The sequence below is a fragment of the Lagopus leucura genome, unplaced genomic scaffold, assembly GCF_019238085.1.
Source record: "Lagopus leucura isolate 7727_CA_CO unplaced genomic scaffold, USGS_WTPT01 Super-Scaffold_100008, whole genome shotgun sequence".
In the NCBI taxonomy this organism is placed as follows: Eukaryota; Metazoa; Chordata; class Aves; order Galliformes; family Phasianidae; genus Lagopus; species Lagopus leucura.
Window position 1 is genome coordinate 34064162 of NW_024962265.1, and position 143073 is coordinate 34207234.

Here is a 143073-nt window from a genome sequence, read left to right on the forward strand (position 1 = left end):
GCATGGAGGGTATGGGAGGGGTTTGTGAACAGTGCTGCTGCTTTCTGAGAGCTCTACATTGTAAAACTCTCTCTTTGGTCAGGCTGGTGTATTAAAGCAAGAAGCTCAAAGAAACAGTTTTGAGAATAGTCCTCGCTAATTGCTGCAAATCATCTGATATAGATTTATTTTAAATCTGTGGCTGGCATTTAGATCCCTTCTTCGCTCACCAATGTTGTATGTTTGTTCTTTTTTCTTCATTGGAACATCACCCGTAGAGCAGGTGATGACTCCTTATCTTGGCCAGGTTTTGTCATTCATTCTTTGTTACACACTTTCAGATTCCAAAGGCTCAGAAAGTCCCATAAGGAAGCAGGCTGAGTGCTAAGCCCCCTCCCAGGGGGCTGGTGGGCTGCTCTTTGCTGTCCATCACATCACTCTCTTTTTAATACCGTTGCTTTCCTGCCAGCCTGAGGTAAGCTCTGGTGCCAGGTGGAGTGGGAGCAGCCAGGAACAGAATCAGTCCAAGTGAGCTGCTCTGAACCTGCACAACAGAGCTCTGGATCGAAGTAGCCTTAGCTGAGAAAACTACTGGCTGTTTATTGCTTTGCTGTCTGTTTTACTTTTAAGACCCATTTATACATATTCTCTTGGGTGGCAATCATAATTATTTCTCGGCCAGAGCTCTGTGTAAATAGGGGATTGATTTTCAGTTGTTAGAGAAGGGCTTCTCACCAACCAACGAAGCGCCCATATGCTCAGTACTGCCCAACGTAGAAGTGAGTCAGTTGTGTGTTCTGTCTTCTCTCTCTGCCTTTGACACTCCTGGCCTTCTTGTCATTAAAGCAAGCTTGAAAAATAGTTTATGCAGAGGGAAGCAGGCAGCTCCTTGGGCTGTCTTCTCTCTCCCATGCTAACAGGAGCCAAGATTCCCCCATTTATTGTAATTACATGAAAGATACTAATGATTGTCAGTAAACATATTTTTGGTCTAGACTGTGCCCTGGCTATCTGTGCTCAGCTTCTCTGGGCACCAATATTTGCTCAATCCAGTGCTTGCTCTGAGAACAAATCCCTCCGCTTGCTGCCAGAGCTCTGACCTCCTCTGATTGATTGACCTGGCGAGCAGCTCCCTCCTCACAGTGGGGTATAAAAAAGGGACTTCAGAGGAAATGAGTGTTGTTGGACCCAGGGGCAGCTGAAGCCATGAGGGCCATATTGCTGACTGTGGTTTACATCCCCTTCACCGTGGCCTTGCAACGGTAAGAGTGTGCCAGACCTCCCTGGATCCTCCTGTTCCAGCTGGCTCCTGGCATGACAGTGATTATTGCTCCTGGGGTCTCCAAAAAGATACAAAGAAAAGCATACAAGGACTCTAGGAAGGAGATTCAGTTAGCTTTCATGTAGTTTTTTTATTTGCCTAGGGTCCCACTCGTTCGATTCAAATCTATCAAGACACAACTTAAAGAAAAGGGAGAATTGGAGGAATTCTGGAGGAATCATCACCCTGACATTTTTGCTCGGAGACACCTCTATTGCTTCCCTCCAGATCTCACTTTGTCAGTAGGAACTGCTTCAGAAAGGCTGTATGACTACATGAACGTAAGTACGGTTATGGTAATGCAACTGTATGGGCTCTCTTCCACTGAAGGCAGATTTTTTCCACTTGAAACGGACAACACTTGAAATAGAGTCTCTCCATTGTAGGACTTGAGATGGGAGACTCATTGTAAATACTAGATCATCACAATTAGTTTAACGGTCTGCAAAACACAGTGTGTATAGATAGAGGCTAATATGGGACCTTGACAGAAAACTGATATAATTTATCAGGGGTAGTTCTGTGATGAGTTTGATTTCTGTACAGATCTGTTTTGGCCTTCATCAGGTCTTCAAAGAAAGGTGGAATGCTTGTGTCTATCAATCTGGGGTGAAGGCTGGGCAGAGTCAGATTAGTTCAGATTTATCAGAATCTTGTATGTTTACGTGTTGTAACAGATCCCCAGATCTCATTTATTTCATCACTTGGAGTCATAAATCAGTGATAATGAGGACCCAAGTAGAGTTTTTATTCTTTTGCTTTGTCTGCTGAGTCTAATGTGTGTTGCATATTTGTGACTGACCTGGGTCTCTATGCTGAGAAAGGAAAAATCTGAGTTTCCTTGGATCTGAGACAGGCAAGTGAGCAGGTCAACCATTCTGTAAGTGTCTCTTCTGGTTTTAGCATTTTGTCCATTTTGTTGGTCTGTTTCCTGCTTCGGTTCATCTGTTATGTTTGTCTAAAGCAAAGAGAAGCTGCAGAAATGTTGTAGAGGCTGCTGTGGGCAGTGGGGGGAAGGTGAATTATTCAGAAAGAGCTTTCTGACATTTGAGGCTTATGAAGAAGTCTCCAGATAAGCTGGAGATGTGAGTGAAGAAGAACAAAGGCAGAAAGTTTTCAACCTGCTCTTAGACTTATCGAAATAACTAAACCAAAGCTACTTCCCCAGCATATCCAGCTTGCATCTGTAACAGTTTTGTGAGGGGTTTTTGCAAGTTTCTGGGATTTTTTTTTTTTATTTTTTTACTAAAGTAACAGGGGGCTGCCTCAGTTTTTAGGTTGTTTGATACAGAAAGAAAGGACTCCCTGCTGTACAGCTGGATATTCTAATATTCTGTTACATTGCACGCGTGCTTGCATTATGGTTATCTTGTTCAGACTGTAAACTCCAGGGTCACAAGCTGTATTCAGTGTATTAATTAACAAGCATACACTTGAAGATACATACTCAAATACTTTTTACTGCTACAAAAGACTTGTGCCTTTGAATTCCAGAAATGCTTCATCCTATAAATAAGTCTCTTAATGCTAAAGTGCTCTTTCATGGCCAGATACGGGCACTCAGACAATTGCATGCTGCATGTTGATAAGCTCTTCACTTCAGCAATCACGTGTCCACAGATATCTCTATCTTCAGCTGATGCCCAAGGACGGTCAGTGGTTCCTTTAACCGCGGGATGAACTTTACTCAGTACATCAGATACAGTCTGTGGAACAGAATTTGTTTCTGACTTGCTCATAGCTGCTCATTGCAATAGGCCCAGAGGAAATCATGGGTTCACCACCTCAGTGGTGGAGCTGACTGGGTTATCCTTCCCAGGCACAGTACTACGGAGTCATCAGCGTTGGCACACCGCCTCAGAGCTTCACCGTGGTGTTTGACACTGGCTCCTCCAACTTTTGGGTCCCTTCTGTTTATTGCATCAGCGAAGCATGCAGTAAGAAATCTTCCTGTTCCCTGTGCTCCCAACATCCTGGGTAAATTGGCCACATTCAAGCAAAGATCTAACTGGCATTTGATTTTCCAATAACGCCATGTGCATGTGTGGGCAAAATTTGGGAAGGGCCAAGGTGTTGCTCTCTGAATTGTCAGGGGTTTGTGGGAGGGCAAAAGCCTGGAGTAGCCCTGAAGCCTTGCTGGCCCGCTTCTCTCTGTGCCGGTGGCAGACAGGGTGGGCAGTGTCAAGCAGAAAGCATGAAAATGTACCCGGGGAGTTACAAACCAAAAATAACCCCCAAGGTATTTGAGAGCAGAAAAATGGGGTGTCTGCAGGGCAGCTGTGCCTCTGTTGATGCCTTCTTCACACCGAAACTCAAAGCTTCCTCACCAGCATCACAGCCAGTTCTATATGGGGAGAAGGTGAGCGGCCTGGCCCTTCCCTCGGGGTGCAGGTGTGGTCTGTTTTGTGCAGGGGTGCACCAGAGGTTCAAGTCCTTTCTGTCAGATTCATACGAGCACGGTGGGGAACCCTTCTCCCTGCAGTATGGCACCGGGCAGCTTCTGGGCATTGCGGCCAAGGACACGCTGCAGGTGAGCCTCCAGCTGGGAGCGGCCTTGGGTATGGAGTCTGACATGTGCCTAATTCATTGGCACTGATGGCGTCTTCTCTTTCACCTCTTCTTTTTCTCCTACTGAGCAGATCAGTAACATCTCCATCAAGGGACAGGACTTCGGCGAGTCTGTGTTTGAGCCAGGAATGACCTTTGCCCTTGCCCACTTTGACGGTGTCCTGGGCCTGGGCTACCCCTCCCTAGCAGTGGGCAATGCTCTGCCTGTGTTTGACAGCATCATGAACCAGAAGCTGGTGGAGGAGCCAGTCTTTTCCTTCTACCTGAAGCGGTCAGTCGTAGCAGTGGCAGGGCCAAGCAAGACATAAATGCATTTTAGTTCTTGGTAGAGGCAATGGAGCATCTTCGTAAATCTTCTGTGCCAGAAAGTAATTGCTCTCATTATTTTTTTCTTTCCTTCAATTTTCCAATGGGAAAAATGGAGTGAAAAGGAAAATATGTTGGAGTGGGGGGGGGAACCACCAGTTTTTGGACAGACGTTTGTTGTTGTAACTGATCACGGACAAAAGAAAAGCTCCTAACTCAGACTTGAAGTGTGCTGGGCTGCTGGAGGTTTCCCTCTTACCAATGGAGATGAACAGAATTGCAATGCTACACCCAAGTGGTTGCATTTAAGAAGAAAAATGTTGCTCTCCAATATGAACCTGTCTGTAGCTCTACTAATTTGTCTAGGTTTAATTCTGAGGGGAGAGAGCAACTGGCTCAATGTATTCCTCATGCTTGCTGTCAGCCCTTGGCAATTCACAGCACATTTTCTCAGAGAGTGCTTGGAGGTTCTGAATTGAGATATATTAAGTTACAATTCAGAAATAATCAGGTTCAGCCATCCACGCTTGAATTTAGAAAGCTCTGTGGTTTGTCTTTTCCTTTTAAGACCGATCTAGTTTTTGTACTCCAACATACTCCCATGCCTGTGCTGATGTGTGCTCTTCTTCCAGGGGAGACGACACTGAGAATGGTGGTGAGCTGATCCTGGGGGGCATAGACCACTCCCTCTATAAAGGCTCAATTCACTGGGTCCCAGTCACTGAGAAGAGCTACTGGCAGATACATCTGAACAAGTATGTATGCACTACGTGGTGGAATTCACCTCCCCAGGTAAAGTCCACAGAGGCAGAAAGGCTCAGCAGTGCAGATGAAGGAGGCTGTAGTGTTTTTCCTTAGTGGGTCTCAAAGAGGAGGTTTGCCAGGATGAGTCTGAGGACTATCAGCTCTCTGAATCTGCTGTGGAAGGGATGGCTGGTTTCTTTGAGGGCATTTTAAAATGCTTTAATATGATTCAGTAACAGTCAGACTGCGTATTGGTGGACTGTTTATGGAAGTGGCTAAGGCACCAATGAACTGAGTCCAGCCCCAGGTCTTGCTCTAATCTTTCTTTTGAACCTTGGTCAAAGTTGTTCACATCCCTTTGTTTGTACTGCATAAAAGCTAAGAAGACCCATGAGGACGTTCATCAGCAAATGACTGGGGCTGCAGGAGTCCTGGGAGAAAAGTGGTTCCACATGTGGGTCTTTCTAGAGCTGCTTCTTTTTGTTTCTTATTTTTAAAAGACATTCTTGTATTTTCAGACTTAGAAAGCTTGGCAGCCAGTTCTCCAGATTGTTCCCTGACTCTGAAGTCAGATAGCAGTGGTGTGTTGCTTCAGAGGCAGTGTATTTACCATTTGTTTAAAGATGCCTTCTTCTCCACTTGCAGTATAAAGATCCAGGGCCGGGTGGCATTTTGCTCCCATGGCTGTGAAGCCATCGTTGATTCTGGCACTTCTCTCATCACCGGTCCCTCGTCACAGATCAGACGATTACAGGAGTATATTGGGGCAAGTCCGTCGCGTTCTGGAGAGGTAATAACTGTGCAACCAGAAAGCAGCCAGAGAAAGGGAAACTGGTGTTTGGTGCAAAGAGCTTATAGGGAGGGAAAAAGAAAAAAATACCCAAAATAATGGCTGAGAAAGGTCTCAGAGAAAGCCTTGTCTCTAGGACAATGCTGAACTCAGTGCTGTGCTGGTTTTGATGCATCTGCCTTGTTGCCCCAGCCCTCCTCCCAGTGTCTACCTCCTCTCCAGTTCTCTTCAGTGATGATGTGTAATGAAACTGGGGGAATCTGTTTAAGGAATTGTTCCGTACTCCACATTTTTTCTGAAAGGTAATTTTCTTTTGGAAAATCAGAATAGTACTACCTTGCCGAGTCCCCAGCTATAGCTGTGGGCTCCCCAGAGCTATAGGGAGTTGATGGCCATCCCAATCAACATTAAAAAGAAATGGCACTGGAATGGTGTGTTAATTATGGCCCCAAGTGGCTCTGCTGATGGACCTCCCACTGCCCGCTCTGTCTGCAGATCAGCAGGGTTCATGCCAGGGCTCCTGGGAGGGACATATCCAGGTTTCTCACAGCATTGGCTCTGGAGTACAGGACAGACCTGCTCAATGCTTTTCTTGCATTTCCTCATTGTTTGAATATCTCTTTCCTCTTGCATCCCCCTTCCTGACACCAGCCAGCACTCCCCCTCCTCACTGCTGTTCTTTCAAGGGGCACCTCCACCTCTTCTAGTCAGCTGAGGTGGCTGGGATTTGTTGCTTCATGGCTTCTCCAGCTGCACAGCTGTACTCCCAGCTCCCCACACTTCTCTCTGGGGGTTACACAAGCTGAGGCTGCTGGAGGTTGGACTGGTCGCTGCCCTCTCAGCAAGGATGTTCCTCTACCACCCTTTATACCTTCTCCTTGTTACTTTTCCAAGCCCTGGCAATATGTAAATCACAGACAGTGAGCCTTTGATGGCTAATCCTACCCAGCTCCAGGAAGGAGGCTGCTTATTTTTCCATGCATTATTGCCGACCTTTGGCTGACTCCCACAGTCAGTTTCTATCCTGCCACACTCCAGTACTGCAAGTAAAACCACCGCCTACAGTTCTGGGTGACTCCACAGTTATCATGACAACACTGCACTTTGGAGAGAATTAAGTGTTACTTTTGCCCTGTGTGTGAGGCAAAGTTCAGAGAGAAAGCGAGCTTTAATCCGCCTCCCTTTGGGAGGGGGAGACCTGGAGATGCTTCTGTGTAACTGATGGGGCTTTGGATTTCTTTTTCAGTTAAACCTTACATTTCAATTAAAGTTTTCAGACGCATGTTAGAAAGTTTGTTTTGATAACAGGTTGTTTTTATAACGGGACATATTCATGGATGTAGATAAAATGGGTAATTTCAAAGTAATCACATTGATACTATATAGACAAGGAATGCGTCGTTTCAGCATGAAGCCACTTATTCCAATTCTGTAAAAACAAACCTAAAAGACATTCTTTATGTCATTGGTTTTTTTTAAACACAGGCAGGCTGAATGTGTTGGCTTAAATCTGTCCTGGTGTAAGTAGGTGCATTCATCAGTGATTTTACCAGAACTTTTATCTCTTTCCAGAAAGGATTAATTTGCTCTGGATGTACTGACGATGTAAATGAATTATGTCATGCTTCTTATATCCTGCAAATCACTATGCTGGCTCTCTTTCCCTTATCTTCTCTATCCTGTTGTTTATCTTGCTGTAATGGCATGACACCTGCTTGGTATACAAAAGATTTATGGCTGTATTTTGATTAAGTTGATTTAACAACAGCAAAATTAGTGCCTTCCTTGTAGGAAGGCCCTAACAATGACTTTAAATGCTACAGTTTGCCTCAAAGATCCCTCTGGGCTCGGAGCATCGTGCAGTGCCATTTCACACGCTGGTTGGTTGGTGAAATAGCTGGAAGGCCAGGAAATGATCTGCTGGGTTACTGTAAGCAAATGCATTATTTATAGAAATTAATGGATATGCCAATTAATGGATATGCCAACATTCAGTCCTTTTTCTGTTCTTTAAATCCCACTCCAGTGCAGGGTAACGTATGAATATATGAACGTATAAACATATGAAGTATTGTGTTCCTCATGAGCTTTCTGAATGGTTCCCTTTTTTTTCTCCTGAAGCAGTGATGTTACCTTCGATAAGGCACTGCGTGGGCTGGAGGCAGCTCCAGGACCCCACCACAGTCTGGCACCTGGAGGGATTCCTCTCAGCACACCTTGCTTCTCTCTTCTTATTTGTGGGGCACAAACTTGGTTTTGTACAAGGGGAGCATCAGAATGGCCCTGCATTTTGTCCCGTTTGGGCATGCAATGCTTTTCAGAGGCCCTGGGGGCTTTGGTGCAGCTGCTATGACCCAGTGTGGGACGTGTGGCAGCGCTGGGCCATGAGTTGGCCTAATGCTCCTCTGCAGTAAATTCACCATTAGTAGTGGCAAAAAGCTTGAATGCAAAGAACAGTATTTAAAAAAAGGCAAATCAATCACATGCCAACCAGCATGTTGCATACAGTTTCTTGTAGACTGCAGAAGACTGTCCAGCTTGCCCCACATCAGCTTCACCATTGGGCACCACGAATACAAGCTGACAGCAGAGCAATACGTTGTGAAGGTGCGTGTCCTCCTGGTTCTCTGCTCCTGGTCAGGGCCAGAAGAGCCACTGCAAGGAGATGTTCTCTCTCTTCCAGGAGTCCATTGATGACCAAACCTTCTGCATGAGCGGCTTCCAGTCTCTTGACATCCCAACTCGCAGTGGTTCGCTCTGGATTTTAGGAGATGTCTTTATGTCTGCCTTTTACTGCATTTTTGACCGTGGGAATGATAGAGTGGGATTTGCAAAATCTGCTCACAGGGACGATTATTAGTGAGTTGTAATAGCATTCGTTCTGCATCAACATGGATGCTGATATAATGATTTTGAGCAGACTTGTGAAAAAGGACTAAAGGTGAAACTGAACCAGAATGCAGACCTGCTCCTCTAGTTTTAAGTGCTCGAGGCAATCCTTGTCCCAAATTATTCAGTTTGGTTCAATATCTGTATACTTACAAGTGAGATACATGCGCTTCCTGAATAACTCTCTCGATGAAGAGAGCTCATCTCAGCATGCTGTGCAGTTCTGCAAGAGGGCAGGAAGGATGAAAATGCTGAACAGCATAAGACTGAGAGTATAGCAGTTAGAAATGAGTGAAGCTAATCCCAGGCTGGTTTGTTTGTACCCTTTTTTATTCCTGTGTGCCATTTCCATCTCATTTTCCCACTGACTTCGTTTTTCCCATTATGTTCTTGTTTTGGCAACTTTGTCTCCTTCCTGCCATGTACATTCTGTTGGGTTTGCTCCAACCAATTCTTATGAAAAGGAGTGATCCCTGAGTGACCACCACGCTTTCTGACACACTTCCTTGCAGACAGCTTACAGCTCTCTCAAACCTGCTCTTCTCCTAGGTTTGTTCTGTTGACTTTTTACTTCTCCTCCTCTGGGTCTTGGTGTTCAATGTCACTTGATTCTGATCTTCTGGGTTCAGGGTATCTATTTGCATTGCAAAAACCACACTGCAGTCCACACAAGGGGAGTTGCTGAACTTTCTACGGTTGATCGAGCCAAAGAAGACTCACCTAAATGAAACCTACTGGAATATTTGTTTCGATTGTTAAAAACCACTGCTGCCTCTGTACATGCGAATAAAACTTAACCAAATGAATTCTGCTTGGACTCAGTGCTGCCTTGGTTTTTGTTTCCTTGCAGTGGCTCCTGCCATGCCAGGGCCACCTGCTCTGAGGGGGTTGAGAGGGTCAGCAGCAATTAAATATACAGCTTGCTTGGCAGTCTGGGGGGGAGAGATAGGACATGCTTGTGCTGCTCTTCTCTCCCCAAACCTGAAATGCCTGTGTGTGGAAAGCCTCCAGTGAGGCGGGTGAGAAGGGCCATGACTTGGAGGCCTGTATGTGAAGGATCAAATTCTCTCCATCAGGCCCAAATGGTGTGTTATCTCCCACCTTCCCTCACAGCTGGGCCTGATGTGAGGTGGGGCCAGGAGGGAGGTTACAGTGGTGGTATATATGGATAGTATTCAGCTTTGGTGGTGTTGGAGCAGCCTCAGCACCAGGCATTGGGTACAGACTTGGTAACATGGACTGGGGCCAGCTGAATGGAGCCCATGGCCTGGGCACAGCTGTAGGGCGACTAGGAACCCATGCAGCTTTGGTGTTCCTGGAATAGAGACCAACAGCCATGAGGAGCTGTTTGGATGAGCTCTGCACACAGGCAGCACAGCACAGTGTCTGTTGGCATCTTGGCAGGGTTACCATCACAGGTCTGAGATTTAAGGCTTCAGCTGTAAGACTTGATAAGTATTAACAGAGTGGGGTGGTTTGTGTGTAGGTGTCTCAGAGGTGTTGATTTTGCCTTCAGATATGAAATATTTTCTCTCTCTGGCGTGTGTTTTTACAACTCTGTATTTGCAACTACATTATGTTGGACTTTTGATACCACAGCTATCAGCCTATAGCAATAGCAATTCATTTGCCATTTGTTTCTTTTTGTGGGAAAGTTTGAACTGTATGACGTTAGCACTTATGTCATGCCTCCCTTGCATTATCTCCTCATTGTGCCTATCGTGCTTAGAGAAGAATGGCCATAAGAAAACTTCTTGAATTGGAAAACTTTTTTTTTTTTTTTTTTTGGTCATAAACCAGGGCAAAAAGAGCATCCACGAAGGGGTTTCAGTTGTTTAGCAGCAGCCAGTATCTTTGTTTTCCCTGCTGTGCAGTTGACTTACAATTCTGGTACATTTCCATTGTTTCCAAAATACATATTTTTCATTGAATGAGAAATTACAGGAAAAGTTAGAGATCTGCTGTTCATGACTGAGGATTTTGAAGGCAGTGGGATTTGTCTCTACAGCATGCTGACAGCTTGGCTCTGTGAATCCTGGCATGGAGCATAAACGCATCTTAGAAATATGTGGAAAATCATCATGAGCATTCAGGGAGTGTCCCTCACTTTATTCTGATGCATTTCATCCTATCTGACATCACCTGATGGGGTCAGGGTATATAAATATGTCAGAACACCACGTTGCTCCCATCACTTCCTCAGTCTTTTCGAGCTTTGCCCACTTCTGTAGGTTTGCCTCTTTGTTCCAGGTAGAAATTGAGTTGACTTGCACGGTAGTTCACATCTCTGCCAGAGGTGTTTCTTGACAGTTCAATGCAGTCAAGACATCTGTGTTTCTCAAAATGCCTTTATTCATGCAATAATTCTACATTCTTTATGCCAGTGAACATGAATTGTGAATTGTTGAGGTTGCTGAAATTGTCTGTTTACTATGCTAAGGCAAATAGTTTACCAGAAGTAGTGTAAAGGGAGCACATCATCCCCAAAGAAAATTTAATATAAGTCAGAGCCTGAAGATGTTTGCAACAGTGAGATAGTAGACTAAATGCACGGAAATTTTTCTGATAATTCATCCCAGCACTAGTTTCTTTGTGAGCTAATGAATGGAATATTTTAATTATCCTGGAGCTGGCCTACTACGTGTGATGTACTGTTTGTTTACTGCATAATAGACTGTGGGACTTCAGAATTGTCATCACTAACCTCTCAGTATCTAACAGATGCCTCTGTGGGACCTAACTGAAGTTTAACCACCCTGTGGCTACTGTATGGCCCCCCCCATGGCCTCCACTGGAGGAGTACTGTCACTGGGGCAGGGAGTGCAGACAGAGTGAGTGGAAGTGGCAGCAAAGTCATTGCTCATGAGATGCACAAAACTCTGGTGGATAGCATCAGTGTGCGCTCTTAGCAGTGGCCATGTTGAGAAGAAAATGATGGAAGATGAGCAGAGCTGGACAATGAGAATCTGGGAAAGCTTCTGCAGGCTGAGCTATTCTGAGACAGATCAGCTGACATCTGAGCTGGGGGAATGAAGGTAGAATCATAAAACTGCTGGAGTTGGAAAGGACCCTTAAGTGTCACGTAGTCCAACCCCCCACAATGAACAGTGACACCTACAGCTACATCAGGTTTGCTCAGAGCCCCTTCCAGCCTTATCTTGAATGTCTCCAAGGACAGGGCATCCACCAGCATTCTGGGCAACCTGGTCCAGTGCCTCACCGCTCTTCTTGTAAAAAAAAATTCCTTAAAAAATTTCAATTGGGTAATTGAAATCTCCCCTCTGTTAGTTTGAAACCATTTCCCCTTGTCCTATCACAGTAGACTCTGCTAAGGAGTCTGTCCCCTTCCTTCTTATACCTCCCTTTAGATACCATAAGGTTGCTCTCAGGTCTTCCAGAGCATTCTCTTGTCCAGGGTGAACAGCCCCAGCTCTCACAGCCTGTCCTTGTAGAAGTGTTTGTTTCATCCCCTGGATCGTTTTTGTGGCCCTCCTCTGGGCACACTCTAACCTTTCTGCATCTTTCCTGTACTGAGGACTCCACATCTGGACACAGTACTCCAGATGAGGTCTCACCAGCGCAGAGCAGAGATGCAGGATCACCTCCCTTGACCTGCTGGCCAGGCTGCTTCCACTCCCTGGTGAAAGTTGTGTGAAGGAAGATACTGAGGAGGCGTGATGGGACCGGACTAAGTGTGGATCTGTGGGAGTTTTATATTACAGGCAGAGTCATTTCCAATTTCTGGCTTAAATCTCCTTTCAGAGGGAAGAACAGTTCCTGGTCTGTAATAACAGAGCTAGACAGTATACCAGATTTTCTCCATAACTGCTGAAAATCCTTCCTATGCCTGTGCTGCCAGCTGCAGCTCCCTACGAGTGGAGGCCTCCAATCAGTTACCTCTGCTACTCCTTCTTGAGAGAGGTCTATGGCCCCTAGATAAGCTGTGTACGTGCTCTAAGGAGCACAGAACAAGACTCATACCTCCCATGCCTAGTTCATCAGAAATTTTGCCTTTTGTGTTTTTCTTAATGGAGTTTTAATATGAAGTATTTCATTTTTATTTTTCAATCCATTGTGGCATAGCTTCAGCAGGACCATAGCAGGCTCTTGCCTCCACAAGCCACAGTAAGGTGCCTGATTTATTTAAGCATACCTCTAAGTATTGGAATTTAGTGGGCTGAGGGGGGAATTGAGCCCAAATCTCCCCTTCTAGCTCCTTGACTAGAAACCAAAAGTGTTGGTTGTCTTACAAGGATGTTACAGATTTAAATCTGAAGGAGCATCTGTCAGATTACATGGCAATATTCAAGGTGCACATAAAGTGGAAAAAGCCACCCCTGCTCTTCTTAACCTTAGTGTTTCCTCTAGGCAAGCCCACACATTTCACTACCACATGCGCTGGCTGGTTTGAATCCATTTTTGAGGCTCTCAGTCCTCTCCGTGTTTTCCTTTACCACCAGTGACCAAGTGGCTTGAAGTATTGCAGTGCCTCATGTTTAGATGCCTGAATCCTCTGCTGGATCTTGCTCAGGACTTGTCTGAGCATCATGTCTGCCTTTATGAACCTTCCAACAGACATCTGTGAGAACCACTTTCAAGAAAAGACAGGAAGCTCAGCCAGAACCAGAAGCACTGTTAAGGATTTCTTTTACTTTTTTCATTAGAAAATTCTACTATGGCTGTTTCTTTGGTATCCAGGTTATCCAATAGATGGTGCATTTCAAATGTCTCTGGAGCAGTAACAGAAGTAACGCTTTTTCCATCACTTACCACAGTCCTTGGTTGTGAAGATGTTGCAGCATCTGTTACAGGATGTGCAGAGTCAGCACTGGGCATTGTACTGGGACTATGGAAGCTTGGTAAGCTCCATCGCTGGAGGTTTCTCTCATGATCTGTTATGAGACCAGCTATGTTACTACTGTGGGTTTCGTGTTTGGGCTCCCTTATGCTAGGCAGTGACTGATGCATCTCAGTACCTGGGAAGTGTGCAGTCACTTCTGGGGGGAATAAAGAAAGGTCCATAAGAGACACATCTGCCTCGGTTAGGCTCCTTTGGAGCTTCTCTTCTGGTGTGACTTCGGCACTCTCTGCTTGCAGAGTTGGCTTGCCCAGCACATCCGGTTCTTTTCCCTCAGCTTCAGAGATGATGACCTCAGGAACCGGCTTGTTCGTCTCAGATGAGGTGTCACTGTCATTGAGCAGCGCCTCATTCTTGGAGGTTTCGCTTATAGGTCCTAGATCCCTGCTACTGTGAAGTCTGCTACTTCGGTCAGCTCCTTCGTGTTTCCTCTTGAAGCTGGAGGTAGAATGTCTCCCCCTAGTGTGCATTTCCTGCAGCCGCCTGATGTGTCCCTTTTCATCTGCGGGGAAGAACACCGAATTCTCACTCGTCTGCCTGTTGTAGCGCCTGTGAGTTGGGGAGGAAGGGTGCTCGTGGACGCTGAGAAATCTCTTAACTCTCCTCAGCACTGAATGTTGTCTGTGGTGTTTCTCCTCTTCCCAGGGCCACTCTTCCCCATAGAGGAATTCGGTATCAGCCAGCCTGCCAAATAAAGTAGGTAAGTAGGTGTTACACGTAGGAAGTGTGCAGTCTGCATGCACATATATCCTACTATCTTGTCAGGAAGGCAGAAATGTTAGGAATCAAAAGCCCTTACGTGTCCCTCAGAAGGGCATGTCCCAGCTGGCTTGAGCTTAGGGTGAGGGTAGGGGGGGAGAAGGAAAGCCTGCTCAGTGCTGTACATCTAGAGAGACCTTCAGGCAAAAAAGAAAAAAAAAGAAAGGAAAAAAAAAAAAAAAGCTACTCCTGGAAGCAGAGTGAAATGGTTTCTAAATAAATAATGCTAGACTCAGGTGGTCAAACCTCATTTAATTCCAAGGCATGACAGGGTGTCTGAAAGTCCCACCTGTAGCTGGTGCTCTTCCCCTTCCCAGCCTTGTGGTTAATGAGAACAGCTATTGTTTTGCTTGCCATGCCATGCATTACACACTATACTCTGGGTTCATCTCAGAAAACAAGTCAAACAAGGCCATTCAGTTTTCCTAAGGGCAAGGACTACAAAAGGATGTGGGCCAAACCCGAGGCAAGGAGAGCAGGGAGGCAACATTGATACAGAAGGACAGAGGGCATCTCACTATGCATTTATGAGGCTGTTGGCTTCTTATTAAAAATTGTTCTCAGACTTAATAATATTTATTCTTTTTTTTCCCCCCCCTGGTAATTAGAGTAAAATAAATTATAGTCTATGGATTTATCTTCTCTCTTGAATAATGTATAGGGGTTTGTTTTTTGTTTTTTTTTTTTTTTCCAGAATGAAAGAATTTCTGAAAAGGTGGCATATGAGAAAAGGAACCAATACAAAGCACTGTTCCTTGCAGTAGAAGGCAAACAGAGCAAATAGGAGAAATAAAAATGAGAAAACATCAGTTTGGTTTTCCAAGGCCAAATGAATTTAAAAAAAAAAAAAAAGAAAAAAAGAAGAAACCCACATTTTTTGTTTTGGTAAGGCTGGATTTTCGTTAATTTTTTTTTTTTTTTTTTCTGAAAAAAATGAGAACTTGTTGAAATAAATTATGAAGTTACAAAAAAGACTTCTATGCTGCTTTTATAAACATACTCAGATAAAAATGTTGACTTGCTCTGGCCTTTGCTGAGGCAGGATGATATTTACACACACTGACTTGTTTTATGCTAGGGTATGTTTCAAGTGCTTAAACTCAACACCTGCTAAACTGACAGGCCCATCACTGCAGTCTAATATAGACTGGTGTCCTGTCTGGGTGGTCCTGTAACTCTCAGTATTTCTTTACAACAAGGGTTATTTTGTATAACTCCTCTTCTTTACCCTTTCACAAATCCTGACCGTTCCAGCTTCCTTGCCTGGATTATTACTCAATTAAAGGCCATACCACATTTCAGATCACTTCCTGTTTATATTCTTAAAAATCTGGACTAATTTCAGCCATCATCTGCTACTCAAATGAACAAAGGAATAGCTGTTTGGTGGTGTATGGAGAAGCCATAGTAAGTGGAAAATTATTAAGAAGTCTGCCACTGTCTTCAGGTGCTGTCCAATACTCAGAGAACATCTGTGAGCACTCCCCCCCAGGCATTCTCTAGTTATTAATTAGACAACATGTGCTGTGGATGCGCAATCTCTATGAGCACAGGGATTGCTAAAGACATCCTCCCATCAACACCAGCCTGCCTACCCCCTCCCAGCAACACCCTTTCCAATCTTGACATTTCCCACTCACAATATCACCCTATCTGTGAGCCCCATGCCTCTTTACCACGTTCCCCCAATGGAAACTGTCTTAACTATGTGTTACAAAATGCAGTTCTCGAGGCAGCTGTCTGGATGAGTGCTAATGAGCAGGACTGGCCACTGGAGACCAGAGAAGGTCCTGCAGCAGTCTGGTACAGCCCACATCCCTCAGCTGCAGAGGTGGGGGCTGCAGCTGTGGCAATCTTGGTGGTGGCAGTAGGGACTGTTGTGCCACTCACCCCATTTCAATTGTTGATCCAAGGAATGAAGGAATGCAGTAATCAGCAGCTGCTTTTGTGTAGGGCGGCCGGGCGGAAGAATCGTTCCAGTAAATGTCTCTCTCCATTCTGGGTAAGTTCATGTGCATCTCATCCACCGCCAGTAGTGAGACCTTAGATTTTTTGAATAAATCATGTCACATTCAATTTATTACAGCATACAAAATAACCTGCTTTCTACTACTCAGCTCAATGGTTTTTTAGAGGCACTTTAAACTAAACCATGTGCTCTGGTCATTGTGAAGAAACTCAGTATTACTAAAATCCAATCTTGATACCTTCGTACACCTGTGAAAGTCTGAATTTTAATGCAACTTGAGTCTTGTGCTGTGAAGATGTTTCTTTGGGTCTGAAGCCCTTACTTCACCAATGGTGCGGTTAAACGGACTTGTGATCCCAGTGTGCAGTGGGTAGTCTGTGTAACGTGTTATGTTCCTCTGAATGTTCCACTGCCTGAGAAGATTTCTTCCACATTTTAACCCTTTCAGAATCAAATGTGACCGTCCCAGTTTAGGGCCTTGCGAGAGGTCTCATCAAAAGGGCTCTGCAACACCTTTGCAGCAGCCTGAGGTAGCATTAAGCCAGAGACCAAAGGCTCTGCTTTGGGATCTTCTCTGAGATATTATACAAGCAAGATTAATATACAACATTGCAATCGTTAGACATTCAGATTAGCAAAGCTTGTTTTCATCTAAATGGGAGTGGATGGCTTTTGGATTTGGCAGGATTGACCCACATTACTTGCTTTTCCCGGCATAAGGTGAGCTTAGACTTGGAGGTCAGCTGTTTGCATGTTAGTCAGGAAAAAAAGCGATGCCAAATACCCAAACCAGGATGCATTAGCTTATGAAAATACAATCTGGGGATCATAGCTACAGGCACTGCTTCAGGGAAAGAGTTTGTTTTAATGACACTCATTGCCCTTAATTTGTACCTCGACGTAAGAAAGGGGATTAAATATAATGATGATCTATGATACTGCAAAGCTGGAAGTAGAAATAACAACAGCAACCTGTAAATTTCGATCGATGCACCAATTAGTTTCAAAATCATCATCATCTTCTCCAAATGGATTAATAAGTTGTTCCGCGACCTGAGAGGGTGATGAGACAGTGAATAGAGGTTAACATGCAATGTCAGGACTGCTGCCTCAGAGCAAATATGATCTGATTTTTCTCTCTCTCCCTGCCTGTCACTTGCAATCATAACATGAGCTTCAGTGTGATGTTTGTGCCAGTCGAGCAGAGGAATATCTTGCTTTCCCTATGCATGCAGACCATGGTGTCTCATTGGTGCTGTCAGTCATGATTGTTGGTCCTGCTTTACAGGAACTGAGAAATGTCCGGGCCGCTGTGATTGTCACATGAGATAATCATTACCTTCCCTCACTGCTTCTCAAGCTGACTTACATTAGTGATTTAGCAATGGAAGGCTCTTGCATTATGGTCTATGATACTCCACTGGCCCACTCAGTGTTTCTAGGCAACATAGCTGAGGTCTTCTGGAAGGAACACAGCCCATCCCCTGAGTCCTGGACACCAGCCCCTGGCTGCTGCCGATTGACCTGAGGTCATGCTAACTGTATCCCTCTCAAGGTCTGAGAAAAGCAGCCTACCCAAAGGCTTGGCTCCAGTGAAAGTCATTTGGCACGGTAGCCAAAGCCAAGAGACAGCGTCTGAGTTTGTTCTTTAATTCAGCCTGGAGTTTCTGTTTCTGTAAATGAAGTGATTAAAGCTGCAGGGGTAGATACTATTTTGTAGAGGACGCGACTGCTCAGGGAGCTCAGGCAGGTCCATGGTGAGGTGCCTCAGGTGAAGGAAACCTCTTGGGCTGCCCTTGCCTCACCTACTCCCCACCTGCTAAGGCCTTAATAAGTGGAAAAATAATCAGAGGCTGCTCCAGGCCTCATGATCACCAAAAAACGTTATGGGGATGAAATCACTGCTGCTCAGGATGAAGAAAAATCTGAAATAGGAGAACTGGAAAAAAACAGCTGTGGGACATTCAGACTACTTATTTCTCAGTTTCTTGGTGAACTAATGTTAAATATTCTCCCCTCCTCCACATTTTCCCTCTTTTTGTTTTTTTAAGCTAGTGATGCCATTGCTGATCCTGGAGGTGGCCAGGGCCATGCAGGGCAAGTGGAGAGACCCCACGTTCAACATGGTGTTGGGCAAAATGATTGCTATGGGCTGCTATGATCTAAATAACTTTTAATAGTAAGGCTGTCACTCCCTGGCTATTTATCTGCATGTGCCTCATGTTTAAGGACTGCTCAACTGCACTGTTACCTAACCGCTTGCTAACTCTCCTTTGCTGGTGGTGGAAGATGACGAATGAAATGCTGAGAAGACAAACTATAAGAACAAAAAAGGAGGCATGAGGAGTGAGAAGCAGAAGGGGAACACCTCTGCTCACATTTGTGTGTGTGCCCTGGGGCATTACATTTCGGGTACAGCTATGTGGCTGCTGGAATCAGATTATGGCAGAATGCAAATGGCATTGTGGGTCTCCAGGGAAGGCACCAGATTAGCTCAGTGTTAACCTAGGAATTACTGCCCAAAAATCCACTGCAAAACCCCTCCCATGAGCTAAAAAAAACAGTGAGCAGGGTTAGGACAGAGGACATTTCCTGGCCACTAGCTTCTATTGTCTGGAGAGGAATGCAATGCTAGACAGCTAAGCCCTGTATTTGGATGGTCTGTCTATTGCAGCAATGAAATAGGGATTTAGCAGAGTCTCACGTGTTGTGAAACTTTGCCCCTGTATTGCAGGTATAACAAATCAGGCTTGAGGCCAAGGAATGAGCTCAGTTTTGCTATCATCTCTGAGGAATTGCCAAGTTACTGGAAGTCAATAATGCTGGCCCTGTATGCACACTGGCAGCCAAAACCCAACACGCTCAGCAGGAAACAGCTTTAACCTTCAGAACAGAAAGATATGCACTCTGTGGCAGTCTGAGGGAACACTGCTGATTTTGTCTGGTTTTTAGAAGCTGCTTTTCCTCCTCCTCATTTTCTTATGCAGAAGATTTCTCAGTTATAATGATATTCCATATCTATTGCCTGGAGTTGGCTGGAAGCCTGTAACTGGAAAAGATGGATATTGATGGAGAGGAAAGCATCCCCCCATGGCTTCCTGACACATTGGGCAGAGTGGTCAGGAGGATAAGCTTCCAGTTTTGTAACCCACCGGGACAACCCTGAAAGGTACTGCCTAGAGACAAAGCCTCATATCTATAATTTCAAAGAAAATCGGTGCTGAAACCCAATTAAAAAAGATAGGAATTTAAGGCCTGCAGGTACCTCACTTGCTATTAAACATAAAACATCATTAAGCAGGTGGCAAAACCAGATGGAAATCAAAGAAGTATTTCATGAAGGGAAGAACCAATCCTAACTCTTTCTCATGTGCAAAGTTTTCCACATCCGTGGATACTGCACTCCTCTTGCAGCAGAATCCTCTCCCTTCTTCCTTCTCCAGGCTGGCCCCTATACTGCAGCCTCCTTTCCCCCCCCAAAAATTTCCTGCCATACAGGACTAAAGGAGCTTACCCTGCAGGCCTCTGAAGAGTGGGCAGCTTTGCAATCCCTCCCAAAACAGTTCAACAGGTTGATATGCTGCGTTTTTTTACCCTACCATTTTGAGATGGCTGTGGGAAAAAAAACTCTAAAAATGGGGGCATTCAAGGAAAGAGGGCCAATTTTGTACTATTTATATCCTAAGAAAAGTGAACTTAAAATTTCCAGCTATGATTAATAATCCCAAGAGAAAACCTTTAAGTACGTGGGCCCTAATGTACAAATTTGCTTTTTACTTAAAACTTTTCTCAGTTAATCTATCTTGATCCTCACTGCAAAGAAGAGAGCCAGTGTGAGGTGTGTGACTTAATTACTTATCTATCAGATCAACAGCAACATATTAACTAACCAGGCATCAATGTGCTGAGGGGTAGCATCCAAGGCCTTCCATAATTTTTCTTCTTAATGAATGCTTTCATGCAGTGAGACTGTAAGCAATAACAACTATCACTGTTTGAGAGCCTTATGAAACAGGAGACCTTAAATTGTTTGAATCATATTAGTTAGCAGCAGACACTAAAGGTAGGCTGTGATCATAAGATGAAATTGTGATTTAGTTCCTTTCAGCCCATGCCAGGTCTGCAAAAGTATTTGCCCACCATATAGCCCAGTGGGAAAAATATTTAAAACATTTTTCATCTGTTACTTTATAGTCCACATCCAGGGACCAGATTTTGCTAGTTATGCTTTCTTAGGGAGTTGTTGGTGCTGCTCCAAATGAAATTGTATCTTTCAGGTTCCTGAAAACTCCTTATGGTAAAATCTTTTTGAGTGGAATTAACAATGTACTGGATAATTTTTCTTTATAACTACAGGACACTTTGGGCTGAATTTAGCTTTGCTGTAACTCCCCAAAACCTCGGTGATTTTAGTGGGCCACAAATCTGACACTTCAGCAGCTCATGTAGGGAAGGTTCCCCCATTGCCTTCCCAAAATGCCAGCTTACCTTGAGCCATCCTGCATAGAAGAAGAACTGTAACAGCGTGAAGATTGGAACATAAAGATCTAAGTCATGTCCCTGATACCCTTGGTCAGTATCCAAAAATTGGCGGCCTATCAGGCAGGCAAAGAAAAAGGTATACACTGCAAGAGTAACAACCTGTGAAGAGAAAAACTAAATTGGAAATGTAATAATACAGTCTTATGCATAAGGCATCACAAATCCAAAGGCCTCCGACTGCCTTTTGTAATATTATTTACAAAACTGGAACAAAATGTTACAAATAAAGAGGATGCAAGAGTAATCACTGCCAGGAGGTAGACCCAGGAAACAAAAACATCTTGGAGCTTCCTTGCTCTCCCAAATTATGCAAGAATTTCAAAACATCTCCACATTAAACATTAATTTTAACATTAAATATTTAGCCAGATGCTGATACTCAACAAGCCCCAGACTTCTTGGAGATGCCAGTCCAGACTATGGATGTTTGGCACAAATGTCCCCTTTTACGGAAAAAGTATTTCAAAGAAAACGGGTGAAAGAAACAATTCAGTACCTGTGTATAGACCAGAGGAATTCCAACCCAATCATAGCCAAACAAAAGGCTACACCAAGATCTGAACTTATTCATTTCCTGAAAAAAAAAAAAAAGAGAGAGAAAAAGAAGAAACATATCCCAACAAACTAAAATGGCGTTAATCCTGGATGACAAACATTTAGTTATAGTCTATTTTTATACATGCAAAAGGACAGGGAGATAAGATGGTGTCGTATAAATTCACAGAATAATAATACTCAGCTGCTCATTGTAATGTTTGAATATTCACTTAATTTATGGAGTTGGAATGCTTAATATAATATCTATTTCTTCACAAATGATCTTTTGTTTCTATCTTATATACAGCTTAGTGATATATGAGAGAATGCATTTTATTACATAAATAATGTCGGGCCACTTAACAAAATATTTAGGGAGTCTGTTTTCCCTGAAATTGACACTAAAATCTTTGAATTACCAAATTACAATCAGATTTTTTTTTTCTACAGTAATGGGCCAAGTATGAATTTACAGTGAGGCTTTTACTCACCAAACTGTTGTTTCAAGTAATTCTTTCTTAGTCATATAAACACAATCCCAGTGAACTTCTGTGTGTGTCTGAGTGTACACTGGCACACCAGAAAAGTGTTATAGATTTTCTCTAAGATCTTTCAGATGACACTGGAGAGCTGAGTGCTCTAAATCAAGTTATGTAGGTGAAAAGCTACTGCATAGCAATTTAACACTGGTTTGCTGGAGGTTTACTTTTTCAACTTACATTCATTAGCGTCTGTAGATCCACACTGTCTCTAATTCTTCCCTCATTTCGTGCCTTCGATGCTAAATTTCCAAACCAGACAAACGGAACCCAATATTTCAGATGGGGAGACTTAAGGTCATCAAATATTTTTCTTTCATGTCGTGTCATAAAACCTGTTTATAAAACAACAACAAAAAGGAGCTGATTTATTCTGTGTTGACAGTGCAGCTTATGTTATATATAATTATGTTTATTTGCATAGAACCATGCAAAACACCAATTATGATTCTAACTAGTAGCCTCCTTTTTTATTTATTTTCTCAGGTTGCATCTTGTTTGAAGCAATTGTTTTTGCTCTAACAACCTGAAAAGCAATCCCTATCCATCAATATATGTGACAATTTGCTATGCTTCAGCTCTCCTTTGTGACTGCTGAAATACTGTAGATACGTATAGCACTAAGCCTTGCACAAATTCACCAGATTACTCTCTAGTTTCATATTCTACTTTTAGAAAAATAAGAAACTGGATAACATCAGTCAATAAGGTATCACTTTTCGGCAATAATGGCTTTTAGCAGGATGCCATCATCTGTTCCGAGGGCAGCCGGATGACCTGGTTCTAATAATTTTTTGGTAAGCCTGCAAGGTAGTGAGCAAGAAATGGAGCACACAAGCACATGTATGAAACAGCGCTCAGCTGAGAGCGTGCTTTCTGCCAACGAAAAGCTTCTCTGCCAGATTTTGTATTTTCTTTGGGGCTAAGCAGGGACACGAGGGGAAGGAAATGGAGCCACGCAGAGAAGCGCTACTGCTAGCAGTGCGCTGGGCCAGGCCCAGCTGTGGGCCTGCAGATTGAAGCTGTGTTCTGCCTGGCAGCCTGCCTGGCCGGGTGCTGGGAGGGCACCGTGCTTCCCGCTGAGGCAGCATGGCCTTGTGAAGCCCTGCTTCCCTCTGTTGTAAGGCACTTTGAGGGCAGCCAGGGCTGTGTTTGACAAAATTGCCACTGCCTGGGATTGGCACGGGAGCAGCCCGCTTTTTGGAGCAACGCCTCAACCCCCTGGGCTTCGTGGATTGAAAAGCTTTGCTCTGCTCTGCTCTCCTTCCTTCACCCACACCTCTAAGAAAAACAACGGAAATTTCACAAAGGGAATTTTACATTTTCTTTTGCCTAGATCTCAGATATTCTGGGATTCGAGCAATCTTTAAGTCTGGGAAACCTAAGTTTTTGCTCAGATGGATGCAAGACTTCTTTTGTTGTGTTGATATTAGCTCTGAAACAGTACAAAGTTAATAACAAAGTAGCTGCAAAATAAGGGACTTCTCCAACTAATTATAAGTTTGAACAATAGTTTGAGTGCTGAAAATTCGATTTTGAATTAAGAATAGACACTAATTTTTCTAGACTCCAGCTATTAACTAGGAGTTGGCCTGCTCTTAATAATGTTGCTAATTATACACCAAGCTATGAAAAATAAATGTATACAAACTCACACAGTTGTTTTTCTTGCACAAATATGTGAATAAGGCAAGAACAGGTTTGTTAAAGAAGGCAACCCTGATGAGATTGATGCTGCTGTTGTGTATTTGGAACCGCACAACACAGGAGGTATGAAATACTTTAAGTACTGAGATGGAGTACAAGGATAGGACATGCTGCTGTTGAGCTAGAAGACAAGCAGTTCAGCAGTAAGATATGGTACTTTTGCAGAATCCTGGAACATAAAAGCAGGATAAGATATAGCTTTTAAAGGTCCCCTCACAGTTTGCATCCAGTTCTTATAACGAATTGCACAGAAAAAATTGGGCAATCAATTTATTGTGCTAGTTGTGACTGCTCTGACTCCTGAGTGCCACTCTTTTAGGCTATCTTTGATTTTCATCTGACCAGCTTACTTACTGCAAGATAGGAGAAGAATGTTTTTATCATACTGGAATTGACAGACAGAATACAAAAAAATTGACAGTCTGGAGCATGAAAATCCCCGGAGAGGCTCTGGGAAGTCATTATTGAGGACGTAGCCTGAGGGGAACATGAAGAATAGCAAAGCTCCAGGGATCAGTTCAGCTTTCCACTTAAATTGGGTACATTTTTGTTCAGAAAACCAAGACAAAGCACCACTGTTTTCACAATAGCATTCAAATTGCCATTATTATTAAAGTCAAGGCATTCACGTTTATACTAATTAAACATTGTCTTTGATGGACATATATAATAGATAGTAGAAAATATTAAACATTAGGAAATATTAAACATTTCTTGATTGCTGTTATTGCTGGCAAAAGTTACTGCAGTAAAACCAATATGCAGTACAGAAGCACTTGTAACTGCTTGGATAAGGAAACATTTTCTATTCCATAAATTACAGGAGATTGTATTAAAGCTCATTTATTAAAATTAAATGGTTTCTAACTACATTCATTAAACGTTTATTTAAAAGCATTCGAAGAATTAATTGAGAAATTCTGAACAAAACTGTTGGTTTTGACAAGAACTGGAAGATGGGGGCAGTTCCAGAAAACTGGAAATATTTGCAAATATTGTGCCAGGATATTGAGATCTCAAGATGCATCTTGAGAAGGATGATCTAAGGAATGACAGGGACTTAAATGCTTGGGAAAAAGAAAGTATTAAAATCTTGACGGGTGGTACAACCAGCAAAGAATGAAGAGACAGTAATGTGAACAGTGCCAACCAAAGTAATCTTATGGAAAAATTATTAATGAGAACATAACCCTGTCTGGAAAAATACACTTGTGCTCTCCCTGAAGTGCTTTATGGAATGTTCGGGTCTCCCATCAAAATGGCATGGACTGAGGCAAGACTGTTTCAAGATACCCATGTAAATAACTATAACATCTTGTGGTTAGAGGAAGAAAGATCTGATTGGCGATCATCTCCCACATCTCCCCAGAGTGTGCTAACAAAGGTTAAGCAGATACAAGTTCTACTTTCTGTTTCTCTGTCATGTGAGAAGGACTAATTAGATGCTTCATTCCAGCGGTAGGTCTGGGTCTGCGAATTTCAACCAGCAGTAGGCGTTCATGTCCCTGGGCTGATAACTCATGTTTCTCTTTGTGACTCCCTGCTGCTTGTCTTGGGCTGCTCTCTGGCCAGCTGTTGTCTCATTACTCACATTTTCCAAGATTCATACTCCTGATCATCCAACTTTGCTCTCTCACCTTGCATCTAACAGGATTTGTAAACTCATGACTGTTAGGCACTGATGGTTGTGGCACATGTGTCACAGTACTCAACATCTCAATGTCATTCTACATCAATCTACATCAATCTACTGCCTACAGTTCCATAACAAATGTTAAAAAATGAAAAAGAGTTTAGAAAAGAGTTATGAGGAAGATCAAGATATGAAGACCATACCTTATCAGGGAGAGACTAAAGAAGATCAATCTTGTAAGTTTTCTCAAGCCTCTATACACTCTGCTAATAAGTAATTATTGATAGGAAACATTGATTTTATCTAATTAAAAAAAGAACAACCAAACCCATTTAACAATCCAGTGACTTAGAAGATGACTGTATACAAGTTCAGACTTGGAATGAAAGTCCACTTTTCAACAGTGAGTTCACAATTGTGAATGTCAGATCTGTTTATTCTCCATTGTACTCAGCTGAATTTTAAATCAGGGCTGCTTGGATTCCTAGAAGGTATTATAGTTCAGTCAGAAATTGCAATTTGAAAAGGAGATGGTGAATAAGCTTTTATGCCATGTGTTGTGGATGAGTCAGACTAGATTATCATAATACTGCTCCCAGATTTAAAACTACAAATTTAAGCAGTTCATTTGCTGAGAAGGGAAATGTGTAGCAGTACTTATAGCACGGTGGTTCTCAGTTTGAGAACAAAATGCAAAATCGGCACAAGTTGTTTCAGTGATGATTGCTCTGTAAGTATCAGATTCTGCCACTCACATTCATACTAAATGTTGCAGCCTGTTATATAATGCTGTAGGGAATTAGGGAGGGGATAATTACAGAGTACTATCTTAATCACTCAGTGTTAGTAGTAGCAATATCTACTCTCAAGTGCTCAATACCACATCAACAAAAATTCTGCAGCACAGTATGTATAAGAGCCTACACAATCTGTACTGAAATCCACCAAGATGCCTACACTGTCAATATTTAGTGATGCTGTTTATACTAGAATGTTTTCCAACGTACAGGGGGAAAAAAAAAGAAAAAAAAGAAAAAAAAGAAAAAAAGAACTCTTGTTTTCCAGTCTACAATTTTGTCTCTTTTGGAACAGATTGTCTTTAGCAATAGGGAGGCAGAGCTGGATTAGCCTGTTGGAAATGTGGTAATTTTCCAGTGTGTGCTAGAAGCAGATTGCTGGGGAGAGTGACAGAAGCTTCCTTGACCTCTTGCAGGCTCAGGTAAACAATTTTGTTGGAAAGCAAAAGGAATAGAACTTCAACTGAATTTTGAAAATGGGGTGAAAACACAAATGATTTCTTATGGTAAGATGCATGCATTCTGCATTCTGCATTCTGCATTCTGCGTTCTGCGTTCTGCATTTTGCCTGGATTTCTTTTTTTCAACACCCAAAGCTTCTTGCATATATTTGAATTTGTATATGTATATATGCACTGCATAATTTAACTTGCTACAACTTTGCTTACTAATCCATGCCAAAGGAATAATTTTAAGAAATGCAAGATTTTCAGTAAAAATATGACTTGTGCTATTTGGATGAGATCACCAAATCTCTGTAGAGAGAAAATAAAGCCTCGTTCAATACCTGTATGAAGCAAACACCTTCCTACCCTGTGCCCCCACCCATGTGGGGAAGTAAGAAATTCTGAGAGAAGGCCGCAGCAGTACCTGCACCCACCACATGGTCCATGGTGGGAAACCTCTTGTACACAGCTGTGCTCACGGAGCGAAAGATCAGCAGAGAAGTTAAATTCACATAACGCATTAGAGTCCTCCTGATCAAGCGGCCATATTCATCTCTTCCCTGGACACAGCTAGAGATCAAGAACATCAGTCGGTCTGGCCATGGCAAATTCACAAACTGGTTCCACCAGCGATTCACCACCAGCGTGACATAGAAACCTGTGTGTGAGAAGGAAAAATGTTCAGTGCCTTTCAGTGCTTCAGTTTAGCTTACTTTGATTTAGACTGTAGAGTGTCATTCACATCACTAAGCTGCTCCTTGTACCAGAATAAATGTAGTATGTCAAGCCAAAAACAGTATGCAATCAAAACTTATTTAGTAGACACTGCAACTTTATGACCTGTTACAGCTGAGTATCTCATACAGTGTTAACACAAACTTCCAGATTTTCTCTTTTGTAGTAAATGTTGAATGTTTTTAGTGCTTTGAAAGGTCAGGCACCATGTATCAATGTTAGTGGGCACTGTATATCTTTATACATATATATATGTATGAAAATACTTTCCGTTGGGATATTAAGAACTGAGCATAAATGTTGATGTGACAAAAGCAACTTGACTTTAAGGAGACCTTCTTTAAACTCCCTCATCTCTTCAATGCTTCCATGCACCGGCATTAACAAGATGCCTGAACAGAGACAGTGTTGGAGAGTAATTTCACATGTAACTAGTACTTACCAAGCACAAAAGTTACTGGGATTTGTTCAGCGTATTTGTCACAGTAAATTGATAATTTTTCAAAGAACCGCTTTTGGCTTCCTGTAAGAAAAAATCTGCAGCAAAAATAAAATGTATATGTCCTTTTGTAGTATTCTGGCTCTTGCTAGAGTGCAAATACATACAAGAGAGCAAGCTTGGCTAACGTCTCCAGGCAGATTCTTAAAGTGCTGAACACTTGTAGCATGTAATAAAGAAACTGGAGAAGACGATAGTATTCTCTTGCCTTTGTCGTTTCCTAATTCAACTAGCACTACTAATTAAAATCAGTGCACACTGAGAACTAGCAAGCTATCCCATCGAGGCCAATGATGACAGTAAGAAGTGAGTCAGCAAGCAGAGCTTGCTCTCCTGTTTTCCGGAGAGCTGCTTGAAAAAAATGCTCAGGGCTGCTTGAATTGCAAAAGGTTACCAATCTCTACTGGCTGTTATTTGAAAATGCCACATAGTTGCAGCAGTTTTTGCTCTTACTCCCACAAAATTTTGCTTATCCACCAAAGAAAAATGCAACAGTGCCTATCTTACAGTGGGGAAAAGATTCACCACATAGTAGAAAATGAGTGGAGCCCAGCAGCTTTTCCCATGGTGCGAGTTATCTAACGAAATACAAAAATATGAGCCATTATTTTATTTGATTATATGAGTATTACAGCCACTCTTTGATTTCACGTGGCAAATATTTAGTGGATTTTCTTATGGTTTTGTAGTAAAGTCTAAAGGGCATATGAAATGCTTTCCATTCCATATTTACTATGGTTTTTAATTGCTTAACTTTTCGGTGAAACTAGTTAATTTAATAAATTTCCGACTTCAGTGGTGTTCTTTTAATGTATTAATACTGTAGTTTTCTTTCTGAATGCACAGGGTTAGACCACTGAGTGTGTTGCCAAATTGTTGATTAAATATAGACAAACAGATGCTAATTTTCTTTGCTATCCATAAAAAGAAAACGTTGCGATCTAATTACACATCAAGGTAAGAGCTGAATCATGATTTTGATACTAATGTTAGTGCACTTCATCAATTAAAGGCTCACTGCACTAAATGATGCATTGCTGCTGCTTAACTCACACCTCAATAGAATAAGGAGATGTTCCTCTGGTGCTGTTCTGCATACAGGCAATAACCACAGCCATGTTCCATGCAGTCTTGCAAAATTAGGTCCTTAAAATAAAGGTTGGCATTCTCTTCTAGCTTGAAGGAAAGCCTCACAGTTCCTGAGAAAAGACTAAATATAACCTCTGCCTCAAATTAATCCTTTCTGTGTCGTCAGTGAAATTATCTCCGAGTAGCTGTCAAACTACAGCAAACAGAATGAAAGGCCTATTCTCATCACTCAGAGAGGCACGTTGTCAGAACAATAATAATAACCAGGTAGAAACTGTGGGCTAGCTGTGGGCATTTGTTTGTCTTAACTAATTCAGGCTATCTTTTTTGGCTTAACTTCAGAAGAATTGTTCAACACAGGCAAAGGACTGAGCTCATTCAAATCAAATCATAGTCATAGAATCACCGCACTACCAAGGTTGGAAAAGACCTCCATGATCATCCAGTCTAACCATCCACCTATCACCGCTATTTCCCCACTAAACCATGTTCCTCATTACAACATCTAAACGTTTCAAATATGATAGACTGTATCTTATTTACACTCCACATGCTTCCTATGGAACTTTAAAGTAAATGTGGAAATGAGAGGACATTAGAAATGTCCAAAGAAAAGCCAACTTTGTAGTACCCCCCGCCCCAAACTCACTTATCAGCCTAATGCTATGAAGTGTGAAACTTCAGTACAACATTTAATGAGATGTGAATTGTAAAGGGTGTACCTGTATAATACACTTATCGCTGTGTAAAGGGTAGCAAAAACAATAAATTCTCTGTACAGCAATTTGTAGATGCTGCCTTTCCACTTTAGGAGTAATCTGTGAAATCCAAAGAAAGTGGCATTTGCTACTTTGCTGGAATAAGTGACTGTCATCGTCTTGGCAGGCTGAGCCTAGAAACAGTAGAAGAGAAGCAGGAAACCAACAACATTTTAGACAGCATATCCTAACCTGAATGCAGCCATGTATAGATAGATAGATACACAGATACACACACACATACAGACATACAATGCTAGATGTATACAGATATACATGCTGTTTTTCTATATATAAAAAGAGAGAGAAGTGTGGAGGTGTTGTGGTTTTGTGCCTCGCTGAGACCTGCAGGTCGATGGATGCAGCATTGCACTTGGGGATGGCCCCAGCCACCAGCCAAAGGCACGGCCAGTGCCGAACCTTGGGTGGAAGCAGCAGTGCCAGAAGGGATGTATCACACCTCCAAAGCTTTTGTGTACTCCCAGTTTGCTCCAGTCTGGTGCAAGAAAAGAAAAGAAAGCAAATTTGCTTGAAAAATTTCCAGTGCTCCAGCAATAGAAGCAAAGCTAAAATTCGTAAATACCCCTTCCTCCCCAGCCAGTATTTTTAGCTGGCTTTGGTAATTATGGTCATCGAGAAGCAAATGAGATCTGGAGGCAGCTTCTTTCATTAATAGTTATGACAGCAGCTGAGGGTGGCTGGGGAGCCTTGTTATTTGGCTCCTTGGCAGCCAGGCATGCTCATCACTTCGCTTTGGCATTGCATGACCATGCAAAGAGCCATGAGGTTGCTCAGGTCCACAGTGTGCAATGCAGCCTAATTAAAGCAATGCCAAAAAAGTACAGGTAAATAGTATGCTCTGGTGTTCATTCTTGCTTACTGAGCGTAGGGATGCCACAGCAGCTTTTATGTGCTTACAGAAAACTCTAAATATGGATGACAGCAGTTTTGTACAGCACTTAAGAAAGGGAGCAAACAAGACAAGCGCAAAGCCTCAAGGTAGTCATCATTGAGACACTAGCCTAAATGTGATGCTTGGCTGTATTTTCTTGGTGCCAGGGTAGGTCATTAACTGTCAGAACAAAATATGAACCCACGGTTAATTGATGGCTAGATAGTATTTAATGCAGTTTGGCTACATCTCCTATGCAGAGCGTAAAAACAGACCATTAAAATTCAGCTGTAAAAGTGCCACTTTTTCTTTTACTTATCAGGGAATAAGCAGAGAAAAGACACCATAAGCCTCCTATTACTGACAGACTGTCTGTTCCCATGTGCCGAATGTCTGCTTGAGTTTGCCAGCTTGGGCTCTGAGATTTTTGTTTTTTCCGTGGTTTTTTTTTTTTTTTGCTTTTTTTTTTTTTTTTTGAGTTGCATAGCTTTTATTCCCTAGCATCCAAATGATAGCTTTTCTGCTTCTAGGACTTGGCACATCTCTTTCAATTTCATTGTTGTCATTGAACTCCAGAAAGTTCATCTTGGGAGCCAAGCTGACTGCCTGGCAAGCAGCAAGCAGCCCTTCTGCTGGGAAGCCTGTGGTCAGGATGCAACATTTAAGAAAATGGAAGTAGAGATCTCCATTCTTGAGCAGAAACAGGGCTTTATAAGCATGGAGAGAAGTCTGTGGCTAAGCTACAGGGTGGGAATAGGGTAGAAAAGCATTGTCAATGCACACTGAGTGTCCTGAGACAGCTGTAGAAGAATTCTGCCCTTGCCTGTGAATGACAAACTGTGTGTTCAAACAGTACAGTGAAGCAACCTTCTCCCCACTAATATACAGCTCATAATGGAACTGTATAGAGGCACAGATATTGACAAGATATCTGATAATGTGATGACTTAATAGCTAGGCTGGAACCCTTTCAGGGTGCAGGGAACAGAAGGAGAAGTCAGACAAACGCAATCTGAAGTAAAACACAAATTCTTGACTGGGGAGGCAATCAAACATTGGAACTGGTCTCCTCTGGTGTCGAGGTCTCCAGGAAATTTTCTGTTTATTTTTCTCTGTCATGGACCATGAAGGAGAAAGGACTGCAGCTGTGCAGGAAGACAGTGATTCACATCAAACCCATAGCTGTTTCTGCCCAGAGTTCAGAAACCACCATCACCGCCACTCCCTTGAACTGGGCACAGGGCTGTGTTTCTTCCCCCACTTCCCTCCCCATCACTGAGATCTGTGTATGTAGCGTGTTCCCCTTGGCTTTCCTCTGAAACATCAAAGACTGTATGGTGCCAAAAATTGGCACTAATTAGCTGGACAAATTGGGTTCACCTCCTCTGAGGACCTGCAGCAATGCCTAGGGGGTGGATTTTGGCTACAGCTGCAGAGATGTAATGGTAACAGGATTCCAGATTAAATATTTTCCCCTACATTAAACTGGGAGAGGTGATTTTTCTGCAGTGTGTCTTCTTAATTCCAGAGGCTACATTTCACTTAATCAGATTCCTGCCACCTCTATTAGCACTTTGAAGCCCTTGGCTACGAGCAGAAAATCTTCACATGAGTTCAGGAGGTGCTGGATACCAGCAAATTTTTATTTCTGCCTCTGGAATGGGGCAAATAGAAGTGGGACTTTTACAGAAGTTTCAGGCTGTGGTGCCTTTGTTTTCTTTCCTTTCCTGAGACACTCTGTATTTTAAGCTCCTGCTAAGAAAATGCTTTACTGAACATTTCTCATTGGGTTCATACAGGGTATTCAGGGTGAAATGTAATGTCCTAAAATATACATTAGGTCATGTTAGGTGATTGAAGATCGCTTTGGACTATAGGAAGCCATGACAGACAGCAACATACCTGTCTGGTTAGATCTCACAACATCTCAAACACAGATTTAATTCTACACTTGTGCTTTTCCTCCATGAACAGCTACCCTCACCAAGGTACAGCACACCCACATTTACGTGTCAAGCTCTCACGTGAATCTATGGTTGACTCCTGCCCAGTGCTTCCAACTCATGGGGCATGGGCAGCATTTGCCTGAGAGTCCTTCTAACATTACTCATGATAACAGGAAATTAAAAAGCTAAAGCTGAGGCTGACAGGAAGAGCAAATGATCCCAATGCCTCCAGCGCATTCCTGCCTATCTTGGCTGGGGCACAGAGGGACAGAGCTCTGGATCAGACACCACAGTAACTGCTGCTGCGGACTTACCTATCAATCGCATTGCCCTGCCTCAATCAGCAGATAAAGGGTTAGGCTTTTTGTTGGTTTGGATTTGAGGGTTTCGATGACATGACACGAGTTATACACCTTTTGTGCCAGCAAATGCATTGGCTCGCATCTGTGACATTGCTTTCTCTTTGGCTCAAGAAACTTTCTCCAGCCTGGATTGAAATGTGAGTTATAAAGCATTTCACTTTTGCTAAGATCATCAGAAGCCCTTAGACATAAGTGCCTAAAAATAAAAGATTTTTTTCCCCTACTGATACTGAGACCAAATGTAAATGGGTTTTTTGCCTGGCTGAGAATTTCAGGATGCATTAGTGTTCAGAGAGAAACCACAGTAAAAAATAACAGCAATCAGTGTTCCCTAACTGACCATTAAAGGGGCATTACAGAACATATAAATACATAGTGCCTCTGCACAGACCTACCCCTTGTCACTGAGTTATCCGATATATGAGTGTATGCTACATTAGAGAAAACAAGCAAGAGAGAGAGATTCACGCTAACCAAATACAAAAGCACGCTGAGCACTCTCTGTGCCCACTGACCTGCTGCGTGGATCTGGCAGTCCAGGCACGAAGGCAAATCCCAGACCCTTCCTCCTGTTCTGATGTCCCACACGGAGATCCGCTTGGGCTGCTGTCGTCCTGTGCTCTTCTCGTAACCTGGAGCAGGGAGTTGCTTCCACTCAGTCCCGGGAAGAGAGGACTGACAAGCACAGGGGTTAAAATGACTTTCCACTTCTGGAAGGCTGTTTTTGCCAAGTCCTCTGTCCTGTCAGTTACACAGGGAACAAACGCAAGCAGCAGCGGCAGCGGCAGCTGCTGATCTTGCTCTTTTCTAGTCTATAATTATAACGCCGGTTGCCGTCGGAAGGACCCCTTTCATTTGGATGCAGAGTCTCGCCATGGCTTGGCTGGCACCTCCCGTTTTTTTCATTTTACTCCCTGTCCCAAAGTGAGACAGATAAGAAGCATTTTCCACCATGACCTTAAAAGATTTGCCTCCTTGCACCTAGCTCTGCAGAGACATGTTAGGGAATGGCACAGAGTGCACCTAAATAGGAAGACTGGACAACCTGGGCAAATCTGGGACAAACTGGAGGATGTGCCACAGCTGCTCTTGGATCACCCCCTGGGGCGCATTGCTGTTCTCTTGCTGACCTGCTGCCTGGAATTGGGAAATTAGAACTGCAGGGCACACTGCAGAAAACACCCATTCCTCAAAACAGGTGTAGTTGTTGTTATAGGAAGTCATATTGGGCTAAATGAACCTGTTCACAACAGCCTTTGTGTGGCTGGAGGGAACTCCTTCCCCCCTTCCCCTCTGCAAAATGAGATGAACTCCCTCTTTAATGACTCCTGGCATTAAGAGGCAGCTGTAAAAGGTGACAGACTGAAAGCCTGGGAGACGTCATAAAATGTTGACGTAAATCTCTATGGAGAATGGAATAATGTGACTATGAAATAAATAAAGAAGTCACAGGGGGACAGAGTAAGCAAGATTTATAGACTTCATACATTTTATTATGAAAGATCTTTCCCCCTGCCTCAGCCCCATTATAAGGCATAAGAACTATCCAAGAGCACTTATTTAATTAAAACTCTCTCTGAAAGCAAATGAGTTGCTATCATGGTTTGCGTTTCTTCTCATTGGCAGTTGCAGGAGGAAGACACTTAGATGTCAAAGCGGGTGAGACATGAGACTGGGGCATGTGTGTTTCAGGCAGTGGCCTGCAGTGAAAGATGACAAATCATTTTAGCATTTGGTGACTTGGCATAAGGAAACATGCTGCCTGATCCTATTACAGTGACTGCCCTCTGCCAGAAAGCTCCTAACGATGGGGATCTTCTAAGGTTGCTATTAAGAGAATTACTCAGACTTAAAACATGGTTGGGTTTTTTTTGTTTTTTGTTTTTTGTTTTTTGTTTTTTTTGCTGACCATAAAATTTTGGTAGCCTCTGCCCCCCTTATTTGGAACTGGTGAGGCCATACCTCAAGTACCATGTTCAGTTTTTGGCCTCTCACTACAAGAAAGACATTGAGGCCCTGGAGTGTGTCCAGAGAAGATCAGTGAAGCTGATGAGGGGTCTGGAACACAAGTCTTATGGGGAGCTGCTGAGGGAACTGTTCAGAGTGCAGAAGAGGAGGCTCAGGAGGCTGTATAGCTACGTGGGAGTCTGCCTCTTTTCCCAGGTAAATAGCAATACGACAAGAGGTCTCTTTGATCTTTTAAATCTAAATATCACCTTTGGCCCCACCTGCCTTTGGCTACCAGGCGTGCACCACCTCCACACAGACTCCTTTTACTCCTGGGACCACTAGCACTGAAAATAAGTAATTCTGCCCATCTACAAACTGGAAGTCATTGTGGATGCCCCTTGCCTGGAGACATTCAAGCCAGGCTGGATGTGGCTCTGGGCAGCCTCTTCTGGTGGTTGGTGACCCTGCACATAGCAGGGGGTTGAAACTGGATGATCATTGTGATTCTTTTCAGCCCAGGCCATTCTGTGATTCTGTGGTTCTATGACTGTATGCTCAGATAGATAAGCTGCAAAGTAACTCACTGGCTAGCAGGCTGCTGATGTGTACAGCATAACATGGGAAATAAATAAATGAGTGCATTCGGAAGAATAAAAAAGGAGAAGACTTCTGTAAGGATTTGTATTTTTATTGTCCCCACCCTGCTGTGTAACTGCTTCTGCCATAGGATACGTGGATGTTCATCATCATATATGAGATTTTAAAATGTAACTGAGTGCAATGCAGTGAATGAAGAAGTTTTATAGCACATTCTTAACATCTCATCATAATGAGTAAGGACCTGCAAATTATTGCTAGAGTTCTAGTGATCTTTACACTTGAAACAACTCATTTCACGCTGGTAGTTAAGGAATGATTTTGCAAATCTTGCATACCTTTCAAAACTGATATGGAGTCTTATTATGGATCATTAATCCAAACGAAGATATCTTCAGGAGATGATTAGTGAGTAATACTTTGTTTAAGATACTCACACCTTTTCTATTTTTAACAGGTGTCATATGGCAGGTAGCATGACGAAATTCTGTTTGAATACAGCACGTTTTTAAAAGATTATTAAACACTGTTGGATTTGTGAAGTGTGTGAAACAGTATTTCACATTTGCAATGACTGGTCTAATTTTATCACTTCCTGTGCTTTTTGAGATCTTTCTTGATGAGCATCCTTTGCATCATTCCCAAATACGAGCAAAAGATGTCCTTTGGCCTAAAAAGCATACATGGAAGACAAAAATTTGAGTCTCATCTGCAGGAACAATTGTCAGAAGCTCCTCTAAATGCACAGCTCCACTGACAGTCACTACAAATGATACATTTTACATTCATGTTCTCTTGATGTCTTTTGAACATACATAAATGATGCAGGGACAAAAACATTTTTGCACTGCATAATTAGACAGGTTTCTGCTGATACTATCAGCAGGTGTTTAACAAGACCAGTGAAGCAGGTAAAAATCTATCATATACAAATCATTTCATTTCTTTGTGCTTTCTGTTCCTCTTCTTTTCCATTGTTTTCCTTTTGGTTTTCCTCCTAGATTGGAAGATTTCTGGAAGAAAGACTGATTCATGTCGTGTGTTAGTGAATCTTCAAGCAAACACATCAATATCTGTAACAACACCACATTATGCCAATATCCAAAGAAATGCCATGACAACTAGGCAAAAATGTGGTCTGAAAGACATGAAAGAATCCTTTCATAGAAAGGAAGTGAATAATTAGAATATTAGGAAGAGAGCAATATTAAAGAAACTGCTGTCAGATTTTCTCAGATGAGAATGGATTGGGTTTTGCTTTATTTTTCTACTTACTGTCACTTGCTGCTAGAATTCCTGTCTTAAACAAATGAATAAATGAACAAATTAACATAAAATGTCCTCTGACCTTAGAAGGAACATGTGGAGAGCTGCTTTCATATCTCACAGTCACTTTCATGAGAGAAATAGCAATAATTAAAAGTTAATCTAGTGAGAGAGATCCTGCCATACTTAGCATCACTCAGTGTGGGCTGTGAAAATACACTATAAAGCAGGCTGTTTTATCTCTGGAAGTCACATGGTAAAATACTTCAGAGGATTACAAATGAATTTGTCTGCAGGATAAAGCTGGCTGCCCTGACAGATTAATTCTCAGTCCCACAAAACCGTGTTCAGAAACACTTTATTTGCAACTTCCTTGTAACGAAATAAACATCGTTTTTTATGTATTAACGCTGAGTTTGGTATGAGAAATATTGTTATCGCTGAGATTGCTATCAGTCTCAACAGTCCCTTTATTCCTAGAAGGAATACACACCCACAAAAGCAAACTGATGTCATGGTGTGGGAGCTGTCAGACAGAGATGGGATTGACAAAGCAGCTGAGAGTGAGGTGACTAGGAATTGGACTCAAAATCCAGCACCTGGACTGAATGGGTCAGCTTTTTCTTGACTTCAGGTCTGCTTCTCAGAAGTGCTATTGTTCATCTGGAACAGCGTGTGTGGGTTGGTCACTAACACAGTTTGAAGCCAGTGCCATTCCACTTTGCAAGAGAACCAATTATAATATGCAAATATACTTCTGAAAGAGTGGTCAGGCACTGGAATGGGCTGCCCAGGGAGGTGGTGGAGTGACTGACACAGGGGTTGCTCAAGAAATAGATGCTGTGCTGAGGGATATGGTTTAGTGTGAAATTTTGACGGCAGATGAATGATTGGACTGGATGATCGTGGAGGTCTTTTCCAACCTTGGTGATTATACAATTCTACGTTCTGTATGGCTCAAGAGGCTAGGTTTTGAGTGGGTGGTGCTAAGTCCCTGAGAGTAGCAAATGGAAACTCTTGTTCCCTACATGGAAACGTAATAATAATAGCATGTAACAATGAACAATATGGTTAATAGTATAAATGAACCCTTGCATTCCTCCCACTTAATAATTACAAGAACAACTTTACTAATTCTTTGAAAAAATACTCTTTATGAATGTATTTTGATTTGCATATGTGAAAAAGCATTCACGAGAAAGGAGATCCAGGTTAGTGTACAACCAAGAGAAATGCACTGTGCAGTAATGAATGGTGTAAAGCAACACTGGTGCAACATATTGCCATTGGTAGATGTGTGATTGAAGCACACTGCTGCACTGATGAGAGAAACTAGACTCTTCATCTCTTCATTACTTGCACTCAAATTATAGGAGGACTCAAACAAAACTGTAGACATGTTGCCACCAAATGCAACTGGGAGTGTAAGGATGGGGGATTTTTTTCAGTTGTGTCTTGGGCAAAGGGTGTAAGTTGTGTAAGTGTCTGACAGCGTGAGAAAGGGAAAGATGAGGCAGAAGATATTCAGAGAATGAACTGGATACTAAGAACGCCTTCCTGGAGGTGTTCAAGGCCAGGTTGGATGGGGTACTGGACAGCCTGATTTGGAGGATGGGAAACCCTGCCCATGGCAGGGGATTGGAACTGGGTGGGCTTTAAGGTCTCTTCCAACCTAAGCCATTCTACGATTCTATGATTTACCAGGACTATGAAGTTTGTTAGGCTTTCACAGAATAAACTTTCAGGTGAAAACGCACTTCATATTTTTACTGTCTGATTTCCGAGATCAGGGTTGGCAACTCTGCCATTTTCCAACCAGGGATGAACACGTACTATTTATAATTGCACTCACGATCTGTCCCTGGCTTGCTTCTAAAGATAAATGAGACCACACGTCAGTCCTTACATAAGTTGGTGAGGCCATTACAGCTTTTTTGTTCCTTCCGTTCAGTATTGAATTACATTTATAAGCACCTTCGAAAAACCTAGAAGCACTATTTGTTTTATAAGCAACAGAGGAATCTGCTTAGCCCAGCAACTTGTTTGCAAAATCAGTCTTATGGTCAAAGTGGACAACTGCAAACTGCTCAAAGGAGAAAATTCTTTTTAATCCTTGTTACCTATTAGTTGCTTTGTACCCTCAAAAATGAGAATTGGTATTCTTTCTTCATTCATTTATATTTTTCCCTAATTAAGCTGGGTTCTGTGTAGTCATACAGAAGTATGATAATCTTTTTTTTTGAACATGGCCGAGAATTTGCCATTCTTCTTCTACTGTGTCAATGAGTTTTCTGCAGGTCGTGCACAGATGCATACAGTGTACAAAAGGAATTTCTTTCCTAGTGTTGCATTTTTCGGTATTTAACTCTCGATTTTATTAAGGAATATAAGTCCTTCATGAACATTTACGTATAAGACACCGTTTCAAGCCCTCATTTCTCATGCTGATTCAGCTGACATTTCCAGCAGAGGACTATGAACTGTTTTGGGTTTTGATTCTGCAACAGATTTATTGTCTGATGTGAGCAAATCATTTGACTAATTCCAAGAGAAATAGGAAAGGAGCTATTCATGTGATATAGACAGGCTTTTGAAATTCCTTACTATGACGTCATTAGAAGTAAGGGAGAAATCCATCTGGCATCAATGACTGCAAGACAGAACATGACTGTTTTAAAAACCATGCTCAAACCACAGTTTTGAATGGATAGCTATTAAAGCATATCATCTCAGAGAATCATCCTAGTTCTGATAATATGCAATAATTTAATTAATGACTTGACTGATGGAATAGGAAATGCACTTACTAAATTTGCAAGATAGGAAGGTCCAGAAATTTTTTTCTTGTTATTCAGAACGTGTTAGGCTTTAATAAGAAGCAATGGACATAGAAGTACGTTCATAAGTCCAATCACATACAAACAGGATGAGGACTGGCTAAGCAGTGTTCTGCTACCAAGGGGGAAAAAAAAGCAAAGCTTTTGCTGGGACATAGAAGCAGGCATGTGACATAGTAGTTAGTGCTGTTCAGACCTCAGCGGGAGTGCTGTATCCAGACTTGAGCACTGCCCTTTTACAATGATGTCCAACAGAAAGAAGCTCAGAGAGAATAAAGCCATAAGCCATGAGAAAGGATTAAAATAACGGTGTTTAGTCTTCAAGAAAACAGAGAGGATAGATGATGCTATCAAACTGACTGTTTCTGTTAACGACTGATATAAGCCTATTATCTCTTGTCCCACGCTGCAGCAAAGGAGATAGGTTAGACGTTAGGAAATACTTCTAACTTGAGGATAGTTTGGAATTGGAATGCACTGCTTAGGGAGGCTGTGTGACCTCCACCACTGGAAGCTTGAAGAAAGAGTTTCAGCAGCAGTTAGCATCGACAGTTAGCATCAACCTTGTCTACTTGCTGCTATTCTTTCTGGGTGTACGTGTGTCAAAATTTGAATAAAAATACAGATATCATGTTATACCACTTGAATCAGAGAAAGTAGCAAAAAGATAATCACTTGAGTCACTTTAAGACTCCATAATCTCGATACTTATTTATGCCAGTGTTAGTAGACTTGCATTCCAAATGCTGAGGAGATATGCTAGACTGGGGAATTCCTCACTGTTCTCTGGTTGAAAAACTGCTAGCACTGTTTCATTTGAACTAGTAGAAGGAAAAAAATCTTTAGAATAGATAATATTTATAGTCTTTGTACCTTTTTTGTACGTAGCAGAACATTCTTTCTTCCTTTTCATCGTGTTATGGGATTGCAACTATGTGAAACTTCTATCAGTAGGTTCATCTAGTGGTTTCCTTGAGTTCATTGTTTTGATTGTTTTATGACAACTTCTTTGAAACTGAAGTTCTGATTACATTTTATTCAGTATTAAAAACCAACAAAAGAAATTAGAAAAGAGTACCACAAGCAAGTAAAAATAAAATTTCAAAGTTCATCTGCTTTATTTACTTGTGAGATGTTTGAGACACCCTTCCACAACACACACTCAAATATCTGTTAAGAGAACAATTGCATCTTTCCTTTTCCTCCCAACCTGGAGAAGGAAAGGTTTCCTTGGCTGGAACACATACGTAGCGTTTGCATGTACATGTGAGAAACTTGAACTAATTCAAATCAGATCAAAGGAGAACACTGCGCTTGGTTTCTTTAAAGTCCTGCAGCAATTCCTGCCTCCAAAAGAGAAGACTGCAGTGGCCTGGGCCTAGCTTCTGTGAAATACCTCTGTCTCCTGCTTTTTCCTTCCTGAAACAAACTGCTTAGGTCTAGTGGATTGTAGCCACCAGAGGAGGACACAGCCATGTGGGAAGACAGTCTCTGAGACCAATGGTTTAAATAAAGGAGAAGCTCTGAACAGACAAAGACACCAGCATCATGAGGGCTCTGAGTGGTGAGGGGAACTATTTCTGATGATATTTGCCACGTTTTGCAAAACAAGATTCTCACTTCTCAGTATATAGTTTGCTGTGGTCAAGTCTGACCATGCCAAAATACCTATCCAGCTTTCTATCCAGTTGGAGAAAGGAATTTATAGTTTTGGGGCGTGTGAATTGATTTAATAAGCAGAATGAATAGATTTGGTGGGAGCAGCATATAGTAGTGGTCTTCAGAAACAACACACTTTCGGCAAAGTCTGTCTTCCACATACTATACATTGTGTGGTTTTGTTGAATAGTCCTGTCAGATTAAATCTTTTTAATCAGAGACAGCACCCATGGCATATACTGTCCCACCAAAGATTTAAGCTGTCACTCATCACTTTCTATCAGCAGCAGCAACTCTGTTCGTTGAGAACAAGGGGGATGTGCGCTTTTATTTCTAACAGGACTTCCAGCTTTTCTCATTGCCAAGCCCCTTAAGGAAACAGATAGGACTTAATTGCCCTGATCAGACTTAGTCGGAGCTCCTAGCCAGGCACCTTCTCCCTGTATGGGAAGAGGCAGAGGCTCAAGGGCTCCCTTTAAGCTCCCAGGTCACCAGGATTTGCTTGTGCTTTGTTTTGGGTTGTCTTGACTAAACAGCCTTCCCTGATTGTTACTGCCTTGGATGAACCTCAGATCTACTCCTGTGTAGCTTGGGAAGGAACCATGGGTTGAATGAAAGTGTTCTTTAAAACAGATATTTTGGGTGGAAGAATTTTACTCTTTCTGTCTCTGGATTTAATCAAAAGGGTTTCAGCTTTTAATTTTAACCACAGTTTCTGTAGTTTGACGCTGTCTGACTACATACAGCATAATACTGGAATACTCTGACAAAATAAATCTGTTGGTGATTAATTTTAGCGCAGTCAAATGTCTTTGGAAGAGTATTGCTTTTATTTCTCGAAATGCAAGATGTCTAATCTGGTTAAGACAGCAGATTGTCATGCCAAGTACAGTCATGTACAGGATTAAGAACTATAGGATTACAGATCCTAATTATAGACTCCTGTCAGTTTACTATGTCTTAATACATTGTTTTCAACTTCTGATTACACTTGTCACGTCTCCTTTGCAATCCTGTTTTAATGAACTTCCTGCCGCATCTTCTAATTTGGCAAACCTGTGTTCTGATAGCACTGCGTGGGTTCTATTGCATGGCAATATTAGCAAATTAAATCATTTTAAAGGTCGGAGCTCTTCAAGCTGAAAATCTCTTTTCTATGAGGCTTTGTGCAACAACCTTCAGGTTATACTTCTATCTGAGTACCCTACTCTTTGCACTGCTCAGTTTTTCAATTACATCCAGAAAAGCTGTGGGTGATGATTCTCTGAAACCATTTTTGCTGTCTGAGCCTCCTCTGTAGATTTACATGCTGAAAAGTGGTTTAGAATATCTTACCATTTATAGTTAATAAATCTACTTTGTGATGAACTACATCAGTGTTTCTCTTTTGTTTTTCTCACCTTTCTCATCTTAATTTGTCATCTTATTTTGCCCCAAGTGAAGACTTTGCTTGGTGGATGCAGTAGTTAATGCATCACAGAGAATATGATTTGTCTGTGGCTGTGTCCTTAGGACTGGTCAAACAGGATTCTTTCACATTCAGTAGAAAGCTGTCAAGACAATTAACATTTCAATTATTGACTAGAATGTGGCCTGGATTCTTGACTGATGAATAGGACAAGACCTTGTTTACATGTATTTTTTGCTTGAGTAATGCCTCCTATTTTATTATGTTGGCTGATGATGCCACAGGCGGATGTTGGTGGTGTGGCAGTAGAAGTTAAACCTTCTCACCAATATCCCATTCCATGTTGTTGCTGTGTGACAGATGGCAGCAGAGGGGCAGTCTGACAGAATGGCATCTGACATGGAACCGCGGACTGAGCAAAGGTGTGTCACTGAATTCCATTCGGGAAAAATGGCACCCACCAACATTCATAGACACTTGCTGAATGTTTATGAAGACCAAAGAGTGGATGTGAGCACAGTGAGGCAGTGGGCGATGTGTTTCAGCAGTGGTGAAAGCGACAGTGGATCACCTCTACTGGAGCAAATTTGGCAAGTATGGCATTCAGGCTTTTGTTCCTCAGTGGCAAAAATGCATAGCTAATGGTGCCGACTGTGTTGAAAAATAGTGTTTTGTAGCTGAGAATTTGCTCTACCAATTAATGTTATCATACTCTTTGCACTGGTTGTAGTTTCTATGGAAATAAACAGGAGGCATTACTTTTGGAGCAACCTTTGTAATTAGGCCAGTGGTAAAATGGAGTCTTGTTTATACCAGCTTTCCAACATTTTGCCCATTGCTTTTAAAGGTACATAAAACATCAAATTATTCAGTCCAAGGCAAAAAAAAAACCATGGAGGCCATGTGTTAACCTCCACGCAGCTGGAGAACTGCTGGCTCTACCTGGGCTCCATTGAGGCAACTGTAATGAGGGCTTTTGGAAGGAGGTAAACCAAGAAGTGGCAGTAATCTCTCTTTATCGGACAAATTAGCAGAGCTCGAAAAACACATCAACACATCCTTTTGGCGTGCGAGCTCTGTTTTAGCTGTGCACGTGGCCTAATTTCACAAGTCTCACGCACATACGTCACAGCTCAGTATGATTGCAGTGGACAGGCTCAGAGCTGGACTGGGGGCAGCGCGTGCCTCACCGTGTGAAAACCACTACAGAATGATCTGCCACATGCCTCATTTTCTCAGTTAATTGTGCAATAAAGCACCTTTGTTACTGTGTGCCACTAACCACAGGAGGATCAATTTCCCTACATTTCCACAGTAAAAAAGCGTTCAGGCTTTAGTAGCCCTGTCCTTGAACAGCCTTGAACACAGCAGTGCCTCAGCCCTCGCTCATGCCGCCGGATCCCTCCTGACGTCGCGGGGCTGTCTCTCACGAAGCGCCTGGCACCATTTACACCAATTCTCTCAGCGCAGCATTTCACTGCGAGCAGCCACGGCTACGGGGGTGTGAGGGCGATGCCTCCCATTCGAGGCGGTCTCCTCCCTGGAGGACCCGCCACCATTAGGAAGCCAACCGCAGCCCAGCGGAGGGCGCGCACCTGCCCCCCCTCTGCGGGCGGGCCGGTGGCGGCGCGCATGCGCGACGGCGGCTCAGTGCCCGCCTCCCTCAGGTTGGCGGAGGGACGCGGTGCGGCGGCGGAGGTTGGGGCTGGCTGGGCGCAGGTACGGAGCGCGGGGCAGTGCCGCTGGGGCGCCGCGCGGGCGGAGCCGGGAGCGGGACCCGGCGGGACGTGAAGTGGGGGTGAGGGGATGCACGGTGGGGACGGAGCACCGAGGGCAGAGTTTGTTGTGTGGCGTGAGGGGAAGCCGAGCGAGCGGTGCTCGGGTCGATTTGTCGTCGCCGAGCCGCGGCGGGGCGGTCGCCGGGTGTCGGATCCGCCGTCTCGCGGCGTTGCGGAGCGGGGAGCAGAGAGGCGGCTCCGCCGCGCGCCGTGTCCGGGGTCCCGCTTCTCACCTGTGGGCGCTGCTGGGAGGCGCGGCGCTGCCCTCGAGCGGTCGGGGCGGCATTCCGGCCGGCCGTGCGGTCGCCGGCTCTTCTTTCCAGGCGGACGTGGGGTTGTTCGGTCTGGGAGCCTACATTGGCGGCTGCCATCTGTTCGGTGTTTGCGTTCGTCAGTGGCACGCAGAGCAAAGCCCGCTGCTGTGCTGCTGTGGTAATTTTATTGTTGTTAGAGCCGCTCAGCGAGGGGGCTCGGGCCGGGCCTGCCGTGCCTCTGACTCGCAGCAGGTCCGCTGCCCTTGGTTCGTGTTACCGAGCGAGCCGGCCGGCGAAGAGCCATCAATAATTCACCGCTCTCGTTATGGCCTTAATAAATAACAAAGGCGAACGCACCGCCAGCTGCGGCGGAGGCGGCGGGCTGGTACGGCGCTGGGTGCCGTGCAGGACCGGCTCCCGGCAGGCTGCAGCGCTTGGTCAGCGCCGTGCGAAATGCCACGGCAGCCGATCTTCCTTTTGCTGGATGGATTTTCCCCGGAAATAAACGCGTACTTCAGGTGTTTGTTTGTTTTTCTTTTTAATACGGCGCTCGGAGTGTTGTCTGCGGTAAACGGACTAGAAGTTGTACCGGACTCCGTAGTTACGGTTAGTAAGATGGAATGATAGAATGGGTTGGAAGGGCTCCTATCGATCACCTGGTTCAGGCCAGATGCACACGTGTCTAGAAGGCTTTACATACTTTGTGTGATTTGCTTTTAATTAAATGTTTTTAGTGCTAACTGGAGATGAGCTTATCTTTAGCCAAAGCCTCTGCAGGAGTTACACCGATGTAACGGTGCGACCCAGAGCAAAGCTGAGCTGTGCTGCGGGGCTCCTCCCGAAGTAAGGCAGAGCTGCACTGTGCCTTCAGAGCAGTGTCTGAAAAGGAAATACTGGCTTCTGGTACATCCACTGCTTTTAGTGAGGCTTTGTCATCTAAGTGCTGTGCTTTGGATGTTTTGAAGGATTCTACCTCACAGAGTGCTGATTTTTCCTCTGGATTAAGAGGTATAATGTGTAGCCCACTCTAAGCCGTATTTGTAAGTTTCACAAGGGCTTTATAAATGCAACTGTCTGAATCTTGTGTGCTACCTCCTGTAAGAAAGGCAACACTTGCTGTTTGCACCCGACTTCTTCTAGTTGGAGATATCCCGATAGTAATTTAAAAGGTATGTTTTGCTGAGCTGTTGATTTAAAAAAAAAAAAAAAAAAAAAAGTTCTTTTTAACTTTATGTAATCTTGTTATTAAATAGTCTTATATACTTCTTCAGAACAGCGTGAAATGGTGTTTGAATGGCTAGCAGAGTAAAGAATGGAAGAAGACTGCATTATAGCATGATATCACAAAACAAGGGGGAGTGCAATAGAAAAACCTCATATTCAAGCAATTTTTTTCTTTTTGCTAGTCCTTGAAGTATGTGGACTTGCCTGTTTCTTTTACTGCCTGTTGGTAAATACATCATCTAGTGCCACTCACAAATAAAAGCTGTTTAATAGCTGTTGCGAGGGTGGGTAGTGATAGGACAAGGGGAATGGTCTTAAACTGAGACAGGGGAGTTTTAGGTTGGATATTAGGAGGAAGTTTTTCACACAGTGGTGATGCACTGGAACAGTTTGTCCAAGGAGGTTGTGGATGCCCCATCCCTGGAGGCATTCAAGGCCAGGCTGGATGTGGCTCTGGGCAGCCTGGTCTGCTGGTTGGTGACCCTGCGCATAGCAGGGGGGTTGGAACTAGATGATCACTGTGGTTGTTTTCAACCCAAGCCATTCTATGATTCTGTGAAAAGCAGTAACTAAACACTGGAAAGGTCAGTAGTTTGTTTTCTCTTGTATGTTTCTGCTCTCCAAGTAACTTGTTGCGAATTTGGATGCCCTGAGTGAAAAGTTCTGCAAAAAAATCTCACCTTTACAGTTATGACAAATTTGAAGGAAATTCCTGTGTCAAATCTGGAACTGTCAGTGCAGTGAGCTAGCATCGGTATCTGTGTTTAAATTTATTTGGATCTTGTGGCTAAGCAGAAGTAGAAAACAGTTTAGCCCTGGGGAAAAAAAAAATAAAATCACCAAACCTCTTTATAAAGTGCCAGCATCTGATGAACATCTCATACACTGTGTTGATTTGCTGTTCCTTAAATTTATGTCCACATGAGCTCTTACAAAGTGCTGGGTATGGAGTTGCAGTAATAGGACTGCTTCTTTAACAGGTGTGTATTTGTTAGTCCACTACTATAATTCCCTATTGAGTTCTTTAGGACTTGAAGCATCTCGCATTCCAGGCTGTATAAATGCCAAATATTTCAAAACCCACTGAGAAGAATGCAGGCCTTATGGTGGGCAATTGCCAGTCCTGAGGAACCGGTACAAGAAATCTGCTTGTCTGTCCTACTCCCCCTGCTGCCCCCCCTGTAGGAGCAGGCTCTGGACTCTAGTAAATGAGGCCTTTGAGATTTCATTATCCCCACACAGAGGGCCTTTCTAAATATTAAGACACTACAGGTAATACACATATTTTTTGGAAAATGCTAACTAGAGTTTTCTTGTCATCAGAATGTTTAGAAATAGTGACTCCTTTCATTTGTATTTTTTTTCCCTCCTGTTTCCTTGAACAGGTAACAATTTTGTTGTGCTCTTGATTATTAAAGCTAAAAAATGAACTTTTTGAGGTATAAAATATTGGAAAGCAATGCCACCACCAAATGGCTTTTCCAGCAATTAGGAAGTTGCTTTCAAATACCAGCAGACAGAAATGACAGCTTTGAGCAGACTGTAAAAGAGAAACTCCAGAGCTTGCAGCAGGCAGTCTTAAACAAAAGCATTGTTTTTCAGAAGAAGACTTTCCGCTGTGATAAGTCAGAGCTCTGTGGTGTTAACTGCTCTGACTTGGGCCAGGAGCTTCTCAAAGCTGGATGAAGCATTTTGATCTGCTGTTCACAGCTCTTGGTTCCTGTTAGAAATGTTAGGAACATACTGAACTGTTGTTTAACTGGTTTCTTTGTAATCACGTTTAATACATCTTAGATAAAATAACAGATTTGTGCATAGTTCCTTTGGGAAGTTATGTAGGTAGTCAGCAGTGCAAATGGGACAGCAGAGAGGTATGAAGAAGGGGCAAAGTTCTGATAGTGTACACCAAATTTGCATTATTTTCAGGTAATAATATAAGGAAATTAACTTAAGCTGCTGTTTGATACTGGTTTATGGCAATCTAGCAAAGAAAGTACAAAGGATATTCATGATTTTGTTTATTTAATAAGTGTGCTGCCCTGATATGTGTTGGGATATTGGCTGCTGTTCGCAGTGGCAGTGAGATAGAGCAGTGTGTCAACACTGGCTTTTTACATGCTGTCACAGCACAGCTCCTGGTGAACGCCCCTGCTTGCTGTGCATGTTGTTGTGTGCCTTCACAGCAAGGCTGTGTGTTTGTCACTTAATGGGGAAACCCACAAGGCTTGAACCAAACCCATGCTCCCTAATAACAGTGACATTTGATATGTGGTGGTGTTTGCCAGTACATTATAGAGGTCTTTGCCAGAAGCAAACTGTTTTTTTTAGGAGCGCTAAGCTTTTTGCATGTAGGTTTGGTTTTGTCTATGCATAATGTGTTCAGCAGACATGTTGGTAAAAGTATTCTGGCACTGGCCAGTTTGGGAATGGAGCTGCTTCACACAGGCTTCTTCTGATATGGATGGTTTGCCTCACTGCTGCCTCTCCCTGCAGAGCGAGAAGTAGCACAGGGAGGAAAAAAGATGTGAACGGAAAGTGTTCAACAGATGGCATGCCTGGCAGTGCCCATCTGACGGTCTGTGGAGAGCCTAACTGAAGGGCTGTGCTTTATCACTTCTATGAATTTTTTTTTTTACTTACTAAACCAGAAGAAGCTTCCTTTTTAATAACTGAGAAAATTTCATCTCAGTTGGGTATGCAACTGCAAACAGCTGGTGATGCTGAGCAGTGAGCTGGGCCCTGCTGCTGGGCATTGAGTTGGGCTGTTTTCAGTGGAGCCAAAATGGAAACACTTGAAATGGAAACGAGTCACCAAAGGGAAAAAGTAAAAGAGTAGTTGTTCCCATTTTGCTTTCATCTGCGTTCTCTCTCTGTGATTCTGGTGGGTGGTTTTTGGTGCAGTTTCCTAGGTGCTGTAGGCAAAGCATGCAGGCAGCCTTCCAGCATTGCTATGCAGAAGCCTGTGTCTTCCTGTATCTTGTGCTAATTGTGAAGGCTGGAATCCAAAGGAACTGGGAATGAGAAGAGTCATCAATGGTGCTTGTAACTCGTGTAATATTATTGGGTATGATGTGTTTGGTAGTGGGAAAACAGGCTGGTGGCAGCAGTGAAAGGAGATGTGTTCTTGTAGATGTGAGTCTGATTTCGAGACTAGGGATATGGATATTTTCAGCTTCATCAGTGAGTTTTGAAGGACTCTTTCTGGCACTTTAGTTCTTTCTGAGATGGCAATGTTTAGCTTATTAAATGCTGAATGCCAACATGGAATTGTTTTACTGTTGATCTGAGAATGTTTTTGGCATTTAACCTTGAAGAAATGTCCCTCAGCTTTGGCTGTCCCTTTGGTTTAATCTGTTGGCTCAACAGGTTTTATCATCACACAGAGTATATAATCAGAATGTTTCTAATAGCTAAGGAGAGCTATAGAGAAAGCAAACAAGAATATTTGTAAAGCTTACTTGAATGGAGCTCAAAAGTAAGCTGTTAATGTTTGCATTGCAGAAAAGCTCTGTTCCACAGAATTGTGACTTTTCTTTATAAATGACGTTTGTGTGACTGTTCATCAAAATAAAACAGATTCCTGCATAGAATGGAAAATGGAATCACAGAATGGTTTGGGTTGGCAGGGGCCTTAAATACGATCCAGTTCCAACCCCTGCTGCGGGCAGAGTTGCCAGCCACTGAGTGTCCCTTTTTGTTTATGCAGGGTCCTCTGTGTGCTTATTTGGTGGTTCCTTAGCAGTTGTTGGTTTTGGGGGCGAGCAATTAAGAAAGACAACAACACTGTAGGGAACTTATTGTTGCTTTCTGTGAAAATTAATTTATAACTTTTGCTCCAAATGTTCCTCATGATGTGCTAAAGCAACTTGTTCAATGTGGCTGTGCGTTCACTCAGTCAATACAAAAAAACAAATTTTGAGCAGAGTTCTTTGTGTTCAAGGTGATCGAAACACGTTGGTGTAACTAAAACACAGGTGTATATACTAACTTGGAGATTCCATTCATGGCATTTCCTTTGCTTTATGAAACAGATAATTAACTGGACATACATTGCAGCAGTAAGTACCACATCTCTGTGGTTGTAATCATCATCTTTCTAATCTGTTTCCTACCTGCTCTTTTCAACTGGAAGAGTAAAATAGATTTTCTCTAAAGCAGAGTGGATTGTCAGTTAGATGATGCTATGGTTCTCTTCCATGTTAGGTTTCTTCATGAAGTCTTAATTTTATCTGTATAAAGTGCCAGTTTATAGTTTTGAATTGTCAAAGATTTTATGAGGTCTGATCAACCATGAGGAAAATAGAAGCTTCTTTGGAGCTTGTGTAATTTGCTGTACCATATTGTTATGAAAAGAATGAAATAATAAAAAAAAAAAGATAATGTGTGTTAGATTGTCCAAATTACCAATTAATTGCACACTTTTATGTGTATTATATGCAGTGAACTCATATTTTATGTGATACTTATTAAATGCACAGTCATCACTTAATTATGTTAGATATTAAGCGCACATCATGCTTCAGGAGAAGTTTTATTGACTAGCTCTGTCACTCCAATGAAGCGTTACAAGGTTAGACATAAATTAACCAAAACTGTTATGGACTATAATTTATTTAAAGGTACACTGATCTCTGTCTCTAGAATATTACACACTGGAACAGGTTCCCCAGGAAGGTTGTGGATGCCCCATCCCTGGAGGCATTCAGGGCCAGGCTGGATGTGGCTCTGGGCAGCCTGGTCTGCTGGTTGGTGATCCTGCACACAGCAGGGGGGTTGGAACTAAATTGTGGTCCTTTTCAACCCAGGCCATTCTATGATTCTATGAATATTTGCTTCATTGAGATTAAAAGTGGAAGCTTTGGGGTTTTTTTTCTTCTGGTTCTCGTTCTTGAATATAATGTGTGTTTTGATACAAAACAGTCTTAGACTGTATTGACTTTTAAACTGGGAGTTTGTCCTTAGGTCTTCTGAGTTCACAGTCTAATATGAAGAAAAAATTTGTGGATGTTGAAGTTGATGCTTGTTTCCATTCCAACATGAAGTATTTTGGTTGTATTTGTCTAGTTTTTAAAAATTCGAATGACTGTAACAAATAATATAATGATGTTTATGAAAATGTAACTATTTCCTGTTTGCATTCTGACGATGTGACTCTTTCATTTAGGGCTTCATATGATGAGGCATTTATTATGGCCAGTGATCCCTTGGAAGGCTTTCATGAAGTGAACCTCGCTTCGCCCACCACCCCGGATCTTCTTGGAGTAAATGAGCCAGGAACTCAGGACCAAACTACCTCACCCAGTGTTATTTACCGACCGCATCCTTCTGTTGTGTCCTCCACACCAATCCAACCCAATGCACTGAATGTTTCCGACCTTCCCACACAACCTGTTTATTCATCTCCCAGACAACTGAATAGTGGGGAAGTATCAGGTGTCAGGTAAGCCTTGTGCATCTCTTTACTGGTGTTTTTTTTGTTTGTAGGACTACTTGCTTTACTAAACATAGAGTTTTAATATAGTGTATAATATTAAATTGTATCTGTAACGGTGCATTCAGCATTACTACTGCCATTTCTAAAATACTTTTAATTTATATTACAAATTAAGAAAACCTTATCCCTTTCTTTGCAGCATCAATGTTACCGACGCAGTGCTTTGTTCTACCTCTGGACCCCAGGGTGGGTCATTCAATCACAATAATTCCAGAAAGGAGAGCAATAATGCAGAGAAAGAGTGTTTGCAGGGTGCTACAGTAGCAGATGTTGCTGAAGGAAATGAAGATATTTTTGGTTTGAGTACAGACAGTTTATCTCACTTACGGAGCCCATCTGTACTGGAAGTAAGAGAAAAGGGCTATGAAAGATTGAAAGAAGAACTTGCAAAAGCTCAGAGGGTAAGGCTTGTTGTCTTGTCTCCTCCTTTTTCTCTGTTCAACGTGGTTTTCGTGTGGCAGAATGATAGGTGGGCCAGAAGGTGCCGTCTGAGTACTCATTTATAATAGAATTATTACAGTGTAATTGTTGGAATTTTTTCTGCATGTCTGCAGTGCTGATGTCTTAGATTTATTCCCAGACAGTGGTTTGTTTTTTTTTTGTTTTTTTTTTTTTTTTCCTAGTGCTGCTGCTACATAACATGTAAAGCTTTTGCTTCATTTCTGGTTAAACATTTTTTCTTAGAATTTAGCCCAGTCTTTCATTCTGACATTTGAGAATAAGAGTAATTCTTTTGTCATGTCGTTGTTAGTTTTTAAGTATTTGTAATGTTGATGATATACCTCAAATTTTCTTTCTCTTAGGAATAAAAATGGAGCTTGTGTTGTGAGCTATAGAAGTATTTTAGAACGTGAATACTTCTGAGGCATCAGAGGGAAATGCTTGCATAGGAAAAAAGCAATAAAGATGTCACTGCTGCTCTTTAGAGTACTGTGACACCACACTTCAGACTGAATATGGACACCTCTGAGGGAACTGTGGCTCAGTTTGTTAATATTTGTAAAGCGCTTTGTCTTGTTTGGATGGGTGGAGCTATATAAATGCAAAGCCATTGTTTACCATTCTAACATCCTTCTATGTTTAAATTTCCTAGTAGACTTTGTGCTGTTTGTGCCCTCTCCTCTACATGATTTCATTCTTGTTGAGATTTAAGCTCATCTTTCCTCATGTTTGAACTTTTCCTCTCTGCTTGCTGCCTCTTTCTGTTGAATGTAGCCATCGTTTCTGTCGTAGCTGTATTTGCCCTTGTCAATGTGAATCTTAAATATGAATTCTGATATCACTGCTTCTGTTGGTTGTTTTGTCACTGAATAGTTGCTTCCTTTGCCAAGGTGTCTTTAGTATCTGACCACAGAAAGGAAACATTAACCTGAGCTGAGTTCGAGGACCTTGCATGTGAATATATAAACCAAGCAGTTAATCCTGGAACCTTAGGAAGTAAGATCAAACTAAAATTTAAACTTCAGAAGAGGCATTCCTGCTCCTGACAGCATACAAAATTGTAACTAACGTAGTTAAAATCAGCAACTCAGATCTGTTACTGTTATCTTTGAATTACCTGAAAATTCACAAAAGTAGCATTAAAACTGTTAAGACTATAAAAAAAAAAAGGAAAAATTTAGTAGTTTCAAACAGTTTGGATGTCATTAAAATAATAATAATAATAAAAAGATTCATCTCGAACTTGAGAATGATGTCAAAATCCTTGTTAATTCTCAGCATATAGGTTGATTCTTACAGTATTAGTCTTGGAAGACAAGCAAACAAATGTTATCCATCTGAACTTCCACTGGTTCAGGATTGCTCAATAACACTGGAGGCTTTACAGACTACATGACAACAAACCCTATTCATTTTATAGTGTATGCTTTCTTCCACTGTGTAATAGGAACTAGTTTTTGTAAGACATGGCTGTTCATACAGGGCTGTGTCCCCCTGCATTATTCAGTGTCGTGCAATCTTTGAGTGTATATCCAGCTACATTTAGCTTTGTCAAAGAGTACTTAGTTTAAAAATTTACAGAGAAGTAATTAATATGTGGTGCTTATATCTTGTTTTTTGGTTTTTTTTTTTTTTTTTTTTCTTACATTGTGCTTTTAAATTCTCTTTAAGACTCTGTGGTTCCCTTGGGTTTATGAGCTTTGTCAGGAACAGTGAGAAAAGTAAGAATGGCAATTTGCACTTGAATTTTATGAGATCATTCATCCTAGAAAGCATACGGACTTTCCAGGAATGAATGAAGTGAGCACCAATTTGCTATCTTGCTTGTTTCATTTCTTCCAAACTTCTTTTTATCCAAAGCATGTGTGCAATTGTACCATGTATTAAAGACAGATGGATTTGAATTTGTTGCAGTTGTGATTGGAAGGAGAACCAGAAGGGAAATAGAAATTTTGAAGCTTAGGAATCCATTATCTGAATTCTTTTTTAATGTCTCTGCTTCTTTGAATGCAACTTTTTTCTTCATCCCTGTTTGTTTTGTTTTTTTTTTAATGTAAGAGATATATGCACGTAACATTTTTCTGTGTCAATCTAGGTAAGTTGCAAGACTGAATCATAGCATAAAATTGTGAGAAAGGTTGAGCCTGGGGTAACAGCAGGACAGCGTTTTGCAGTAACAGTGTGTAAGGTTGGGTGCGCTTTTGCCTGAGCATAGTTTTTAGTTATTAAAACTTGGCAGATTTTTCACCCTTTGCTGAGCCCATTCAGGCCTTCTTTTTTTTTCTTTTTCCAATGTAGGCTTACCTTCTGGCTGCACTCTCTGTCAAATGGAGCTGAAGAGCCCATTTCAATGATCTGAACCTTTTTGTGTGTTTTGTTACTCTTTTTAAACAGCATCAGGAAAATTGAGGTGTTAAAATATGTAATGATTCAATGCCTGGGAGTGCATCTCCTCAAGTCTCTGTATGTTTCTTTATTTTTCTTCTTCAGCTATGATTGAGACATAACCCTATGGTTATTGAAAGTAAATAAACCACATCTAGGTAACATTGAGAGAAAAGTGGTGGTATTTTGCTTTACGGAATTTCTTGACATGCAAGTTTAGTGGAGCCTTTGCCATAGGACGCCTTCTGTTTGTCTTTCGGATGAAGTAACAAGCACATCACCTGTGCTTCAGATTGCTCCCTTACAGTTTTTCAGCTGTGGCAGCTCGTGGTCGTGTCTTCCTTCAATTTTTTTGTGCGACTTGGCCATGAAATTCATCACTGACCACCAGTGTAATTGTGCTATCCATAACCGCAGAGACAAACTTAGGTTTGATGTTTTCTCTTGAAATGTTGAAGTCTCCAGCTCTTAGTACTAGTTTGCTCCTTCTTGCTGGATGGAAGAGCAATCTACCAGAGATGACTGTAAATATCATACCCTGAGGATGAATTCCATGCTGTCTTTAGAATGAGATCTGTAGGCTTGTTGGCAGCAAAGCCATTTATGATTTTTGTAGCAGAAATCTGCATTATTGTTATTTCCCTAGGAAGAGTCAAACTGAGAGGTTTTCTTGCACTGATGAAGTGACTCTCATGAAAGAGTAACAGTATAGAACATGGCACTGTCAATTTCAACGTATCTTTTTTTGACCATGATACTCAGATCTGGATTTTGTTCCAGAGCTTTCAGTTTCTGTATGCATTCTTCCTGTCATAAGATCAAAGTAGAGTACTCAGCATTGTTTGTCTTCAGATCTTATGTATTACCACAGGGTTTGAAGTAGAGTGCAGAGCTGATTGCTCCTGCTGTAGTGTCTCTGAGTAGACTAATGCTAGTGGCTAAATCTTTTTTTTTTTTTTGTAGGCAAACATGTTATTTTGCAAACTCTGTATGGGTTAATGGATAAATATATTCACAATAACTACTAAGGAATTCCGGTAGCGTTGTAGGGGAACATCTGGCATTCTTAAATTTCTGCAGTCATTTGCTTGTGAACTAACAAGTGTAAAAAATTAGAAGGGCTCTAGAATAACATCCCAGAACTCCACCAAAGAGTGTTTTCAAGCTTTATTAAAACATTGCAAAAGACCGCTAGCTTTTGACTGCTAAAGATGAGTTGTAGCTGTTCTTCACTGTCTTTATGTGTTGAAAGGCTTGTTTCCATACCTCTGCCTTAAGCTGGTATAGCATCATGCTGCAGATAACAGATTTATTCTTTGGCTAGTGGAAGTTTACATGCAAGCAAAAGAAATGTCTTCACTGGCTGCGTAGGACCAAATGATTCAGGAGCCTCTTAAGTCCTTGCATCTCTGAAGAGATAACAGTTTCAGTTGGAAGGGTCCCTGTGAAGGTGGAGCCTGACTGTCAGACTGCTTCTGAACTGACCCACTGTTAAAAGTATAATTAAGAATGTTATTTGAATGCCATAGACAGGCATTGAGGCAAGAAGCAACTGCTGGAAGTCTGTTCCAATGTCTGACTATCCTCCTCTTGGTAAAATGCTTTTCCTCGTGTCTGGCAGGAACCTCCTTGATGCAGCTTGAGCCAGTGCCATATATCTTGTCATTGGATACCAGGGAGAAGCTGGGTGCTTCCCTCTCTCCACTCCTCCTTAGGAAGCTGCAGAGAGCAATGAGGCCATGTCTTAGGCTCTTTTTTCCTGAGCTTACCAAACCCATTGTCCTCAGCTGCTCCTCTTGGGACGTGCCTTCTGACCTATGAACTTTTTTGCATCCTCCTCTGGATGCATTGAACTATCTGCACCTCTTTTTGAAACACGGAGCTAGAAACTGTGCACAGTACTCCAAGGGAGCCATGCAAACACTAAATACATTGGGAGAATCACCACTTTTGACTGTGCTGCAGCTAATGCATCCCAGAGTACAGCTTACCCTCTTGGCTGCTTCAGCAGTATTCCACAGCTCTCATTTTAGGTGATATGTATATAATTTTTTTTGCTCTCTTATCTTCTGCATCTAGTGGTGACTTGCTTAAATTGTTGAACTTGATCCAGGATGATTTTCTTTCTAGAATTCAAAGCGTTAATTGTTCTGAAGCAGCAATTTGTGTTTCTTCTTGCTTCTTTCTAGAGAACCGACCTGCATTCTTATCATGAAAATCAAAGTGAAATAAGCAATAATATGACTATTTGATATATATGTGCGTATACATATGTGTGTGTATATATATATATAAGTGGGCTTTTTGCCCTGCAAGTTAGAAATTTTTATCACCTGCTTCTGTGTTTGTGTGTATTTTGCTTTATAATAGCTCTTTTCTTTTTTTCTTCATGTAGTTACTTTTTCAGAACAGCAATGTTGGAAGGACTGCAGCATGGTGGCAAACTTATTGCACACAGTTGTCTGTTCTCTAAGGCTGTGTTCAGTGATGACTTTAAGGCACAAGCAGTAGCAATGGCTCCAATAGCTTTTGATTATTTGAGCACTCTTTATTTTTTTCCCTGCATAAAAAACCACATCAGCCTCAGCTATTAAACTTATTTGACAAAATAAGGTGACATTATATTCCTCCCAAATCATGTTGCAGGAATTTGCCCCAAATTTGAGAAATGTAGCTAAGCTGCTAAGTGCAATAGACAGCATGCTGTTGTCTCCTTTTTGCTTTCATTAAGTAGCTTTACTTGTCTGCCTAAATTTTAATCTAGGCCTCTCCCTGATCTTTCCAGTTATAAGCAAGGCTGCAACAGTCTCACCTAAAATAGTGTATTGATAGAGATAGAACAAGGGTAGTTCTGCCTACGTGAGTTTGACAAGTTTTGACCTGAATCTTATTCCAATCTCCTTCTACAATGTCTTGTAGCACTTCTGTGTTTAAGATGTACGTAGCATATTCCTAATAAATCAGTGAAATAAACCAAAGAGCTAAAAAATATTTTTAGCTAAAAAGATGGATTCGCTGTGTTTATAGGAACATGTGAAACTTGAGCTTGAAGCATTTTATATCAGAATCTTTCATTTCTATTAGCAAATGTACCTTATGTGTGAAATACTGGAGAAATTAGAACCTCCCCCCAAAAAACGTTTTAGTGATACTTTTTTATAACAGCTAAAAGGCCACATATGGAAAGCAAAAAATCAAAATAGCAAACTGGAATAAAATTTGATCAAAGTGTCCATAGTTGAAAACAAATAAAAGGAATAAATAATTTATTTTACAATACATGGGTCTTGAACAGCCCCCAAACGCTTGTCAAATTTAGGAGCTGAAGTTTGGCAGGAGGATCTTCACCCCAGAGGAAAATTGCTACCAGTTTGGCTGCAGAAATAGAGAGCCTGCTGTAAGGCAAGATTTGGTTTGCTACGTTATTGTGTGAACATTACTCAGTCACAATAACTTTGGGAGAAATGCCTTGCAGGAAAATACAGAAGCTGACGTTTTGGCCTTTTTATGCCTCTAGAAGCTGGCCTGCCAGAGGTTTCTGAAGGCAGTGTATTCTTTAATTGTTTCTACAGTTTTGGAAGCAAATGATTGCTAGGTTGTATTTGGAATCTCTGAAGTGTCAATGACAGGCTTGGATCAGTCTTGGGAGTGATGGGAGTGTAGTAGCAAGATAGGCAGGGGAGAAGAAGGGGGAGAAGGTCTAGATTGGGACTGGGGATGGGAGAGGAGTTGTGGGCAAAAGGAATGCTTAAAGGTCAGAATGGGTTGCTTTCTGCTTTTTTTACCCTTGCTTTTTTTTTTTTTTTTTTTCCCTGTCCTTCTCTTTCCTGCTACATCTTCCAGTATTTAATGGGTGTTTAAAGGGGAACTCTTCCAAACTTGTCAAATTTTTTGTATTCCTGAAAAAATACTCCCCCTTTTCCCTCAGACTTAAGAAAATACAGACAAGATTGGACATGTTTAACCCTTATGCTGCCAAATCTGTGCTGAGATCTTACTTTGATACACGGTCAGGCCCTTTTCATTCAAGTGATGTCAGGGACAAAAAACATAGTTTGAATTTCATAAGCTACTTTCATTTGATTTATGAATCTGCATTAATGAGAGTAAGGATATAATTACAGTGTGCCTTTGTAATTGTGTTAGTTACAAGGAGACCTACAAGGGAGCTGCTATTTCCATCATGTTTTAAGATTGTAAGGGAATTGGGAATCATCTTGAGATGAGGATATTTTGAAAAATAAAACAAACAAAAAACTCAAAATAAAATAAAATAAAAGCAACCAACTCCCACACCCAATAAAATCAAGTACTTGTGTATTAAGTATCTGTTAAGGAATAGGTAAATAGAACTGGTATTCTATCCTATGTTTAAGTCTTCTATACTTTTGGGAAAAGAAAAGCTGCTTTTGTTTTTTTTTTTTTTTTCCTTAGAAATTTGGAAATGCTGATGTTCAGGTTAGAGATACTGTAGACGTTGCTGCATAGAGGAAGAAATAGCTATGTATGTACAGCATTAATGTAACTGCTTCTAGTTTTAAGATGAATATGTTGAAAGGCTTTGTTTAGCAAAGGGTTTTGTTTCCCTCTGATCTTTTTTTTCCCTTTTTTTTCCCCCCTTCTCTGTGGTGTTAGCTTTAAGAGGCCAAATTACTTCTCTAAGTCAGAATAAATAACTTTTAATTTTCCATAGGAGCTGAAGTTAAAAGATGAAGAATGTGAAAGGCTTTCTAAAGTGCGAGATCAACTTGGACAGGAATTGGAAGAACTTACAGCTAGTCTGTTTGAGGTTTGTTGGAGTCTTCGATGTGATATACTTAAAGGAAGCTGAGCCAGATGTTTTATATAGAATCAGTGTTTTTCATGCAATTTCTCTGCAATAAGCTTATAAAGGGATTTCTGTTCTAAAGTCCCGGGTGTGGTGGTAGAGAACTTAAGAGCAAGTAGTAGGCTTTTCAGTCAGATGAGAGGCTTTGTTGAGCTTGTCAGTTTGCCTTGGCACAAAATGAAAAAAAAATAAGGAAAATGTATCAGAAAGCTTGAAAGCATTTAGAATTATTTTTTGGCATAACTGTTTTGATGCAGCTTCTGTCTGACAACCAGGCTATTTAGATAAGAGCTAAATTTGGGGTTGTCATGGTGATTAAATACAAAATAGCATAGTTCCCGATTAATAGAGGGTGGAACATAGTACAGAACTTAACCATGTTTTCAGCTTTTGAATTTTGGGTCTGGCAGCATGTTACACCCACAAGTTTGAAGACAAACTGGATAATGCACCGGGGTGGCGCCTGGTTGCAATCTGAAACGCCTTGAACTTTAAGTGGGATCTTTTCTTCTGAGAAAATGGCAGTGATGCCAGCAAAGATTGTGAGCTTGCATCAACCAACTAAACAAAAATCTTAAATACACCACTTGAAACAAGATTAGTTACCATTTTCTCATTGAATGGAGGCATACCTGTTCGCATAAACTTCATAAATCAGTTATACTTTTTGCTTACCAAATTGAAGGTCTTAGTTTTCAGCATATGCATAAAGAGAAAACATGATTTAGAAACAACATGTTGTAATGCTACAAAAGTGCTGTCAAAACCTGGACAGTATTGGCATTCATAAATAGAATTGCAAACTGCTCTGTGGATTGGCAGAGCAATTTATTTCATCATCCCAGTAGTGCAAAGCTACTAAAAATATTAAGTGTTATAAATATTAACCAGTGTAAGTGGAACACTGGAAGGCTGGTTTTTTTAGTATAAATATTTGTGTGTACTGAGAGGAGGAAAGTGCTGGGCAGGCATTTTAACTGCAGAGGAATAAAACTTACGTTATCCATTTAACTTAAAGCAGTTAATCAATTTGTGAAAGCTACATGTGAAATGTAACACATTAGCAATGATTATTTAATGAGTTTTAATTATTCAGAACTCCCAGCTGTTGTGGGCACGTCATTTAAATTCTCTTTTGTGGTATGTTTTCACCAAGAGTCTGTAGTAAAACACAGTGCTGAGGTTTCTTCACTTTTACAGTGGAATCTGTAGTCCTAGGACTCACATTCTATACTGAATCCCACTAATTTCAGTGACTGTGTAAGATGCTGCCTAAGTTGGTATGGTGGAGCTGATGTTAATGCATCTCAGTTGAGGATCAAGACTTGTTTTACACAGCTGGTTGTATATGTTACGTTTTTCCACATATAACATGCTTTGCTTTCCAAGATGCATCACTAAACAAACTGCATGGTCAATGTTAAATGTATTTGTACACATTGTATAAATGTGTATGTTCTCATTCCTGCATGTGTATGTTACTTAAGAGAATTTTAGAGACCCATACTGTACACATGTGTCGTTTGCCAGTGGCAGCCAGATCTTTTGGTATCACTATGGATGAACATTTTGTTTTATTTATATAGTGTCCAGACACGTGCTAGGCGCTTTACAGATATGAGAAGGGTCCTACCTCAGGTGATTTGGTTGGTGGCCCTGATCTTTCCTTTCCTTTCCTTTTTTTTTTTTTTTTTTTTTTGCCTTTGTTAAGTACCAAATAAGAACAGAAAATTGGATCATGGGTGCAAATTGCTGGATCAGAGCCAAAACAAATAAGTTACCCAGACAAAAGGCTTAAAAGTCTGACATAAAATGATGTTTGGGAAAAACAAAAAAAAATTGAAAAAATCCCAATCCTTTTATGCTTTGTTATTAGCTTAGTCCTGCTTGTTTACTCAGATTGGTTTCTAGTGCATTTTCTGTTCTACTTAAGAAGTGTTTATTAATCCATAAATTATTTTTAATCCTTTACTTTACATTTTTATTAATGGTGAAACTTCAGGCTTGAGTTGTTTGACCAGTTCCTTTGTGCATTTGAGTAAAACTGGTTATTCTGGCTAGGAGAGAGAAATTCTTCTGAATGTGCCCTTGTTGCTTGTGTTGCTACTGGTTGAGTTTCCCCTGGGGGTCAAGGAACTTCAATGGTCAGCTGCTGAAGTGTGTCCAGAGGCTGGCATTCATGACAGGTATTGTTTTTGTTGGGGGGGAGGGAGGAGGTTGGCTGACAGCGGAGGGAGTCGTTGAATGTCTGTATCTCGGCTCTGGACCAAGGAGAAAGGACTTGCTGGTGCAGTGAGGAATCCAGATTATAGATTTGCAGCTATTTTTTGGTCTGTAACTGTTTAGATTCAGCAGATTGTTGCACAACTTATTTACAAGTAATCACAGTGAAGCAAAAGTATGATGCAACTCCTTAGGTTGGTTTTTTTTTTTTTTTTCTTTAAACTTGTAAATTGGTGTGAAACATTTATTCCAGCTAAACATTTTTTACAGGAAGCACACAAAATGGTTAAAGAAGCTAATGTCAAACAAGCTGCAGCAGAAAAACAGTTAAAAGAAGCACAGGGGAAGGTGAGTTTATTTCCAACTTGCTTGTTTTGTCTTTTTACATGAACCTACAGCTGAAATGTGAATGATGGAAAGATTATTAAAATACAGATTGACTCGTTCTGTGTTGCCATGTGTTCTTAGCTAACACCAGTGGATGCAGCATCGCATTAGGTAACTAGCAAGGTGTGCAAGCAACCAGTTACTGTTGCAGTAACAAAGGGATCTCTTGTTAGCACTGCTGGAAAATGAAGTCTTGATTTGAACAGAAGTTACTGGAAATGTCATGAAATGATTTAACATCAGCCCACAAGTACGATATTTATTTTAATGACTTTGTATTTTTGTTTTCAAGATTGATGTCCTTCAGGCTGAAGTAGCGGCACTGAAAACACTAGTACTGTCTACTTCACCTACATCTCCAACTAAGGAGTTTCAATCTGGTGGAAAAACTCCTTTTAAGAAAGGGCACGCAAGAAACAAGAGTACAAGTAGTGCTATGGGTGGAAGTCATCAGGACCTTACTATGATGCAGCCAATTGTAAAAGACTGCAAAGAGGTAAAAGTATGAGGATTGTCTTCTTTTGCTGATAAGCCAGTTTAATTGCTTTGTTTTTCCTCACAGTAAATTTGGTATGTACTAGATCTTATAATAGGGATTGTAGAGAGATTTTTCATTAATGAAAGAATTTTTCTTATGTACCAATAGGTGTTGATTTTTCACTTGTATTTACCATTGAATCTTTAAGGAAGGATGCGATAAAAATTGAAATACTGGAATGACTAATGTAAAGGTAGGAATTAAAAACAAAGGAGGGAAAAGTAATAACAAAATTCAACAGTGTAACTGAATGGCAAGTCCTAGTAGCTTTTTTTTTTTTTTTTTTTTTTTAAACCAAATCCATCACCAGCTGCCACCAGGAAGAGTCATTTTATAAACCAATAGTGGATGAAAGAGTGGAGGAAAACCTTATCAATCATAAAGTATTAGAGAATAGGAGAGAGTTACCACTGGAGTCCTTGGAAGGCCTTGGGTTTGTCTCTTCCTGCCATTGAGAATGGGAAAATACTGAGGCAACAGCTTGGTGAAAGCAATCTGAGAGTTGTGAGAAGGTTGGACCTGCTGGTGGTGAATGAGTAGTGGAACTGAGGGTGCTGAGGTTCTGCACACAGCTATGATACCTTCATGTCTGAAATAAAGTAGTGAAAACGTGATGGATGATCAAAGCTATATGAGTCTTTCTGTGTAGGGAGACTAGGGCTCTTTATGTTGAGACTTTCTAAAAGCAGGACAAAAATGTATATAATCACAAGTGACATGGGGAAGATGAATGGTGAACAAGTAGTAATTATTTCCTGTGATGAGAAGGCTCTGGAAACTAGAAGAAAAATCATTTTGGTCAATATATAACTAAATTTAATAACTAATTGTCACAAAGTGACAACAGGACAATAAACAGTGTTCAAAATGATGCAAAGTTGCCGTGGAAAAACCCGTTGAGGTACATACAAATATATGATTTGTATATCAGGAAGCTTATTTAATTACAAATTGCAGGAAATTGGGGGGGTACATAATGAAGGCACGTTGCTGTATTTCTTCTCATGCTGTTCTGCAGGCCCTCAGTCACTACAGGTCATTAGCAGAGAGAGGGATGAGCTAACTGGATCTGTAATATGATTCACAGTGGTCAGTTTTATACTTCTTTTTGCCAGTCATCATTAAATGCATTTATGCTATCTGTCTTTTCATTAAAGATTTAGAGAAGGTATAGTTATGTTTCCAAAAAAAGACAAATGTCCTGTTAATTTACTCTCAGTGGTATTCAGGATATTTTTCTTACTAAAATCGATTTTGTTGCTCTTCAGAAAGATACAAACAAAAGGGGGAGAACTGGTATGGAACCTAACTAGTTTGGAAGCATAGCACTGAGGTTTTGACTAAATAAATTTGTTAAATGTTGGGCAAGAGCATGAAGAGGGGAAAAACTGATTTTGTTTCAATTTCCTATGGAGAGAAAGTGGTCAGTGTAATGGATATATTGCAGAAAATCCATCCCAACAGTACCAGCATCCCAGACAGCGACTTCCTAGTATGCATGAGTGACCTCAAGGATAAATAGATGTATCTAACTAATTTAGAATTTATGAGCAGGATTTAGATAAGCTGAACATCTATACCCAGTGTAAATGCTAAATGCATCAGTGGATTTATTTTATTTTCCCAAGAGCTGAAGTGTTTCTCTGTTGCAGGTAATCAAAACTTGGATCTAGTGAAAGTGCAAGTAAAGACAGAGAGCAGATACATGCATAGCAAACTGTAGGCTGGAAAGAAGGAGCATCAAGCTATATTCACTGAGTAATTTTTTCAAGGCAGCTTCTTTATAAATTATAGCTTTGGGTGAAGTGTTTTCCACATCTAACAAAAATCAGTAGTTCCTAAGAAATGCGTGGCAATTTCTTGATTTGTGCTGTATGGTTCTAAAACAGCATTTTTTTTCCTGCTGATGTCTCCTGGTTGTATTTATTTTAAAGCCAAACTGATGTGGGTTTCAAGGTATGAGAAGTACCTTGCTCATTCAGGGAGCAAGTTACACCTATTGAGTTTCATTTGTGCAGTGAGGTTGGTGGCTTAGCAACCAGAACAGTTATGGACTAGTTTAATTAAGATGGTTCTTCCTGATTGTACCTGAGTGCAAGACAAGTAGCTCTAATGGAAAACAAATTTGCCTGTCTAATTTTTGTAGGTTCTTTCTCATGGAGGGAGGGGGAAGGGGAAAAAAAAACACACACACAAAAAAACCTCCATGTGAAAGAATGGTTAAGTGCAGGGAGCTGTGGTAAGGAGTAAAAGACTGAAAGAGGCTGGTTCAAAGCAGTGATGCTCTTTTAAAATGGATTAAAAAACAATTTCAGTTCTTAGCGTATGTTTTCACTTTCCACACTCTCATCTATATTATTTGCTTTTGATATTTCAAGACTTTCAAGTCACATTTGCTTTATAGAGGTGCATATTATGAAAGCAGTATTGCTATTTGTTGGTGGTGTCTAGTGTTTTCCTGAAAATGTTTTCTTCCAAAATACTGCTTTTCATTCTTGTTCTCTCTTTTTGATTCTCTTTGTACTCTGGAGCGGAGCAGCAACCTAAGAAGCCCACAGAGGGAGCAGCATTAGGATCTGCTTCTCATTTTTCCACTTTAGTAACCTTTTTGTTTGTCTTCTGTGCTTTGACTGTACATTTAGTGTTTTTTTCTTTGTTCTCCATGACTGCCTGCCATTTCTAGAGGCACTTTTTCTACATGACATTTTCTTTCTTTTGTTGCATGGTATTTTTGATGCCCCTAACCTTCCTGGCCTGTGTTTGGCCTGCAGTGTCTTTCTCTTTATATAGCTTTCAGGTTTTGGTTTTGGGAGTACAAGCTTGTTATAATACAGGCATGGGATTTAACAGCCAGTTGGAAGGAAAAGGTGCTGAAGTCTGTGTCAGCAGTCTCAAAGCCAGTTTGGGTAAATCAAGGTGGTACCACAGTCTTGGGAAAGTGAACTGGAGAAGGTGTTTGTAGCTGGGACATAATTGTATTCTTTCACAGTGTGGAAGAGAACACAGTTCTAATGATCACTGTTTACCTGTGGGTACCTGTAGGTGATCAACAGTAGTGTGATAATTACAGTATTTAAAACTTGTGAATGTTTGTGTGTTTTAGGCTGACCTATCTTTGTACAACGAATTCAGATCATGGAAAGATGAACCTACTATGGACAGAACGTGCCCATTCTTGGACAAAATCTATCGGGAAGATATTTTTCCATGCTTAACCTTCTCAAAAAGCGAGGTATGTACTCTAAGTGTTGTCACTGATGCTTTTTATTTAAATGTGTCACATGGAAAAAGTAGACTATCTTAATTGACGTATGAAGTTCTACCATTTTGTTTGACTCAGGTATGAGAGTTTACAGTGAAATACCCAAGTTTAGTGTGGAGCATTGAAGCAGTTTTTCTTCTCCATTTGCTATTCTAGATGTGACTCTCTTAGGTGGAAGCTGTCTACACCTTTCCATATTAATACTACCTATCAGAATAAGTTTGTAGGAAGGAGTGCTGGGTTTCCCCCTAAGTCACAGGTCCCATTTAGTAGAAACGGTGTCCTGTCACTGTCCGTTGTTCATACAGTATGAACAGTATGGACCAACATAGCAGTATGGACCAACATAGCTAATTTTGTGGACCTGTTTTTCTCTCATTAAGCAGAGCAGGTGGAAGGCACAATCTGGGTGTCTTCTCGAAGAGAGGTTTGTGTTGCATGAATCAGACTTTGGGATTTGAAGTGATTTATCATGGACAGTTTAGAAATATGGTTTCAGATGAAAGAAACAATGTGGCTTTTTTCTTTGTGTGATTTTTTCCATTTCCTCTTCCTTTCCTAGTACAGAGGAGGTAATGGTGTTTTACTCATGCTGGGAACATGATGGAACTGGTTCCAGCTGCAGCTTCAGTACCTAGTCTTTGTTCTTAAGTAGCATTTGTAGGCTATAGTTGCAGTATCTGTCTTCGGGGGAAGGGGAGGCAGTATTGCATACCTTTATTAAGAGTAACAAATTTTAATGCTCTCAGACTTGATTTTTTTTTTCCCCAATGAAATTAAGTAAATCACATAAAAAAGGTGGTATATTTTCCTCAAATTTGTCTCTTACGGTGTGTGCACTTTTCCCGTATTCTTCACTTGTATGAAACTCTCCCACTAAGATGTTTGCTCACTTACTATTTAACTTAAATTACTTCTGCACTGTGTGTAAGTAGGTCATCCTGTTGTCCCAGCAATTTCGTTTTGTTTTCTTCTACTTCAGTGGCAATATGGTTACTGTATTTGTATTTCCTCTTTAAGGAGAGAATATGGCTTCTAGCACAGGTCAGCTGTGTAGTTAATGCTTGCAAATGCTGTGCACAGTGACATACTTTCCTTTGAGTATCAATAAACTGCTGTGTAGCTAATAAGTGACACATTATGGTTTTTGAATAATTGAAAATGCAGTTATCTAAATGGTTGAAGTAATACTTCAGCTCTTTGGAGCCTGTTGTCTGTGTGTGTAGTCTCCTGTTTTGCGTTTAGCAAATAGTATTGGGAAAGAATATTTTGTATGAAGTGCTTTTGTAGTAACATTCTAATTTTGAAATGCTCAGAGTACAATAGAAAAATATTTATATTACTCAGCAGCAAAGGAACGTGGACAAAGAATTATTAAATAAATAAAATAAATTGCACCTTATTTTAAATCAAGTAATGACTATTTCTTGTCCATACTTAAACACTAATCTTGGGCAACTATTGAGTTCAGTCAAGCAAAATGAGCATATTTCTAGTGTTATTTTGTAAAGAATTAACATAAAAAAGCCTGAGGGAAGTTGCACTTCCTTTATGAAAGTGATATTTTAACAATACCAGTGTTCTGAAGGCACAGTAACCTGTTGTCTGTTTTATATATTGTTCAATCTTAAATCTTTGAATGTCTTTCTGAAATAATCTTTGGCTGAAAAATGGGCTAATATTCACTTTGTTTTACAAGTTACAGAGGTTGCGTGCTGTTGCGTTCTGCAGGGAAGAAAAAACAATAAAATTAGAGCAATTTTTTAAATACACAAGGTTTGTGCCGTGTCCAGTATCTGGCAAAAACAGTGTGCAAATGTATGTGCTGCTTGGGTGCATGAGGAATAACTGAATATATGGTTAGCATGCTAACCATACATTCCCTGCTGTAAAGGCAGTTGTCTTGCCTGAGGGAGGATAGGGTTATTTGGAGGGCAAAATTTCAACTGACGCCTAGGAATTGGGCCTCTTGTGTAGGAAGCAAGCAAAAGCTTATTTGTAATTGAATTTGTTTGGTTTGTTGGCTTTTTCAGTGTTCCCAACTTAACAGAGACAGAAATGTGTCACTGCTTTGAGGCAGTGGATCACATGGAGCTGTTTTTAACTGCTTTCTACATTTCTCTTGCAGTTGGCCTCAGCTGTTCTGGAAGCTGTTGAAAACAACACTCTGAGCATTGAACCTGTTGGCTTGCAACCTGTTCGATTTGTGAAAGCTTCTGCAGTTGAATGTGGGGGACCAAAGTATGTTAAGCTAACAGACAGAGGGGAAATCTGGACTCATTTGAGAGAACTGTATTCTCAATCCAAGAGTTATCAACTGATCGCCTCATTGAAATTTGTATATGTTAATCTTGTAAATATTTATTAAAATATCAGACTTCAGAATTGCTCTTGCAAAATTTTATGGGAGAAGTAAGCAACTAACAATGCAAATATTAAAGGTTTGTTTTACATTAACCTTTTTTAAGATAATTCCCTTCTTGAGAGAGCTGCTTATGATGCATTGACTGTAAGAGTAGCATTCCCTTCCTTGGAGAAGATCAATCTGATTCTTGAAGCAGAGATTTCTGAAGTAGGGGCTGTCACTTGGAAAGCATCGTGAAAAAGGTATAGAAGTAGTGGGGGATCAATGTCAGACAGCTAGATTTATTTGTGGCATAAGAAATCTAATACGTACAGAGCATATTGACAAAGGCAGCTGAAGTATTTGAGAGGAGATATGGAAAGTAAACCCTCTGAATGTGAAAGAAGGAATGTAATCAGGGAGTAAAGGTGAGGGTGAATTTGAAGGTAAAGAAGGAAATATGGTTGAATGGCAAAATGATTGCTTTAGAAAGTTTGGAATGGCTTCAGATTCCTCTAGGACAAGGCTTATGTGTCAGGTGCTGATGTAGATGTTAAAATGAGTGAGAGGGACCTGCCTGAGGCACTGCGGCTCTGAATGTGAAAGGATTTTAGTGCTTTAGCTTTAGTGTGTGTCATGGTTAAGCAAGAAAGGCCAGTATCACAATCCTGAGCTTTCCAAGCGTATTGGAAGTCTTGACTACTTGTGTAAAAGATGTCCAGCAGAAATAATATTTCTCTGTAATATTTTTTTATTAGAGCTCAGTTTTCTGATAGAAAACTTAAATCAGAATGTGTTTATCAGGATCAACTTAATTTTTTTTTTCTCATTGCTGCTGTTTTTCAATTCTCATTTTTCTTCATGGGTTTTGAGTGGCAGAGAACATTTAACATGCCAAAGGAAATTCTTGCTTTCTCTCTAAAGAAGCTGTATTGTATTCTCCAATGTAATCCATAAGTAGTTGGCTGGGTAAAAATTAATGTTTCGAGATGCCTGTGCAGGAATTGTACTTTAGTTACATTAGTTACATTGATAGTCAAGATTTACTCTTGCCTCCCTCTTGCAATTGTCATGAGGTGACAAAAACTTCTGTATGCTTGTTTGTGGTTAAGTAATAGGTAAGGGATAGGCGGTACGTAAGCTTAATTTGACAGCAAATGTGCATTGCCTTAAATATTACTGGCACTGGGTGGGAAACAGCTGTTTCACCTTTCACTTAATCAGAGTAGCAGCTTTGCATTTTCTGTTTTTATGTGGTGAAAATCACTTTTTATTTAAAGGGCATGGTTTCATAGGTAATGTAATACATACAAACAGCATAAATAAATAATAAAAGTAACTGGAATAATGCTCCTGAAGGAATGATTTCATTGTCCAATTGCCTGGGGGACAGGAAGAACGGATGCATAAACTAGTGGGATGGGTAATAAACCAACAACAAAACATTGAGTGGAGGTCAGGGAGCTGTGATGTAGTAAAGAAAGGTTTTGGCATACAGAAGTTACTGAATGGTGCCAGTGGTGGTGTGTAGTAATGAAATACAGCTGGGTTTCCCCACAGGATTCAAGTAATTGTCCCCATGGGGAACAAAGCACTAAGCTGCATGTGTGCTGTACAGTGCAGAACTGAGTCATTAGTAATAGCTGTCATTCCAGCATTTAACCTGGTGTGATGCAACACACTGTATAGAAGGTAAATATATTGCTGGAAAGAGAAAAGGTTTTTTTTTTTTTCCTCTTCTTCTTGGCATTAAAAATCTGTCTGTCTTCTCACAAAGGCTTGACTGCATTTGTGATCAGCTTGCTTCTGCAACTATACAATTTCTTGGATCAATGTCAGTCCTCATAAATTACTGTGGAAAATCATATACACTACAGTTTTCTCCTGTGTTGCATGGTTCTATGGACCAGCTGCAGACTATTAAAGGGGCTTGTAGGCTGCTATTGAGACTGTGTGAGCTTAGAAAGGTGGCTGCTTCTTAAGACTCCCTAATTTTCTGAGATAGAGATGAAAGGGAGGAGATCCAGAAGCTTTTCAAGTCAGTGGAACAGTGGATACCTGACAAGCCAGTTCATCTGGGATGGGATGCTGCAATATAAAAATTCCAAATAAAATTCCTGCTGTGTTTACATTTATTAAGATAGTATTAATAGCAGCTTCCTCTTCAGGAGAGATGTAGAAATTTTTTTTCTGAAGAATGCTGGAAGAGTTATTTGGAATTGAAGATTTTCTGACTACTGACCTCTCTTTGTTCGTGTATGATATATTTGCATATACACTAGAAAAAGTAAATGTAATTATTTTGCCATCACTTCCTGTAATGATAATGGAAAGAATTATTACAGTCAACCTGTTTTCCTTCACCTCAAGTTCTTTTATACTCTGAATGTAAAAATGTGATTTCAGTTTGGGCATAAATACAAAGCTGATCTTAGAATGTGTCTGACAGAGACTTTGTGAATTGACTGTTATCCTATGGGGCTTGTTTTTTTTCTTGATATGCAACATCAAGAGGAAATTTAAAAAAACAAAACATTTTAAATGTTGGGGTCAGCTGATTATTTAAACAAAGCTTATTCCATATATAAAGAGTTAAAGAATTCCTGCTGTTCCAGACTGTCAGACTTGAAGCTGTGAATGTGAAAGTACCTGACCAATGCTGATAAAAGATGTAAAATTAGGAATATATGATGATGTGCTGGTGTTGGAACAAAACTTGTCCTTATCAAGCTAGAGTAGTTGATGATACCATTTTGTAAGCTGCAATTACTACATTAAGGCAGAGATTTGAGTACCTATGCAAATAGGAAGTAATTACATTAACACTCTAAACACACACAGGTGTTAGACATTAATGTCAGATTTGTTTATTAACTCATGTAAACTTCATGTTTTGTAGGAAATGTGCTTTAAGTGGACAAAGCAAGTCGTGCAAGCATAGAATCAAATTAGGAGATTCAAGCAGTTACTACTATATTTCTCCTTTTTGTCGTTACAGGGTAAGCAGATTTACCACAATTTCATTTTAAGTAGTATTTTTTTCTACCGTCATACAAAATGATGTTAACCACCATCCTTTTATATGGGTTTAGATAACTTCTGTGTGCAACTTCTTTACGTATATTCGATACATCCAGCAAGGACTGCTGAAGCAGCAAGATGGTGAGTGACAAATTGCATTTTGGTCATATGAATCAGAGAATTGTAGAATGAATCATAGAATGCTTGGGTTGAACGGATCTCAACGATCATCAAGCTTCAACTGCTCTGCCGCATGCACAGCCACCAACCTCCAGATCTGCTACTAGACCAGGCTGCCCAGAGCCCCATCCAACCTGGCCTTCAACACCTCCAGGGACGGGGCATCCACAGCCTCTCTGGGCAGCCTGTGCCAGCACCTCACCACTCTCTCTGTAAAGAACTTCCCCCTGACATCCAACCTAAATCTTTCCTCCCTCAACTCAAAGCCATTTCCCTTTGTCCTGCCAATATTTACCCTTGTAAAGAGTTGACTCCCCTCCTGTTTGTAGGCCCCCTTTAGGTACTGGAAAGCTGTAGTGAGGTCACCCCCACAGCCTTCTCTTCTCCCGGCCAGCTCCCTCAGCCTGTCTTTGTGGGGAAGGTGAAGAAAAAATGTGTACAGTGAATGTGCCTAAAACTTGCAGATGATAGTCATTGTGATTGTGAGACTTTGGTGAATTTTCAGTAAAATAATAAAGAAATGGTGCTTTTCAGTCTATCTTAAAAAACCTTCACGTGAAAATTCAAGACAAATTCCACAATGAGTGGAGCTATGATAATTTTCTACACAGTATTTAAAAAAATAGAGACTGGAAAAAAGACTGGCAAAGTATGGAAATATTTGTGATCTTTCCACATCATTTTTGCCTTCCACTTCCATTGTTTTGTTGTTAAAGACTGAAAACAAGTTCTATTTTATTATTATTTTTTAATCTAATGCATGGAATAACCAGCAATATCATTTTGAAAAAAGAAAAATTCTGCATTGGTAAGAGACCCCAAAGAATCTTAAGTTGGTTTGACCCGGTACATTCTTCCCTCCCTTAATGCACAGACACATCTTCTCTCACTTCATGCACTGAAAATTCAGTCAACCCTTCTTTGTCAGATTGTTGTGCAGGGAGAACTGATTGATTAAAACAAACAAACAAAACCCCCCAAACGTTAAACCAGACTGTAATTTTATTTGAATGCAGCTGAAAAACAAGAAATTAATCTTCAAATGTGGCATCGCAAGATTTCTCGATGAGGGCTCTCTGTATAAATGTATTAGCTAGTGTGAAGCATGATTTTTTTCATTGTGCTCTGCCTCCCCACTCAGCAAACGAGAAAGGTAATTTTACTTCTGTTGCTATTTTTCCTCCCCAGAGTTACCTGGTTGCTTTTTTACTGTCAGGATAGCAGTATATATCCAACAGCTGCCCATTTAAACTCTTATCTCTGCAGTAAATCAGAAATGTGCTTAAGTGTGTGTGCTGTTTGGTTTCAGTAAGTCTATATAAAAGATGGCTGTGTAAACACTGCACACCTCTGAATTTGAAAAGTAGACTGCATTTAAGAGTTGTGGTTGTTCTTCATTTATTATTATCGCTCTAAAAGAAAAAAAATCATGATTGTATTTAAACAATTTAACTAAAATTTCCTGTCTAGGTAAAAGGATAAAACTAAGTGGCCTTCAATTTTTACTTATCCAACAAATTCTACTTCCTCTTCGCAGTCTTTTATACAGAAAATGAGTCAATGAGCAGAACAATTAAGTTAAGAAACTAATTAATTGAAGCTGAAGAGCACTGATGCATTTCTTTTCCCAAGTTAAATAAAAGCATCAACGTTTAAAAAACAAAGTAAAATTTGGTCTTTTGCTATGACTATCTCCTAGAATGTTCGAACTTTTATTTTTTTTTTCTAAACCAAGCACAGAGAGCTTGCACAGCTTAATTCTGATTTCACTGGGAAGTAACAAACTAGGGAGCTTGTTGCTTCTGAAGTTTCCTTAAACTAATGCACAGGGAGGCAGAGTGCCTATTTCAGTTAAAATAAAAACCTAATTCATTGCATCTAGTGATATTTCTGTCTTTTTCAGTGGATCAGATGTTCTGGGAAGTTATGCAGCTGAGAAGAGAGATGTCACTAGCGAAGCTCGGCTATTACAAGGAAGAACTCTAAATCTTTTTACTCTTGAGCATGCATGAACTTCATGTAAGATACATAACTCTAAAATTGATGAATCTTATTTGTCACTTGATATTTATTTCCACAAAGTGGGTCCAAGATCTTTCTCCTTTGGCAGATTGCACTAAGAAGTACTGTGATTGTTTTAAACTGACCTATGCTGTATATGTGTCCATATAATACCTAGTTGAACAAATGTGGTAAGCACTTGCAGGTGTCTTAGTGATTGTAATTTACATTTTAAAAACAAGACTTCTGATTAAATAAACGTTGGTCTGAAGCAGCATCTGCAGCATCTGTTGTCTGTTCTTTGTGAAGCAGTGACGTGAACCTGCCTGAGATAAGCAGTTTCAAACTGAAACCAAGATGGTTATTGATGGTTTTGAGAGAACAAATGCCTCACATGGTGCAGTGTGAAGATGTATGTATGCATCCTTTCTGTGTGTGTATGCCAATCCAGATAACAATTAGAAGGTCGTGATATTCTTTTAAATGCTGCATTCCTATATTCTTCATTTCCAAGTAACATAAGAGAACTGTATACTGCAAACATTCATGCTGTCAACAGCATAATAAATCTGGCTTTCTCCTTAAACAGGAGTGCTTTTCAGACATTGTGAGATAGCCTTGAACACTCTTTGGGTCTTTCTTTGATTAGAAATCTATCTGTGTGACTACTAAAAACTTTATTCTTTTGCTTTTTTCTTTTTGGCCTTATTGCCTTTAGATTAATCTTTGTACTTTTTTTTTTTTTGCAATTTTGTTTCCATTGTTTTAGACATCCATTTCCCACAGCTGTCCTTACATCTGCAAAATATCTATTACATGATTTTTTTTAACATGTTGATTGTAATTTGCATGTAATGTTAGTGGCTTTTTCACACACACAGCTTGCTCTGAAGACAACCTGAAAAGGGATCATGGCTTTTTTAAGGAACATCCATTTTTTGTTCAGCTGCTACTTTTGCTAGTCCTTTTTCCCAAGGTGTAGTGTAAGCTGAAGCAGAAAATTCATTAGGGAATGTGGAACATAGTTGTGCAGGTGTGGTATTGTGGTGGTTTCACACTGCCTGAGCAGTACTGTGTTGCTGTTGTTCCCCTTTCTCAGAAGGGTGGGGAGAGAAAAAGGGATGGAGAAAAGCTTGTGAGTTGAGATGTGGGCAGGGGCATAGCTCACCAGTTACCCAAGTGGGCAAAACAGATTTAACATAAGGGAGTTAAATGTGATTTTCTGCATACTGAAATAGAAGAGAACTAAAAGCAAACTAGAACCACCTTCCTCCCATCCACCTCTTCTGCCTTCTCCCTCTCCCTGAGCAGAGCAGAATGGGGGCTGTGATCTGATCAGAGCAGCTCTGGCTGCTCCAACACGGCCCTGCTGCAGCCAGAGCTCTGCTCACAGAGTGCATCCCTGCAGGCCCCAGCTACCAAAACCTTCCCACATGAGCCCTGTACAAGGAGATTTGCATGTAGGAGACCTTCTGGAAAAACACTGGAGTCTTGATTATGACAGCCATTTGTCAATCACAGGTACTCATAAAGCAGTGGCAGATAGTTTCTGCTGCAGAAACCTGGAAGAGTTCTCACTGCAGCTGCTAAAGGAAGGTTATTTCTTACTTCAGTTGAGCTAAGGAAGTCTAGTTTCTCTGTCTAAGAAAACAAATTCTATTTATTGCTGTTACGTTAGGCTCATAAATGCTTCCTAAAAGATTGTTAATCTTTGGTTTACATAATGAAATCAAACTGTTTCCGGGATTAGCTAACAGTAGTTAAATTATAGCCCGTAGCTGCTGCTATTCTGACTTAGTAATCCTTTACAGGTGTTGCCCATTAAAGCAAAGAGATTTTTTTTTCCTACATAATAGTGCCTAGACAAAAGGTACCTAAAGTTTATTATGCGGGGACTGTCTTCATGTAGAAGAACTACAAAGATGTACCACAAGTGGAAATGCCTCTTTGGCTTGATTCCATTGATGTCTTGTAAATTCTGGGCTTGTTTCTGCCTTTATGTCCCTTTCCCAAAATTATTGTCTATTTTTTTTTAATACGAACTGCCTATCATGAGAAACCTGTGACACTATGGGTGTCTGGGATTGGTAACAACTGCACTGCGGTTACACGTCTGGTGAATTCAGCTGCTTTAGAGAATGGCTGCCTCCCACGTTTCTTGACTCCATCGGAGCTTTTGTTCTTAACCAAAGGCCTTTTACAGATCTCCCCTCAAAATGTCTGAGTATTTGTCTCCTGTTCGTTATAGATGACAGACCAGGGCCAAACCTGAGTGTGCAAAAACCAACTGGGATGGAGTGAAACGAGTTTTTGCTGTTAGCCCCAGTTGAATTTTCAGCTTTCCCATAGGCTTACCTGGGACGGACAGACTAGTCTGTAGTTTAAATTCATTACGACAACGTAATTCTGCTCCGTAATCTGTGCTGCAAGATGAAACAGTTCTTAGAGCCATTGGGTAGCCTGGTGCTCAGCTGCTCTGGTGGGACAGTGCACATGGCAAAGCTGCTGCAGCTGGTGGAAGTGCTGGTCTTTACCAGGAGTTGTAATTGTATCACCTGTGTGAAAGTACAGAGACAAGTCATTTTTATTGCCGCATTTTTTGCGCATGTGTAACTGTGATCAGTGTTGGGATCAAAGGTCCCTCAGACACGAGCATTAAGCTCACTGCACTGAAGAAAGCACATCGCCTTCATTTTGCCTCAAACTTCGTTCCAAATTCTTTATGCGTAGCAGGGTTGAAGTATATCCCTGACAGGATATATGAAGGAACAGGAGCAGCTGGGATGAAGTCAGCTGAAAGCTCTGCTGGAAGCATGATTTGCTCCTTCATATATTCCTGATTGCCTGGGAGGGGACGGCGTGTTTCCTCTGCAGGACGCTGCTGACTGCAGGAAAGTAAAGGGCCTCCAGTGGCTCAGCATGGATGTGGTGGGAGAAAATGAGGCCTTGCAGCAGTTCTTTGAAGGTAAGGGCTTGGCTTGGTTTTAAGAGTCTCAACAATCTGTTGTGGCAGCAAAAGTACACCAACTGTTTGAGATGAATTGAAGAAGAAAGGAGGAAGCCCCCAAACTAAAGCTCTATTTACACAAAGCAGTGGTGTAATGTGATCCTGGAATGAAAACAGCCCCGGCAGGATAGATGTGCTGCTGTGCGTTTTTCCTTCAGGGAGAGCAGCAAAAGGAAGGTGACAGGGCTGAGCCCGTGGGAGGGACGGCGCTGGTGACTGCTGGGAGGAGAATGGGGAAGGGGCTGAGGGCTCCTGGCAGCTTCTTGCTTCTGACGTCCCAGTGATCTTCATGAGGTCAGGGAGCTCCCTCCTTGTTCCAGCTCATCCGCTCGGGTTAAAGATGGCTGTTCTTTCCACTCCTATGTCTGATTATAATTGCCATTTTTTGCCTTTCTCTGAGATCTGTTCTGCCTTTTTTCCCAAGACATCTCCCACTCAGGCAGGTCTCTTGTCTTTCTCTTACCACAGAGAATTTCTACTAGACTCCTTGAGCAAACTGCGTTGCTCAGACCCTGCCATAATGTAATTAAAAATGATTGTTAAAAGGTTATGTATTCTTTTACTTTCTAAATCTTTCTTTCCTCACTGTAGTGTTCTCCTGGCATTTTTTTTCCATGTTAACCTTGCAATTCCAAGTTTCTGTATTCTTTTTCATTCTATGTATTCTATTTTTCATTCAGTGTCCAGGCATTCTTCTTGTGATATTGGTCTTATCTAGAAAGGCTACTTTTCTGGCTTGGCCAAAGCGGGCATTTTTTCTTCACCTGCATTTAATTTTCCATTATGCTAAATAGGTGAATTATTATTACTACCATTATTTTAGCTGGCATTTGTGGTCTAACTGAAAGGTGGCAGCAGCTCTAACTTTTGACCTTGAATTTCAGATGTGGAAATTAAAATTTTGCTTGCAGCCCTCAGGGAATTGTTTTTAAGGCAAGAAATAGAAATCAGTGACTCACAGCTTCTGGCTGCTAGCAGACGAATGTGTCTTTTTCTAGATATTACAAAATTCATGTTTCTTAAATTTACTTTAAGTCACAAAGGTCACAAGTTAGTAGACTTTCCTGGCTTTGCTTTTAGCAAGGCGTTTGTTTTTATCAAGCTACTGTTCAAGTACTGTGTTGCACAGCTGTTAAATTCTCTAAATAGCATTGGACATGAATTACCTACAATGCCTGAAAAGCTGACTTGGGAAGCAGGGTTTTCTAAGGAATGTGGACTGTGTCATATTGACTTTTGGGACATTGATACTTTGGTAGAAGGTATGTCAGGGGTTTTAGCTGTTTAATGGTAATTAATAACTTTAATTCTAGAATGACTGATTTAAATGACGTTTGGTAGAACATCTGTATAGGGAAAGGAGAGAAGGAGAAGCTCTGTCAATTCCGTCAAGTAAAAGGAAAGGTGAAACATCTTGGAAAGTTGACATCCTTCAGAAAAATGAAGTTTTTGCAGTTCTGCTGTGCAGCACTAGTACATGGGAAAGGTGTGATTTGAAGCATGGTTTGCATTCTTTTGATGCAGGGCTTAGCTCCGCTGAACCTGCTTAGCGCTACAGCTGGTGGTTTGGCTTGTGTGTTAGTTTTGACAGTCATTGGTATGATCAACTTGCATTTATGTTATTGAGAGAGGGCAGTCTGGAGTTCTCGAGAAAAAGGACATAATATAATATTTGTTTTCCTATCAGTACCTACTTTCAGTATTCAGTAGACAGACTAGATATGACACTCACTGGGATTTGACCCTGGCTTTTTCTTATTGAAGTAAATGGCTTTTCTGTTGTGCCTGCTGTCTTCTGCCTCATTTCATTCCTCTCACACTAGATACTCCAGTTTTGACCTAAAACTTTTCCATTGTTTCTGTTAAAATTAATACTTACTAAAATGTTTAGATTTTTGACTCTGTAACTTCCTATTTGCCAAGGATAGGGCCTGCCCCTGCATAGCAGAGCAATCTCTTATTGCTAATGTTATCAGTAGGCTGAGACACTCAATGAAGGCCAAACTAATTACGCTATTATTTGTTTTTTTTTTTTTAATTGCTGGAAGGTATTTTTGTGTCTGAGATGTGTGTGTTTGGCCTCAGTGCCCTTTGATATCAAGATGTTTCTTGGTTGTGGAATCACCCCCTCTCTTTGTAGTCCTTGTCCTGCATGGATAACACTGAGTATAGTTTGGTGCTCTTGGCAAATGAATGAAGCCACAGAATAAACACGGCTTTAAACATGAAAAAACCAAAGGCCTCTTCTACTATTTTAAGGATGAGAGATTAAAAACAGGATTTAAAGAGGAATTGAGCACTCACTGTGAGATTTCTGTTTCTCTGGAAAATGCTGATATTTTGGGGGAAAGCTGTCTTTCTTGACACAAGCTTACTCCTTACCTTCTGGAGTGCTATAGTTTCTACCACAACTGAATACCTGTGGTCTGTGGTATGTCCCCACAGGTTGTAGTTCTGCCAGGTAAAGCTGTTTCAACCTAAATCCTCTCCTGCTTATTGCTGCCATGTGCCTGAGCTCCATGTCCTTGGCTCTGATGGATGAGCAGCGTCTATCAATGGCTGTAGTCTGTTTTAGTCAAAATGACCAGGACTATCTTGCACAACTTAAATAGTGAGCAATACCTGGAGTCCTTTAGTGTGAAAGAAATTAAGGAATTATTAATTAGCCCCCTGTGTAAGACTAACTCAGTCAGTATAAGTTGATGAAGTTCTGCTGGACTTCCCACTGAGCTTGTATAGTGACTCAAAGTATTTTAGGGGTAAAGTATCTTCAGATGAAGATTAGTTATTAATTGTCAAGAAAGCCTTTCCTTCAAGTTGCAAGAGTTTGTAGCAAACCTCATGATTTTGTCCTCCATGAAACAGGTGCTAATTATTATTGAATGTGTTTTGTGTGTTATTTTTATATCTCCAGCTTTATGTAAGGATTGTTTCCTGTATAGAATAGCTGATATTTTAACACAAATCTTACTACAAATAGCTGGACTTGACTAGGAACTTCCTGGCATAGCTCTTTTAATGATACATAATGATCAATTTAGTACTGTTTTAGTCAGTGCTAAATGTTTGAAAGAATATTTTATTGGTTGTGGACTGAATTTGTTCACACAAACAGCACAAATAGCTTGGTTATTTGCTGGCTCCTTTGGAAAGTGGTGGCTGTGGTTTAAGCCACGTTCAGACGTGTGTTTGACTTCTCTGAGATAACTACTCTGAGGAAGGCATCAAAAGTACCATCCCCCTCATCCTTCACTTTGCATTAGATGTTGCTGGAAAGAAGGCAACTGGTTTCAATGCAGTTGTGCGTAAGGCTTCTACAGCGAAGTGCTGGGAGAATTAATGAGGCAGGTGATTCACGGATTGAGTCTGGGGCTGCTGTCTTCAGGAGCATAGATGGAGCTCAGGAGCCAGGTTACTGGAGCTTGGTGGCCGGAGGCTGCCAAAAAGAGAGATAAAGTAGAAGGCCAGTGATCAGCATACCGTGGTGCCTGTGTCTGGAAACAGGGAAAGGCTAGGGGAGAATGGGCAGGGAAATAGAAGCCAATGTAGAAGAGAGGCTTTGGACTTCAGATCAAAGGGGACAGAGCAACAGAATACTGGTTTGATGGAGAAATGGGCAAAATATGATCCTATGTTGCCTATGACTGCAGGCTGTTCTGCATGCAGCTGTGTATAAAAGCCATGTCACAACACAGCCTTGCACCTTCATCTTCCCTTGCTCCTCACGGATGACAACTGTTTATTTCCTGGGTTTCTGGCAATCCTCTGCAGTGACACCAATCCTCTGCAGTGACACTGCTCAACCAGGCATGTTGTAGACTGGAGTGTGGACTGAGAGCAGAGATCCCCAAGCATGCTGATAAAGGCTGCTGACTCTGCGGGTCCCCTTTTCCATGTACATACACATTGTTCTCTGCCCTCATAGTGACTTTGGATAGCTGGCTTGAGTGCTACCAGGGAGCAACAAGAACAGTAACCAAATTCTCAGTCAAAATATCAGTGTATTTTACCCAAAGCCTGTAACTTTTAAGTGCTTACTGTGATCAAGGTCTGGGAAATGGATGCCAGTGTTTTAAATGAGTTTGCATATGATCCAACAGCTCCTCCTCTGCTGAAACAGATGCCAAAGCAAGCACAGGAAAGGAAGTACACTTAGAAATAAAAAAATATTAGAGTTAGGCTCTACAGCGCAGCCAACTGTAGTTTGTTTATTCTGTGCATTGGTACTATGAAACTTTCATTAGTGGCAGATGTCTTCTTGCTGGTGTGCTTCCTTCCTCTCCCAGCATAGATTTGCCTTTTTCTTCCTTCCTTCTCCTCCTGCCCATTTAGCTATGCAAAGCAGAGAGATTAAGAGAGAATGAGGCGTATTGCTGTTGTTGCTTTTGCATTGCAAGAGACCTACTCTCTGGACTGTGGGCTGCCCATATTGAAGGCCCTGTCCTTTTATGGCCACAATTCAGAAAAGCTTGTTTCTGACCTTGGTCAAAGTAAGCAATTCTTGGTTTTGTGGTGCAGGAAAAAACACATCAATAGCAAAATTTTTTTAACTATGCATGAGGGCTGGGTGACTTGAGCAGGTGTTCAAGTATGAGGAAGATAGCTGAAGAAAGCCAGCCCCTTGTGTATTTTCAAGACATTTTTGCAGACAGAGAAGTTCACCACCATTTCAAGACTGCACAGGGAACAAGAGCAGAAAACAGAAGAAATTGTATGACTTCTGCTATGCACGTTGTGTCCCAGGCAGTGGCAGAGTGAAGGGAAAATAGCTGGTGTCAGCTGCTCAGGGCTGAGCCCTGCAGCTCTCAAGCTACTCCACTCTGTCCTGTACAGCAGTGGGACAGAGTTGGCCAGCTCCAGTAGATGACTGTAGAGAGCAGTAACTTAAACTTCCTTATCTTGCTCTCTTTCTGGCTGGCCACTCCTTTATTTATAGAAGGCTTGCTGGAAAGGTGGTGAGTCCGCACAGTTTTGTTTGCTTTTGGTTCTTTTTCTGTAGGAGAGTTCCGGCTGACTTGCTTGGCTTTCTACAAAAGAACTCGAGAATTTCAAAGACTTCACAATCATCAAATCTGTTTATAGCCTTCCGTAACCAAGCAGCAAAGGACAAAGTACTGAACCTTTCTGCTCAATAATACATCTAGCATATTATTGGACTGTTTTGTTGGTTTTTTTTTTTTTTCCCTCTAGGAAAATAATCAGAAGCCTCAAATTCCTTCAGTGTTTCTAAAGCTTTATTTATGCTTCCTTAATCAAAGCTTAGGATAATGGGTTTTAAAACAGTTTCAGAAACTCACTGTTAGTACTAATGCAGGGAGTGGATCTCTGTGAGACATTACAGCTTTGCTTGGGTCACCTGTTTTGATCCCAACATAAAGGAGTGTAAAGTTATCTTCAGAACCTTATTTTTGTAGTTGCAAACAAGGAGCCCCTCCTGCTTGTGGTAATTCTGTGAGGCCTTCGTGACAGGCACAAACTGATGCTTTTCTGGTTCTGTCATCTTCACCTTCTCTCTTTTACTTTGCGTTTCCTGTCATTCTTTCTCCCTCAGTGAATATGCCCATACTTCCAAATAGAAGTGTGACTTGTCTGTAACACACGAGATGCTCACCTGTAGTAGGACAGGACTGATCTTATTTTCCTTTGAGTGAGATAGTGGGCAATGTTCCTTAGTCTGAAATGCTGATGACTGTGTACAAATGTCAGAAAGACAAATTCCAAGAGTGACATCTTTGATTGCAGAGCAAGATGTTCATAGAGCCTTGGAGAACCCCATGGTGGATACCAGTATGTTGGAAGAATTCCTCAGCAGTGACTTAGAGTTTGGAACCTTGTAAGTACTATAGCAGCAAATTAAATTGTTTTCAGTGGTGCACTGGTTAAAGTCTGAAAGCAGCAGTCAGACCTGAAATCTCTTAGGTTCAATAGGATTGTGGGGTGCTTATTTCCATACTTGAAACTGCGTGAAAGCTGGAAATATAAACTGCAGATAGTAAGGGAAATATGTTATTTTGTAGTTCAACGGAATGGATGGTAATGAAGTCTGGAACAATTCACAACTGTTATGCTAATTATGGCATTAAATGCAAAGCTGTTATTTTTTAATGTAACTAAGTGCTAGTTTAGTGTTTATGTGCAGAGTAAATGATGTAAATGAGATTAACTGTATAATAAATTGAGAGACTAATGTAAACCTTCCAGTCTAAGGGAAAAACAGGGCTACTGCTTTTATTCTAATGCTCCCTTCAGAGCAGAGGAGTTCACCATTAATCTTTTCTGAGACTTGTTCTTAGAGTTGCAAAGGCTGCGTAATACAAGGGGTCATGGTTAAGGGAGAAAGGTTATGCAACACATCTATCAAAGACTTCAGACCCAAACTGTTCATCTAGACAACTGTCACATGATTGTGGTTAGATTCAAAATGCTACAAATGTGCCGACGTTTGCCAAGAGCAAAGCTATAGTAGATGTTTTTTATAGGGTAACAGCCTGCAGGATTTCTCACTGTGGACCCACTTGCCATTGCACATATTTATTCACAGTAGCTTAAGTAGGCTTCTCTCTAAATAACGAATGATGACTTGATTCTTTCTCTGGCCACAGTCATGAAATAGAAATGAATGCTGTTTATAGATCTTCATAGCATTTGATTTTCAAATGTCTAAATATGTATCAGATTAAACAGATTATCAGACTCCTTGATCATAACTTTCAAATGTTATTCTGTTGCTTTCATATGCAAAAGCATGTAGCAGTTGCATAGATGTACGTATCTGCTGTCATGCAGTTTAGGTACGCTACATAGATATTATGGTTGCAGTGCTACAACTCTCTATGTGCATATGCAAGAAAATAATCTGCTCCAAGGCAGTGTTTGAACCTACAGTTGGTAAGTATGCCTGGAAGGGTTAAAAGCCAATTTCTGAACCTCCGTCATTTCTAATGCAATTGAGGATCACTTTATTATGTCCCTTCACTGAATCACAGAATTGCGGAGTTTGGAAGGGACTTCTGGAGGTCATCCAGTCCAATTTCCTACTAAAGCAGGCTCCCCATAGAAGGTCGCACAGGAAAGTATCCAGCCAGGTCTTGAGTATGTCAAGAGGAGGAGACTCCACAGCCAATCTAGGCAGCCTGTTCCAGTGCTCTGTCACCCTTACTGTAAAGGAGTTCTTCCTTGTGTTTGAACAGCAAGATGCCATGGGATTTTCTCTCGCTTAAACTGCTTTAAAACATGATTGTGAAGAGCTGAAAAACTTAAAAGAATTATGAGATGTGACAGACCTATGCCCTCATCTGACTGAAGCCAGCAGCACAGCCTCTGTAACAGTCTGCTGGTGACTTAAGCTGCTCCCACTTCCAGCACAGAAGAAATGGTTTTGCTATGTTGCCTTGCTGCTGTGCTGTGAGCTACTCAGGAGGGATTTGCCCTAGCTTAAATCATGGGCTGGTTCCACACCTCTCTCTAAGGGAGTAATCCTTTACAATCTCTGAAAGGAGAAACTCCAGAAGCACAAAAGTAAAACAGACTATAAACTACAGTAACTTCTATGGCGTGTGCTACAGTATAATCAAGTAAATGTGCCAAAGAATAAATAATCAAGAAACATCTTTCAAACCTCAACCATGAGAGTGAGGCTGAGCTCTTGGGTATCTGTTGAGCCATAAACAGAGCAATGCTCCTCATGTCAGCTGTAGACAAGGAAGTGTTTGGTTTTCACCTGTAAATCAAAAGGAAGCAGCAACAGTAAAATACCACAGGCAAGCTTGTTCTTGTACAGAGCAGCATTCCTGAAGTTCTTTAAAAGGAACCAGTTCTTTTTCTCTTAGATGCGTCTGTCTGAATAACCAAAAAAAAAAAAAAAAAAACAAAAAAAAAAAAACAACCAGCAAACATTTTAAAAATCAGTCTAGGCAATAACACACTTTTAACTGCTTTTCTTTCTCAGTGACCTCTCCCAGCAAGGCTGCTAAAACAGAAACCTCTCCTGCTTGTCTATGGGTTTTGGCACAGAGGCTGCTGTGGATCATGTGGAATATCTGAGTCCCCAGCCAGGATTCCTCTGTCAGGCCGCCAGCGCTTGGCTCTGGTCAGAGGACAGCTGCCTTCCTGCCTCTTAGCCCCTGTGCCTTCACACCTGCTGCCGGCCACCGGTGGCTGAAGGAGCTGAGACCTTCCCTCACAGAGGGGTGTGAGGATTCCTCCTGTGCTCCTAATTCCCCATTCATGTAACACGAAGTGGGAAAGGAGCCTCTGCTCATGCCACCGTACACAGAGGGCAGCCCAGCTCTGCCTGGATGTGGCATTGCACAGTGCTGTCCTGCAGGTGTGACACAGGAGCTGCTGAGCGGCGGTGCTGTGTGTGGTGTTGCATGGTCTGCTGCACTTTGTGAGCGCTGGGACTATCTGGAACCACTCATGTCTGGCTGCAGTCAGCTGGGATAGGCACTGGGCTCATGGCTGCCTCCCTTCATGCAGCCTGCAGCTCCTGCTGTCCAAACTCTTAAATCCTTTCCAATACACCTTAAAATTTGTTCTTCCTTCAAGAGTACATGTCAAGATTCTGCCAGCTGCTAAACCCTTGTATTATATGCAACAAGTCAGCAATGGTAGTCACGGGTTCTTGTGCCTTTTTCAAATTAATCTTTGTTTTGAGAAGCTCCTGGGGCTGACCTCTTAGTTGTCTTTATTTTTAATTCTTTCATCATTTAGATATGGAAGGTGTTGGTCCCCCTCAATGTTTTCCAAATGGAACTAGGAAATTTATGTAGGGTTATGAAGAGGGAAAGTAGCTTGCAATATAGGGAAATCCCACTTTAAGCTTCTGGACACTTCCGGTGATTTCATAAGGAATTCTTGAGGGTGACTGAGGGTGCTGTGCCCAAACTAATCTCAAGAAATTATTTATTGTTTGCTGACAAAGGTGTTAAAGATCTTTAAAATGTAGCCTAGAGAGAATGGAGCTGTTGTGAGCCCGTGTGCTCTGGTGTGCCCAGAAGTTACTGAAGACCAGCTCATGGGAAAGAAGAGGGGTTTGAGTCCCCCGCCTTGGAGGGATGTTTGGTCAAGAATTGGTGGCGATGGGAGCTCTCTGCAAGATAAGGAGGTTGTCATTGATCTGTGAGAAGGGGCTGCAACCTTGGTAAGCAATATATTCTGAAAGCCATTCTATGTAGCCTTGTGGTCCCTCTCCAGCTGCTTTTAGTTTTGCCTTATTTCCATGAGAAAGAGAGGTCTGTTCTCCACATCTTCTCTCAGTAAAAAGTTAAACCTGTTTTTTGTTCCTAGGCAAAGACAGTTGCCAGACTCTCCACCAGACTCTGGGTCAGAAGCATATTCTCCACCACAGCTCAAGAGTAGGTGACGTGAGTTCTGGCTCCCCCCGAACTGATAGGAAGGTCTCCAGCTCAATTTTTTACTATTTGCTTTCTTGTCTATTTGCTTGTAGCCCCGTGGGGTGATGCTACGTTGCCAAGTGGGCAGCAGTCTCCATTCCCATGTCCATCGGCTGTGGCACCCAGCAAGCTTCCCTACAGATTCCTGGAGACTTCTTCTGACCCCAATAGCAGTGGACATCCTTGCAGCATTCCCCAGGGCTGCAGTATGAAGAGAGATAATGCTGTGACTCCATGGAATGACTCTACATCCTCCAACTCTTTGGGTTTTAATTATTCATACTTTCAGCAGCCAAATGTATCTCAGATTTATAGGTAAAGCCTTTATACAGGAAATGAGGCAGATACAGTAAAAAAAAAATAGAGCTGGTAAAAGATGTGGTGACGGACTAGTGTAAAATCCCTGTGGGTACAGAATTTTCCACAGGATGGCAGTGTTTAGACGCGTTTGAGAAACTTACGGTTGAGGGCTCTTTAAACAACTTGATTAAAATTAGGATTAAAATGCCGAGGAATGCATTTCAGTTTGAAGAAATATACAGGGCTAAGGAGGAATCCACAGGTAGCTGATAACTGGATTATAAAAACAGTTAGGGGTTTTGCAATACTTATTGTAGGGACTTGTCCATAAGGGTCTTGGAAGTATTCTGACACATGGCATGAGAAAAAAAGAACTGTCACATCCGTGTAAGCAAGTGAAATGGTATTCATATACCATCTGCCATATTTATCTACTAGTGTGTTCTGGATGCTTGGTTGTTTAAAATACACTGGGTAGTGCAGACATCCCACCATGATACCTACTAAATAAGAATGAATTGACCAATGTGTGCTGGAATGGGATCTGCGCAGTTGCTGGGAGATCGTACGAATTCATCAGCGTGAGTCTTGGGGTTGTAGATTCTCTGTGTGAAAGTCAGTTGCATCTTATGTTGGTGATGCGAGTAAAGGAAGCCGGACCTTGGTTCCTTGGTGAAACTGGTTATATATGAATTGTTTCCTTTGCTGTAGAAGGTTCCAGTTGGTCATAATCATTTTTTGAGAAAAAGTTTTCATTATTGGAACTTACGGTGCAAAATACTTCTCAACCTAGTGTAGATTTTCTGAACAAATCCAGAAAAAACTTTTCTTCTACTTGTGGAGAAAGCTAAACATCCGAGCCTATTAGGACTGCCTGTGACTTGGAGATTGGGTTGGCTTTTTTCCGGAAGGAGTGACCCATCCATCAGGATATTCCAAGTTCCATCTTTTAATACCAAAATTTTGGAATAAGGTTTCTCCTTTGCAGAAAGGGAAAATATTGAAATCTCACTTTCTGAGAAATTGCGTCCAACCAGTTTTTCCTTGAGATGTCTTTATTAACAGATTAGTTTAATAACAGTTGATGGTATTTTGTTTTCTGTATAAGAAAATGAATCCACACTCAGTAGAGTAAAATCAGTCAAGAAAATGCTATGTTATTAATTTGGATATTGTGATTTTGCTGATTGCACTCTGTAAACCTTTGTAAGAGATTAAGTTCTCCATTAATATGATACAGAAAAATATATTAATTTATGTTTTAGAAGGAAAAATGCATAATTCAGTTTTTAAAAGCCATAAACAATCTCCTCGTCCCAGCAAATTAAGATCTGGGTGACAGTACAATTAGATTGTGATAGCTGGGCGTTCTCTTATAATATGACTCTAATAACTGTGTTTAGACTGAAATGAGTAATTCAATGTGTTTTTTTAAAAGCACTCCCACAGCATCAGGCATAAAAAGGAAGCTCTCACAGTTGCTTGGAGATACCACTGATCCTCAAGTCTGGTGCAACAACTCCAGTCAAGGTAAGCAGCTCCATGCAAACAGGATTTGATATTTCATACCTCAGGCAAGTAGGTGTTCAAAGAGCATATGTCCTACTGGCTCTGAAATGGTAGAGGTATTGACAACCCATTTGCCACTACCAGCTTTGGAGCAGTTCATCTTTTCAGTGTTTTTGAAAATAAAGACCTATTTATATTTTGCAAAGAGGTTTGAAATATTACATCTATTCTCCCTGCCTGCCTGCCCTCCAAACGTTGTGCCTTTCTCCACGTGTGAGCCTGAGGATGACACCACACTCTGCTGACATGCTTGGTGCTAAATAGAATGGGCAAAGAAATGTGGGTCAGCTCAATAGGGAATTAATCTGGTGTGTGAGCAAAACGGATCACAGTTTCTCTTTTTGATCTAATTTATCAGCTCCATACATTTTCTGCAGTTTGCCTGAGGAACTTTCAGCCTCGTGGAAAATGTGAGAGTTGCATGTTATTTCCTTAGAGTTAGTTATTTCTAAGTTTAAGTCTCTTAGATTTTTTATTAATGAGTAGCAGGTGGAAACCCACTATGGTAGTTTGCCATTGGTGCCTCCTTTTGTTTGGTCAGTGTCACTTGCTTGTGACTGGCTCTCTAAGTCTGCCACTGCTGGAAGAAGAAAAGAGGCAGTTCCAGAGCAGGTACCTCTGTCTCTGAAATTGATATTGCTAGTTTTAATACTTCAAAGACATGATTTTAAATATGCTATCTTTAGGAGTCTGTGTCACACAAATCTACACTTAGCAGAAGAAGAACGCAACCATTGAAAAGAAAAGGCATGGGAATCTTCTAGAAAGTGAATGTCTTTTTTAAATTATTTTTTTTTATTTTTTAGTATATTCACTCCCTTTTGTGTGTCAGACATGGGGATTCACAAATGATGCTTGGGTCTGAAATTGTTCTGCTCAAGATGAGCTCTATCTCACTGTGCTGCCACAGGCCACAGGAATATCTTTGCTTATATACAATCATAGAATCATAGAATCACTCGGGTTGGAAAAGACCTTAAAGATAATTGAATCCAACCACAACCCAACCATACTACCCAAACTAACAATCCCCTGTTAAATCTTGTTCCTGAGCACCACATCCAAACGGTTTTTGAACACATTCAGGGATGGTGACTCAGCCACCTCCCTGGGGAGCCAATTCCAGTGCTTAACAACCCTAACATATTCTCTCCCATCCTTACTGCACCCCATTTATCTGTCTCCCTTACTGCATTTTCCTCTGTCATCATGAAATGTAAAACATCTCTAAGAATTTCAGTTTACACTGTCTCATAATGCTGTCATATATATGCAAAAAGCATTAACCAGGTAACGAGAATGGAAACTGTGTCTCTATCTCTGGAACTAAGAACCTATTGCAGTGAGTACATTCAGTTTAAACTTCCACTGGAAAGAATGGGAAGTGTCTGTATTTCTTTTGCTTCTTGTACTTGCACTGCACTTCTTTATCCCACTTTGCTTCATGCACAGTTTCTTACACAGCCACTTATTTAGCTCTCCATTTGGGACTGGTTCCTCCCCTCCCCCAGTTCCAAAGGAACTGCACTTCCTTTGGGAGGTAATAAAAATAGGAAATGCTACTTGTGTAATATTTTGCAAATCAGGCAAGCGGAAAATTTTATTTTCTAGGACAAGGTCTTTTGGAATAGTTGGAAGGAAAGTTAAGATTTAAATATATTTGGAATAATTTGTGCTTTATGTATGCAATTATATAAAGATGTTAATGCGGGATTTCTATCTCTCTACAGCAGTTCTCAAGGACTGTGCTGCTGAAGTGCAAGAATATGACAGTGATGGACAGAATGCAGCTTTGGAAAAATGCTGCCAAGCTCTAACATGGCAACTATATCAAACTTCTCAGTGGAACAGCTTAGTGAACTCTAATTATGAAAAACTGTAAGCACTGAAGATTGCACTTGGAAAAAAAAAGTTTTTTCTTTATTTTTTTTTCTGGCACTGTGTAGGAATAAATGCTACATTTGTCATCCCTTGCTCTTCCTGAATATAAAACTGGAGAAGGAGGTGTAGCAGTGGTAGGATATGAATTTTCAGATGTATCAGATAAGCTCAACTTCAAACGCTGCTTGAAATTCATGCTAGGTTTTCTAATTTCCCTTCAGGGATTTCAGAGAAAAAAAAAAAAAAAAGAGTTTAACCCGAATACCTGCTAGCTTTTATTTATTTTTTTAAGCATATTAGTGAATATACTTACTGAGCATAAAAGAAATGGAAATAGAAGATATCTGTTTTACTTCTGGGCTCACATAACTGAAGTCTTCTAGCTACAGACATGTATGTAAAATGTTCAGTCAAGAATTAAGAATATTCCTGTATAAAGGAGAGCTGTAAGAAACCTCCCAGTGCTTCAGACGTGTTTGGGATATGAAGTGTCCATCTGGATTATTGCTATACTTTCAGCTCGTGGCTACAGTAGATCTTGGAGATGATGGTGGGAGACTTCTCACCTGCTGCCTGCCCACTTACATTTTAATTCCCGCAGACTTAAGACTGAAATTCCAGATTCACCTTTCTTGGTAGCTTGTATCAACAGAGATAAGACAATGTGATGCTTATCTTTAAAAAATCCAAAACCATGTGTGATTACCATGAAGGGCGATTAAGATACTATTAGCAGAAGAAATCAGTATTTCACTTTAGTGAGGTCAGCGGCAGAGCTGTTGTTCCAAGATGCGCTGTAATTTATAGCACAGCACACAGCTTTTGCTTCCGAATGAGAACACAAATTATCAACAATCTGACTGTGTTGTTCTGAAGTAGTTTTAAAGAACTTTTCATTTCTTGTGTCAGGATAGTCTGTGATTGTTTGGAAGGGACTGATTCATCAGTTATAAAAAGATAACAAAGTTTGCACATTGCCTGTGAACTCTGTACATTTTGACTCTTCCAACCAATAACATGCAAATAAATGGATGAGTTCTGAAAAGCCAGCTTCAATAGTTGTAGTAATCACAGAATCATAGAATCATAGAATCACCAAGGTTGGAAATGACCTAAAAGATCACCCAGTCCAACCGTTCACCTATTCCCAATAGCTCCCACTAAACCATGTCCCTCAACACAACATCCAGCCTTTCCTTGAACACCCCTAGAGTCGGTGAGTCCACCACCTCCCTGGGCAGTCCATTCCAGTGCCTGACCACCCTTTCTGAAAAGTAATACTTCCTAATGTCCTTCCTAATGTAATGAGAGTTTCACAGTAGCATCAGACAAGAGGTAGTAATTATCCAGCTTTTTATAGTTTTGTAGTGGTCTGTCCAGAGGGTCAGTTTATAACTTTCCTGTTAATTTGAGCAAAGGCTGCAGAGGAACTTCATGTGGGAACTGAGGAACAGAGAAGGGAATCATTCTCTCTCATTAGTGCATTGTTGTCTGCATTAGTAGTTCAACTCTGTGGTTTATAGCAATGTTGTAATGAATACTTGAATATCTACTAAAATGTTTTGTTGTACTTGTAGGTGCACAGAGTTCCTTCATATCATCTTCAGAGTTATAAATGAGGATTATGTAAGCTCCCCATGTCTGCTTTTCAAGCATTTAATGTGTCCAATGAGAATGACAGTACCTTTTACATGCATTTTCATTCTTACACCTTGAAGAAGCTAAGAAGAATATAACTGTAGAACTGGTGATTGAATGATGTATTTCCACTCCCATTTGTCTGTAAAAGCAGATGAATTTTTAATCCATGCAAAAGTGGGAATTAAAGATACAAATATGCCTGTACTTAAAATTGCTATCCTTTCTTGTTTTCACAGACCTGCTGTAGGATATCACATTGTCACAGACAAAGGATTTAATTTTTCAGCAACAGATGATGCCTTTGTGTGCCAGAAGAAGAATCATTTCCAAATCACAGTCCATATTAGAATCACTGGTCATCCAAAATATGTCAAAACTCAGCTGGGGGTGAAACCAATAGAGAAGTTTTACTTGAAAGCTTTTGGAATAAGGGCAAGTATTTATCCTCTTTGTGTGCGTTGCTTTTAATGTTATTACACAATTATCTGTAGAATAAGATCAATAAATGAATCCTTTCTGTAAACATGTTTGACCAAGAACTGATAAAAGACAACTCATCAATTTACTAATGACTTCTGTGTGGAACGTTACGGGAGTGATGTTTTGTGGATGCTCGTGCTTGATACATGGTGAAAGATATAACGTTTGTCTTACGTTTCAGTCACGTCCCTCTCACTGCCTGGAATTTTCTTCCCTCTGTGGGTGGTGTAGTGATGCCAGTTGGTGTGTAGGTGGCCAGTTTATCCACTGGCCGAATAGCAGTGTTAAAAGGAAAGCTCAAAAATCAAAGAAGATGAATCAAATCTTTTTTTTTTTCCCTGAACAATTCACATGTAGAAAACCATATTTACATCTACGATTTGGGATAGAAGCAAGCAAAATTCAGAAATCAATCTTTCTTTTGCAAATTATTACATGTTTTTTCCTATTTTGTTTTCTTTTCTTTCAAGTTATGCCATATAGAGTACATAGAACAGAGCACTGATTAGCTGTCAGCTGAACAGGTGTCAATTCCCTGTTACTTTCTCAGCTGTTCCATGTGAAACAAGAGAAACTGCACTGTTTTAGGCACAGTTTGCCTACTGATTAATATTGCAAAGTTCGTGTGCTTCCAAATTTAATATTATTGTCATTATTTTTTTGTAGATGGAAGCTCCAAATCAAACAATTGCTATTGAGCAGTCTCAGTCAGATCGAAGTAAAAAAACTTTCTATCCTGTTAGGTAAGAATTTTGAGAAATTTATTCAATTTTATTTCAATTTGACACACTTCTTTCTTGGAAACTCACAGTAACTAAGCCAGTCTTCTTGTCTTCATTTGGTTTCGTTCTGGGTGAGCAGATAGAATTGCAGATATATACCTGGTATTCTTTCACAAAGGGAGAAATTTGGCAGCCTTACAAATGTATGAAGTATGCCCATCCAAAGTATTTGTACTCAGCTGGCAGCATTGCTGTGTGGCACTAACGCTGGGTGGTGGATACATTTCCCACCTTAAGAAATGTAAGTAATGTTCCTGTTCCTGTGCTACAGGGACATGAGACTACACAAGGATGAGATGTGTTTGCAGTGCTTTTAGGGGGAAGTGGCTCTGCTAGAGACATATGTGCAACTTCTCTTGGGAATTGTCTGCCATTCTTCCGCATCTTAGTCAGTGGCAGAATCACTATTTGTTTTTCTGGTGTGTCTCCTGCTGGAGCTGATGTGTTCTTTATAAATAATTGAATAAGCCTTAGAGCAAAAATAAAGATAAGCTGGTGTCAACTTTGACAGGACAGTGTTATGACAAAGGTTGCAGTACACAGTCTGCAAAACTGAACTTTGAACTTGGACAGAGAGCTGGATTTTCACTTAGCTATCATAGCATTGTCATTCCTTTTACATTCTGAAAAGTAATGCATCTGGGTGCGTGTCAGTTGTTCCATGTGTGGTGATGGTGCAATTTGCAGCCATAGCAGCTGAGAAGATGGAAGGTGGACTGTTTTTTCCCCATGCAAACTCCTTAATGTTATTAGTAATCACTTACAAAAGTGGTGCCACAATGTGTACATTTTATACTTTCAAACACACAAATTAGATGCAGATGAACAAAACGTCAAGCAGTAAAATTTATTTATTTTATTTTGATGTGCAAATTCAAATCCAATAGTGAGAAATGATGCCCTTTGCAGGCAACAGATTCTCATCATATAGAATCATAGAATTGCTGAGGTTGGAAAAGACCTCAAAGATCATCAGTCCAACATCAACCCAACCATACTACCCCAACTCTAACAACCCTCTGCTAAATCATGTTCCTGAGCACCACATCCAAACACATTCAGGGTTGGTGACTCAACCACCTCCTTGAGAAGCCTAATTCCAGTGCTGAACAAGTTTCTGTAAAGAAATTTTTCATATAGTTTCATTATGTTCAAGACCGTGTACAAACAGACCAAGAAACAATGATTCTTACTAATAAGAGCAATTTCTCTGTTTATATCACTGATATAATCATTGTGATTTTAATGCACTTTCACAAAGCCACACTTGCTGCATTTTTACTGGAGTTCCCCTGTTGTTGCTTTCATTTGTATGTTTCTCTTAAGACTGTTCTAATGAGTTTGAAAAAATCTGGCTAGAGCCAGGTAAACATTTATTTCCCTGATCTTGTTTCTTTTCCTGTTTCAGAGTTGATCTGCCAGGGGATCAGATAACTAAAGTGACATTGGGAAGGCTGCATTTCAGTGAAACGACAGCAAATAATATGAGAAAAAAGGGGAAACCTAATCCTGACCAAAGGTATTGTTGTAGATGATTGGCCAGAGTGTGGGAAGTGGAAAGAACATCCACTCTACCATGGAGCTTAAGTTTGTGGATCTGCATGTTGCCAAATCTGTGGTTCATTGCTTTCAAATGCTTTGATACTGGGTATCTGCTTTAAGGCTCCTCTTCTAGAGCCACAGAATGGCGTGAGAATTAAGAAACAAAAAAGGGGAACGCCTTATCTTTGTGGTTAAAGATCATTTCAGGAAAACATTGCCAGAATGTTGCCTTACATAATGAAGAGGGCAAAAAAAAAAAACAAAAAAAAAAAACCCAATCCTTACTTAAATATTTCAGTTAATACCAACTTTGTTTCTTTTAAATGACTTGGGGATTGAGAAAGCGTAATGTTTGAGAGTGGAGGAAAAACTTTCATATTTGCTTTCATATTACAAATAAGTTTTAAAAACATTCTGACTATCTTTTTATGTATCAGTAATAGCAATTGTATTTAAAACATTTCCCTTTATGACAGTGTTATTTCATTTTTTTTCTCCATTAAATCAATTTCAAATTAGATACTTCATGCTGGTGGTTGGACTTTATGCTGTCTCTCAGGACCAATTCTACTTGCTGTCTGCAAATATCTCTGAAAAGATCATTGTAAGGGTAGGTAGAAGCATATATTGCTTTCTGTTTACTAAAAAAACGTTTACTGTTTTGACAGTAGACTGTTGGGAGGGATCCTTGGGCATAAAAATTATATTTATTATTAAAATAAAAATTATCCAGAAAAAAAATATCAGTTGCATCTGTTATGAATACATTGGTATCTTGTAATTACCAGGATTTTGAAATGTTAGAAGTAGGGCAAGCAAAGAAGGACGAGTAGCTCTTGGAAGATTAAGACCTATTGCTGGCACTTTGCTGTGTGTATGAGCTCTTAATTAAGTTGTTGTTGTAATACATGTTTCAAAACAGTAACAGGGAAAATTTCTCTCTTATTTTTTACCTTTATATGGATAAGGGAGTCGAAAAAATTATCCTTTTAATATTCAGCCTTAGCCTTCATTTAGTCTTGGAAAAGATTTAAAAGTCTATATCTGTTACTATAATGTAACAGGAGTTATGGAGAGGCTGTGCAGGGATTTAAAAGCCATGCAGGAACTTAGCTTCTCCCAACAGTTTGGATTAGGGTTCCAGTTGGATTTCAGAGATAGAAATAAAGTGAAGAGATGCAGCTGAATACATGGGCTGCTTTCAGATTCTTTTTCTTTGGTGTGAGCCACATCTGAGGGGTCTGTGTTGTTCCTGAGCACTGACTAAAGATGCGGTTCAGGTTTGAAAACTGAGGTACCATGGAGCTCTAGCATACCTTAGTGTGCAAACAGAAGGCTAGGGCTTCCAAAACATTTATTCCAGGCCCCTTTTTCATGTAAGTTGTGTGTGGGAGTCTGTGTTGGATCTCGGCCTCATCCAGGATTAGGGCTAGTGTTTGTAGAGAGAGGAAGCACAGAGTTCCGTTGTGAAAGGGGTTTTAATGGCACTGCAAAGAGAACGTAAGGGCTTCCAAATGCTTTCAGTCCCAGCCCCTTTTGTGTGTTGGTGTTAGGTGCAGGTCTGTGTTGAACCTAGTCATTAGTGTTAGGGCTAGCATTTGTAAAGGGAGAAAGCCTACGCAGGGTGATTTGGGCTGAAAATGAAAAGCAAAGAAAAGGTGAAGGCTGCAAAAACCTGTCTCTTTTTCTGTGTGAGCCATTGATAGGATTCTTTGTTGGACCAGGGCACTTTCTCTGGTTTGTGTTACAGTTTGCTGAAAGAGGAAGCCTAGAGCCCCATACTGAGTTGGATTCTCCTGGTGCTGTGAAAGATTGGTACGGGTTCCCCAGAGATTTCATTTCTGGCTTGTTTTCCTTGTGAGTCTTAGGAGGGGGTTCATGTGGCACCTAGGTGCTTCCTAGGAGTAGGACTAGGGCTTAGGTTTTGCTGAGAGAAAATGTCCAGAGCTCCACTGTTGGGCTTAATTGGGCTGAAAAGGGCTTGCAAAGAGAAGGTGAGGTCTGCCAAAAGCTTTCAGTCCTAGCCCATTTTTCACGTTAGCCAAAGGTAGTGTTCTGTGTCAGATCTGGGCAGCATGTAGATTTACCTACAGTTAAGATTAGTTGAATGGTGACAGTGCAGAGCCTGTGTGTGTGATTGAGTACAATGGAGCTGCAAGGGGAAGGTGAGGACTGCTAAAACCTTTCAGTTCTCACTCGTTTTTACTGTGATTTGTAGGTTAAATTTCACATCTGATCTGGGCACTATCTTGGATAATGTTTAATTTTAGTGTGGAGATTATTTTTAGGGCTTTTAGCTGATGGAAATTGTAGTCCTAAGGTCTAGGAAAAGAATATGAGTGCCATCAGAATATTGCTGTCCAGAAAACCTTTCTACTTGGGCCCATCATGGAGCTTCTTGTTGGGGTCATGGAGCATTTCTGGGGTTTTGGTAATGGCTAGTAGTAGGCTTTGAGTTTTGTCTTAGAGTCTAGTAAGACCAAGAGCTTTTGCACTGTTGGAGTAGGAAGGGGCTTCTGAAGAAAGATGAGTTCTTAAGGTATCTTTCAGTCTCAGCAGTTTTTTTTCTGTGTAGTTGTTCATGATGAGTTTTGGTGGCAGTTTATCTGCCTAGGTTTAGGATTACAGTCTGGTTTAGGGCTAGGGTCTGGAAAGAATCATAGAATCATAGAATCATAGAATCACTAAGGTTGGAAAAGACCTAAAAGATCATCCAGTCCAACCGTTCACCTATTCCCAATAGCTCCTACTAAACCATGTCCCTCAACGCAACATCCAGTAAGAAGTGTATATTTCCAGTAAGAAAGTGCATATGCCCAGGATGTGTAGTGTTGCATGAAGGCTGCTGAAGAAAGATTAAGAATTTCAAACCATTTCACTATTGGCTGCTTTTTCGTCTGAGCCATGCCTCTTGTGCCACAAGACTCATTCCTGGAGCCATGGTTAGGTTTTTGGAAAGTGATAAAGCCTGGAGCCCTCTGTGAGTGGAGCTTCGAGAGAGCTTTGAAAGCAGAGTTTGAAATTTCAATAGTATGGTAAAGAGTTTTGTTGTTCTGGCCGCTGCTGTGTGTTCTTCCATTTCAGTGCACTGACACACTGTGTTTGTATTATTTCTGTATGTTTATTTATTTTCTTTTTTTTTTTGTTCATTAATTTCCACAGTAGTGCTCTCCTCTGAATTTTTCTGAATTTGGCAACGTTACAAATATTGTCTCCCTGCTAATGTGGGAAAGCCATTGAATTTTCACATTTGATTCCTTCTTGGGATTCTTTTTATTTCCATGATAAGTATTTTGGGCTAAGATTTAGAAATGCACATTCTTCTCTAATTTTTAATGTTACATTCTGTTGAAATTTCAGTGAAGAATGCTTCTTTGATGCATGTGTGAACAGAGTTTTTTAAAAGAAATACGGTGAATGAGATACGGCAAACCTGCCCACTATTCCAGCCAAAGGAAAAATAAGGCAGAAAAGCGGAAAGAAAAGCACTGGCTGTGATTTAAAGCAGTGAAAATGTCAACAGGAAAGCTGGACAGTATTAAAAAAAAATTGGTTTTCCAGGCATCTGAAAGGATTTCAGTGGATCTTGAGATAGCCAGTGGTTCCCTTAAAGGAGCACAGCTCTACAAATGCACTGCTGGAGAAAGTGGTTCCTGTTCTGGCTCTTTATACCCTGAAACATAACATAACGTAACTACCATCTGAATAGTGGTTATCAGGCATATCAGATCATGCTCTAATTGAGGCAAACAGTGAGAAGTGCACAACACAGTGCATTGTAGATGTCAAAGGCTTGAGAAAACCTGAGACTTTAAATACACCCAAATTTCTTGTTGCAATCGTCCCCCAGTCAGGCTCAAATTTGAAAGAGCCAATTCAACGTTTAAAAAATAAAAGGAATAAATGAATCAACAAAATTGATTATTCAAAACAAATGCTTTTTCTAATTATACACAATTTGTGTGTGTGTGTTCTTTGGAAGACGCTTGACATGAAATTTCTAATGTGAATTCCTTTTGAACATTATGGAGTGGTTTAGAGAATTTTTAAATATGTTTACTTTTGGATCCGTCACTGAAAATGGCAATTGGTTAACTGGATAGTTGTCATGATTTGTGTTTCCAGACGGTGTCCTCTCCAGCAAATGCTGTCTGTAGACTTTGTAGGTCTGTAGAGCCGAGCAAACAGGGTTTGAATGTAATTTACACTTGAGTAGCTCAGTTTCTGAATGAAAGCAAAATTCATTTGGTAGCTGTAACTTGCGGGAATTTCTGTTGGAAAGCAATTTTGTTCCCACCTGTTTCATTAAGCCTTGTTTTCTACCAGCCCCAAACTACAAATAATTAAAAAATATATCATCATTCTGTATTCTTTTTGTGGCATATTAGTAAGACTTACATTGCTCAAAATGTCAAATGACTTTTGATTTAGTGACCTTTTTGTGCATGTGTGTATTTTATTGTGAAAATGCCCACAACAAGACGTATCTCCTGGCCATTTGGTCTTAGGTACATTTCATTTTGGGACAGCATTGAATGATCAATGCTTGACCCATTTTTGTTCCTATCAAGCCTCTTGCTCTCGTTTCCACACTCGTCCTCAGTCATGCTGGCAGAACTGCTTTTCTGGGGTCCTGCAATGAACTGGAATGGGGATGGATTGGTGTTAAAAATAAATCTAATTCTTTTTACTTGGTTAATTTTAAGTCAGGTTGGTTCCTCCATCCTGTTCTATGCCAGGGTATCGACTGTGGTCTCACAGGTGGGGGTGGTGGTCAGGAGTGGGCTGCTTACATTGGTCCTATTGTCAAAAGGAATGTACATCAAGCTGAAGCCCCGAGGCAGGTTTTGGATGCCCTTCTCTCCCTGAGCCACAGTTCTCCATTCCTTCAGTTCTGGCTATGTGATTGTCTCTGTGACATTGCTGCAAAACAACTGCAGGAAATAGAATGGACCCAAAAAGAAAATCTAAGCCCTATAAAACCCAATCTCCTCCATGATCATGGCTCCCCTGCAGATGTTTTGATGCTTGTGAAAAGGCAGTGTAGGGGTAGTGACCTCATTCTGCCTCCCTTTCTGCTCCTTGTCTCAGTATTTCCGTTGAGGAGCAAGGCTCCTCTGTACTTGGTGCAGTCTTAACAGAGAACAAAACAATCCCTTTCCACAGATGATTTACAGTTAAGTTTGTAATTTGCCATTTAATCAATGTAATCGGACTTTTTTTCCACTTACTTGTTTTCAAGGGTTATTTGTGGAAATCTGCAATATGTGATGTTCATGGTTTGGAGCATCTATTCTATGGGTCCTGTGAATTCAAGCAAGATCACCTCTGATCTGTTCAGCACAAGCTCTCAGTACGTGCTGAATATGTTTGTGAAATCAAGGGAGGCTATGTTATGTTAAAATTTGAAAAGGTTTAAACGTTGATAATTTAGCTTACTGTGGTAATACAAAAGAACTCAGGGGACAAAGCAAGTGCTGTATGAGCAGAAACTGACTCCACTCTGTTTTTTTATGTTAATGTGTTAAAAACCTCTCATGAATGCAATTGCAACATTAAAGATTAGTTATTTCAAATTCCCAGCGGAATACAGCAATACCTACATCTATGCGATATTGTATTTTTAAATATATATTTTTTCTTGCAGGCATCTAACCCAGGGCAGTTTGAGAACGACAGTGATGTGTTGTGGCAGCGAGGACATGTTCCAGAGACGGTAGTCTGTCACGGTCGAGTAGGAATTAACACAGATGCACCAGACGAAGCACTGGTTGTCTGTGGAAATGCAAAAGTTATGGGCAGAGTCATGCATCCATCTGACAGCCGAGCAAAAGAGAATATCCGGGAGGTGAGGGCTGTGGAGTACTTAGGGCTTTTGTGTTTGCACCACAGCATGTTTATGGATATTGCTCTGATACACGAAGCTGTGCCTCTAACTTGAGTGTGCTGAAATTCTGGCCTAAGGAGATTCAGTAGAGCCATGACCAGCGCCTTTGGGAGCCTGCCTGTAGAAGTTGGGGGTATCTGTAAATGTCAGTTTTTAGACTGAAGGGTAGCTGGCAATACAAATACAAATAGCACTCTGCTAATGAGGAATGGGAACACTGTTCATATTGTTTGGTGCTGAGATTGACTAAACGACCATATCAGGCTTGTTGCTATGTCAGCGAAGTCCTAAAGGCCACTACTACCCTTGGTGCTTCAACACACTAATCTTGGTATTTGTCCAACTAGGTCGATACAAATGAGCAGTTGAGAAGAATAACACAAATGAGGCTGGTGGAATACAACTACAAGCCTGAATTTGCATCTGTTATGGGAATAGAAAATACTCATGAAACAGGTATTCAGTCAGTTCTGTTGCCAGTTTTCAGTTACATCCAGTGTTAGTCATTGTGCCCTACTGCCCTTTAAAATTTCATCCTAATTTCTAGAATACTACAATTGCTTACTTTTCTGTGTTTCTCTTGTGAGTTAGAAGTGCCTAAACTGAGCATTTCTGGTGTTTTTCCAGCTGCTATTTCAATTATTAAAGACAGGTGATAATTTTTCCAGAGGTGTAACAAGAATGAAGTACAAAATCAGAAACAATTTTGTTCTTACGACTTTCTACTGTAGAATAGAAAAATTGTGAAATCATGGATTTTCCTACCATAGATACATTCTAGAGTATGTTTGGCCCTATTTGCAGCTTGTAGGATGGACAACTCAATTTAAATACACAGTCATGATCAGTGGTATGTCACTGCACTTCCTGACTTTAGTTTCTGTTATCTTGTGAACAGGAATAATAGCACAGGAAGTGAAGGAACTTTTACCTCAGGCTGTTAGAGAAGCTGGAGATGTCGCTTTTAATAACGGCGAAAAAATAGAAAACGTCCTCATGGTTGACAAGGTATGGTCTCGAACAAGAAAGTGGGGATGTGTTTTTAGACTGTTCCTTTCATGTGTGGTGCTATGAATAGATGCAGTGCTTTATACAAAGAGCTCAGCCTGCACAAAACCAGTTTGTGTCATGTTCCTGAGCCATCAGGTGTTAGTAAACGTTTGAATCTTTTAAAAACAGGAAGTATTTGCATGAATTAAAACATCATCATAAATCATACAATAGCAGAGAACACAAAAAAAACCTTTAAATTCACTGAAAAATGTGGATAGCAATTTCATAGCATTGGCCCAAAGGGTTGGACTCCAGAGCAGGTGGGGAGAAGGGCTTTCTGGAGAGAGCACTGAAAGGAAGATCAGAAAATTTGCAGCCTTCATAACTGATTTATAGATCCTTATAGAAAAGAACTAGGATTAGACGTTGATATGACAAAGGGAAATAAATTTAAACTAAAAGAGGGGAGATTTATGTTAGGTGTGTGGAATTTCTTTACTCAGAGGGTGGTGAGGCACTAGCACAGGTTGCCCAGAGAAGTGGTTGCCCCATCCTTGGAGCTGCTCAAGGCCAGGTTGGATGGGACTCTGATCCACCTGATCTAGTGGGTATCAGCCCTGCCCCTCCAGGAAGGCATTGGAACTAGATGGTCATTCAGGCCCCTTCCAACCCAAATCATTCTATGATTCTATGATTTGCTGCTGTTTCAACAAGGCTGGGTAAATTACTGCAGCGCCATTTTTGCTTTCTCTTCTTTCTCCTAACAGCTGTGGCAGAACATGTGAGTATTCAGTTCTGTGACCTTGATGTAGGGGGGACAGGGGAATGAGAAAGAGCTCCACCTAACACCTCAAGATGTAAACTGAATGTAGAGCTTTGGGATATCTAACGTTTCAGATAGAATATCTGCGCTAAGTACCTGGAGCTCCCATCATCTGAATATCTCAGTCTCTTCAGTAACAAGAGTACATGTGTATAACAGTGCTTTTTGTCTCTTTGCTTGCAGTCAGGCAGATGATGAGGCCTTGAACTTTGTTACCTTGCATTCCAATTTTTGTTCAAAATAAGCAAGGTACTCGCTGGTGTGTTGTGTCTTAGTTGCCTGTGGAGAGCTCTCAAGCTCTGTAAAACTGATTCATTGCATTACATATTTGAACTGGGCTCTGTTACATTCTAGGGAAATATCTTAATGATGTGGAAATTTGATGTTTTGGGACAAGAATTATTCTTCTCTCCTTAACCTCACAGTGCTGAATATTTTTGTCATCAATGAGTCAGTAAAACTCTAATCAGTCCTATCTGTTTGTTTGTTTGATTTCCTCAAAATAAAGTATACCTTCATTTTTTGAGGGTGAGCCATTTTCTTGACTACCTGAAGCCACCCAGAATAAATTCATGCCTGATTTGAAGAGAATGGAATGAGTGGCTTCTGTGTAAAATTGACATGAGGGTGACTGACTTGTAGGATTGATTTTTCAGAGTTCTATGCACCGAAGGTTATTTTGAACTCACTCTTTTATAAACAGGCTGTTTGCTAAGGTCATCTGTCAGTGGAGAAGTCTGCAACTTACCACTGAGATACCTGTGATCTGGTTTTGTTTATACAAAATACTGTCTGTTTTTGCAGAATGTAGTCACCTTTAAATGAAAGGTGTGTGAGGTATTTACAAAGCAACAGGCAAAATTAATTTTGCCTTACTGCTCTATGGCCTAAATAGGCTGGGACAGTTAGCAACATTAACTGCCAGTAATAGCTTTGTTTAAGGTGGCATCCGAAAGAGGAGAAGGCAGTATCTGACTATCACAGCTTAACCTTCTGGTTTGGATCTTTCCCCATCTTACTGCTTTTGTATAATTCATATTATATGTGGAAAGAGCCTGGCTGTAGGTAAATGGATAGATGGACATTCTGTTGGGGGTTTCTGAAATCAATGCTCAGCTCTAACACTACAAATCAAATAGCCAGGTCCTGCTTTGACAGATGTAGTATTTAAAATTCAGCACTGTATGAATTCAAAATATAGTTTAAATCCTTGGTCTCCAAGCCCTTTAGTTTCAAATTTTTCGGTAAGTCCTCGTTTTCAATTTACTGCAAATTGAGTACAAGCAATTTTTTAATCTAGCAAATGGGTTTTATAGTCAAAGTGACCTCCCATTTACAGTGGCTTAAATTGTGTTTGCATTTTAAATATTCAGTGTGTTCTTCCATAGGTGAATTCTGCATGCATTACTGCTTGTTGCATCTAATTGATGAATGTACTGTACCTGCTTTTGTCATTATTTTGCCCATTTTGCTTCTTAGGATCAGATCTTCATGGAAAATGTAGGTGCAGTAAAACAGCTTTGCAAACTAACCAACAACCTTGAAGTCAGAATAGAAGAATTGGAACAGTGGAACAGAAAACTGGCCAGGCTGAAACGGTTAAGCAGTTTAAAGTCAACAGTCAGTGAAAGGAGCACAGTCAGGTACCTCAGTCTGGGATATTCTCTGATCATTGTCACAGAAATTAATAGTCTCTGTGGTAGAAATGAAAACTGATTTTGCTTGATAGTTGAGTTCAGCTCTTTTCAAGCAATGAAGTTGGGCAAAAAATTGCAAAATTCTTGTGTTTTAAATCACTGCCACAGTTAATAGTGAAATGGCAGTTACACTGCAGTCATTTCTGTAGTTGCTTCAGTTGTGTAAATCAGAGATAGATTCTGTCCAGTTACAGCCTGCAACTTGGAAATTAGTGCTGAGAGAGGTCTGCAGAGCCTCTTCTGCAATAAAATATGTTCATTACTGCTTCAGTAAAAGTGATGATTATTTCTTATTTCTAAGCCACTTTTCTTTGAAATCAAATGTAGCATCTAATAACACACATCCCAGTGAGTTAACTGGATGCTTTTCTTCTTGAAAAAAAAATCTGATGATTTTTCTGCCTTTCTCTTTTTAAATGTTACAATTGCAAAGCAAGCGACATTGACACTCTAGTGAAAAATGTCACTTTTTTTTCATTTACTGCTTGCTGAAGCATTTGAATGTCAAAGAGGCTTTGTCTCTTACAGCAGGTGTAGTCGAGTCACTAGTCTCTTGCCATCGAGAAAATCGGTCCAGCCAAAATCCAGCAAGGTGAGTGACACTAAATATGTGAAAGATGCCTACAAGAGAGTTTTTGTATGTGCTGAATTACAGATGAAAGTTTTGTGCTTCTAGAAATATAATAAAATCCCTTAGCTAGAATTATTTAGCATCATTCTAGAAGCTCAAAAGCTCCCTATACTAAGATATAAAAGATGTATGAGTCAATTCTACTTCTTGCCTATGCTTTGTGTGTATGGGGTGGATCCAATATGTCAGGAGGAAACCATCAGGAAAGAACTGCTGAGCTAGTTGGTGAGCTTACACGATGCAGCGCAGCCTTACATGAAAATGATGCAGTTGCAGTTTGGAAGTATGTACAGCGATCATTCTTTCTCAGCTCAGTTTCTTGGTTGAGTCTTTCTCTGTGGCTTGTTGTTTGCATCTCTTGTTTTTACTTGTTAATACTATCTTTCAGGGGATAGAAACAACCTGAAGCAATAGGATGTCTTTCCTATTGCTACATGACTGTAAGTTGCCAGTCCTGAATAGAATGAAGAGAGCCATTTTAATAGGGACTGAATGAGTTAGGGAATATCTCTAGGTTGATCTCTTTCAGGACAGCCTTCCTAGGATGCTAGGTCCTTTTTTAAGCTGATTTGGTGCACGTTTACCTGTCTTGCTTTGTCAGTGCCAAAGTGCGAGAGAAAATAAGAGGTGAGGTTGAATGTTCTTAGATCTGTAAGAACAATCAAATGCTCTATGACCTAAACTCATTCTACTTGCTTGAAAAGTACCTTTCTTTTGCATTTACACCAGCTCTGGTTTAATGAGGTCTAATCATACACTGAAAGCTGCTCATCTTTTAGATGTGGCCACTGCTTACAGAGTTCTTCATTTGATTTTTAAATTCTTGTGGAACATGAAAAATGGCAGCAGGAAAAGAGAAGGAGCTGTCATTTTTATCCCTTCTTTCTTTCTGTGTAATGTTTGTGTCCCCAGACTATCCATAGTGTGCACATTCATGCTTTTAGAGAGCCTGTCACTGCCCAAGTGTTTTGCTTTAGAAGTTGGCCACCATTTAAGAATGGTGCATATGATCCCTCTGAAAGAAAAAGTCAGACTAGTGCATTATTTCTTTATTTCTTTACCTGACCAAACATGCTTTTTTTAGGTTTGTATATCGAAGAGGAAAGAGTCTTGCTCCAGGAAGATTTTCCGGGTGACTATATTAGCTTTGGTTGCTGTTATGGCACTATGGTAACAACTAATTATCAACAGTTGCCTTGTTTCTCCCTTCCCCCTTTCTAATAGTTTCATCAGAAAGAAAAAAGTGATTTTTTTTTTCTATCATCCTTCCTACTTAAAGAACACAGTATATTAAAATTAATAGTGAATGTGTCTGGTCATATGTCAAGGTTGAAGTTGTTTTAGGAAAGTGAGGTCTGTGTGTGGCACACATACAACTAATCACTGTCCATGTAAAAACGTGTGATGCACCTTGAATGCATCTTAGTGGCTCGTGCTACAGGTCAGACTTGTGAGGCTCTGTGTATTTTATGCAACCCTTCTTTGCCTAAGTACAAGTTCTGATGTGTGAAATTAAACTACCCATCCCACTGTGATGGGCACTTCTGTCACTCTGAAAATTTAACTTGTGATGTCGGATTCTTGGAAAGAAAATTTACTTGGGACACTGAGATTGCCATTTTTGTTTCAAAGCTGTGGCTCACAGTCTCTCCACATATCCTGAACTGATGTTTTGATTCTATTTGCAATGGAAAAAATAACCATAATTTGTTTTGAATTTATCTGTACGCAAGTACTTAATCTAAAAAATATTTAATTCAGTGAGACCCCTTCCTAAAGGGGAAGTAATTGGCTAGTTAACCCTTCCATTACTGCATTTGGGCAAGGTGTTATCACTGTGTCATTTAGAAGATTGATGAATTAACAGAAAAATTCTCTTTTTACAGTGCTTTGACAATATCGACCCTTTATGTACTTAGCATCCATGACAAATATCTTGAGAAACATGTTTCCAGGCAAGTAGTTGAACAAGTGCTAGAATTAATATTGGCTTGCGGACCAATCTGTTTTGGTCCAGAACTGTGAGGACCATTTCTTAATGAATTGTTTTTCTTTTTCTCCATCAGCAATACCTCAAGTTCTGTTGAACTCTTTCCCTCTACCACTACAGCAGGTACTGTATCTTTGCCAATCTGCATGCAAATAAAAGGCTGTTATAAATTCCAATAGATACGTAGCACTGGTGAGAATTATGTCGTATTTTCTTTAGCATTACAGGAAAGCACAATTTCTCAGAGCACACAAACTGTCAACGGGATTCCTGATGTGAACTTCTGTGATCTTTTGCCTTGTGACAAGGTTTATTGTTGTCCAATTCATCAAGCAATGGTCAAATATCGAAGTTATGAGGAAACCTATTCAGAGAGGACACGTAAGTTGAAATGTGAATTTCTGTTATTTGCTATTTCAATACAGATTATAGGAAGAGAGTGAGGGAAGAAGCAGGAATATTTGAAAGTATTTAGCTATGTGAGATAGGGCCTACTCCAGAGAGTTTCAAAACTGCTGATAGAACTAGTAATCACTGCTGTCAGTATTTTTTGAAATCCCTGGCCTGGTTACCTTCAAGAGTTCTGGGTCCTAAAATGTTTTGTCAGATGTCACTGTTCTTCCTGGCCATTCACAGTAAATGATTTGATGCGAACCAGAAAGATCACTAATCCCTTTAATTAACCTTTGGCTACAGTTGGCCAGGAATTCATTGAGCATAGTGAAAGGTGAATGTACAGTTTTAAAACAAAACCCAAAGCACTTAATAGTGTCACAGTGTGGTCATACTGCATCTGTTCTGTGGGCAGAAACAGAAATTCAACTGCCAGAAAACATAAAACTTCCAGTTATAACTGATCATTCAGGCAGTGATTTCGAGTAGGGGAATATTATTTGAAGGCAGAGCTCTATGAAATAAATTATTTTTATTGGAATGAATTCTCCTTCAGATATTGTCTGCCAAATATTATGTGTGTAATATACGAGTAGGTGCATTGCTCACCACTTTTAAGACATTTATAAGAAAGAGTTTATGCATAGAGTTATGTGCCAGTTGTAATCTGTATTCCTCAGTCGCAGACCTTAACACTGTTAATGTGAAGAAGTAAGTGTTAGTCTTACTAAACTCAGTATTCATACTTCTTCTTTCTTGGTCTTGGCAAAAATTCTTGCATCAACCACAATTGATGTGTTGAGGTGAAACTGGGGACAGACACAGTTCAGCCTCTGAAGCACAAATTTCTACAAGGACAGGCATTGCCACTTGCTGTGAAACTCTTGCCTCATGAACTGCTTCAGTGAGGTTCGCTCAATGGCCATTTTTTATACTGCAAAGTGCTGTTGTCTGCAGTAAAGCTGCATGTTAGTGGTCTTTGCCATTCTTGTGATTAATGCCACAGTAAGCCCTGTGGCAGATATAGCTCAGTACAACGCTTTCAAGAGGTCATATATTTAAGTGATTTGTATTAGTCTGAAACCTGAAAGAGTGTTGATTAATTAAAAAGATGTTAATCTCATTTACAAATGAGGGAACTGGAGACAGATGAAAATGAAATATGAAAACCTTCTATCCCCAGCTGGCTGCTTTTGATATTAGGTGGAAAGAGAAGATAAGAATAAACACAAAGCATTACATTCTCAAGGTCTTATGCTCCAAATAGCATTAAGTGTAGATCCAACAGTGAAAAATCAACACAGTACACAAGCTACTGAAAGATTTCAGAGCTGCCCAAGTTTAATGAAGCTGAATTTATCCCCAGACAGAAGAATGTCAATATGAAATCTAAACAGAAGGAAAACCAACAAGCTGCTTAATGTAGCTGTAGCCAAAATAAATGAAAAGCAAAATCAAAAAAGAAGAAAAAGCTGAGCATTAAGTATGGGGAATAATCAAGATAAAATGTGGATGTTTTATAATCAACTGATAGGTTTGTTTCATGGAAAGCTAAAACTATTTGAATTACATGCTAACTTAAGAGTGCATGCTCAATAGACCTTTTATTGTTCTGCCGTATGAAATTCTGAATTCTGTGCGTAAAGACTACTATTGAGCACATCCATTGCAGATCCTACTTTCTAACTCCTCAAATTTGTTGAGAAGGCAGCTGTTATGAGTGCTCAGCCAGAAAGGAAAGCATTCATAAGCAAGACAAAATTTATTAAGCAAAAATTCAGGACATCTTTGTGTAGTCTACCTTAATATGGCGTTGTTTCCTCATACTTTATTTCTTATAAAAACTGGGTTCTCTGAAAGATTTAGACATTCTGACTTCTGCTGGCTTGAGTGGAAATGCAAAGAATGAATACTCTTTGGCATCTGGGCCTTTCTACCAACTGCTTCCATTCCAGTAATACTCATTGCTTGCCCATTTGTGTATTTGTGTAAAAAAATATACCAGATTTATTTGATAAGTTTGTGTGAATTGTGTCTGGACAGTGAGGTTGTTATCATTTCATTCTGGTCATGTCCATACTTCTGTATTTGTTAGTGAATAAAAGTGGAACTTCCCACCCCACATGGATCTTTGAGAAAAACATCTGGGTTGCTGTAGCGGATAGAGCAGAAGCATATCGCCATTTACTGAACTCTACAGTGTTTTTTCAGTAGTTCCTGATGTGGTGGACTAGCAACTGGAATTCTACTACGTGAAAAAAAAATCTGTACTGGCAATTGACTCAGTTTAAATTGTTGAAATCTCAGTTGAGAAAATCTGTTTTCTTCCTAGTTTTATACAGTTTTCTGGTATCCACTTAATGCCTTCTTCCACAATCTGCCAGACAAGAAATCATAATATTAAATATTTAGTAATTCAGAGTACATAATGAGTATTCCTGCCAGCACTTGCATAGTTGAAGTATTATACCTACGGGGAAAACATCTTTCTTTCAGTGAATAATCTATTGCTTTTACCAATTGGTTTTCCTACAGAATGGTTTTCAGTTAATGAAAATGCAAACATGAGGGAACATTCAGTGCGTTGCTAACACACCAGATAGTAGATGACTTCTAAATGCAGCACTTGCCATCTAAGTTTGTGAAACTGGCAAATCTATATGAGGAGCAGGTAAACAGAAAATGGATGCAAAGAATAACTAGCAGCAGTAACACAGATTCATAGCAAAAAAGAAAAATGCTGGAAATCTCTGGATGTTGTTATTTCCCAGTACAGAAATAAAACAAAAGCCAAAATCTGGAATAAATAAATGAACATTAGCGTCAAATGCAGCTGTTCTGTTTCAGTCTCATGGATATGATGCATTTTGACCCATAATTTTTGAAAGCAGATTTTTATATAGTGAAATAGGGACTTCTGTTCTAAACAGTCACTCTAAATCAGCATGTTTCCTTTGGAAAACATGGAAATGGAGTATTTCAGTATTCTATTAATGCATGATTCCATTTTTTGTCCAAATGAAATGGTATTTGATGAAGCATATTATTTTAGGCAAGGTCCACATTTCTCAGTGCCAATTTATTGGTGACATTTCTCAGGACGGATGCTTGGCTGGCAATTAGCGTAAAAGCACAAGAACAGATTTAAACCATCTTCCATGGGCTTGAAGGGCCTTTTGCTCTCCTCAGATTCTACTCCATAATGGTTATTCGAACAATACTTTAAGGTTCACTTTTCTGGATAAGTGCTACGTGCTGAGAAAATTAATAGAGCAAAAGAAAATTCAACAACTGAAATTTCCCAGCCTAATTCAGTGTTAGAAATTACGGAGGTGACATATCATGACCGTGGTGATGATATTGTTAGAGTTATGTACGAGTTTCTTTGGTTAAATGACACATCCCTCTGTGTTTGAAGCACCATGTCTTGGGTCAGTCCTCAGCATCTTACATCTCAGATTCAGAAAGCTAAGTTATTCTTTGCTCACCTCTGCACAGCAGATGCCTACTTCTACATTTTCTCACTAATAAGAAAGAGTTGCTTTATGATCAGATTTGTGCTGAAGTGCCTGGCTGGATGTTACCTTTCACTTTGTCTTTTTATTGTGATTATTTGTGATATTCTCAGTGTGGGATAAATATTTTATGTTAGGCTATTCTTTTTTTTTTTTCTTTTGGTGAAATATCTGAGATATCCTGCAGAATTTCAGAAAACTGTTTCTTGTAACCTACAGACATCTTTTGTCTGTAAATATCTTCTTCTTAATAGAGGTGGTTTGCATTTTAAAGGTTTCTCCTGTTGGTTATAAATGCCTTTATCTGAGAGATAATTGACAAAAATGTCTTGGGGAGTTGTATCCATATTTTATTGTTATAACTATGAAATGCTAACTTGGAGGAAATTTGTAAATACTCCTCTCACAGGAAACAAATGTGACATGCTGCTTGGAGGAAATGCTGATGGGAGACCTGATCTTGGAACTGATTGTAAGTCCTTTTTTTTTAAAAAAAAACAAACTGTTGAAATGTGTAATTGTACAAATTTGAAAGGCTGCCTTTAGGGTTGGAATTATACTGCTGGAATTTGGGGAAGTTAAAATTATTACTGGTCATTATAGAAAATTAGAGCTTAGGAATCTGTTAAATATCTGCAGTTGACTTTAATTTTCTTATTGCAATTCTTACATCTTCAGTAGGGTTTCATAGACATTCTGGCTGCCTTCTTCAATGAGGTCTACTACTTGGCTTCAGATGCAGTAAAATGACAAGTTACTTTTTCTTCATGAGCTGAGATCTTGTAAGGTGATAGGTAGTGCTAACTCCTACACAGCAAAATGCTTAAGCATATGACTGTGGCAGAAAAAAACATGACAGAGTGTAAAGGAAATGTTTTGAGGTTGGCCTGGATGACCTACAGGATGCTAGGTCAACATCAGCTGCTGAAGGGGTTCATCTCTGCCTTCAGCAGTCATTCCACATGAGCAGAAGTCTTTTCTAGACTTTTCTAGTCATGTGGAAGCTCTGTTTCAAGTGGTATTTTGTTTGCTTGTTTGGTTGTGTAAAAATGTTTGATTAAAGACTGGGGAATACTTGCACAATAAAATGTCTGTATACTGACATGAACTTAAAGCAGGTTGGCACCTGGAGTCGTCATACGACTAACAGAACACAGGTTCTGTTTGTAGCTTGGATGTGTTCCAATTGGGATGATCTTGGAAAAATTATTCCCCTTCTAAATTGTTTACAGTGGCTACATAACTCAAAGCAGAGCCTCTGTGGTGTTGCTGTGATATATATTTTAGTGAGGCGCTGTGTCACAGGGAAATGTTCTTCCACACTAGTTCTTTGGAATGAACGTGCTCAGTTGTTCATCTATGTGGAAATGTGCTTGTTGGAAGTTGAGTAGATACACTCACACGTCAGCCTATAATCATCAACTTCCTCTGCAGTGTTCACAGTTCAGTGTGGAAAACAGGCTTGGACCTGCAGAAACGTGTCCTCTACGTGCTGTCACATGTAAGATATGAGCACCTCTGTACTTCAGAGAAGAGCCAGAGTGTAGCTCACTCACTGCATCCGCACCTGGGTTTTCCCCATCCTATTGGCAGTGTGAATCTCAGTCTTCCTGGTGGAATTAAACCAATTCATTCCCTTCTGTTTATGGACCTCAAGACAGGCTGAGGTTGGCATAGGGTCTGAGTTGTTGCCTAATCATGCACATACACTGATGGATGCTGTAGATGTATCCAGAGCAAGTAAGCTTTGTGGGATGCAGATTAGTGCAGTTACTCCAAAGTCAGATCTGAAAGCAGAAGCTGTGCAGCTGTGTCAGTGTGCTGGTTCTTGCCCTGAACACTCCACAGGGCTAATCTGCCTCACGGAAAAGCCATGTCATTGTAGCTCACCATAACTAAGAGGTGCTGGCCCAAGGTGTCACAGGAAGTTTGTGGCAAGCAGGGGAACTTGATCCATCCTGGCTAGGAGCAAAATCACTCTGATGATCAGTTACTTTCCTTATCTTTCCTGGTAATCAGTGCACCAGCTGTGCTTTGAAGGTCCCTTTTTCCTCTAGAAACTAGTGTTTTCAATTACCAGGATCTAGTCATCTAACTGCATTCTGTGTTACCCAAAAAGATATTACATATATGTGCATATGCATAAACTCAATTTATATACATCTGTTAATACATAAGATGTTGAGCTAATTCTGGAATGTGATTCTTTTTTGGTAGAGGTTTTTATTCTATGTTCCCATTTATTGAGCTGTAAACTTCTGCCAAATTCAGGATGTAGTTATTATGAAGTTATCAGTCTTGCTAGCGCTGTTTTTAGTTCTTCTTATTGCCAACATGGGGCACTGAGAGGACTGTTGTAGTTAAACCCAGCTTCAACTCAGCACTGTGCAGCTGTTTGCTCGATTATCCCAAGTGGGATGGGGGAGAGAATCAGAAAAAAGGTGAAACTTTGGTTGAGATAGAATTGAATAAGATAGAAAGGGAAGGGTGACGATAATTGTAATGATTGAATATACAAAACAAGTGACGCACAGAGTAGTTGCTCACCATCATCACTGACCAATGGCCAGCCAATTTCTGAGCAGAAGCAGCCCTCCTAGCTGATTTCTTCCAGTTATCTTGTTCAGCATGATACCACATGGTATGGAACATCCCTATGGCCAGTTTGGGTCAGCTGCCCTGGTTCTGTCCCCTCCCAGCTCATTGTACCCCCTGCAGTATCCTTGCTGACAGAGCACCGGGAAAAGCTGAAATGTCCTTGACTCTGTGTAAACACTGCTCAACATCAACTAAAATATCAGTGAATTATCAATATTATTCTTATTCTAAATAATTCTCATTCTAAATCCAAAGCACAACGCCATACCATCGCAGAGCCAGGAATGTGGCCTTGCAGCCCAGAAAGCGATCTGTATCCTGGGCTGCATCAAAAGAAGCACGATCAGCAGATTGAGGGAGGTGATCCTTCCCCTGTCTACTCTGCACTGGTGTGACCTCACCTGGAGTACTGCGTCCAGATGTGGAGTCCTCAGTACTGGAGAGATGTGGACCTGTTGGAGTGTGTCCAGAGGAGGGCCACAGAAATGATCCAGGGGATGGAACACCTCCTTATGAGAGGCTGAGAGAGCTGGGGCTGTTCAGCTTGGAGAAGAAAGGCTCTGAGAGATCTGAGAGTGACCTTTCAATATCTAAGGGGGGATCAAGGTCAGGCTGGACCAGTCTCTAAGCCTGAGCTAGGTGTGGGTGTCCCTGCTCATTGCAGGGGAGTGGGACTAAATGATCTTGGAAGGTCCCTTTCAACTCAAACAATTCTGATTCTATGATCTACAAGAAAGAAAATTCACTCTATCCCAACTGAAATCAGTGCACCATGTTTCTATCCTACTTGGGCTTTCATCAAAATAGCCTTCATCATCTGCTCAAAAGAAAGTATTGCAGTATTACGTACGTGGATATGTCTTTGAGAATGCAACAAGCATTTTTTTTTCCCCTGTAACTGTAAAAGGCAATTAACCAAAGTCTTTTTACTGAAAGCTGATTTAGACCTGTAGCAACTCCTGCAGTTGCATGCAAGGGAATAGCTGCTGCTCCATTATCTGCAGTTTTATTATGATTTTATCTAAGATTTTGGAAAAAAAAAACAACAAAAAAAAAAAAAAAAGAAGAAAACATTTTTCTTATAACTTCAGGGATTGATACAACGATCAGATCCGTACAGATTTTGGAAACACAGCAACTAATTGACAGTCGCTACTGTAGTAGAAATCTACAGTGCAGGTAAGGAAATTATTTTATTATGCTTCATTATACTGGGATAGAATACAATTAAGGTGGCATGACTGGCTGGCTGGCTCCTTCTCGCTGTTGTTTCCTCTTGTGTCCGTGCATTTTTTCCTACCTTTAAGTAATTTTTCTTTTTCAAATTTAAATATATTTCCATGTTTGTTTGTTTTCAAATATACCATCTGTTTTGAAATCCTATGTGCACTAATGTCATCTTTTTCAGGTCTGGAAATTACAGCTGTAGTATTCCCATTAGCAAGTACACACCCATAAATGTAGAAATCTCACTGGAAATCAAGTAAGTATAATTAAGGATAATATAATGATAATGTTATGAGATAGTACTTTGTTTTTGACAGTAATTCTTGCATTATTTCTATTGTGGCACTAATTTGTCCATATTCAGAGAAGTGGGACAAATCTATGCACAGGCAAATCCTTCTTGTAGACTCTTGGGTTGATCCTCTGCTGCAACACAGGCCCAGTGCCAATCTCAGTTTAAGGACAATTTCATCCATCGATGTAGGTATTAAAATGCAGTAATCTTCAGGTGGAATCTAATATTCATTTGAGCAGACATATACTAATGAATTGTCATGGATGTGGCCTTTGGCATAGGAATTTGAGCTTATTTTTGTTTGTTTGTTTTAAACGTAGAGGAATATTATTAAGAACATACAAAAACAACTTATGTGAACACCTTTTCTAAACATGAAGGGTTTTTGGGACTAAGACTGTCTTTTTGCCTGTTATGCTAAGCCCTGCAAAAGGGAATTCTTGTGCAGGAATCTTTGGCAATGCGTAACATTACGATTTATAGCAGGAAGAAGTAGCAGACTTACCTCTAAGCAGTTATTTTCACTTGAAATATAAATCTGGCTTCATCATGTTCTCCCATGTTCTCCCATAGTAACAAATCCTTTCTTTTGGGGATCATCTCTGATAAAGGTCACTGATAGCCAGAACAGCTGCCAAGGACTGCTTGATGACACTTCATGATTCCCTTGTCTTCAGTACAGTGCTTCATAAAGTTATGTATGGCCCTTAGGCCCAGCTTTTTGATTTTGGAATACAATGGTAGTCCTGAAGCAACTGCTTGTTTCATACAACAGTTGAGCATCTGTCTATTGGGTGTATGCCATTATAAACTAATAACACAACACTCTCATGTAGGGATTAATACACGATTCCCAGAGTTTCACTGAAACAGTTGCTGAATTTATTTTGGATATTGGTTTTTGAATTTGGGGATGAGTTTTTCCAGTATGTGCCTTCAATAAAAATAGCTACAAACTGAAGAACAACATAAAACCAACAAGAACCAAACAAGAGTGGTTTACTAGATTACTGCTGTGTCTCAGTACTGTAAAACACTGTGAATACCTACAAATTTGGGAAACTTTTATGCCCACAGAGTAAAATCAAATGAAACTAACACATGATACTGACAGTCCCTTAGGACACAGGGAATGCTGTATGTGAATTCATTGCTCCCCGCTGCAAAAACTGTAAATAGTCATGCCAACTTTTCCACACCTTCTGCTTTTATTTTGCCTCTAGCCATTTGCATATATGTATTCCTTTGGATCTCCAGAGTACCTTTGCTCTGGATGCATCTGGTGAGATAGGAAATGCTGTGCGATCTCTAGGGATAGTTTGGAGAAGATACGGCTATAGGGTCTTTGCTCTTGAAGAATTATGAACGAAATTCTGTTTAACACTGTATACCCAGACAAGGACACTTTTACTTCTTTTCGTGATATATCTGCATGTGTACAGGGACAAATGGAAGTTATTTATATACATTTATATAGATCCCCATCTTAAGGCTTTTTTTATGTTTGTTTTTTATAAAATTATCTGCTGTTGTGTTTAGGTGCCAGAGCACTCTTTGACATAGGCATGTGATGCCTGTGGATGACATAAGCCATGCAATTCAGGCATGTTGTAACCATTAATTTGTACAAAAACTCATATACGATAGCTTCTGGTATGAATGTGCTTGAAGTTTGAGGAAGTTTAGTGTACATGTCTAAATTTATCTTAACAGCTGCAAAGACCACCCAGGTTTCCAAATACAAAGCTTCCTCCCTGCCTGGGGGGGGAATGGGACAAGTTTAGAGGTTGGTGGCTCAGGTTCCTTTGTATGAACCAATGAAGTAAGGTCCTTTGCTTTATTTCTCCAGAATTGAATTCTTTGGAATGTTTACCTGTGATTATATTGTATTATATTTGTGATTTCTCTGTTTAAGAGTGATGAGGTAGATCCTTGTTTTTCTCTTTCTTGAAGCACAACAGAACCATTAATTATATTTCTCTGCAAAATCACATTTGGAAATTATTGCTCCTATTATTCTTCAAGACGGAACAGTGTGAAAAATTTCCAAGAAACCACACAGGTAATGTTCTTTAAATTCTTTAAACAATACTCTGGCTTACAGGAATCAACTATACACACTGCCCACCATGTGGTTGTTTTTTCATCTCTTTCATGGAGGTACTGTGCCATACTGAATATGAAATCGAGTTTTGTGTAGAAAAAAAAGTTTTCAGTTTTCTGATGGTTTTGGCTATTGAAACCATACAGTGCTTAAATATTTTATTTGCTTTCATATCTTCACTTGCTTGTCTGTCTAACTCAACTCCAGAGATAGTTAAGAGTACTTTTCACCCAGGGCATTAGGAGAGTTGTCTAACCTCTCATCTTCTGTACTTTTCCATTATCATCATATGGGCAGTGAAGTACAATTTTTAAGCTTTGAATTCACTAAAAAATATTGGTAGTATTTCCCTTTATTCTGTGCAAACAGGAGTTTACCAGCAAACCCCTCTAGGGAAAATTATTCAGTGAAAAAGCAAGAAAAGTTTTCTGTCATCCTCTTGATTGATGGGAATAAAAGTTAAAACATCTTAACTTTTCCCAGGAGAGATGATCTTGCAAACTTTCGATTGTGTCCAGTAAATTAATGAAGACCCTGAACTCCCCTCCAGTTCTCTGGAAGTATAGGACTCTTGCATGTGACCAGGTTCTCAGATTTGTCCACTTAGCTTGAAAATGTTTATTCTGGCTAAAACAGTGGGAAAGGCTGAAGCAAGGATAGTAACACTTCTCCTAAACGGAGTAGAAGAAACCTCTGCTAAGACGAGATCTTCTAGATTTCTGATTCATGGTACCATTCACAATAAGTTCTTAATTAGTTTTAAATTACTTTTTTTGCACTTTAACAGATCAGAGCATTTGGGATACGTTTGTCCTTAAGTTGACTTTCTGATAAACTTTTTAAATGTCTTCACAAAAAGTTGCAGGCTTCTCTGCAACTGCTGCAAAGTCATCAGACTGAAGTAAATAAGTTGTCCAAGTTTTGATCTATCAGCTGTAATTCTAATCGTTCTTGAAATTAAGTCAGTCCCAGAGAGTTTTCCCGTGCAGAAATATCCTTGAAGCTTACTGCCAAAAGTGGTCAAAGTGATTTTCTGTGTCAACCTGAAATCTACATCAAAAGACTAAAGCTAACTAGCCTCCAGCAGCAGTGTGCATTAAGTTTGATGTGACTTGGAATAGAAATGCTGCCTGGTTGGATAATATTTGTCAAGAGGATTTTTCTAAGGACTGGAAGGCTTATTACCTACCAAAGGGCAGGATGGCAATCATTTAGACTCCAGGCAATATAAATATAAGTCTTATCATGTGAACACACCATCTCCAACAGAGAATGTGTCAGAAAGAAGGGAAAGATGAAGGAAACACTTGAAACTGAAAAAATGAGTTATCACAGGCATACCTAAATGGATCACCAGGTCAACAAGAGATGAAGATTGAATTTTATTCTGTGTAGCATAAAAAATTCAGATACAAAATCTGTTATTTCAGTTATACTTGGCAGGACACTGGAATCAAAAGAAAAGTGAAATCTTCCCTTCAGACTTTTTTGAAACACTGAGTAAAAGTGCTGCTCATATCTTTAGCATATGTGTAGGAATTTTCACTGCCTTCCAAGGACTGCTAATGTTGCTGTTTCAAAATCAGCAGAATTGCCATTTGTTGCTGTTATGCTTGAAAGCTTTTGGGCCACATGGCACATCAGGGACAATCCCTACTTGCTGTGGGATTTGCTTGGAAAACTAGAGTTATACAGTTACTCAGAGCCAGCTGAGAGCTGCAGGGAGCCAGATGTCTGTCAGATCCTATGCAGAGCTGATCAGAGGAAACCCAGATTTGCAAGGTTTAAAGTCAGCACTTTGTCTTTAAATGCTCCGCCTGCGGCTATCAAGTCTCGTTATCGTAATTATTTTGCACTGCATTTATCAATGAAATGTTTCCAGAGCCTGTTCTTCTCAACAGTTTCATGTGAAATCAGGTTATCTAATCTCTCTCTCACTTATCATCTAGGGACGTCAGCATATTTGGACTCTCCCAGTCGCCAGGCTGTATGACAGCGCTTACTATTTCCGCGTAGCCGCACCGGTAAGCCTTTTTCAAATGGGAACACAAGAGACAAATATCATTTGAGCTGAAAGGAGAAGATCCCGTATGAATCTCTTTTATTTTTCTTCTGCAGGGCCTTGTGAGCTGCTCAACAGATCCTTATTATGCTGGAATTTTTTTTACTGATTACTACTTCTATTTTTATCGGAAGTGTAACTAAAATGTTGCTGATCACTCTGTACTTTGGAAAAAAGAAAAAAAAATGAAGTTCTTGATATGAAAAAGAGACTTGTGTATGGCCCTGGATTTTTATAAGCGTTTTACTGAGTTGTATGCCATTTTCTTGTTTGTTTTGCTTTTAAATTAAAGAAAAATAAAATTTTTGACAACAACTGTAGTTCTAAATTTCCAGGAACTGTTTCTAAAAGGTCATGAGGCAATAGAGTACATGACGTATAAACAAATAATCCCATCCATCTTAGTGCAGTTGCATGATAGTATACATACAGCAGACAAAAACAAATGGGTGGGAGCTCTGCTGAACTGGGATATACTCCAGCCTTCAGAAGATGGTAAGATAATAAAATGTTACTTGCAGTTAGAAGGCGTAATTCTGTCCTGCAACAATTTAAGTTCTCTTAGTACCTGCTGCCTTTTGTTTGTACATAAACCTACTTCTTCTCCAGAACCTAACAAAATTTCCAGGGAGAGTGAAGCGCTGTACAAATGTCCTCTAAATTAAATGCTGTAAATTGAGTAATAGCAGTTTGGTTCCACTGTGTGTAAATATTTCCGTCTCAGAAAGTAGGCTCTCGTTACCACTGCAGTTGTGTGACTTAACAAAGCTGCAGCTGTTTGGATGAGATGTGTTTCAGGTAACTTTTCTTTAAAACTGTACAGCAGAAATGAGCTGCTTACTCCTAATTTTCTTGGTGGTTGTGATTTGTGCTCGTGTGATGAAAGAAGAGAAATATTTGAGAAGAATAATGACTTGCCTGCACAGCTTTCCAAGATGGATGTGGATACACACTTGCATGGGAAAAAGTCAAATGCAATTTCACATTAGTTGCTCAGACAAAAGGAGCACAGATGGAATAACCAAAAACAGTATGAGTAGTGATGTGGGACATGCCTAGAACAACCAACCGTTCATTTTGTGTGGAGAAGGGAAAATAAATTTAATGGTGAGACTGTAGGCTTTCTAAGATTTATAATGTAAAAGTTAATGTGTGGGCAACCTTGCTCTGCGTGAGATTCTTTATTTAGTGGTGGAAAGGAAACATGAGGAAGAAAAATTAATCTCTGAATATGAGCTAACCATAGTCTTTGTAAACACCAATGCATCTTAATTGCATATTTCTTGCCTGACAAAGTGATGGCAGAGTTTAATTTGTTTCTGTTTCTATGGCTTCATTTGCTATTTCCCTTGTCAGTGTTTCTGGATTTCCTTTAAGAGTGATCTTACTGATTTTTTTTAGTTTTATGTGTTTCTGTTAGTGGTTTTTTTTTTAGCTTGGGAAGTATTTACAAAGCAGATGACATGTTCTGTTGTACTTTGAATCTTCAAATCCAAAAGCATCGTTTGTTTGTGCCTGTAGCTTTTTATGGTCCATGCTTGACAGCAATTCCTAAGAAACATCACCCAGTCTCAGATGAACAATAATGCTGTGTGCATTTTGAAAGAAAATACAGATTGATTTTTCCAAATGAAAAATGTGGTTCTAGAGCACTCCAGAGTCTTGTTTCTCTGCCATTTCTGTTTCTCAGTGACAAAGCTACAACAGTTGTTAATAGCAGGCATTACAATGTAATTTGAAACAAATCTTGTGATTAATGAGTTACGAATGTTTTACATATGCTCTACCTGGACCTGCTCACAATGTGGCTGAATTGCAGAGACCTTCAGACATCCCTGAAATGTTTTCTGCTAACTTGGGAGGAGGAGGGGTGGGGGGAGCTGAGGCAAAGCAAACTCCAGCCTGGGTGACAAGCCAGATATGAATAGGGCAATCTGGTACAATCTGAGCTCGATTTCAAACCAAGTTGTTCATATCAAGAATATGATACAACAATTCATATTTTTACTTGATTTTAATGCAAACTGCATAGCCTGATTTTCAGACATTGATCTAGCAGTGGCATTTTTAATGAGGACTGAGGTCACCTGAAAGCCTGATGAGCTAAGAGAAGAGGCTATAGATGGGAAGTCCTATGGAAACAAAAAAAAATCAGGTACAAGAGCAAAGTGAGTGATTCTGGGGTAAGTCTCCATCTGGAAAGGGCAGTAAAACTGTTTTGCCTTCAGGCACAACCTGAGCTGAAGCTGTACACTGATCATTCTGCTCTCTGCCTGCAGCTCAGTTCATGTAAAAACAATGCTCTCTTTCATTTGGGTGAGGTTTGGTAAGTAGTGAGGAAAGTACTCCTGGTGCACTGGTCAGATGATGTGAACCTACTGTGAGAAGCCAGCAACCTAAAAACTGAGTTAGGGTCTGGCACAGCACAGGGTTGAAGTAAGTGTCCTCCCTACCTGCATTTTTTTGCACTACTTTAGCTTGCTTTCTGAAATCAGAAAAATATTTGCATTAAGAATCATTAGCAAGTGAAGTTATACCTGCAGAGTGAGAAGTTCCTCACTCAGGAATCATTCACTTCTTATCTTACAAAATCCATTGGAACCTAAGACAATCCAAATAGAAATTGAAACTAGATTTGTATCGCATTTACTCCTCCTCTCTCTGTTGAACTTCGTGCTAGAGTACCTTAGAAGTAATCACTGTAGATATAGAAACTAGTTCCAGGATACATAGAAAAATAATCATAATTTAGAAGCTAGTTGCAGTATTTTAAACTAATTGCAGTGTTTTAAGACTTCTGTTTGGTGTGGTGCTTTATTTGAAGGCTTTTATATAGTGACAGCACAGTATACTTAGAAGCATTGAACATGTATGGTAGAAACTTGCTATAGAAATTATTATAGGAATATAGGAAACTTGCTATAGTTTGCTGATCCTACCTTCATCCCTGAATAATTCACTTAATGTCTCATCTAAATTGTGGCACAAAGAAACTAAATTTCCTGTAGAGCTATGTCCTGAACCCTGACAGTGCCCTGCTGAAAAAACCCATCTGCTCTGCCATCCCTTGGATCTTTCAGCCACATAATATTTGCTTCCTCCCACCTTCACATTGCCCCAGAGAGGACTGCACGTGTTTAACTTTAGCTGTTCAGTTTGAATGCTTTGGTCTTGGTATGTTAATTCAAAGTCCTTGTTCAGCTTGAACTCTGTAGCTGTCTCCTACAGAGATGCTTCTTCTGCAAAAGCATGAACGTTTTTTTAAGGGGACAGCACTGATTGGAAGAAATGGTTTTGCTGCTAAATTTCAACATCCTGCTCCCCTGTGTATGCACAGTACTTGTCACTTTGTTCTATTCTAGTAGATATATCTTTACTCACCGTGGAATGAATAACTTTAATGAACATTTTCAAGCCTCCGAATAATACTCCCAATGGCAGCTGCTGGCTGTGTCCCACACTTGTAAAAGCGTTTGGCTGAAAGGACAGTTCATCCCAAGGAAAGGCCAAGACATAATCATGTCCCTGTCCCAGGTTTTATCTATTTTTGTCTGCAAATTTGCTCAGATGGTGATTGCATGCCTGGGTGATGCTGTGCAGGCCCTGTGGGTGCTGCTTTCAGGGGAGGGCTTGGCCAGATGTGTAGGCTGCCCTGAGCTGTCACTGGACCACATCCTGGATGCAGGAGAGGATCAGGCACAGCAAGAGAAGTGTTCAGGCACTTTGGTTGGTCCCAGTATGTCTTACACAGATCCAGTACTGATTAAAGGATGAAAGCGTTGCTGCACTTGCAGCCTGAGGCAGCCTGATCACCTCACAGAGTCTTCTCCCCACTCCAGCTTCCCCAGATAACATTTTCTACCAAAATTGCACCGGAGTGGACATAGTGCAAGTACAAGCCCTATATTCAAAATAACCAGTTTCACACTGGCAATCCTGACCCAATTTTAACATTGGTTGCTATGGTGCTGATGCAGGTTGGGTGGCCAGCACAGTCGGCGATGTGGGTATGATGCATGCGCCTTTTGTTGCCACCTGGCTCGGATCCAGACAGTCTTTCCCTCTTCTCCCCTCAGCAGCTGGCAGCAGCCTACGTCTGCTGGCGAGGAGCAGCCCGGCAGCTCTCTGGTTTGTCTCCATAACGAGCTGCTGTCATTGGGTTTCCCTGGTTGGTCCAAGCTAGGGAAGCCTTCATCCCTCTGCTTGTGGGCTTTCGGTGGGTTCCCTCTCCTCTCCCCTCACTAGCTGCTTCCCAGCCATCCTGCATCACTCTTTCCAAACAGGGAGCTTGTTACAGTAATTCTAATCAATGAGATTTAAAGTAGGTCATCTTCTTAGCAAGGGGTAGAAGGGAAAGTGACTTTTATGAACAGGATTTAAAGCAAAACTCATTATTTTCAAGGCGGATGTTTTAATTTCTACTTGATGTTAAATATATTGCAATTGCCTGCACACAGTAATATAAACACAGGATTTGCAAATTTGAGTTTAATGTTCATTTAGCGCACAGAGATACGCTGTGGGGTAATCAGTGTTTTGCATTTTTCATTCAATCTTAACGTTACACTTTCCCTTCCACAACATAATCTAAACCACAGACCAGCTGGCTGTGTTGATTAAAATCCTCTTTCTGCTTTTTATTAATCTTCATGGTTCTGCCCTAGAATTATGAAGTGGTCATGGTTTATCAGAAAGGAAATCTGTTGGAGCAGAATGCAGTATTTACAAATCAAGATTTCTGCCCAAAGCATATTGCTGATGCCTAAAGTAAGTCATGTCCTGAATGCTTTGTTATATGCAGAGAGCCTTACATGAGTTTGGAACAAAGCTCTTCAGATTAAATTACAAATAATTCATTATATATTTGGCAGACACGTGTCCTCAGTGAAAACCTTGATGAAGAGAATGTCACTGGGGATAGGGCTGACTGAGGACTTCTGTTGTCAATAGGCCAAATCCTGTCTTTCAGAGGGGTAGAGTCTTGAGAGCTCCACCTGTGGACCCTTGTTACCTTTACTTCGAGAGTAGAAGGAAAATGGAAGGAGCCAGGGGAAAAAAGGAGAGTAGAAGGAGGGTAAAAGGAGAGTAGAAGGAAAAAGGGGAGCATTGATCCAGGTGTCAAGGATTCCTCAGTGGTAAATCATGGAATCATTACAGCTGGGAAAGAGCACAAGATCATCTGGTCCAACCACTGAGGTTGGAAGGTAAGCAGTGGGAAAGCAGCTCTATCTGCCAAAATTCATCCAATAGGACACAGCCTGGGCCCTCCTTGGTCTGTACAAGTTCCTTGCATGAAAGCTGTTTGTCCATACTAGATGAGATTCACCCTAAACAAGTGGCATTCCTGAGTACACCTCATTATGGATGTGCTCTGTGTGTTGTCAGTTTTATTTCTGTAAATAACTGTTTGAGCACGATGAATTGATTTTTTTAAACTAATTTGAAGTGATGATTAGGCAATCACTTTAGCATGCGTGTTTTCAATTATCTCTCGTTAACAAAATGAGGCAGTAACTCAGTGTAATCTGTCCTTTCCTGATTTCTCACAAGGATGATTTACACCACCAATATTCTTGCTGAGGTGTTTAGATATCTTTGGATAAAGAAGTAGTTAATACGGTTGTATCCTGTAGTTATGCCACCTGTACTTCAGCCAAGACACTACCCTTAAGGATAAATAGGCAGTGAGAATTTTCCACAGGCTGAGAGCTCAACTTTTCCCTTCCTGTGGTATATTGCTGTTGGGGACTGTGTCAACGCATAACTTGGAGTAAGGGTAGGGACAGAGTGAGCACAAAACGATGGTGGATGCCTGTGATTGCTGCCTCAATGTAAACAGTAATGCATACTAATCCCTCAGACTCTTCTTACCTTGAAGACTATTTCTCATTTTCTGGGTTGGCTTGGAATCTACTGCAAAACCTTACAGCTTTGCAATTTTCATCTTCAGCATTCCTAGTCTCTTACTTTGGAGGGTTTTGGGTGAAAAAATGTCAGTTCTGGTTTCCACTCTCCACTTTTGTCTGTTTTCCAGTCAATACGATGCTGGTGGGCATTGACTGTCTGGATACAGACGGTTTGTGTGCATCACTTAAAAAACACCAAAACCCAAAAGATTACTGGGTAGGGCAGGTTAATTGACTCCTCACGGCTGCACAGCTCTTGTTTTAATTGGACTTTTGCTTTCTCAGGCATTTTCCGAAACACAGCACATACAGTGGCTAAGCTCTGTCTCAGTATTCAATTGATGACTTCCCTTCTAGCATCCTGAATTCCTATCTTGCTTCTCCCTATAGCACAGAGACTGAAGGAGCTCAAGCCATCCTTTTCACAGTTATCACTTTTTTTTTTTTTGTGACCTACTTGCTTTAAGGATCAATTTTTTTGCCTTGTTTACCTGCTTTTGCTTTGTCTCTTGGTAAATATCATGTCAAATTCAAAATCCCTGCCCTTATCCTTCAGAAATGTTCAGCAACTTGCAATCCTCTTGCTTTTATACTTGTTCCTCTTTTGGGGCCAACAGTCATGTAAATTCCTGTTAGCGTTTGCTATTTCTCAGAAAAGCTAGCTCGGATTCTCACAGGTTATAAAGGCATGTTTAATGAACTTTCATACCATGATATTGCACAAGGACTGATCTGAAAGTAATGCCTCCCATTTCATTGTGTTTGCCCATGACATCACAGGCAGACACTGTGGTACAGCAGTAGTGATTGGACTTTCCCACCAATGTTCCATGACATTTTGCTGTTGTGTGACAGATGGCAGCAGAGGGGCAGTCTGACACAATTGCATCTCACGTGGAAGTTTGTATGAAGCAAAAGTGTGTCACTGAATTCCTCCTTGTGGACAAAATGACACCCACTGACATTCATTGACACTTGCTGAACGTTTGTGGAGGCCAAACACTATGTGAGCATGGTGAGGTGGTGTGTGGTGCATTTCAGCAATGGCAACAGTGATTTGAAAGCAAACTACTTTCTGGAAGTCCATGCACCATTGTCACACCATTTAATGAAGAATGTCTCAAGCAGGTCATCCATGTGAATTGGCAGATTATGATAAGGGAACAGTGTGTGGAGCTGAATATCAACTTCAATGCATTGGAAGCAGCGGTGGCGACTTTGGAATACCTCAAAGTTTGTGCCAGGTGGATCCCACTTAATGCACACACAGGAACAGAAAGAACGCCATATGCAAGTTTGTCAGGACATATTGAAATAACATGAGGCTGAAAGTGACAGTTTTATAGATCACATCATTATTGCTGGAGAGATGTGGTGTCACCGCAACAACCAGAATCAAAATGTCAGTCCACAGAATGGTGGTGCAAATTCCCCATAGAAGCACAAAACACAGCCTTCAGCAGGTAAAATGAAGTCTTTTGGGATTGAAAAGAGGTTTCTGGATTGCCTGGAATGGGGATGAAGCATTGACTCTGACGCAATGCATTGTGACCCTGACTTAGCTGAAGGCTTGAACATCCAGAGTCAGGCCAGAGAAGACAACCTTTCTCTTGTGACACAGTAATGCCAGGCCCTATGGAGAAGATAATGGAGCAATCTGCCAGTCTGGGCTGTCCTACCACACCCACTGCACAGCCTGGGTTTGACACCTTCTGCCTTCTGTCTGTCAAGATTGAGGAAAGATAGACTGTGTGGGCAACAGTTTCCTAGCAGTGACACCATCATAGCAGACGTGAAACAGTGGGTCACCTCTGCTGGTGCAGGTTTTTTACCAGTTGGGCATGCAGGCTCTTGTTCATCACTGGTGAAAATGCACAGCTAACAGTGGTCACTCTGTTGAAAAATAGTGTTTTGCAGTGAGATTTGCTCTATCAAATAGTACTGTTGTGCTCTTTGTCTATGTTGTAGTTTCCATGGAAATAACCAGGAGGCATTACTTGCAGAGTGACCTACATGCCTTCAGTGGGCTTCTGTGCTTGGAGAGGGTTCAGCTGCCTTCAGCTGCTGCTCCATGTAGCACTGGTGGCCTTCTCTCACCCAGGCCTCGGGGTGAGCAGGGCTCTGGGTACAATCACACATGTTCCTTAGCACAGAACACAAGCACTTCACAAAGCAGAAGATATAAAAATCAACAGAACTTCTTAACAAGAAGTTTGCCAACTTTGTTTTCCTGGGTCACTTTACTGTCCCTTAAGTATTTCTTTTTATGTTAGGTTATGCAGCTAAGAGTATTTTTGAAGACAACAAAAAGGCTGACCTAAAGGATCTCCCTCAAGTTGGAGCAAATCTTGGAGATGAAGGAGTTTTGGGTTTCTTTGCTTCTGTTCAGAGAGCTACCAAGAATCATACCCTCTGTTTTTACATATTTAAACTGAGTTAGGCAATGTGGTTACACAAGTCAGAAACCTGTCTGTATATATAAGTGGCAGCTGATGATATGTTTCTGGTATAAAGTATATGCAGAGACTTTTTTTCAGTGCAAAAAGAAGAAAAGAAATCCTAACCTGACAAAGTCAAGCATGTTTAAGGAGATGGCTGCGAGAAGACCTACAAACTGTACATAATATATGACTTTCTTTCTCTTCTATGCCTGCCCTCTGAAAAATGAAAAACTACAAGGGCTGAAACTGAAAGCATCATTAAATGTTAATCTGCTGGGGCTTCCTTAGTGCTAGTGAGGTCAGGTTCTGTTGCAGAATATGGTGACAGATGGAGTTTCCTCTGTGAAATAATGCAGCTCTGCCAAGCACTGTCAGCAGGCAAGCCGCATGTCCCTGGGCACATGCTCTCACACACACCCGGGGCTGGAGGGGTGCAGGAACACTTGGGGAAGGCACTGTGTGAGGACATGGAGTGGGGGGACCAGCTTCAAGTCAGGCCCAATACTAAGCTCTATGTCTCTTGGAGCGTACCGTAACCTCTGGGCAGGAAAAGGCACTTTCTGAAAATGGTTTGTCCTGTAGCATTGCTGAGTCAGGGGATGCTGTGAAGGGCAGGCACTGGTCCCTACAGAGCATGGTTCCTGTATTTTTCATCAAGTTATACAAAAAAAATGTCAATCTTGGAGACTTAACCATGACTGCAAAATTATTTTTAAACCTCTTGGCTGACAGAGTTTTCCCATAAACAAGTGAAGATACATTGCAACTTAGACAGAAATGCAGGGCAGGGGATGGCCTTCGCTTATTGTCTAGATAGAACTGATTTTGAATGGGCCTCCTTGCCCATTGCTATGCTTTTTGCTTCACGACTTTGTAACTCACCAGCTAACTGAAGATGATGGCAGGAAGACAAACCATGTAAGTCCCTTCCTAAATCTTCAACACAGCAAAAATGGGAATAATCTCCAAACCAGTGTCTGTCCCAAGTCCTTTTTGCTAAACATAATCCTTTACAGCGGAGCTGAGATTGCGCCCCAGGCTGGCAGAGCTGGCATGGGAGGCATTGCGATCTTAGGGGCTGTCCAGATTCAGGCAGGAAACAACATGAGCACTGGTTTGATGTGACCTACCCCACGGCCATTTCAGGGAGCTGGTCAACAAGCCTCACCCTCTACCTCCAGTGCACAGCAGAGCTCTTCCCACTAAGCCAGCAGATGAAACAAAGAACGCCTCTAGTGCTAATGTACAGGTTCTGGTGTCCTGAAGCTCTGGGGGTGTTGTCTTTGCCTCAGAGCTGATCTGTTCAGTTTTGGTGATGAGATAGCAAACTATACAATATACAAACGTGTTTCAAGCAGCACCTGAGATGTACTTTCACCATCAATAAATAATACAATGTTTAGGGTTTTACCAAAACCCTGAGCAATGACACTTCACTCAGTTGCTGCTGCTTGTGAGCCCAGGGTAGCACATTTTCCCAGTGTGAGCAATTTCCAAAAGTAATTTGCTGGGCTTGATTGACTTGATTGGATGACGATGGTTTGTGAAAACTAAACAGAGCTTTTAAACTGAAGGGTTGGAACAAGAATTGAGTTTTTATATTCAGGTTCTTTCCTCAGCTGGAACAGAATCCAACCTGATACAAATAGGCTGTGTCACTTAAGCATTATATCAAACAAAAAAAAAGCAACACAATCATTTGCTAATAGAAATACAACCAAAGTTGTAGTATTTTCTAGCTTTTGAGACATATATAAGCCTTCATTCTTAGTGAAGAAGAGAGAAATGCCTAGAATATGAAGATGGCTCATGCCAGAACAGCATAATGTCATAGAACCACACTGTTGGTCGTGTAGCTTCAAATGTCAGTAAGTTAATGCCAAGCTTTAGCTGACAAGCAGTTCTGGTGTCCATGAAGTGGGGACAAGGCAATGCACTGTCAAGCTAAGCTAGGAACAGCATGACAGACTGAAATACTTGACCTTACCAATAAGGGCACTATCAGAGCAAGGAGAGGAACCGCATCTTCCAAATTGCAGAACACCTCCAAACCAGCTGCTCACCTTTATTCTCCCACGGACATCTCCTAACCCCATTCAAGAGCTCTGCTCTGTGCCTACATTTCAGTAAGTAGCAAACAGTGAACTTGTGTAGGCTGTCAAGGAGTTCTGGAGTCTGATAAAGGTTTGTTCAGAAAGGCAGGCATGATCAGCATGTTGAGGATGTGACAGTTTCATTCAGCATGCTGAAGATTACTAATCTTTTCTCTCCAATAGACAAGCCCTTGTTTTTTTTGTGTGACAAACGCAGGGGAATTGTAAATATGGAGCAAGAGTGAATTTGTGAATTTGCTTCTACTGAATGTTGCATCATGCTAAGCAGCTCTGGTCCAGATGTGGACAGTGATATCCAGCTCTTTATGCCTCTGAAGTAAATATTTCCAATTTCCTTGCTTGCTTATGCAGGGAGTACGCTGCATGTCTGAGCAGGGAGATGTCCATTTGTGTAAAAGAGTGGGTACTACATCTTCCAAAGAAAACCTGGAGACTTTGCTTTTCTTTTTCTTCTGTTACTGTTTCAGTGGATCACATTAGCTACTCAAACTAAAAGTGTGTAGCTGTTTCATGTGCAAGAAAGATGCAGTAATGATTGCTGTTGGATGATACCGTCCTGATCTCTGCAGTGAGCACTATAAAACCGAGGTGCTGTCACTTGGCTGTGTTCATTAGTGACCCAGAGGAGAATATGAGTCATTACCTTGGTTGTGTACACAGCTTGACACTACAGGATGATGGTAGTTGTTATCACAGTTTGCATAACTTCAGATATTTGTCCTGGTGATGAACTTCTCTTTCAAGGATCTGGGCAGGCAAGTTGATGTCAGGCCAAGTGTTGAATGCATTCATGCTGTGTAACGTACTGGGTGGCCAGGGCTAAGCACCGGCTCCCAGTCTGCTGAAAGACATTTGGGCTGTGGCTGCCATACATCACAGCTGCAAGATGGGAGGCAGAGGGAGCCTGTGGAGCACAAAGGCCACTGGCTGCCTCCTTCATCCCCCAAAAACAAACCCACTCCCAGAATCAATCATTAATCTTGCTTGTCCAGCCAGCAGCAACTCTACTCTGGTTTTCTTATTATGTGATGCTTTATCCCTTGGAACAAGGGCTTGTATTGATTTTGTTTGTCCCACTATTTGTTGTTCTTCTAAATGAGTTCCTCCAAGAAACCTTAGTTAATTAAACAAAACTGGAAATGTGAATATTAGAAATATTTAATATGCTGATGTATCTTTGGCTCAAGCCCAGCAGGCAGGGAAGATAGGAACTCACAGGAGGACAGGAACACTGCCTGAGGAACTGCTCAGTGAAGAAGCCCTGTCCATTCTCAGGCACTTTGAGTGATTTCCAGATGAGATTCTGCTTGATGGCTCTTTCTTCAGTCGCAAACTATTTAAAGGCACAATGGTACAGGCTTGCTGTGAGGTGGGGATGGTGCATGCAGGCTGCAGAAGATGTTTAACCAGTGTCTGAGACTGCTTTGCACTCACTGGTTTTGCTTTTGTTTGGATTATAATGTCAAAGGACGCAAAATAACCAAAGTACACACAGGCAGAATTTACAGGATTAGACATTTGACTGCTTGAGGAGGAAATAATGGAGTTTAGTTACCCGAAATGCAAGCTAGATGGTGCTAGAGCACACAATTAAGACGATGTTCAGCTAATAGCTGTGTGAAATTATAATATTCAGAATGAACTAGAATAAGAGAAACTCCTCAGAGTTCAAGGCTTTCTAGCATCTGGTTTTGCCTTTAGTATTTTTTTCTGACTGTGTAGAAGTGGCTTCTGCTTCCTCGAACCTCACAAAAAGCCTGGCCAAAACTTATGGAAACCTGCCTATTGTGTTCTCACATTGAACAGGTGATTACAGACGATCTTACTTCGTGATTTGAATTGAGGTAAGTGCTCCCCTCTGCTTCTCTGCAGAAGCTCTTTATTACCCCTCAGCGCCAAGCTGGGGTTGAGCACTGGGGATGGCACCACCATGGCCACTGGAGCAGTAGGTGGGAGAGCAGTTGGCATTCGTCAGAACCAAGGGGCAGGGAATCTGTGTGCAGCCTATAAAGAAGGACCCGTGTTGGTAGAGACCATGTTCCACAGCATTTGCAGGGCTGAAGGGCATAATCCCCATCTGAAACCAGCAAGAGCTGAACTCAGAAGGGTTTCTTATACTGCAGATTTTCCCCAAGTGCTTACTTGGGTACCACGCCAGTCCAGCCCAGGAAATGATGCACCCTTGGCTGTGAATGGCTTAGATGATTCGGCAATTTTTTGAAGTTCTGGCTCGTTAGAAAACTAGCAGGTTTGACCCAAGGGAGGAAAGAATTTCACTCTTTCAACTTTGGCTCCAGTCAGAAATTTTGAATCACCAGTGTGGCTATAGGATTGGATTCCTCCAGGCTCTGACCTCTTTCTAGTCCTGTGCCACTGCTCTGCATTTTAATGGCTCCTTAAGGCCAGATTGTCTCACTGGACCTAGCTCAAGGGGCCATTGGGCATAAGTATGCATTTCATTCAGAGTAGAGGAGGAGATACTGTACAAATTAACAGTCTCCTTTCATGTTTCATATTTTAGTAAACTTTCATTCTTACAGAATTTGAGATGCAAAATTTTTATATTTATAAAAATATGGTCTATGGAATGTCTAGTGCATTTATTTTATCCATGCGAGCAGCTGCACTGCAAACAAAGGCTGTTTGTTTGGGTAGAAATCCTGTATGTGCTCTGACTGCACACTCAGCAACTCTGAATTGGTGCAACTTTGTCAATGTGGGGCAGATATACTAACGTCTTGGTGGAGAGGTGAGGTTTGATGGATAGACCTCTGGGTGGCGAGTCAGGAGATATATCTTCTATTTCTGGCCCTTCCCTTGACTTGCTCTTTGATCTTCTGCAGGACTTTCTCTGCTTTTCTTCACTTACAAATGGTATGAAGACATTCTCTGTGACACATGTATGACTGAATGTAGCAGAAGGAGTAAAACTGGGAAAGCTGAATACATTCAGTGCATTTAAACAAGCCTGGAAGTTAATGACATCATTGGCAGACAGCTCTGACTTTGTGCATCTGGAGATCCAAACAGCCCTGCTCTATCCTGGCACATTTTGGTGTGAGTGTCAGGACGTGGTGACCATGATGTGCTTGACCAAACTTGGTGCTGACGTCTGGGACCTGAGGAGGTGGCTGAGATCGGTAGAAGTTCTACTGAAATACTCCGTCACTGCAAGTTTTGTTGCTGTTTGCCTAAATTTGGATGGCTCACGCTGCGCAGCTGGGAGTCCAACTGCCTTTTGGGTGCAATAGAGGGTTTTGTTTAGAACCAGCTGCAGTTATGATCAGCTGGGGCAGTAGCTTAGTGGAGGAGACCTTTCATATCCTTTCTTCTAACACTTACTGTTTTATTTGCTGTTCTGCAAAGCACATGTTGTGAGCTCCTGACACAGAGCTCACAGTAAGGAAGAACTGAGCTCTCTGTGCATCCTGCAGCAGAAGCACCCCAAGCTGCTGCCCACAGCTTTCTTTCTTCTCTCCTGAGGTCCGAGGACTGTACAGGAAAACATCCAGTTCCCAAACTTCCACTGAATACTTTACTACTCTTCATTCTCTCTATGGGCTTACTTGCCCTTGAAATTTGCCCACATTTAGGAATGGCTAAAAACTTGCTCACGAACTTAAAAAATTGGCATGAGACTTCCATGGGCATGGTGATGGTAGGCTAATGGTTGGAGTATAGGTCTTTTCTGACCTTAATGGTTCATGTTGCCAACACAAAGACCAACAAAGCTTATTGCTTATTATTATTATTAATACTGAAGAACATATTTTTGGAAGGAATCATTCTGACATGCATTATGTTCCTAGTCAGGTGGGCTTGTCCAGAATTCTCAAGTACCCCCTTCCCTAACTCAGTAATGGAAACGTACTGCAATCAACTTCCCAACATGTAACCTCAACTTCTTGAAGTGATGAATCTTCTGCCCTTACGCTGACTTCAGCTTCTTTAGATAAGGGAAAGAAGAAAGCAAAGCATTAAAAAACCATCTCCCCCTCTGATATGTTCAGAAACTACACTAGCATTGACAACAGGCTGGCTGATATTCATAATAATGTTTTAACTGGACTGCAGCAAAAGTTTCCACTAGTCTTACTAAGCTTTTGGCTGTTCATGTGTATTGCATGAAAGAATCCAGATTTATCAATGTCAATCTGTAAATTATTTCTGGCAATAATTTCTGGTTTTGCGTTAGAAGAGTAGGGGTCAAGGGAAAAAAACCCTGTTTAAAAGAAGATGGGATTGTCTTCCTACCATTTAGTCTACTGTGTTTGATTTCTTCAGCTCTGTGCTGCCTGGAAATCAGCCCAAGATGTTACAACAGATGTCTGACAGCACTTCAGCTCGCTGCTCGAGATCTGAGCAGTGCTGGGTTTGAAGTCAGCTGGTGGTAGCACTTGACCCAGGTTCAGTGAGCTCACCCCAGGGCTTACTGAGTGTGCTGTGATTGCTGGGGAACACTATCCAAGCAGATGTTTAGCTGGCAAACTTGCCTCTCTCTGTTGTTCTGTCCCTTGTGAGAACATGTGAAACACAGGATGCTGGATTTTCCTTGGGGGAGAAGCAGGCCGTGGGGAGAAGTGCTGGCTGGTGGTTGTAGCCAAATGTTCCCATCAGGAATTCAAACTGTCCCCCTGCACATCTCAAAGCGAAACTGCAAGATTTGGTCCACCGCCAGTGCTTCCAAGTTTCCTGCGGGGTCTGGTTTGTGAAATGAACTCTGCAAAACGTATTCCATATGTTTGTTCCACCAGAAATCCTATTGGCTTGTGATACCACAACTGAACTTGCTTGTGGATATTTGATCCCTGGCTGGGTAAGATGAAGATTTGCTCTATAAGGAATTTAAAGTCAAATGTTAGTTCCACCTCAGCCTGAACTATATAGGTGCTGACAAAAATAGATAGGATGTTTTATTTCTGCCTTGAACAATGTGAGGTTCCTTTTCAGGGATTCCCAGATTGCTCTTACCTAGTAATTAAATCTTTATCATGTTTTTTGCCAAAAGCAGTACATTCAGCTCACAGAGGGGGATTATTTCTTCTGTATCCCTCCACTTGTCATACAAGATCTCCCAAGGCCCATCTGAACCTCCTCCTCCCTCTCAGCTGCACTTGTCTCATTAGTTGTTCGGCCCTGACTCTGCAAGCTGATGCCTAGATCTGCTGTGCTTGAAAAATCCCTCATCTGTATCCTGCCAGGAGGCATTTTGTTTTGCTCACTTGGCGTCTAGGACAAGGTTTTCCCTCCCATGAATTACACCCTTTCTTGGCCAGGAATTACAGATGCAGATTTTTCCTGGTGGGGGCTGCTGAGGGCCTCTGGTCAGGAGCTTCAGGGAGCTCAGGTTCCTCATCCATCCCAGAGCTTTGCTGACAGTGTGACATTGGCCGTGTGGCTTCAGCCCTTGAAACAGCCAGCATGGAAAAGCCTGTGTGTGATGGAGCAGGGAGACACACTAGGGTTAGAAGAAATGTTTATAATGCACTGGTCATCTACTGTACCTACGGAGTATACACACATATATGCGTATGTGTAGTGTTTGATCAACATTGTAGAGGTGTGTCTTCTTATGAAGTCAGTCCTGTATACAATCTGTCCTGGGTTCTGACATAATGTTTGTCTTAACTTTGTCTTAACTTGTCACGAGTTAAGTTCCCAAACCCAAATCCTTCACTGATATTCAGTTAGAAAATCATCCCTCCATATCCACTGTTTTTGTGTCCAAGTGCCATATTACTGCTATCCCACTTCTATAAGTGCTAATAAAAACAATGTACTATTTTTCAGGAAGGTGGTTAGCTATCTCACTGACTTCCAGCTTCAGCTTCAAAACAGTGGTGCACCACACTAGTGGTTTCACAATGCCTTGTTTTGGATAAAAAGGTAGCTATAAAAAGCATAAATTCATTCAGCTCTACCCAACACTTGGGCACATAGTTAAATCTATAAATGAATTAACTGGTAGTGAATTGCCTAACAGAAAAACCACCACAATAACAATAACAAAAAAACAAACAAACAAACAAACAACAACCCAGCAAACAAAGATAGAACAACAAACAGGTTCTGATCAAATTTCATCTCTTGCTCAGACTGCATTTATTTGTTCCAATGAGAAACCTTTAGAATTAATAGTGGTTTTATAAAATAGTCCAATAGTCCTTTTTTTTTTTTTTTCAACTAAGGACAAACTATGATAATGCACTCTAATGGAATGAAGTTTTCTTTTGCATTCTGGAAATATTTCCTGTGCTATAAGGGCTTTTCAATTTAACATACAAGCCTTTATCTTTTCCAGCCAAGAGCAAAACTTATTTTATATGTATACAAATGTAATTATAAATACTTGTTTCTGTAAGAACTCATATTTTTACCTTTTAAAATGCACATAAACATTGCTAGATATGAAATCTTTCAGCTTGTAGGGCTGCTTTCTACTGCTTTAGCATTTGCACAGTTATGTCCTTTGCACGACTCAAGGACTTATTCTGCTATGAAAATTACATGCATTTCCTTAGAGAAACCTTTTATTTTTCCTTTCTTTCTGTTTTCTTTTGCAGAAATAATCTACAGGATGGCAATAAAAAACTAAGCTAGAGCAGACTCTTGCCAGGAGGAACATTAGGATGTATACCCATCCTTCTCCTGTTGATCTTGGGAAGAGGAATTTGGTTTAGTTCTTGTTGCCAGATACATACACTCTGCAGATGCCAGAAGGACCTCTTGGGAACTCCCACACTCTCATGAGCAGCTTCTGGTACTGGTCATTGTGTGCAATTTAGAGAACTCATTCACTAATTCCTTTTGTGCTTCTGACATGAGTTGGTGAAAACAAACCAAAACAGTGGTTTCCAACGATCAAACCAGTGATCAGTGAAGGAATAGAACTTTTTTTCTGAGTCAAATGGTCCACAGTACGTGCTAATGTTCAGCCTTATGGCCTCCTGCCCAAATTATTCAAATAATTATCAAGCACGTTGCAAAGAAAAGCTCCCATGACTACTCTAAAAGATCAAAAGCCTCCAGGATGTGTAGGTGTTTCACAGCCAGTGATAACAGATTTTATATTTAGCTTCACTGTAAAAATACTTTTGGATTTTGTCCACCTGAAGTAACACAGCAGTTAAGATTTGCCTGGTTCACAGTGTTCAGAACTATATTACAAGCAATTTGCCTAATGACCAATCTGAACCATTTCCTTCAGCGACTCTTCTGGGGCAAGTCCACTGAAAACAAAGTTGCTGCCTTTGCTTTACTAGTGGAATAGTCAAACCTCAAACTTTCTTGTACTAAGTAAGGCATTCAACCACCTCATGTGCTTTTAAAGATGGAAGTAACACAACACTGGGACTTCTTTAGCTGCATTCAGTTTTCACTTTGGATATCTGTCCTGCTCTATTTGACTCCCACCTGTGGACCACTAATGTCCCTGCCTCTCAAGTGGTATCTCCAATGCTCCCATCCCGGTACCTTGCTGGGCAGTACTGGCAGCCATGTAAGCTGCAGCTTGTTTGACTCATTGCATATTCTTCCATTTCCTACCCTCCAGTTGGTGCTTGGGTCAGCCACCTCTCTTGTTTTGCCTTCAACATGGCACTGCTGATCCTGCCAGGGTTTATGTGCTGACTTTCATTCATCTGCATAGGTATGTAGGACTTATAGGAGTGGAGCCCAGGGCTTATTTGCTCTCAGTTGAGCAAGAGATTTGGTGCTCTCAGTGCTTTGGTAGATTAGAGGAAGTTAAATAAATAAATAAATAAACAAATAAATAGTTTTGAATCCACCTTTAAAAATGCCGAATTTGAGGTAAGTTATAGCAAGTAATAAATACTGCATACTTGTAAATTACATTAAAACTAAGATGTTAAGTGTGCTATCCTATGTGTCAGCAGCTTCATTCACCATAAATGAATAAAACTGACATTTAAGAGAGCATAGTCAGTATTTTGATGGCTAAAGAGACAGAAGTTGAAGAGTGGTCAGTAAGATCCCCACCGGCCCGTGCCAACATCCTGGTAAGCACTTTGGCAGCACAGTGTAACTGTGCATGTAGCATCTTTCTTGTGAATCAGCCATGAAATGAAACAGGTTTGTTACAGCATAAAGCATTCAGTTTACCAGCAAGTCCAGTTCCATAAATGTAGCTAAAGATTTCTTTTGGTTGAGGTGGGTGATTCCAAGCGCTACCCGATCTGTAGTGTACCTAGGGGAGAATGAAGAGAAGAAAAAGTCAAGGATCTCCATGTTGATAATGTTTTAGTCCAGTGAGAGACCATCAGTGATATCAAGGGGCAGGGGGAGTGGAAGGAATGGAGGATTACCTACCTCCACTTGGTCTCCTGCCTCTCAGGGTAAATGCATGTCTTGCATTTTTCCTGCAGCCTTCATCACGCTGAAATTGATGTCAGTTTGCACCAACCTGTTTTCTTACAGTGAACACAAGCAGCACTTGGTTTGCATATTGGCATTTTCACAGTCCATATGGCCTTGTCAGGTTCCTCAGGTGCTTGGCAGAAAGGGGTTACTCCTCAGCAGCTTAATTTACAGCTCTTGGGGGATTCAGATAAACTCCTTTGGGAGGGCAGGCAGCTAATCCCAAGCACAGTCTTACGATAGGATGGTCTGGTAATTGGCAACATGAAGTGTGGGAATAATTTAACAACAAAATGAACAACCTTGATGAAGGAACAGTTCCTGGAGTTATTGTAATTACACCTACATGTCTGTTGGAAAGTCTGGTTGGATCTCCTACTCTAACAGAGGCCATAGACTTTTACACTCATAAGGAAGAATTTGGAGCTGGTTGTTGTGAGGGAAGGGCAATGAAGTGCAAAATCTTCAAAGGCTTCAGCTACTGTTTCCTTCTTGCTGGGGTCAGTCCGCTTAAAAGTGAGACGCTCTGGATAATCAAGGCCTAGGAGATGTGAGAATTTCTGCCAGAGCAGAAGGACTGTGTAATCAGTCACATTAATTTGGGCTAAGTGAAGCATGAATGAGGCCTTTACCATTCATTCAATGTTAATCATATTGTTAGCTAGAATAACAAAACTGACTCTGTAGAAATCCAGTCTAATTTCCTTTTGTTGTAAAGTTAATCCAACCATGTTGTTATTGCATAGAATTTCTGTCTTCCTAGAAGATCTTTGACATTGGCTTAACAGCTCTTTCACAGGCTTAATTCTCCTGATTGAATGCTGTTTTGGTATTTAGTAGAGATAACCACTGCATATATTTTGTGAAAATAAACTTGTAATCATATGCATACCCTTGAAAAGAGAGACTATCAAATATATGTCTAAGCGAAGCATGATAAGCCTGAAATAATAAGGAAGAATAACGATATAAATAGGGAATGAGATATCACCCAAAATGTAAAATTGAAAGAAAGACACTAACGTGTTTCTTCCCTGAGGGACACACAGGCAGATGCTGTTTATACTTATTTTGTAGATGAGTGGAAATAGAACTTGGAAAGGATGTCTTAGTCATCGTTATTTAAGATTTGTTAAGAATTAGATCACATGTATTGCCTAAATCTTGGCTAATGATGATTATTCTTTGATATGTGCTTAAAATACAAAATACAGCACAGAACAAAAGGTTTGGGTCAGTTAATCCAAATCTACCCCGATCTCAGCCACTCGTGTTGAGATAATCAGATGTGTTGAAAAATAGAATTAAATGTTATTTTCAGGTGTGCCTTTTGAGCACACCTTGTTCTCTCCACTTAAATTAATACCTCCAGATATCCTCACAGATTTTATATGAAAGAAACTATGAAGATACGTGCACCTCTGTAAAAAAGATTCATGAACCTTGAGGTCCCTTCCAACCCTGGCCACTCTGTGATTCTGTGATTCTGTGGTCCTCTGCATTCCCAGAGTCTTTCACGCATGGTTGCACTAGCAGCTTTCTCCTGTGTGGAACCTAGCTGCATCCCACCAGAAGGTCAAAATAAATGGGAAGAAGTGGCAGAGAGAGACCTGAGGCTAAAATCTGTCCCTAAGTCAGGCTCAGCTTGAAGTGAAATGGAAGCTGCTTCCCCCAGCACTGAAGGGAGGTGATGTCCTTCTCCTCTGACTTCAGTGACTATGGCTCATAGGAAGGAAGCACGGTACAGAAAGTAGGAGTTTCCCTGTAGAGAAATTGGGTCATGCTGAAGAGCTGGTGTGCAGCCATGAAAGAGTCAGGGAGCGGCCATGAACCCCCCCATAGGGGTAAATTTTAACTGGGTGAGCAGAAGATTTGTTCATCTTTTAATGTGCCTGGCTGTCCAGGCCACAGTGAAAGCAAGAGTGAAATGTGCCATGCAGGTTGTCTCCAGACCAGCAGCTCAGTCATGGTCCCCACGACCACTTCAAGATTTCCATCATATACTTTAGCAGACAAATGTGATTGTGAGGTCAGGTGGCTTCCAGATCTCATGTGCTGGGATCATGCCTGAGGTGCAGCATCTTTTATTATCCTTAACTTGAATTACGTTACATTTGCCTGCTTACATTTTGTGTTGCAGAGATCTGTTTGTTATTTCAGTGTCCTGTGAGACGATCTTGGCTGCGATCCCCTTGCCATGGTCACGGCTTCTTATTCCCATTCTCTAGTGGATTGCAGATATTTTTATTTTTACTTTTTAAAGGTAGAATCTGGTGGCTGGAGATGTTTGGTTTTGCTCTTCAGTACAGAGAGTAAGATACTAAGATGGCCCATTGGGAATTTACTTTTTTCAACAGCAGAAAGGGAGAGTGTTGTTCCGCTCTGTAGAGATCGTGGTGACAAGATCTCCAGCATACAACCAACAACTTTTCAAACTGTACTGCTTCATGAGACAGCAGTGCCCTTCTCTTTCCCCTTAGGATACATCTGACTCATCTGCATTTTACCAGAAGCTGGGGACAGAATGTGCCTTCAAGAAATTTCATTAAGAAGATGTGGTTGGGGCTTTGGCTATTTTGCTTAACAGGGTTGTTAAAAGATTGAATTGAATGTCCTAAGTACTTTTTGTTTTGATTTAATGGGACAACGGCATAAGGTTAATTAAGTGTCAATTGGTTTTTTCAAACAATATTGGAGAACAGGAATTACGAAACATAAAATTAGTTGCAAAGTTACTAACCTTCAAATGCTTTGAATCAAGTGGCTATTAATTAATTGACAATTGTTACCTTGTATTTAAACTTGCATTGCAATTGCTGAATTTTAATTAAACAACTATTGATCACTTATAACAGAAGAGGGTAAAAGAAACCTTTTCCAAGAATTTCTAACTCAGAGTGTAGATTTAAGCTGCCCTCTCTGCCCTCCCTCCAGCACTAGCCCTGTCAGATATCAATAATATTTTCTGTGGAGAGAAAGGCTCTCTCACAGGGATGTAATTAAGCAGTAAATTTGTATTAGTTATGTGACAACAAACTGTGAAGACTCCGAAATGCTTTGTGCTGGTGGTGGTGGTGAAGGCCTGGATGGTGGCCAGGGATATAAGCAGCTCTGCCAGCTGTGCCCAGAGCTACTGCCTGGGGTGCAGGGCTGTGACAGAGCCCTGAGTGGAGCCCACTCCACCAGGACACCCCACTTCCCTCCAGGACCACGGTAAGGATGTGCTTCTTTGGTGAAGAATGTGGCAGACCCAGGACTGACTGCATGCATGTGGAACAGCAGTGGAAGCAGGTTCAGTATCCACCCTGAATGGGCTTTCCTGTGGACAGGTTAGAGGTAAAGACTGTTAACTCTGGAAGTTTTCACCCATAGCTGTTACAGCCAGGAGGAAGCTTATCTGTGTGTGTCATTCATGTTATTCAGCCACCAGCCAGGGAGAACCCTTGCAAAAAGCTGGTATTGCAAAAGAGTTCTGCTGTGCCCAGTTTTGGCAGGAGATCAGGGACAAGTGAAGGATGGATTTTTTTCATGCTCTGAAAGCTGAGCCTTTCCGGGTAGATTTGAGCACATGGGAATGAGACGGTCTGCAGGAGCTGATGATGCGCTTGCATCTCTATGAGGTGTCCCTGAATTAGCTGGTTTAGCTTCCAGCACTGCCGGGTCAGCACTTTGCCTACTTCAAAAACAATGTTGGGTGTGGTTTTCAATCAATGACGAAGTAGTCATCACAGAATTTACCCTTACAATAAGATCCGCTTCCAAGTTTACCAAGTTTACCATCTTCAGTATATTTAATAGCATTTTAATCTGCAACACTGGATCCCCCCGGTAGAAAAGTTGACATTGAACTGCTTCCTGGAGTCTCTCAAGGACTGTAAAACACAATTATTTGTACTCAAGTTCTCTGCAAATATACTACAAAATGAATTACTCTCAGACATTACCCTTCAAGAAGTTTATTGAAAGAGAATACAAGTTCTAAGCCCCACAACTAAGAGTAATTGTTTCTTGTGGGATGGAAGTATCTACACAGAATCTTCAGCACTGAAATAGCTCCTGTAATGTAAAATTCCCAGTGAGGAACATTTTTATTATTTTACTGTACTCAAGGCCAAGCCTATGTGCTATTTAGCTGGGTTTTGCCTCAGTGACATTCCTGTAAATAAAACAGTGATCAAGACTTTGTTTCCCTCTGGTTTTGCTTTCATCTGGGCAAGCAGGATTCACGCTCCCTGTGAAGATTTCCTTCGCCTCACAGAAGCCATACTGCCCAAAGTCACTACTTTGGGTCTTTAATTGAGCCTGATGTTTACCTCTCAGCAGCTGCCTCCTCCTGGTTCTCACAAGCGAGGGGTTTCTCACTACTTTTGTCACTCCTGCCAACCATGAAAGGATGGGCCTCTGCCCAGCCAAGAAGCTCTGGTGCCTCCAATGTCTTGTGGAAATGCCTTGCCTCAAGTAAGTGAAGCACACAGTAGGCAAAGCAAACTTTCATACAATGTTTCTGTGCCAACCAAGGGAGCAAGGAGATAGTCAGGTTTGAACCTGGCAGAGCAGTGCCTACAGGAGGTGAGCCACAGGACTGTTTGTTCATCTTAACAGGGATCTAAAGAGCAGATGGGAAAATTAGACAAGCCATAGAATCATAGAATATCCCAAGTTGGAAGGGAGCCTGTAGGTTCATGAAATCCAGCTCCAGCTCCATACAGGACAACGCAAAATCAAACCCTGTGTCTGACAGCGTTGCCCAAACACTCCTTGAACTCTGCCAGATGGGGCCATGCCCACTGCTCTGTGCAGCCCGTTCCATGCCCACCGCCCTCTGGTGCAGACCCTGTCCCCAACCCCCAGCTCCCTCCCCTCACACAGCCCCATGCCGTTCCCTCAGGCCCTGTGGCTGTCACACAGAGCAGAGCTCAGCGCTGCCCCTTTGCTCCCTGTGCGGAGCTGCAGCTGCCATCAGGCCTCCCCTCAGCTCCTCTGCTCTGGGTTGGACAGACCCAGGGACCTCAGACGTTCCTCCTAAGTCTTGCCCTGTGGAGCCTTCACTGTAGCCCTTCTTTGGATGCACTCTAATATTTTATGTCCTTATACTGTGGCATTCAAACTGCACACAGCACCTGAGGTGGGGCTGCACAAACACAGAGCGGAGAAGGACCATCACTTTCCTTGCAGAGCTGCGCTTCAGTTAGGAAAGAAAAAAAAGAAAAAATGCAAATGTGCGCTTTATTATTCATTGGCAGTGACTTTCCTCTTGGAGCATGGAGCATGCAGATTAGGAAGAGCAATTAGCTAATGCCTTGTGTTTTCATGTGTGTGATGGGGAGCACAAACCATTCGCTTTACAGCACAGCAGCAGAGACAAGACGTACTTCTGCCCTTCCTGAATGATGGAAGAGAGCAAGCACCAAGCGGGCCTCCTGCTGCTGGACCACATTCAGGGCAGTTCATGCCTCGAGGTGACCTGGCTTTGGCTGGGGACAAGACCGGCATGACACTGAACAGCTGTGTCCCTGCTGAGGTGGGGAGGATGGGACCAGTGCATGCCCTGGTGAGCCAGGAGTCCAGGAGCTGCTGACATGCGTGATTTGAATGATGGGTTTGCCCCAGGGGACTTCGGATTAATTTGCAGGAGGAACAGAGGGGAAGAGCTCAGAGTGACTGCCGACAGAGGTTCACAGTGAACCTCTGGTTGATGTACTTAGTGGTTTAAACATAACAGCTTAAGTGCAACACTGTATAAGGAATGGAGTGAAAAAAATTATGTAGCATCATTATTTTCACTCTCCAGGAATTCACTGTCCCCCTTACAAGAAACACTGTTCCCTGTTCTGTTTGCCTGCTGTTTAACAGAGCAAAGAGTGCTCTGAACTGGGCAGTAAAAATTAATGATAGCAGGAAAAAAGATCTCTGGGAAATACAATAGAAAAAAAAATAGATTTTTTCATTTAAAGGAGAGATGGTTGTAAAGACATGGTGGGAGATATTAAAAAACAATGGGAATAGAGAGAGCAAATTGACCCAAGTGAATTTTCTTCCAGTACTGAAATAAGAGGAAGCTTTGTAAAATGTATTCATTGATGTAAAAAGAATGACTTAAAGGAAAATGTTAGCAATCTTACTGAAAGGAACAAAAACATTGTATTTCAAAAGCTCTACACATCCTAAATCACCCAATTACACAGCCGTTGCAGCAGTCAGATGGTCATCACAGCATTACCATTTTGAAGACATCACACTGAAATACAGTTATGTTTGCTACGAATGCTGGTTTCAGTAAGGAAACTTACTGAAACTTTCTTTCATTCAAAATTATCTTAATGGTCAGTATTTCCTCTTCAGACATTTTACTGTGCGTTGTTGGGTAGTGAGCTTGGGATGAGAGCTCCGCAGAATCTGGACCTTCCCCTCAGAAGTGAGAAGAGACAAAACATGGCAGAGAATGTGGCAAAATTCAGCACACTTCTCCAGAAACAAAGGGGCTTTGTGTGCGGGCTGTGGGGCATGCAGACAATCAGCTTGGGCAGCACAGCGGGGTTGGCTGACGGCCTTTGCGTGCTAGTGGCTGATCAGCAGGGACTATTCGCCCACCGTCTTCTTTTCTACTTTGTAGCCAAAAGGAGGGAATAAGCCTTGCTCCAGACCTGACGAGTCTTGGCATCTTGCGGCAGCAGATCCATGG

General features: G+C 40.9%; 4 protein-coding genes across 8 annotated transcripts; 3 read left to right on the plus strand and 1 right to left on the minus strand.

Annotated features, from left to right (window-relative positions):
* Window positions 1–1161: 1161 nt before the first annotated feature.
* LOC122180739 (cathepsin E-A-like) lies at window positions 1162–9403 on the plus strand. The gene is made up of 9 exons (XM_042872602.1): window positions 1162–1241; window positions 1404–1581; window positions 3120–3237; window positions 3712–3830; window positions 3940–4139; window positions 4807–4929; window positions 5564–5708; window positions 8217–8315; window positions 8392–9403. The coding sequence occupies exons 1-9, from the start codon at window positions 1186–1188 to the stop codon at window positions 8566–8568; spliced, it is 1215 nt and encodes a 404-aa protein (XP_042728536.1). The 5' UTR covers window positions 1162–1185; the 3' UTR covers window positions 8569–9403.
* Window positions 9404–13227: 3824 nt separating this feature from the next.
* BEST3 (bestrophin 3) lies at window positions 13228–33441 on the minus strand. 3 transcript variants are annotated; one of them, XM_042872652.1, is made up of 10 exons: window positions 33181–33441; window positions 29430–29599; window positions 27562–27656; window positions 26809–27042; window positions 21982–22136; window positions 21222–21299; window positions 20672–20824; window positions 17156–17236; window positions 16105–16256; window positions 13228–14139 (listed from the first exon to the last, which is right to left on the minus strand). In XM_042872652.1, exons 2-10 carry the CDS (start codon window positions 29579–29581, stop codon window positions 13233–13235), a joined length of 2007 nt encoding a protein of 668 aa, XP_042728586.1. In that variant the 5' UTR covers window positions 29582–29599; window positions 33181–33441; the 3' UTR covers window positions 13228–13232. The 3 variants fall into 3 exon arrangements, with proteins under 3 accessions (XP_042728586.1, XP_042728589.1, XP_042728587.1); XM_042872655.1 differs by lacking the exon at window positions 29430–29599 and having other exon boundaries at window positions 33181–33300; XM_042872653.1 differs by lacking the exons at window positions 27562–27656; window positions 29430–29599 and having other exon boundaries at window positions 33181–33434.
* A 10602-nt stretch (window positions 33442–44043) lies between these two features.
* On the plus strand, window positions 44044–73019 carry LOC122180856 (RAB3A interacting protein). 3 transcript variants are annotated; one of them, XM_042872775.1, is made up of 11 exons: window positions 44044–44101; window positions 50803–51078; window positions 51272–51533; window positions 58652–58747; window positions 61280–61357; window positions 61689–61892; window positions 65038–65166; window positions 67325–67437; window positions 70440–70539; window positions 70633–70702; window positions 72645–73019. In XM_042872775.1, the coding sequence occupies exons 2-11, from the start codon at window positions 50828–50830 to the stop codon at window positions 72725–72727; spliced, it is 1386 nt and encodes a 461-aa protein (XP_042728709.1). In that variant the 5' UTR covers window positions 44044–44101; window positions 50803–50827; the 3' UTR covers window positions 72728–73019. The 3 variants fall into 3 exon arrangements, with proteins under 3 accessions (XP_042728709.1, XP_042728710.1, XP_042728711.1); XM_042872776.1 differs by lacking the exon at window positions 58652–58747; XM_042872777.1 differs by lacking the exons at window positions 44044–44101; window positions 50803–51078; window positions 51272–51533; window positions 58652–58747 and adding an exon at window positions 60882–60972.
* Window positions 73020–75552: 2533 nt separating this feature from the next.
* On the plus strand, window positions 75553–117803 carry MYRFL (myelin regulatory factor like). Its single transcript, XM_042872692.1, has 25 exons — window positions 75553–75707; window positions 81492–81582; window positions 85038–85105; window positions 85198–85459; window positions 86883–86974; window positions 88744–88891; window positions 90772–90967; window positions 91682–91758; window positions 93206–93316; window positions 93859–93949; window positions 98987–99187; window positions 99574–99682; window positions 100125–100234; window positions 102522–102685; window positions 103268–103331; window positions 104455–104540; window positions 105257–105325; window positions 105437–105483; window positions 105580–105741; window positions 109678–109740; window positions 112958–113045; window positions 113275–113349; window positions 115342–115450; window positions 117442–117516; window positions 117611–117803. The coding sequence occupies exons 1-25, from the start codon at window positions 75662–75664 to the stop codon at window positions 117695–117697; spliced, it is 2691 nt and encodes an 896-aa protein (XP_042728626.1). The 5' UTR covers window positions 75553–75661; the 3' UTR covers window positions 117698–117803.
* The last annotated feature ends 25270 nt before the right edge of the window (window positions 117804–143073 follow it).

Coding starts and splice junctions, on each gene's coding strand:
- LOC122180739 (XM_042872602.1), top strand. CDS start 1,186: ATGAGGGCCATATTGCTGACTGTGGTTTACATCCCCTTCACCGTGGCC. Junction 3,831..3,939: donor CGGCCAAGGACACGCTGCAG/GTGAGCCTCCAG, acceptor CCTACTGAGCAG/ATCAGTAACATCTCCATCAA. Junction 8,316..8,391: donor CAGAGCAATACGTTGTGAAG/GTGCGTGTCCTC, acceptor TCTCTCTTCCAG/GAGTCCATTGATGACCAAAC.
- BEST3 (XM_042872652.1), bottom strand. CDS start 29,581: ATGACAGTCACTTATTCCAGCAAAGTAGCAAATGCCACTTTCTTTGGA. Junction 22,137..26,808: donor GGACCATGTGGTGGGTGCAG/GTACTGCTGCGG, acceptor TTTTATAAACAG/GTTTTATGACACGACATGAA. Junction 14,140..16,104: donor GGATCAACAATTGAAATGGG/GTGAGTGGCACA, acceptor TTTATTTGGCAG/GCTGGCTGATACCGAATTCC.
- LOC122180856 (XM_042872775.1), top strand. CDS start 50,828: ATGGCCAGTGATCCCTTGGAAGGCTTTCATGAAGTGAACCTCGCTTCG. Junction 51,534..58,651: donor AACTTGCAAAAGCTCAGAGG/GTAAGGCTTGTT, acceptor AATTTTCCATAG/GAGCTGAAGTTAAAAGATGA. Junction 70,540..70,632: donor CTCCTTTTTGTCGTTACAGG/GTAAGCAGATTT, acceptor ATATGGGTTTAG/ATAACTTCTGTGTGCAACTT.
- MYRFL (XM_042872692.1), top strand. CDS start 75,662: ATGGATGTGGTGGGAGAAAATGAGGCCTTGCAGCAGTTCTTTGAAG. Junction 99,683..100,124: donor AGAAAATACTCATGAAACAG/GTATTCAGTCAG, acceptor TCTTGTGAACAG/GAATAATAGCACAGGAAGTG. Junction 100,235..102,521: donor ACGTCCTCATGGTTGACAAG/GTATGGTCTCGA, acceptor TTTGCTTCTTAG/GATCAGATCTTCATGGAAAA.